Source organism: Beta vulgaris, chromosome 2 (genome assembly GCF_026745355.1).
Source record: "Beta vulgaris subsp. vulgaris cultivar EL10 chromosome 2, EL10.2, whole genome shotgun sequence".
Classification (NCBI taxonomy): Eukaryota; Viridiplantae; Streptophyta; class Magnoliopsida; order Caryophyllales; family Amaranthaceae; genus Beta; species Beta vulgaris.
In genome coordinates, this window is record NC_079203.1 from 7,185,716 (window position 1) to 7,309,930 (window position 124,215).

The 124,215-nt window shown below is 35.4% G+C and overlaps 8 protein-coding genes, 1 non-coding gene and 1 pseudogene across 21 annotated transcripts; 5 read left to right on the forward strand and 5 right to left on the reverse strand.

Moving 5' to 3' along the window:
• Positions 1–6,461: 6,461 nt before the first annotated feature.
• LOC104887510 (uncharacterized) lies at positions 6,462–12,325 on the reverse strand. Of its 3 annotated transcripts, none has more exons than XM_048639731.2 (3): positions 12,137–12,324; positions 10,327–10,452; positions 6,462–7,170 (listed from the first exon to the last, which is right to left on the reverse strand). In XM_048639731.2, exon 3 carries the CDS (start codon positions 7,159–7,161, stop codon positions 6,769–6,771), a length of 393 nt encoding a protein of 130 aa, XP_048495688.1. In that variant the 5' UTR covers positions 7,162–7,170; positions 10,327–10,452; positions 12,137–12,324; the 3' UTR covers positions 6,462–6,768. The 3 variants fall into 3 exon arrangements, with proteins under 3 accessions (XP_048495688.1, XP_010670463.1, XP_048495689.1); XM_010672161.4 differs by having other exon boundaries at positions 10,327–10,459; XM_048639732.2 differs by lacking the exon at positions 10,327–10,452 and having other exon boundaries at positions 12,137–12,325.
• Positions 12,326–20,911: 8,586 nt separating this feature from the next.
• On the forward strand, positions 20,912–28,403 carry LOC104887509 (putative disease resistance protein At3g14460). Its single transcript, XM_019248016.3, has 3 exons — positions 20,912–21,214; positions 21,981–22,356; positions 24,468–28,403. The coding sequence occupies exons 1-3, from the start codon at positions 21,009–21,011 to the stop codon at positions 28,167–28,169; spliced, it is 4,284 nt and encodes a 1,427-aa protein (XP_019103561.1). The 5' UTR covers positions 20,912–21,008; the 3' UTR covers positions 28,170–28,403.
• Positions 28,404–40,945: 12,542 nt separating this feature from the next.
• LOC104887508 (uridine 5'-monophosphate synthase) lies at positions 40,946–45,205 on the forward strand. The gene is made up of 7 exons (XM_010672159.3): positions 40,946–41,503; positions 41,621–41,960; positions 42,994–43,077; positions 43,842–43,924; positions 44,010–44,097; positions 44,182–44,436; positions 44,693–45,205. The coding sequence occupies exons 1-7, from the start codon at positions 41,034–41,036 to the stop codon at positions 44,819–44,821; spliced, it is 1,449 nt and encodes a 482-aa protein (XP_010670461.1). The 5' UTR covers positions 40,946–41,033; the 3' UTR covers positions 44,822–45,205.
• A 1,576-nt stretch (positions 45,206–46,781) lies between these two features.
• On the reverse strand, positions 46,782–50,865 carry LOC104887507 (E3 ubiquitin-protein ligase DIS1). Of its 3 annotated transcripts, none has more exons than XM_010672157.4 (5): positions 50,514–50,865; positions 49,809–49,887; positions 49,196–49,426; positions 47,718–48,104; positions 46,782–47,549 (listed from the first exon to the last, which is right to left on the reverse strand). In XM_010672157.4, the coding sequence occupies exons 3-5, from the start codon at positions 49,403–49,405 to the stop codon at positions 47,229–47,231; spliced, it is 918 nt and encodes a 305-aa protein (XP_010670459.1). In that variant the 5' UTR covers positions 49,406–49,426; positions 49,809–49,887; positions 50,514–50,865; the 3' UTR covers positions 46,782–47,228. The 3 variants fall into 3 exon arrangements, with proteins under 3 accessions (XP_010670459.1, XP_010670457.1, XP_010670460.1); XM_010672155.4 differs by having other exon boundaries at positions 49,813–49,887; positions 50,514–50,864; XM_010672158.4 differs by lacking the exon at positions 49,809–49,887.
• An 8,227-nt stretch (positions 50,866–59,092) lies between these two features.
• LOC104887506 (F-box protein SKIP5) lies at positions 59,093–62,620 on the reverse strand. The gene is made up of 5 exons (XM_010672154.4): positions 62,184–62,620; positions 61,246–61,390; positions 61,093–61,171; positions 60,288–60,346; positions 59,093–59,636 (listed from the first exon to the last, which is right to left on the reverse strand). The coding sequence occupies exons 1-5, from the start codon at positions 62,380–62,382 to the stop codon at positions 59,282–59,284; spliced, it is 837 nt and encodes a 278-aa protein (XP_010670456.1). The 5' UTR covers positions 62,383–62,620; the 3' UTR covers positions 59,093–59,281.
• Positions 62,621–63,885: 1,265 nt separating this feature from the next.
• On the reverse strand, positions 63,886–64,041 carry LOC125495293 (5.8S ribosomal RNA). The gene has a single exon (XR_007271933.1). It is a non-coding gene; the product is annotated as a 5.8S ribosomal RNA (ribosomal RNA).
• Positions 64,042–65,186: 1,145 nt separating this feature from the next.
• Positions 65,187–67,023, forward strand: LOC130590431 (PWWP domain-containing protein 1-like; annotated as a pseudogene).
• Positions 67,024–75,719: 8,696 nt separating this feature from the next.
• Positions 75,720–79,312, forward strand: LOC104887552 (DNA-directed RNA polymerase V subunit 5C). The gene is made up of 4 exons (XM_048639724.2): positions 75,720–76,001; positions 76,785–76,961; positions 77,990–78,103; positions 78,410–79,312. Exons 1-4 carry the CDS (start codon positions 75,759–75,761, stop codon positions 78,539–78,541), a joined length of 666 nt encoding a protein of 221 aa, XP_048495681.1. The 5' UTR covers positions 75,720–75,758; the 3' UTR covers positions 78,542–79,312.
• An 883-nt stretch (positions 79,313–80,195) lies between these two features.
• LOC104887504 (protein LNK2) lies at positions 80,196–102,723 on the reverse strand. 9 transcript variants are annotated; one of them, XM_057392464.1, is made up of 10 exons: positions 102,200–102,723; positions 97,809–97,990; positions 97,056–97,713; positions 96,354–96,645; positions 95,634–95,763; positions 91,306–91,615; positions 91,126–91,206; positions 87,036–87,752; positions 86,603–86,757; positions 80,196–81,034 (listed from the first exon to the last, which is right to left on the reverse strand). In XM_057392464.1, the coding sequence occupies exons 3-10, from the start codon at positions 97,116–97,118 to the stop codon at positions 80,686–80,688; spliced, it is 2,097 nt and encodes a 698-aa protein (XP_057248447.1). In that variant the 5' UTR covers positions 97,119–97,713; positions 97,809–97,990; positions 102,200–102,723; the 3' UTR covers positions 80,196–80,685. The 9 variants fall into 9 exon arrangements, with proteins under 9 accessions (XP_057248447.1, XP_057248446.1, XP_057248449.1 ...); XM_057392463.1 differs by having other exon boundaries at positions 97,809–97,994; XM_057392466.1 differs by lacking the exon at positions 102,200–102,723 and adding an exon at positions 98,099–98,460.
• An 8,180-nt stretch (positions 102,724–110,903) lies between these two features.
• LOC104887503 (annexin-like protein RJ4) lies at positions 110,904–113,715 on the forward strand. Its single transcript, XM_010672145.4, has 6 exons — positions 110,904–111,065; positions 111,201–111,346; positions 112,189–112,401; positions 112,724–112,936; positions 113,105–113,194; positions 113,325–113,715. Exons 1-6 carry the CDS (start codon positions 110,993–110,995, stop codon positions 113,529–113,531), a joined length of 942 nt encoding a protein of 313 aa, XP_010670447.1. The 5' UTR covers positions 110,904–110,992; the 3' UTR covers positions 113,532–113,715.
• The last annotated feature ends 10,500 nt before the right edge of the window (positions 113,716–124,215 follow it).

Consider the following 124,215-nt stretch of genomic DNA (forward strand, 5'->3'; position numbering starts at 1 on the left):
GCGGATGAAAATATACACTAATGGAAAAATGAAGAAGGGTTGCGCTGAAAAAGGCCTGTAGGGCTGCGCTTTTTGACAGCAGCCCTTTCAATAGCAGCCCTTCACTTTTTAAGTAGGGCTGCGCTAGAAAAGCGCAGCCCTTCCTACCAAAAAAGAAACAAAAAAAAAAATTTTTTTTTCGACATTTTTTTACTATTAATCTCACATTTTCTGAATTTTAACATTTGCATTAAACTTTAAAGTAAACCATCCAAATCCAGAAGAGAAGAAATTACATAAGAGAAGAAATTATAGATCTACAATGCAACTAAACCCAAAACAAAAAAAAAGAACGAAACGAAAAGGAACAAAAACTAATATACAGAAGAGAAGAAATTATAGATTTGAAAACACAAGAACATTAATCAAAACAAAGATTAAGAAATTATAGATCTGAAAATACAAGAACTACCTCCAAACATTAACCTAATAATGTTTAAATATATAAAACAAGACCCTAATACATAATTAAGGAAAAAAAAATCGAAAAAACTTAAAATGCCTATTTGGAGCCTTAAACGGACTCGGATGGCTTAAAAAGCCTAAACGTCACGGCTTCCGAAAAGGTATCACAATAGGCAATCGGACTCTGTCGGCATGATTCGTGCAAATCATTTCATGCTTTTGTCGCAACTTTTCTGGGAGTTTTTGAGATAGAAGAGAGGAGGAGGAAAGGGAGGAGGGACGTGAGAGAAGGAGGAAAAGGGAGGAGGGACGTGAGAGAGGAGAGAGAATGAGGGATAATATATTTGACGAAGCCCGCTTAATATTTGAATCTCGCGAGTTTTCTATTTCAAATTTTTTTAAGAAGGGCTGAGCTTTTCTTCAAAAGCGCAGCCCTACATAACAGAAGGGTTGTGCTTTTTCCAAAAGCGCAGCCCTACTAAGTGAAGGGCTGCGCTTTTCTTCAAAAGCGCATCCCTTCTGCTATGTAGGGCTGCGCTTTTGAAGAAAAGCGCAGCCCTTCCTGCGCAGCCCTTCCTTCTTTTTCCCCTAGTGATAGTCATGTGGGATCTTATTAGATTCATAATAACATTTATTTTATTAATATGTACTTTTTATAATTTTTACAAATACAAAACTAAAGATATATATCCTCAAAGTTTGCCTTGGCATGCGTGAAAAATGTAAGTGTGTAGATTAAAATGAAATAGATGGAGTAAGTTGAATCAAACAAGAATGTAAAAGAGAGCTTATAAAAGTACTAATTAAAGATTGTGGTTAGTAGAACTGTTATAATGTTTAATGTATCAACTAGTTCTTGTCCCGGACGATACACCCGTCTTATTTACCAACGTGCATTTGAAGTTTTCAAAACTAGAAATATTATCTTGTCTTCAAATGATTTTTCCCCCCACAAAAACCAACATGAGTATTGTAGTGTAGTTGGTTAGTACATTAGCACATCCAATAAGCTAAGGAGTCATGGATTCAATTCTTGAAACACACATTTTTATTGTTTCATATCTCATTTGATTGTATGGGGGAAGAGAGAGTACATGTGGCAACATGACATTTGTTTGTCGTATATATATATAGAGAGAGAGAGAGGTAGGATCCACTGAAAACAGACCTTTTTGCTCATTTTGCAGATTTTTGCTCATTTTATGTTTTTGGCTCATTTTAAGAAAACTTATGCTCATTTTAGCAAACTTTTGCTCATTTTACGAAATTTTTGCTCAATTTACAAACTTTTGTTCATTTTATGTTTTTTGCTCGTTTTATGTTTCGCTCATTTTAAGAAACTTTTTCTTATTTTACAAATTTTTGTCATTTTATGTTTTTTGCTCATTTTATTCTTTTGCTCATTTTAAGAACTTTATGCTTATTTTATCGTCTTGCTCATTTTCAGAGACTTTTTACTCATTTTATGTTGCAGTTTTCAATTTTCAACATAAGAAGGGGTTTTCACGTGATCCTATATATGTTACTTTTTGACATCAATTAAATGGCATGTATCGTGACTTCAAATTAATAAAATATTATATTTTAAATTTGAGAACGTATTGTGTCGGACTCGTCCGACCATAATCTTTAGTCGGACGACTTTCAGGTGGTTTTAATTTTTTTTCAGTTAGTCTTAATTTTTTTTCAGTTAGTCTTCATTTTTTTTCAGTTAGTTTGAATTTGTTTTCAGTTAGTCTTCATTTTTTTCAGTTAGTCTAAATGAAAGTAAGTGACCTCTAAATGAAAGTAACTTAGGTCTAACTGAAAATAACTTAGGTCTAACTGAAAGTAACTTAGGTCTAAATGAAAGTAACTTAGGTCTAACTGAAAGTAACTTAGGTCTAACTGAAATAATAGGTCTAAATTGAAAAGTAACTTAGGTCTAATACTGAAAGTAACTTAGGTCTAAATGAAAGTAACTTAGGTCTAAATGAAAGTAACTTACCTCTAAATGAAAGTAACTTACCTCTAAATGAAAGTATGTTACCTCTAAATAAAAGTAAGTTACCTCTAAATGAAAATAACTTACCTCTAAATGAAAGTAACTTACCTCTAAATGAAAGTAACTTACCTCTAAATATTTCTGAAAAAAACGCTTTCACACCACCACCAAATTTCGAACCACCATACCATCAATCCGTCATCACTACCATTTCCATCAATCATTCAACACTGCCAATCCTTCACTATCACCATTTTCAACAATCCTGTAGAAAACAATTGGCGAAGGATGCATGGAACATGGCAATGTTCAAGCTGATGGTTATGTTGATAGATTGAACATGGCGAATGAACTCGAAGGAAACATTGGGTCGTAAGTCTGCTGATGCAGAGACTTTGATTTCCGAGATGCGCAATTTATCGTTCATGCTTGAAAGTCGCCTCTCAATTCCCAACAGTGATACATGAAATATGCTGTGTGCATCAATTTTACTCGATGCGGGATTACAGTTTTTATTTCAAAAAAAGTTTGAGTTTGGGCTCAGCCCGTCTGACAGTAAGTATTGGTCAGACGGTCTGACCCAATACTTTCACTTTAAATTTAAGAAAAGAATGCTGGTGTTAATTAGTAATCAGGCCTGGCTAGCAATAAACATTAGAATTAATGATCAATTATTTAAGAGAAGAAGAGAACCACCAATGTTGGTCTGCGGTCTGCCACTCACTCGCCATTATCAAGTCACCTCTTGGTCATTGGCTTCGTTTACACGGATTTATCAAGTCTCTTGACCTCCAAAAAAAAAAAGTGCAGATAAATCCCAATCTTCCATATTTGGCCCTTTCATACAAAATCAATCCCAATCTCCCATATCTGGCCCTTTCATGCCAGGGTCTAGATTTTGTGTCTTTAACATAAGCTTTTATGAATGAACTAGATTTTGTGCTTGGTTGGCGTTTCAAATTATTCTTGAGCATTACGTTACAATATATAGTTCAAGGCATTTAATATATTTCCTCCATTTAAAAATAGTTGCATCATTTTTATCTTGTACATTATTCACATCTTACACTCAGATTATTTTCGGTGATTTTTATTTTAGTAAAAACATAGTCATGTGGGGTCTTGTTAGAATTGTCTTGATGTAAATTTTTTTAAATTAAATTTTTTATAATTTTTACTTATTGATAATAAAAGATGTTAATGGTTGAAATCATAAATCGACAAGCGTGAAAGTTAAAAATGGTGCAACTATTTTGTAGACAGAGGAAGTATATCACTATGAATGATTGAAAAGTTTAGGGCATTAAAATTACATATTAACTTATATAAAAAAAATTGAAATTAAATTTAATGGCTCAAGACAAAAAATATTAGAAAGGTTATGAGAGTATGCAATGCTTAGGTAAATGCAATGCTTGGGATTATCAACTTAAATTATTAATAATGATATAAGATTTTAACTATTTCTTTTCAGAAAAGGTAAAAAAATTAAAACAAATATGATATAATATATATCGAATATCTGAATTCCAAAAACCAATATCTGATTAGTATCTAATATCTGAAATTTCGGATCTAATATCCGATACAAAATAAAATTTTTTACATCAAGTATCCAAAAATCAGATCGCATCCGAATCAAATTATCGAATATTCGAATATTCAAATAATTCTTTCAACCCTAATTGACATCCATCTTTGATGGTGGTGTTTCACGAATCATCGGGTAAAAGAAATGCTCGAACCAAAAGTCCCAAAGAATACCAGTTCCAATACCTTGTAATGATTGACAAATTTCCAGTCATTATGTGGCCTATAAACAAATGATGCATTGTCCTGTTTTCTAGAGGATGCAAACTTGCCTTGTGGAAGGCTGGGAGCCAGCTATATTAATCCTCGCTAGCTCAACTAGATTTTTTCTTCTTCTTTTATTAACATGATCTGATATGTGAACTTCAAAATAATTTTTTTTTTTTCAAATCTCTAGCCGCCTCTCCCAACTTCTCTCTAAACTTTCCCCAACCCTAACCCTAAAAAGTTAGAAACACAGCCGCCTCTCAGAAGCTCGCCGGTGAACGGCCTGAGTGGCACGCCGCTCTCCTGTCGCTGGTGAGCCTGTACGCCGCTAGTTTAGCTAATTGTCAGCGTAGTTTCCCTTCGCATCTGGCTTCCAGTGTCCACTCCCCCTCCCTCGTGTCTCTGTCTTCCTCCTCCCCTCCGTCGTTTCTCCCTCCTCCGTCTCGTGTCGCCCCCTTCGTCTTTTCTCCCTCCTCTGTCTCGTGTCGTCCCCTCCGTCGTTTGTCCCTCCTCCATTTCACGTCGTCCCCTACGTTGTTTCTCCTTCCTTCGTTTCGCGTCGTCCCCTCCGTTGTTTCTCCCTCCTCCATTTTACGCCGTCCCCTCCTCAGTTCCTGGTCGAGTCTCCCTTCCCCCTCCCCCCTGTTAAGGTTCAAGTCTCCCCCTCTTCCCTCTCCCCCACTCCGTCGCGTCACCCTACCCCTCTCCCGCCGTAGTTTAGGTTGTCTCTCCCTACCCTTCATCGTTTTCCCATCATTTTTCCCCTTCCTTGTCGTCGATTAGGTTATTTCTACCATCCCCTCCCGGTGCGTTCAGTTTTTTGGTGGTGCGTTTAGTTTTTGGTCTCTGCCCGTCGCTATTTCGTCATGTTGAGTTTCTTTGGATCTTCACGTTGGTCGTCCCCTTCCCCGTCGATGTCCACGGTCCCTACCCCGTCTTAGCATCCCTATTTAGTGTTGTAGCTATTATGGGCTCCCCTCCCCCTGTTAGTGTCGGGCTTCCCTTTCCCCTACCCCCCTGTTAGTGTCCGGCTCCCCCTTCCCCTTCCCCTTGGTTGTTGGGTTCTCCAACTAGTTATGGTTGTTGCTAGTAAGTTTGGTTGTTTCTTAAAAGGTTTGTTCAATCTTTGAATAATTGGAGTGCGTTGGTTTTCTAGAGTGCCTAAAGATGTTGTCAGTGGTTGATTGTGGCCATCGACAAATAGTTATCAGTTGGGTCAGTTTTGGTTGTTCAAGGTTATAACAGTAGAATATGTCGGTTTTTGGGACTATGTGTTGGAGGACAAGGTGCGTAAGCATGGACGAGGCAATGATAGATTTTCATGGTTAGGACATTTGTTTTCCGATTTTCCAAACCGGTGGTGTGTACGAGAGCTTGACTTGTTCGGCTCTCGTACTAGCTTGACATTGATCTCAATTGTCTTTGCCTTGACAACTTCAAATCTGCAGGCGGCACCCCAGTTGCATCTGGGGGTTTTCAGTACGCCCACTCATCAGTGTTTCTCCAACTTCAGGGTGAAACTGAAGATACTCTTGATCGAGAGTAATGAGTCACAATGGAACGTGACTCATATGATCATGAGCTCAGAATCCCAAGCGATAGCAGATCGTTGTGATTGCTCATGCGGCAAGACGCGACGCCCGCCGATGGTAGTTCGTTATCTGGATTGTGATCGTCATTCGCTTCTTCTACCACTTCCATCATCCATCCGAGGTTTGCATCCATCACAGGCACTGACCGGCGACTCCCCTTTTCCTAAGCGACTTTGTATTGGTTTTACTTACTTTTGTTTTAGGTGGAATGTACGAGCTCCTCAAGCTCCTTTAAGTTTGTTTGTTTTAGTTTAGATTGTATTAGCATTAGGATGTATTTCCTTTTTTAATTAATGTACGATTTTTCGTTGTAAAAAAAAAAACAATATCTGATATGCAAGTTCATAGAGATGAAGTTAATGTGTTAGCCCAGTCTGTAAATGTAGTTTATGAGGCTTCAATCTAAGGAATTCTTTAATTTCAATCCGGTATCTGAATTGAGTATACTAGATCTGAAACCATTGATAACATCTTGGTAGTGAAATTTCAGATTTTTCCCGTTGTCGACATCTTTTAAATAGAGTAACTCTAAAACAGAACGATGCACCCAAGTAACCAACCAAAATAATGCATTATGTCTTAATCAAACCTAAGAAGGTTGATTAGAGACCAGAGCAGGAGAAATGAAAAAAATTAGAAATCTCTGAAACAAGAAAAACTGGGCCTTTTCTCCATAATTGATGATCTGTCAGTCTCAACAAGGAAATACTACCCAATAAGATGGGAAAGCTAGCACGACAATATCACCATCAAAATATGGAACTGCACCATACATTTGAATTTTGGAAGTACAAATGAAGCACAACCACACCATCTTTAGTCGAAACATGAAACTTGGGACTGTAACTGTACCAAGCCAAGTGGTTTCTTTGCATTTATGTGTTGCTGTCTCCTCATTCTCAAAGACAATGATAGATGAAAGATGGAAACACTTTATGCAGATTTCCACTACTAGTTCTTGGCCCTGACTGAATTGTTTTCTTTGATTCTTGCTCGATTATCCAGCTTAACATAGCGTTTAAGATCTTCAACTGAGAGATCTTCAGCTTCTTTTCGTTGTAGCTCACTCAAGGCTGGTCTCTTATCAAGGAGCTGGAAAAGCCAATCTGGGTACTCAGAGTCCGGTCGTACCTTAGGATCTGTGCCATCTTTCAAGATGTTAGCTCCCACTACAGTGGTGGCCTTAACTTCTTTGGTAAGAGATATCTTGGGAGCTTCCGTGGCTGCACCTCCTTTGGATCCCTTTTTAGCTTTCCCGGTAGCATATGTCCTTGAACCAATCACTCGCGTTGAGTCCATGGAATACATAATATTTCTCAATGACCTTACATTATTCATTGCCATTTCTTCTTCCTGGTGCAAAAAAGTTGAGATATGGACAGATGTTACATGCTTACATCAAACATCAAAAAAGAAGTACAAAGAACAATATTAATATTTGATAACTCAAAAATTATCTCAATCCTTTAAAAACATAAACAGACAGCATGTTCTAGTATGATGCAGGAAAGAAAACATGTCATAAATTACATATAGGCTATAGCAAGTGTACTGATGCAGACAGTGTTAGTGAACTCTAAAAAAAAGGTGTTTCAAACCTTTCATTTAAAAACCTAAGTAGATCCTTTGATTAAATAATGTCAACTGTATCCTAGTCTTTCCTTCTTCACTACATATGACCACTCCCCCCCCCCCCCCCCTTTTTTCCAAGCTCCAATCAATTGAACCCCTACCCTCAGCAAACTAGCAGTAGCATTTTCGCAGACCCAACTTCTGTACACAATACTGAAGTCTTATGTAAAACCATTTCAGAAGAAATTGTGAGCTGAAAATAAAATCAGTAGAAATGACAGAAATTGTAATTAAACCTTTCAATTCAACGTATGCATATAGTTCTGAACCTATTCATACACACAGGATGATTTTAGGTTTGACACCAAAATTTGCTTCTGAAAATCAAATGTTGTCTCGAGACCCTACCACTAGAACAACCAGAGAAAATACCAAACACAAAAATACACACACCCAACCCATCAGATTTGACAGAAAACAACAAGGTCTATATTTACTATCTCTGTTTTTTTTAGTTCTACATTGGCTTTTTGCATGTTTGCCAAAGCACAGCTTTGAACAATTATTTAGGTATAAGTAATAATTATAACAGTTGATATTTTGAGAATATATATCTAGACGAATTCAACAAGATCCCACTCATGTATACTCTTGTTTTAATTTTTTAAAATCACTTTTTACTCTCTCTCTCCACCTTTTTACATGGGTTTTTGACACCATCATTCAATATTCCTCAACTGTCATGGTAAGGTATAACAAAAATCATTTTTTACCCTCTCTCTCCTCTTTTCACATGCCCACCCATTCAATGTTCTCATTCTTTTTCATTGTTTTATGACAATTATTCCATAAAAGACAACAACTCCCAATGCAAGTACATAATAATCATTGTTTCCTTAATTCTCGTGTCCAAAATGAAAAGGGAACTATAAAATAGGATGGAAGGAGTAACTAATACTCCCTCTGTCCTAATTTATAGTGCTTGTATTCTATTTTGGGTGTCTCGAAATATTCTTCTTCTCATCCTTCTATTTTTGAAATGGTACTTTATTCTTGTTTTAGGCTCATTTTTACATTGAAAGTTGTAGCCACATGGTCTACATTTAATATTTTCCATCGTTTTTCTATGGGAAGTTGTAGTCACATATATATTTGTACTTTCGAATCCAAATATTTATCTTTCCAATGCACAAACTTATCTTTCCAATGCAAGTACTATATACTCCCTCCGTTCCAAATTATAAGGCATGTAAACCACTTTTACGCATATTAAGAATTTAGTTAGTTTTAGTTAGATTTGCATAGATAATAAGAATTGATATTAAATATTGTATTGATAATAGAAAATAACCTATAATCTTATCTTGATAGTATAAAATTGCATTTAATTTTACATTGGTAATGTAAAACGCCTTATATTTTGAAACAAAAATTTTTAGCTAAAATGCCTTATATTTTGAAACAGATGGAGTATATTTAAAGCAAATGATAAGTTCCTTATTTCTCGTGCAAAATGAGAAACAAGCACTATAAATTGTGACAGAGGCAGTACAAGAAAGTCAAAATAGATATTTGTGACTAGTGTCAAAAGTCAAAATGGTAGAACTAAAAAAAATGGAGGTAGTATTAATCAAGTACTGAAAAAGAAATTCAGTTAAACTTAAAATGGTATAGAACTATAGATACAGCTTACCATGCACAAAAAGACAATTTCTTTCCTGCAAACTCATAAGTGATGTGCATAAATGTAATTGTGTACACGCATATGTGTCCACATTGCTCATAACTCTCAATTGAATTTTTTGTTACAATGTTTCCTGGCCTTGGAGATGCTATATGTCTAAGAAATACTTCTATAACTAAACCTTTCAACTCATGTATAATAGGAGTAATTAATAAAGATGAAAGAGGTCCACTTTTTATCTGTCTTTAGAAAATCAACTCAAGATTTCTAAAAGTATAACAAACTCAACTGAATTCATTAACTAGCCCTCAGAAATTCAGATACATATACACATATAGCATTGCATGAGTTTACTCCTGATACCTAACACCAGTCACAACACAGATGAGCTGGAACTCAATGTAAAACCTAAAACAAACATCCAGAAAATAGAAGATTTAAGTACTTAAGCAATGAAGGTTAAACAAAAATCTAGGGTGAACACTGTACCCCCTCCCTGACACAAATGCATAACATAAATCAAAACCAAGCAGAGTATTAATGATTAACGAATATGAGAAAGAAGAGAATTAAACTACACAAACTACTCCTCATATAATATCAGCGCAGAACCACTATGGCAATAGCATCAAAACAGTTAACCATTGTCCAGCAATGCCCAACAAAGGGGCACTCAATTCAGGAACTCGCGATTGGAAGCAAAACTTCTAACAAACTCCATTACATGATGCTTCAGGAGCCTGGAAACGCGGACCAGCTACGAACTACATGAGCATCATATACAAGCTTCTGTAGTGATTGCTACTAGATCATTACCATATCCTTAGGTTAATCAGCTAATCATTTACTAGCTAATTTCATTAAACTGATTCTATCCAATAACCTCCAGCTAAATCATACAACTTCGTTAACGGCGAAAAACATAATTGGTTACCCTATGATCTATCACTCACTGTTGTCCTACTATAACTGACCAATTGAACCCAACAAACAAAATCAAATATCATTTTGTTTACATTACATCAAAGAACCACAAGCATACAACTTCAAGAGTTAAACTCAATTATTCATTCATGTCAAAAAAATAATTAAGATAGATTGCAAGAAGAGAGAAAGACAACTTCCGAATATACAAGTTCAAATCAAAACCCATCACAGATTGTGAACCCCCAAAAATCTGGATTCTTTCATACACTAAAGAAAATTAAAAAAAAAAACTTACAATGTATTGTAAAATTAGTCCTACAACATACCTTCAATTTATTGGAATCGTTGAAAGAATCCTTTAATTTATTCTTTCTGACTCTTCTTATCTGCGAAAAGTAACTTGAATCGATGCTTGAAACACGAAAGGTAGACGGTAAAGTGTAATCTCTAATCTGTAACCTGTATAGAGAGATGAAATTTCTCTGGGTTAACGCAAATTATATGGATTCCAGGGTTAGGGTTACAAACTTCTTTTATGTGTTTCTTTCCTTAAAAGAAATTGTGGCCCACCTTGTGGGGGTAGAATAGTAGATGAAGAAAGTTCTATAAGTATTAATGGGAAATTCTCAATGGTAGACTATTATTTTTGAGAATTCTCAATTCTCCCAACATTGCTCCACTCCAAAAGGCGCAATTCTAGCAAGGTAATGGACGACAGTATTCCCATCTCTCTTAACATGATTGAAACTAATAGAATTAAAACTCGAACTTAAAGAAATGAAATCGCCTAAAATAGAATCTAAATCAGAAAAAAAAAAAAAAAAAAAAAAACAAAGTCGCTTTAGAGAGTCTTGAAATAACAACTAGGGCATCAGATTCCACAATCACATTCGACAGGCCGTGGGATTTTGCAAACGAACAACAAATAAGATGGCTTTACACTCCGCAACGTCTAGAGGCCAGCAAGCCCGTGGCCTTCGAACCCCCGCAAAGAGCACCTTATCCAACGAATCTCGCGCAACAGCTGCAATGCTCACCTACCCATCCATGCCAAGGTGGGCATCTGTGTTAATTTTGACGGAGCCGACCGGAGGAGTGCACCATCGACTAGCACTTGCTGCTTTATGCGTGCAGGTAGGCCATAAATCCGAGTGGTGTATTTATTATACTCATCCACTTCAAGGGCGGATCTAGGATTTTGAATTTGGGGGGGTCCTAACTAAACCAAGTAAATAGACAAATGATCACAATACACAATTGAGAAGTTCAATTTTTTAACGATAAGAAAACTAAACTTTATTTTATTTGAGTTATTTATTAGATATACCTTTATTATATCGATATCATTGAAATATCAAAAAAAAATTATTTGTGCTCAGATGAAAGATTTAGCCAAATACCAAAATCCAGAGTTTCAAAAGCATTTTATGTTCCACTTGTTTATTATCTCATCCTCGCGATTCTTCTAAACCAAAGTACCCACTAGCACAATTACTTGCTTTGGAAAAATGAAAGTTTTAAAGTAGTATATTCTGCAATAAAGCACATAAACTTTCAAAATGACTGGTTCCTAATTTTGGTCTGACTATTGCATTTGGTTGCTAGACTAGATAGACACTTCTTTACAGAGTGGTAAGCTCACAAAACTCTGAGTTCATTAATCACAGTCTGAGTTTGACTATTCTAAGCTCACAGAAGAGTGCAGCCCTGATAATTACTGTGTTTCCTCAAACGCATTTCTGGTGGATCAATCTGACAAGAAGGATATCAGATGTAAGCTGAAAAGAGGAACCCGGATGAAAGACTTTCAGAAAGACATACTCCTGACCTTATCCAGGCATGAGATTCGAGAAGATATTAACATTCCATAATGCAGACTCAAACTTACCGACATAGCTATATCTTGATTTTGCATATTATAAACCCTAATTACCACAAAATCTTAAAAGAAATTATAAGAGAAAAAGCCCTAATTAATCAATACAGCAGACAAGAGAGCAAGATATAAATAGAAAATACATAGAATCGAAAATTCAGTCAATTACACATTCTAACCTAAAACAATATTTATAACTCAACCATCAAACAATATCGCAGCAAATTCATGGTAAAAAAATTAAGAATTGAGAAACTAACCTTATAGATGAGATTTCGCAGTGTAGGAGGAGAGAGAAAGCTCGCGAGTGAGAAAGCTTGCGAGTCGCGATGTCAGTGAGAAAGCTCGAGGAGAGAGAAAGTCCAATGCGGAAGAGAGAGAAAGCCTAGTGTAAGAAAGCAACTTTTTTTTATTTCAAATTGCAAGTTTTGATATTGGATTTTAAAATCTCCAATATCGACTTATGTTTTAAGTAGGTTGAAATTGGGCTTAAAATAATTGCATAATTTACATTATGCAAATCACTAAAACGAGATTGATTTCTCCCCTCTCTCCTCTCTACTTTCAAAAACCCTAGCCTCCATTGTTGATTTTTAAAGGGGCTTCCATCGGTTTTTACCGTTGGAAAGCCCCCACCTTTGCTTTTTTTATTTGTTTTTAGGTTTCCAATAACGATTTCTCCCTCGAAAGACAGGGTTTTCGATCTCCTTCGTAAGAAAAGGTTTTTCGATCTCCTTCGAAAGACAAGGTTTTTCGACCTCCTTCGAAAGACAGGGTTTTTCTCCTCTTTTAGAGGGGGAATTTCTACAGGTTACAATCCGGGATACTAGATCTAATGGATTGCCGTGAAATTATTTTGTTGGTGAAGAATTATGCGGGATCACAAAGGTTATCAATTTTTCGAATACGGTCAGATGAATCCGACGGAAATCATCCTCACGGCTACAAGGGATCGTTAGATTGTCTCTCCAACAAGGCTGTATTTTCCAGTGATATAAGCGGGAGATGTTCCACATTGCAAGATTTGTTTGACGATCGTAGTTTTTATGAAGGAAATTTTTGTTTGATTCAACTTATGTATTTGTTTGATTCGATTGCTTATGTAGATGTCGTATGACTTTTTATTAATGAATTAATTTTACTGTTCAAAAAAAAAAGGTTGAAATTGGGCTTAAAACCAAAAAGGTGGAATTCAATTTGGTGTAGTTTTATACCATGTCTAAATAGTGAAGAGAGGTTCATTTAAGTTTAACAGAGTTAACAACCTAATTAATGTCAAACTCCTATTTTAAGAAGAAATTATCACTAATGTCATATATAGTAAATAAATCATATCTTACGCCTAGCAATGGAAAAAAAAAAAGTTGAATCTATCATTGAGAATTCTAAAAAACAGGAGTCTACCATTAGAAATTTCCCAAAATTAAATTTACAATTTGTCAAAGAAACAAACATGTACTTCTATGTCAATTAGATTGATTGGTTAAGAAATAGTCAAAATGAGACTTTGTTAGATTTGTCTAATTATTATATAACTAGTTATTAGGCCCGGGCTATGCCCCGGGTAAGAAAATTTTCATTTATTAATATTGTACTTTGATATGATAGCACTAAATACAACTTGGTCTAGTGGTCAAAACTTTAGTTCATGAACTTGAGGTCATGGGATCAAATCCTATACTATGCAATTTCTATTTTTTTTATTGTACATTCATTACATGAACTAAAACTCCCTAGGGAGAGCGCCACGTGGCACAGTTTCTGGTTTACGCACACCTTTTAATATATTAGTATAGATTCTATGACATTAAAGTTTTATAATTTAATACACATATAACTAAATATATCCCTTTAATGAGCCTTTTTTAAGATATTATAATTGAATTAAATCTATATGTGTCAAGCCTTTTAATGATATACAACTAAAAAAACGTAGATATTGTGTTTTATTACATAAAATGTTCAATTACTAACCTGAAATTAATATTTTCGTGATATAGTACACAAATTTAATGCAACACTTGCATTTTTGACAATTAGTGTCTTCAATTTTGTATTATTAAATATTTGTATTATATGTGTGTCTATGAATACATAATTTGTGGGAAATCTGATGGTACTTCGAAGCACGTGGTCATACGATCTCCTAGAAGAAATTTTACCGACTCACTATGATCAATGAGTTTCACGGTAAACTATTGTGAGATATGAAGAAAATATGGAATTTGATTTATGACAAACTACATACACTACAATGTGTTTGAAGGTTGTGTTTTACAATGAACAAGGAGAGAAATCTAGAAATGAATCTCCTTAAGCAAGTATGAATGTTTCCTAACCCCATTCCATATCACTAGTGCATAATTGGTCTAAAGTAACACCTCAAAAGTGTTATTTAAAGGCCTAAAAGTGTTGCTTTACGCAATAATTAACACTTTTTTAAGTAAAACATCTGTTCGTGCTACCTATTATTTAAGGTAACACTTCCAATGCTACTGTTTCACTTTCTCAAGTGTTACTCAAAATTTTCTAGTGTAACAATTTTCTTAAGACTAATGTAACATTTTTACAGTGTTACTTATAATTTTTTATGTAACACTTTTTCATCTATTGGTAGCATTTTCTATGCCATCTCTTGAATTATATAACATTTTATTAGATGTTATGTATCATTTTAATTCAGCATATGTAACACTTTATTTGGTATTAGGCAATACTTCTTATTAGCTAGATTTAAAGTAGCACTTCTATTTCACATGTCTTATAGTAACAATTTTTAATTTATCGGCATATATGCAACGATAATAATACTAAAACTTAAAAACGTATTAAATTGAGAGCAAACAAAATGATATTATATATAAAAAAGAGTTCAAATACTCAATGGTCATTGTAAAAAATGAGCCAAAGTAGTATTCATCAACTGAAAACATACTATTCATTGGTTCAAATATAACTAGTTGCTTTGTAAATTCAGTCATAATATATTACTCCTAAAATAAACCTAAACCAAACCTAAAGTCATGTCTTTATATCATCTTCAAATCCATCGCCCTATCAATGCATGCATGTTTCCTGAAGCATCACGCCTACTTGCTACTCTAGTCCATTAGTTTCATCATTCTGCAGTAATAAGAAAAAAATGGGAATCTTCAAAGTCTTGTATGACAACACAACTAGTGATATATTTTTATAAAACAAGTATAGTATATGTATGAGGCATAAGAAAAAAAATTATATACTTCTTCCGTTTCTAAATAAGTGCAACATATCCCATTTTAGGAAATGTCATAATAAGTGCAACATAGCTCAAAATGAAAAGTGTTTTCCTTTTATTTACAAAAATGCCATTACTTAATTCCCTCAACCACTTAATTAATCTATCATCTACCAACCTAAAAACCATTAATTAATCAACCTACCCACCCTCATCTCAGCTAGGGGTGTAAGTTATTTGGTTAAAAACCGAAAACCAAACCAAACCAAACCGAATTAGTAATTTGGTTTGGTTTTTTTTTGAAATTCGGTTTGGTTTGGATTCAAAAAAATTATTTTTTCGGTTTTACGGTTTGGATTGGTTTTGGTTTTGGAAAACCGAAAAAAACCGAATTATTGTCACTTAACATACGAATTTTGTCTATTATTTTTTGTGTTTCTTTTTTTTAATATTAATTACGAAAATACAAAAATATTGTCACTTGAAATACAAATTATCAAAAAATTTGGTTTAAATTCGGTTTGGTTTTTATCTTGGTTTGATTTAATTTCATTTCGGTTTGGTTTGGATTTTGGAATATGAAAAAAAATGGTTTGTTTTGGTTTGGATTTTGAAAGATAAAAAAATCCGGTTTGGTTTGGTTTGGTTTGGTTTTTGATTTCATATTTTGGTTTGGTTTGGTTTGGATTGAGCCGAATTTCGGTTTGGATTTGGTTTGGAAATTTCAAAACCGAATTTATTTTGGTTTGGTTTGGTTTTGACCTTAAACCAAACCAAAAACCGAACTTACACCCCTAATCTCAGCCACCCATCTCTCTCTCTCTCTCTCTCTCTCTCTCTCTCTCTCTTTCTCCTCAACTCAACCCACCCTCTCCATTTCCTCAACTCAACCAACCAACCCCGCACCACCACCAACCCGACGCCACCACCAGAACACCAACAACCCGACGCCACCACCAAAACACCACCAACCCGATGCCACCACCAAAACACCACCAACCCGACGCCACCAACTAGCACCACCACCATCCTCAATACCACGGGTTCTTCGTGTGTGATATGGCATCTGGGTTCTTCGTGCCAATTCGAACCCGACACCACCAACCCGACGCCACCAAGGGCTGCTTGTAACACCCTGATAATTCTCTCTTTCTAGAAATAACTTTATAATATAAAACTTAGAGAATTACTCAGGCATTATCGCCCGTGTGATAACGTATCGGCTTACTCAGAATTTTGCAGCGGAAAACAATTTACTAAAAACCAACTTTATTAAAACTTACTAAATAAAAGACAAGTGTTTGAATTAAACAACCAACTTAAATAAACCACAAACTGAAATAAGATGTTCCTACGAAAACAGAACTTAAACTATGCTAGTATATAATAGTCTCTCCATTCCAGATTCCCAATGAGATGCATCTGCGAACCTGTAATGTCAATGTTATATCGACTCTGCTCACCAGAAGGATCATCACAGGATCAATAGGCAAAGCCATGATCACACACACAAACAAGCACGTAATCAGCAAAGCTGAGTACTACATATCAGACTAAATAATCCTAAACATGATACTACAAAATAACTTGCAGGATAAATAATAATATAAGCATTTAATAATCTGCAGACAACTTCTACTGAACTAGACTGTAAACTTTATTTCTTTCTTTAAATGGAATAGTTATTGGACGAGTTGACTTATCTAAAAATATGAAATACGGGAGCTACCATATTCCAAAAATGACCTGCGATATCGAGGAACCTTTGAACTGAAAGAGGATGGTGATCAATCATTCCTAGAAGAACCATGGCACGCTCACCATGCATTCCAACCCTTAGTGTCAAACTCTAGACGTGCACCAGTCTAAAGTCTATAACTTATTCTCGTTGCACTTTACATTAATTACATTTTATTACTTATGTTGACAGTTTGACACAACCAAACAAGTAACACATAATTAATAACCAAATAGTCATAACAGAATTTCTTTTATCTTTGGATTAACAAGTGATCACACCCTATCAACCAAGACTCCTTTAAATTCCTTTTTATACTTTACTAACTTACTTGTTGAACCTAGCCAACAATAAACTTTACCTTTATATAGGTATAACTTGTAACTTACCAAATAAGGTCCACAGTCCTTATAAGATAATAAATAATACTCAAAGAATACATGTAATACATGATTCACTTTAACTTATATTAATTCACTCACGAATTAATAAATAAACTAACTTAACATGCTTGCATCAAACATTCCATACAAACATTTATAATCTGATAACATAATCACTTTTAGATCACATGCTGCACACAGGCATATAACATGTAAAATAAATTCTAGCATTCACATATATGAACAAACAAGTTCCTATACATGATACTAATACTAAAATACTCTTAGAGCATGCTTCTAAATCACATAGCACGTAGAATGTATGTACCTTGTATACACTAGCCTATAGGCCACTTTTAAGTTGTTAAAAGTCTCCTGCAACGTAATCTCCGCCTAGAAAATAAAATAATGAAAATTAATAACTTGAACCAAAAATTACAGCAGCTTTAAAACGATCAAAACCCCCTCAAAACACGTTTTAAAATCGTTTTTAAGTACCAAACTTACGTTATTTTTAAGGAAAAATTGTCAAGAATAAGTCAACCTTTGCGTTGACTGCTTTTAACAAGTCAACCTTCATTTATTCCAGTAGCAAGTAAAGCTTGTACATGAATTAGCTTTTAACGAGTTTTTTTACTTATGACCTGAACAACCTGTAAACTTTCATTTTAAACTTACCATTCCCTTTGACTTATTCACTCTGGCAAAAAAAAATCCCTCCGCATTTCGTTTCCTCTAATTGTTCGTATAACACACACTCTCTCTCCTGTTCTTCGTCTCCAATTAGGGTTGCAATTTCTTCTCGCACCAGAATTCCCCCTGTCTCTCTCCTCCCAATTTCTTCTGCACTGTGCTTAGTCCCGATTTCATTGACACAATAAAGTTTCTGACTTTCTGGGGTAAACCCTTCACGAATTTTATCTTTTTTTTTCTCGACATATTTGTTGGGCAAAGCAATCAATATTTCTATGTTTTCACCTTCCTTTTTCATCTTCATTGTTTCTATTATTGCTACTCTTTGATTTGATTCTTTCTCCTCTATCTTTGAATCTACACAATATTAGGCAAATTTCTGACCTGATTTCGGGTATTTTGATGTTTAATTGAAAAGGGTATCCTCCAAATTTGAGGATTAAGTTGTGGGGAATAGGTAGAGGGGGGTGCCCAGATCTGTTTTGGATCGTCTCTTCCTATGGCATATAAATTGGTCTTTTTAGGGTTTCTAAGATCCCTTTTAATCTTCTTTATAGTTTTGAATCTCTGCTGTGTTTCTGATTCTTCTGATTCAAAATGTTCGAATGACACCTCTTTGGCTGGTTTAAAGTCTGAATTTGTAATGTTGCAACATCAATTGAGAGGTGTTTTTACAGTAGTTGACAATTGTTCTTTTAGGGTTAGTGAATTTGATATGCTACCTAGGTCTGATCATGTGCAATGGTGGGGCGTTGTAGGTGATAATTTTGTTAATTTAACAAATGGGTTTATCACTTCTGATGAAAATTTGAGTAGGGCTTATAAAAATGATAGCTTTAAAAACGAAAAGGAGGAAGAAGGGAAAAAGAAGCAGAGTATCAAAGAGGGAGGAAGAAGCAGTTGGGTGGGTTTTATAACAAGTGGGAAAAAATTAAAGATTAATTGCAATAAACCTAATGGACCTTTAATTACCTGTTGGAACCTACTATTGCAGGTTACCATTTTAAAAAACTTGTTAAAAGCTAATTCATGTACAAGCTTTACTTGCTACTGGAATAAATGAAGGTTGACTTGTTAAAAGCGATCAACGCAAAGGTTGACTTATTCTTGACAATTTTTCCTATTTTTAATTCCTAGTATAGTATTACTATTACAGCAATTAAAAATCCTTAAAAACACCATAAATCATTCTTTTCTGAAATTACAGCACTTATAAAATTTAATAACCATCCTCAAAACATATAAAACGTATTTAAAACTACGTACTAAATAAATCTCATGCTTTATAATATATAACTTTAGTTTTTAGAAATTAAAAACCCTAAAAACTCTTATTTCTATGATTAAAACTAAAAATAAACTCAACATAATAAATCTGAAATTTATTATAATAATAATCATGACAGCCGAAATTATTTACATAAATAAAACAGTAATTTAATTCGTAAACATGATAAATAATAATAAAATAACATAAAAACTAGTCTTTTAATGGAATCTTAGGAAGGAAGAAAGAAAACAACCACCAACAATGAGAGAAGGAGGCGCCGGACAGCACAGTAGCAACACGGGACTGGTCGGTGGTGGTGTTTCGGTTCTTGAGAGGGATTTGTGACGTTTCTTGTTCAACAAGAAACGTTACTTGAAGAAGAAGAAACGAACTTTTGAGAGAGAACGAGCAACAATGGCGCACGAAGAGGAGAGAGAAAAAGTCGAGTAGAGGGAGAGAGGAGTGACGTGAGAATTGAGAGAAAATAATGTATAGGGTGAAATAATTTGGATTTTTAGGATATTTATATAAAGGCTTTTCTTTATGGGCTTAGGAAAATAGATTATAATTAATGAAACTTGATGACTAATAAGATGGGTTATTTAGACTTTAGTCATCAAATGACTCTTTCCCTTTTTATCCCTTTTTGGGCTTTCGATTCCATTAAACTTCCTTTTTAACATACTTTTAATATTTAAAACTTTTATTAAAACATGCTTAATTAAAATATTTCTAATTTTATCAAGCTATGAAAAATAGTTTCATTTGACTTTTTAAATAGTCAACCCTCTTTAAAAGTCAAATCATTTTCCAAACTCCTTTGACTTTAAATATAACTATATAAATACTTGAATATTTTTATAAAAATTCTTTAAAATTGTGGGGGATTACACTGCTCATTTGACGGGTTCTTGGGGTTCGAATTGGCATCTGGGTTGCTTACTTTGGGGGATTTTAAGGGTTTATTGACTGATTCGTGTGTGAAATTAGAGGAAAATTATTTGATTTTTCTGTATTCAAGATCTAAGAAGAATTCTGTTTTCTGGGTAATTGATGGTGGTCGGTGTGTTGTTGCAATGGTGGTGATGGGGAGAGACAGAAGATGCTGCTGATGGTGGTGGTTGATGCGTTCAGTTGAAAATGTGGTTCCGGGGTGGTTTAGAAGGGGATGAGGGTTGGTTTAGGATGTGGTTTCCAAGGGAGGGTGTTGGTTTCGATATTGGGGAGGGGAAATGGGGTTTTTCGGTGGGCGGGTTTGGGGAAGGGTGGTTTTTTGGTGGGCAGGTTTGGGGGAGAGGTTTTCTGATAGTGGTGGTGGTCGTCGGTGGTGGCGTAGTGGTGGGTGACAGGTGGCAGGTGGCAGGTGGAAGGTGGTGAGACAGAAAGTTGTTGGTTAATTAGTTTAGTGTTTTATTAAGGTGCCTAATATCTCTTTTAAGTGTGGTCCGCAACTTTCTCTCTAGATGCCTTGATCTATGTGTCACTTCCCTATGTTGCACTTATTTAGAAACGGATAATATATATATTAAACCTACTATGATAAGGTATATGCCTATATGGGTCCAAATGTAAATTCAAATACCTATAAGTCAATAATGACGTAGGATAGTCTATGTCTATATTCAAATACCCCAAAAAAAAAAACACATAAACATTTCAACTAAAATGAAAATATGAAGGCATATATAATGAACAAACTGAAACTAATACTTTTTTCTTAGTTTTATTCAAATATTCACAAGTCACATTAAAGATTCACTACAAAATAAAAAATCTATAATTAGAACGTCAACAAAAAGAATCATTTATGCATTTGATTGAATTATAATATATGCAAACACACATTAATTCGGATTCTCTCCGAGAAAGTCAACAATGGCCGCAGCTTGGTCACCAATTTCTCGTCTCAAATCTGGCATATCCTCTACTGTATACATCGTCATTATTGAAGTCTTTGTCACTAATGCCGCTTTTTTTGTTCTTCAGAAATTTTATTCTTTGCGAGATTTTCGCTTCCATCGTCGTTTCATTCTACAGGTGAGATGCTGAGCCTCTGAGATTAGGGTATAATGATGAAATTGATGATTGATTTAAAACCTAATTTGCATTTGAATGAACATCTGTTTGAGAATTTCCGGGTTTTTGTTATATTTTTGCCGAGTTTTCTCTTAATTAACTTCGCTTGTAGCATATTGCTGGCATAAGTTCTTATCATGTGTGAGTTATTAGGTTTCTTTTGTTTTCTGGTGAATATAAATGTTACTAAAATCTTGTTTAATACTTACATATATTTAATTTTAGTGAAAATAATTTTCGAGTTTTGGACTTTTTACGCAGTGGAAACAAAAGATTAGGATTATCTTAAGTGACACTCTTGTTTGTAAAACAATATACTATACCCATTAATGTCACTTTTGTTTGTAGAACAATAATAGAGGGTCATGTGAGAGAATCCGAATTAATTTTTTTGTTTCCACCGCGTAGAAAATTCCAAAACTTAAGGTCACCATGTAGAATTTGCCGAATAATTTAAAAGAATCCAGGTTCAATTATTGTAAAAACGCCACTAGTAATATTGTATTATTGAGTATTGACTATGGTAGTGTGTCCAGTTCTTGGTGAAGGTCGTAAGTAAGTTTCTAGAAGTTGACATTGAATACTAGCCACATGATACTTGGACTTTGGAGTATAATCTAGCCTTATATATAGGCTAAAAAGTATCATGAAATGAACCACTGCTATTTATCTACAGAATTTTAAATTTCTCAAGTTTCAATCTTTGCTGATTCAACTGAGCTAATAGACAGGAGGAGAACGAAATGGCGATAGGAGAGGCATTTCTGTCGGCGTTTCTTCAAGTAGTGTTTGAAAAACTGTTATCACCTGGGGTAACTTTATTTCTAAAGCTGGTAGGGGCAAAGATACCACTCAAAAGCATCAAACAATGGGAACGAAAGTTAAGGATGATTGATGCATTGTTGAGTGATGCTGAGCAGAAGCAATTTGATAGCAGTGCTGTCAAGTTATGGCTGCAGGATGTCCAAGATTTGGCTTACGACTTGGAGGATATGTTGGACGAATTTGCCACGGAAGCTCAACTTTATCAGTTCAAGGCTAAGGAACGGGTCCATGAACCCAAGGAACATGACCATGGGTATCTTGGCTCAGCAACCAACATGGTTTGTATCTCTATACATCTATCTATTGTGTGAAAAGTTTCTTCATTTGCGTAAAATTCAATGCTGTTTCATCATGTGGATCTATAAGGGCGGAAGTTATTTCTTTGGCTCACATGCCTACACAATTGAATGCTGTTGATCAGGTAGATCTATAAGGGTTGTAATTGAACAATTCAGATTCCCTATCCCAACTCCTGTCATAGTGGCTATGTTTATCAGTTATTATATCTCCGGCTCTTCACTGTTGTGGCCATCACCATTGGTTCCGTGGCTGCCAATAGGGCTGCTCTATTTTTCTGCAATTTCTAGTGGAAAATGATGCCTTTCGATATTACATTTGCCAGTTGCTTTGTTTCCAGCTTTTATGCCAATTCTCGTGTGTGTTTGCTAGACTTAGAACTCATACGTGATTTCTTCCCTACACCTTGTTTACCTCATTCCCATGCTGGTTACCCACTCCTCTCATTTCTCCCTTTGATTAGGGGTTTCTCTCATTCTGGAGGCAAAGCCGCTGAAGATCCAACATAGACAGTTGCCTTTTCACACTATCATTGTCAGTTTCCACTTATTTAACAGCTAGTTGCTACAAGAAAACCCCTGCACAATTGCTATCACCAACCCACTACTGAAACTCAGCTAAAAAAGTATAAAAATGTATGCCTCAGGTAACAAAAAAGAAGCAACAAAATCATCAAACTTTCACACTAAATCAATAGAATGCAGACCTACAAATATAGATCCATCACCAATACAGAATCACCTCGATAATTGCATGTGCAAGGGAGGGTTGCTGGCAACATATTGACCGGTGATGCCATAGTTTGATTGTCCTTTATAGTCAGCTACAGGACCTAATATTATTTTGGTGCTGATGACATAACACAGTTGCTCTCAAGAAAACAGCAATGATCTCTCATAAACGTATTACAGAATATCATAATGAAATTTGACAGCCCTGAAAAGTAATGGCTAGAAAAACAAGGATTTGGCCAACTAAATACAATATATTGCTCATTTTTTTCTTGCTTACCCTTGTCACTCCTCTTTTTTTTTTTTTTTTTGCCAAAAGTATATAATGATTGTCAACACCAGAAAATACAAGGATGTTGTCACCAAAATTTATTGAAGGTGGTAATGAGTGGTAATGAAAATTGCTTCCCCTTGGAGACAAAAACACAAGTTTAGGGGTGATATTGCTTGCCCATGGAGAAAAAATGCCTCCCCATGGAGATTTTAAGGGTGCTTCCCTAATAAAATTACACTTAAAATTCATTCCTATTACCGCAATTTATTAACGACTACCAAACTGGCCGTAAGGACCATACAATAGACTTGCATGATGTCTGACTTTTTTCCCTGGACCGGTATATGCCTACTTTTTTTATAGCCTCGACATGCTTACATGATGTCTAGCCTTTTTGTGCAAGGGATGCATCTGGTGCTTACTAGAGGCATCTGGTGACAGATTGCACTCGTGTGTGATGAACCAGCCTAATGGGGAAGGGCTAGTCTGGGTATTGCATAATTAGGTTATTAAGACTAACTTGTAAGGGGAAGATAGTTGGGGTCTGTTCTATTCAACTTATTTTTCCTGAACTTATTTTGTTTTTTTGTGAATTTTTGTTTTTCTTTTGAACTTCTCTTATCTTTGAACTCAACTTTTCTAAACTCTTATCAATTTTCTGAACTTTTCTTCGAAAATAAGTTGAACAGACCATTAGTTATTTAGGAAGATAGTTAGTTAGAGTAGAATTTCAGGGATACAACTTAATTTAGCAACTGCAAGAAAAACTGTGAAACTGAGTCAAAAGTGAGGTCTGTGGTGTTACTTAGAATCCCATCATGTTTTGATCAAAATCATATCGCTTGCCGTGGTGGATTGGGTTCCTGTGAATTTTTTCCGTTTCTCAGCCTCCCTCTCCATTTTGCTTATCTATTTCATTTTTTGTAACCAGTGTCAAGTGATACTTCCTCCATTCTGTTATAAGCGAAACACTTCTCTCAAAAAGATCTCACATAAAAGAGAGAAGTGTTTCACTTATATTAGAACGGAGGAAGTATATGCAAGCTAAGAGATCTAACTTACTATTTTGTTAACTTTCTTTGATCAGGTACAAGGCATTTTGTGTAGCGGTTCTAGAGCTGCAGAGAGTTTCTCCGCCTTGTTTAACTCTGTCACAAACTTATCATCCAGGATTGAAGACATTAGCAATCGCTTGCTAGATATTCAGACTCAGGCAGGCCATTTGGGTTTGTCAATCTGTGTGATGCAACAGCAGATGCAATTAACAGAAATTCATTGTAGCTGGCGAGAGACGACGTCTTTAGTTTGTGAACCATATGTTTATGGGAGGGATAATGAAAAAAATGAGATAATTCATCAACTAATGAAAGATGATTCGAATTATGAGAATTATGCTGTAATTTCTGTTGTTGGAAAGGGAGGCATTGGGAAGACAACTGTTGCTCAGTGTGTATACAATGATGAGCAGGTGGAGAGTCATTTTGATTTAAAACTGTGGGTTTGTGTATCAGATGTGTTTGATGTGAAAAGGATAACAACAACGCTTATCAACTCTGCCACTCAGGAAACTGTTAATTTTAACAGCCTTGATCAAGCACAGAGAAAATTGAAGCAAGTGCTTAAAGGTGAAAGGTTCTTGATTGTTCTTGATGATATTTGGTGTGACAAATATGATCTTTGGACTCAACTGCAGACTCCTTTCCGAGAAGGGGCGAAAGGGAGCAGAGTCATATCAACTACAAGAGTCGAGAAGATTGCAAGGATGATGATTAAAAATCCAAGTAAAAGCAATATCATCTATTTAGAGGGTTTGTCAGATGTTGATTGTTGGTGTCTATTTCAGCACCACGCTAGTGAAGATGTTGATGTTTCTGAGATGCGAGATGACATACTAAGGAAATGTAAAGGATTGCCTTTGGCTGCAAAAGCTCTTGGAGGCCTCCTGAGAAGCACAATGGAGAAGAGCCAGAGAGAGAGAATTTTAAAAAGCAATGTTTGGAGTGAGGAGGGTGGAGTCTTACCTGCCCTTAGACTGAGTTACTATCATCTCCCACCTCCTCTAAGGCGCATATTTTCTTATTGTTCCATAATTCCCAAAGGGCATAGATTTCTGAAGAAGGAGATCGTGTTGATGTGGATGGCTGAGGGGTTGCTACGAGAAGACAAAGAGGAAAAAATGGAAGATATAGGCGATATCTATTTCCTTGATCTAATATCGAGATCATTATTTGAACCTTGCCCATCTAGAGGTTTCTTCATTATGCATGATCTTATTCATGATTTGGCTCAGTGGGCTGCAGGGGACATCTGCTGTACAAATGACATCCAGAGAGTTTGTAACAGAACTCGTCATTTTTCTTTTACCTCAGAAGTTGCTGATGAAGCATTGGGTAGACTACCCATGGCTATTGAGGAGGTCAGCCAGTTGCGAACATTTTCTTTTTTTCATAATTATCATACTTTTCGGTGTCCTACAGTTCAAGTGTTAGATTTGTTTTCGAGAATTAAGTACTTACGCCTGCTGTCCCTCGCTCACATGAAAATTGATGTGCTGCCAGATTCTATTGGTGGTCTAAGACACTTACGACATCTTGACATCTCGTACACTAAAGTACTAGAGTTACCTGAATCAACTAGCGAACTTTGCAATCTCCAAACTTTGCTTTTGAAAGATTGCACGTTTCTGAGGAAAGTGGTCAAGGACTTGTCATTCATGGCTGAACTTCGCCACTTGAACATTGATGGCACTGCTTTGCAAGAGATGCCTATGGGGATCGGGAAATTAACAAATTTGCAAACGTTGAATCGGTTTGTCTTGGGAGCTAACAGCGGACACATGATACGAGAGCTGAAGAACTTGATACATCTCCGCGGCTGTCTGACCATCTCCGGCCTAGAAAATGTGGTGAGTGACGAGGATGCTCGAGAAGCTTGCTTGCACGAAAAATCAGGTCTTGATAAGTTGATTATAATTTGGAGAACCTCCACTTATGAAGTTGTTGATAACAAACAAAGAGATGTTCTAGACCAGCTGCAGCCTCACAAATCCATTATAGAGTGCCACTTGTACGAATACCAGGGCTTGACATTGCCTGATTGGTTGGGAGATTCATCTTTTACTAAGTTAGTTGTTTTGACACTGTCATTTTGTGACAGATGCGAATGGCTACCACCAGTAGGGCAACTACCCTCACTTGAGAAGCTTTGTATAGAAAACATGCATGGTTTAAAGGTAGTAGGTCCTGAGTTTTATGGTCTGGGTCATCATAATTCTGATTGTTTTCCTGCATTGAAGATTTTAAGTTTCAAGGCTATGAATTCTTGGGAAATGTGGTTGCCCCCATCAGTTGACAGCAGAGCATTTCCCTGCCTTGAAGAGATTTCAATTATTGATTGCCCATTACTTCAGGGGTATTTTCCTTCCCATCTCCCTTTGCTGCAAGTTCTAGAGATCAAAAATTGCTTTCAGCTGAGCGTCTCACTTCCAAGCCTCCCCTTGCTCCAGGAATTGATAATGGAGAGATGTAGAGGATTATCTAGCACAACAGGGGTTATTACCTGTTCAAAAAGTATAAGCATAAACTGTATTACAGAGTTTACTGCCTTTGAGGGACTTTGGGTTCAAGGACTTCCAAGACTTGTGGTTAAAGGGGAGTCATATTACCCAGAAGCAGGAAAGATGCTGCGAATCTGCAAGTGTCCAAAACTTCGTACTTTGTGGCCTGATGGTTATGGACACTTGGACAACCTGACTTGTGTCGAATTGGAAAGTTGTCAAGAACAAATCCCTTTCCTGGAAAGCAATTTGCCCTCCACAGTGAGACAACTTAGCATTTGGAATTTTGATAATCTGGAGTCAATAACCAGGTTGACTGGGTGCTGCCCTTATCTTGAAGAACTCGATATTGAAAATTGTCCATCTCTTATCATTGTTGATCAGCTACCCTTGACGCTTCGGCGGCTAAAGATCTCTCATTGCCAGTTACTACAGTCTGTGGAACTGAAGGAATCACCTCACGCTGATTTTGCAGTTCTTCTGGAGGATTTGGACATTGACAACTGTCAATCTCTGACATCTTTGTTTAGCAGGAGTCTTCAAGCTAAGGGGTCCTGTTCTACTCTGGGACTGTTACAAGAGCAAGAAAGTATTACAACTATTGAGGTTTCAGAGAAACGACTTGGACTGGTTCCAGGGGGAGAGGGTCCATGTGAACTTACTTTTCTCACTAGACTAAGAATAAGTAAGTGTCCCGGTCTTGTCTCATTTCCCGAAGATCTGCTCCTTCCTCGCATTAAAAAGCTTATTTTTTCATGTTGTGAAAATATGGAGTTTCTCCCCACTCGGGTGCACTTTCCTGGAGGAGGTTTACCTAGGAACTTGATACGTCTTGACATTTCTAAAGTCAACATAGCACAGCCCATTCGAGAGTGGGGTTTAAACCTCCTTTCTTGTCTTGAGCGCCTCAAAGTTGCTCATGTAGGCTGCTGTTCAGATTCAATAGAGTCCTTTCCAACTCAGGAATTTTGTCTTCCCTCTTCGTTGTGTACCTTGGGGATCGGAGGTTTCCGGAATTTGAAGTCAATATCCTTTTGCAGCCTTCCCAATCTGACTAGACTTAGTGTCCAGCTCTGCCCAAAGCTTGAATACTTTGTTGGCAACAGCATACCTCTGCGGATGGACAGTGTGGTGATAGAAGAATGTCCTTTGCTGGAACAACAGTGCAAAATGGCTCGTCATGGCCGTATATGGATTCATAGTGGCCGACATGATCTAATGTCCATATCTTAGACACGATTGTTGAAAGAGTAGCCTTTGTCTGGTTAGTCTGTTCATATATACTACATACTAGTGGAAAACTATCCCTCTCATGTAGGCTGTAACTCCTCTCTTCCACCGTCAGCACTCACTCATGCACTGATACACACACTAAAAGAAAATAACTTGTGTCTTTACTTGACTGTTTTTTCTTTTCCCCGTATGTGCTGCTGATTTGGTAACACTATTAAACAACATTTGTTGGTGCGCTTGTACTTGTAATGAATTAGGGTAACTAACAAGAATTTTAAGGAACTTCACCTAGAATTGTAGAATGAAGAAGAAAAATAGATGGAGATATTATTCATCAAGACAAAAGGTGTTTGTAGAACTTTCTGAGCAATCTACTGGCTTAGATCATCCCAATACAAATATGGAATCACACTTTCTGAATTTGCTCTCCCTAGTCCCTTCTCTTTTTATTCTCTTCTCAGCACAACTCACTCTTGATACCCTGCCACCTCACTTTTAATCAAACAGAAAAATGGTGCACTGCTGTTAATGCTCTTGTACCGGCGCCTTTTGCATCTATACTAATATGTTAAAAGACGTTCCTAAACAAGGAATGGTGCCACTTGACGCATTCCCTAAGTTCATTTTACTCCATGTAAAAAAAATAAATTAGAAATTGCATAGCGTAGGATTCGATCCGTGACTTCAAGTTTATATACTAAAGTTTTAACCACTAGACCAAGTGATATGTGTTATCATTTTAAAGTATAATATCAATAAATGAAAATTTTTCTTACCTGTGCATAGTCGGATCTAATAACTAGTTAGTCATAAATAGGAGTCTTAGAAGGATTAGGTGAGGTAATCACATACTTCAAGGAAATTATGATAGTTTGAATAACATCCTAAGCTCATATGATAGTCCGAATAAAATTTTCTTTCAAAAAACTACCTTAAATAATAAATTCATTTCAACATACTACCATTTACGTTTATATTTAATACTAATCAATAAAATAAAAATCGACGTAGGTGTTGTTGTCGGTTGGGTAGCGAGAAAAGAGAACAGAAACAAAAGGAGAAGAAAGAAAAGCAATTTATGGTGACTCAATTATTAGTGATTATTAAACCCTATTAAAGGTAAAATGGTAGTATATTGAAAGAAATTTTTTATGTAAGGTAGTTTTTTGAAAGAAATTTTTAAAAGGTAGTTTTATGAAAATTTTCCTATATTTTTTAATGTTCAACTAAATATTGTAGCTAAGTCTATTATTAAAAAGTATCCCAATAATTGGTATGACTAACAAAAGCTAACACAGTTTTAACATAGAAAATGCTCGAATGGTACTTTAAGAAAGTAGAGGGTAATAACTTAATAGAAGAAGGACAGAAAGAATAGAGAAAAAATATGAGTTACAGCCACAACTTTACCTTTTAATATAGCACATAAATACTGAGGCATATTGAATAGAAGATGAAACGGCCAAAAAGAAGATCATAACGATGATATCATGAATAAAATAAATTAAATATAAAACTAACCTCTATTAATAATCGAAAATACTATATAAGAGAAAAAATATCTTCATCAATCATAACCATATAAAGACTTATCAAACTTTCTCAATTTTTATGATCTGCGATTTCAAATAATTTAGAAACTCGAACCTTGATTTCCCAATTAGTTTTAATAGAATTAAGTTCATTGAAAGAAAAAGATATGACATATAGATTATGTATATAACAAATATTCTAGGAATAAAATAATTAGTCAATTGCATAATACATCTACAATGTCGTTGACAAACTTTCATTTGATTATTCATGTAATTCCATCATGGTATGTTATATGTTCAAAACTATATGTATGTATTTTTTTTATATTTATATAACTTAATTTTTAAAAGTATGATTTTGATAGACATAATTGCTATTGTCACATATAATACGCTATTTTTGTAGTTATTTTTATATGTATTTCAATAAAGAATTTACGTTATTGTTCATTTAAATAAATATATTTTCATAAGTTGTAAAATTATATTGTATATGGAGCTTATTTCGAAACATATTTTGAGCACTCGTCGGTGGTAAAAAAATTATAATATTGCAAATTAGGTAGCAAAAGTTATATTCAATTTACATAGTTGAATCATTTAGGTTGTTATGTAAAATCAGAGTGTAAACTTCACTTATTTAAAACACCTTATATGTCTTTATATCTATGTCAAACACTATTTTTTAAAAAAAATTAAATATTACTTCCTCCATTTCATAATACTCGCTGCACTTTTCATTGTGGGAAGTTTCACATTACTTGCTACACATCCTTTTTGGGAAATAAACTCTCTTTATCTCTTTCCTCTCACATGGTCCCAATTCTTTTTATTCTTTACCTCTCTCTTCTCCAAAAATTGCCTAGGAGCCCGTGAATTGAGAAGTGTAGCGAATATTATGAAACGAAAGAAGTAAAAAGAATGACATGTCATGCTTAGGTAGGCTCTATGTAATATTCTAAGGTTGTGTTTTTAAAATCATACTTTAATTTTCTCATCATCAAGAAACTCTAATATATATATATATATATATATATATATTATATATTATATATATATATATATATATAAGTGAGTTCATATGAGAATGTACACTTACATGAAAAATGAGAATGTATTTTACACGTTATAATTCTTATAAATAAGTGATGTAACTCTAATGAAAAAGTGATGTAACTCCAAAAAAAAGAATATTATAAAAAAAAATTGAATTTTTTTTTGGGGCTCAAAAAGAATGAACAAGTTTCTAATCCAATCGTATGGTTGAGGTTCATTCTCATTTCTCAGATAAGGAGCATTCTCATGTGATCTTACCCCTATATACACTAGCCTTTTGTGCACGCGATGCGTGCGATGATATTTTTAGGCCTAATACTAAGTACTAAACAAATTGAAAATGCAAGTTAGTATTTAAGTTCACCTCCATTTTGTGAATAAGATTCTTCCATGTTCTTTTTATGTTGTTATTCATTTTTGTGATTTTGAATAATTTTTTGTTTCTCAAGTCTTATATGCGCATGTTTTTTTATAATCAGTACTACTATGATGTTCTTTACTAAATATCGTCATGTTCTTTTTTTTGGTTTTATTCATTTTTGTAATTTATAATAGTTTTTGATATGGATTTCAGTAATTTCTCTATGACCCCAAAATTGTAACCGAAAAGTATAATACAATTTCAATTTTTTTTCCTTGTCTAACTTCTAAATTTTGATTTCACAAATTGATATTTAAGAATTTTCATCATTTTAATTTTTCTCCTAATGTTCACACTTTGATTTTCAATTATATTCGAAAGGAATTTTCATACACAATCTGATTACGCATGAAATGGTCATTTTTAATATTTCCGCCCTTTAATCTAAATTTGAACACTTTGAGTTTCAATTATAGGTGAAATGGAATTTCAAAATTTTCATACACAATCTGATTTCGCATGAAATGGTTTTCGCAAATTAAAGTAAATATTTTTTTCTGAAATGGATTTTTGCAAAAGTTGTTCGCAAAAAGGTTTGATATTGTTTTGTTTTTCAAAATTTATTTCTGAACATGGATATTCTGCAAAAGTTTTGGGCAAAACTTTTATATTGGAATTTAAAAAAAAACTAAATTTGATCTTTTTCATCAGTGTGATAAATGAATCAAATTTCATACACATTTTGTTTTCTGATTTTATATGAAAATGAATAAAATTTAAGTCTAATTATATAAAAGCTCTTTTCAACTAATTGTTATTATCTCCATTTTTTCAACTACATAACAGTCACTAATGTGAAATAACTTTAATTTGAAGATTAAAAGAATTATGTACCTATTTGAAAGTTCGTAAATCGCCAATGGACGAATGTGTGATATCACTGTCAAAATCTTATGTTTTTCTCAAATTTGTGTTTATAGGTAATTTTTGTGAGTATGTAATTGTGAATAACTATTAAGAACAATGATTTGTAAGTAAATTTTGTGAATGTTTTTGTATATATTGACGTCCTACTATATTAGTTTTAGTTTGTAAGTTAATTTTTAGTTTTTGTAAAGTTTCCTGATCATTTGAGTGGTTTGCGTGATTTTTACAACGTGATTTTCTCAGTTCTGAGTGATTTGTAAAGCTTCCTCATATAAGTGATTTCTGAGTGATTGTTGAAAATTAATTTCCGGTGGCTTCGTTTGACCCCCATTTTGGTATTGAGATTTCTTTTGTAATTGAGAAAGGGAAATGGGGCAAAATAGTCAGTTCAAAAGAGGACACCATTGCTCCCCCCTTCCCTTATAATATATATATATATATATATTATATATATTATTATATATATATAATATATATATATATATATAACATTATCGATATACATTTTCCTTAATTTTTATTGTAGCAACAAAGTTTCCTTGATAAATTTGTTGCAATACTACATTGTTTTGGTTCAGTTAAGAAACACTGGTGTTTGGATCCTCTAGAGTTCTTTTCTAAAAGAACTCTAGAATGTAAAGTTTGAGCAATATCAATCATTGAATAAAAAATTAATGGTTCATATATTATCTTTCCTAAACCGCCTATATTCTTTCTCATCAAAATCCACCTCTTTTTATCCCCCCTTCCACCAATATAAGCCCTTGATTATAAAATATATGGTTTAATTTATATACAACTCTACCTTGTAGAATTTTATTTAAACTCTAGAGGATCTGGAATCGTAATGCTGAGGTTGTGAAATATAACATGTTTAATCTTGTAAGTTGGACCTATGATATAATGTTATAGTCACAATGTCACATATAGTATGTTATAGTCACAATGTCACATATAGTACATTATAGTTTAACTATTATATTTATCTTAGAGAAAGATTAAATATTATCTTACCATTGATCTAGTTCAATATATTTTCATGAGTTGTAAAACTATATTGTAAACATTATAATATTTTGAATCAGGTATCAAAAGTTATATTCAATTTACATAATATAATAATTTAGGTTTTTATTCAAAACGAAACTCTAATTCTCGTTATCCAAAACTCCATTTATGTATTTAAATATATGTAAAACTCTATTTTTTAAAATATTCAAAATAAAAATTAATGACATGACAATGCTACGTGCCACTCTCTATTTCATAAGTTGTATAAATATATTATAAATGGATCTTATTTCGGAACATATTTCGAGCACTATTCAATAGAACAATAATTACAATATTCCGAATTACGTAGCAAAAGTTATACACAATTTACATTTATAATAATTTAGGTTGTTTAATTCGAAACCAATCTCTAATTTTAGCTTATCTAAAACTCTTATATGTATTTAAATCTATGTACAACTCTATTTTTGTAAAAAGTAAAAATAAAATATGATGACATAGCAATCTTACATGGCGCGCTCTATGACCTCGAAATCTTGAGAAGCTCCCTATGCTCCCGAAAAGTCTCTCCTTTATATATATATATATATATATATATATATATAATTATATATATATATATTATATATATATATATATATAATATATATATATATATATATATATATATATATTATATATATATATATATATATATATATATATATATATATATAATAATTATTTAATATATTATAGAAGTGAGTTCATATGAGAATGCATACTTATATGAGAAATGAGAATTATATATATATATAAGTTTAAGTTCATATGAGAACCACCCTTATGGTGAGAATCGTGAGAACCACTCATTTTTTTTCTCATTTTACGAAGATTTTGATCATTTCATAATATTTTTGCTCATTTTTTGTTTATCTTATTTTATGGTTTTGCTCATTTAACAATTTTATGCTCATTTATCAACGTTTTTCCTCTTTTACGTTTTGCTCATTTTACTTTTTTCTCATTGAACTTTTTTATGCTCATTTTACGTTTTTCTTCTTTTATATTTTTGTTCATTTTACGTTTTTGATAACTTAATGTTTTCTACTAATTTTATGTTTATGCTCATTTGTTAGTTTTTTTTTGCTCATTTTAGGAAGTTTTTACTCATTTTAAGTGGTTCTCACGGTTCTCACCATAACAGGGTTCTCATTAGAACCCAACCCTCTATATATATTATTATATATATATATATAATATATATATATATATATATATATATATATATATATATATATATATATATATATATATATATATATGACTTAATATAAAGTACAACATTTAGTACGAGGTTGTAAATGACATGACATATCTGATAGAAAACTATCATCCCTTCAGTTATTCAAGCTCTTTTTCCTGAAGACTTCACGCTAGGACAATCTGACAAATTATGTACTTGCCCTCCTTTAATTCAATATACTTTTCGGTTATTTCACCATATATCCCCGACAAATAAGGACTTAGTCACATCCTTTCCTACTAGAGTTCCAGAAATCTTTGATAATCGAGTGTTCCATCCCTATCAGAGCCTTCGCGAACCCACTTAAAATCTTTACTGAACTATGATCGGCCAATATATTAGCAAATAAACGAAGGTAGACTCAAGCATCTATTATGTCCCGACAAATCACGAAATTCATCATATACCCTCAATGTTTCAGATATTCACCATATAGTCCTGAGTTTCCGAAAACGTTTACCAAATGTCCTTTTCCTGACGGAAGTTAACTTACCATTAACGTTATTTATAATTTTGTCATTATTAACTCCTAATCCAACACAAAACCCTAACCCCCTAAACTCTCACCTTAATCCTAACCCACCATCCCCTCCAACCCAGTCCCGCCCCCCACCCCCTAGCAAATGATCCATAAAAGTCACCGCAAATTCTTTATCCCTCGGCATTTCCTCATAGTTCCTATTGTATTACCCCGTTATATTATCAAACTTGATTTATTTTCCACTCGTTTTGATTATCGTCCGAAATCTTTTTGTGTATCCAAATTATGAATCTCGTAACACCCACAACAAAAGCATTGAAAATTAGGGAGACAACAACAGTCTTCACTATAAAACTTGTCGACAATTTTCGTACTTTATACATGTTGATAACGCCAAAAAATACGTTAATTGGTGGGGCAATTGAAGAAACGACTTTCCACGTCTCTTCCATTGAAATTTTGGAGAGTTACTGATTGAGAAGGCAGAGAGACAGGGGAAGGAGGAGAGGACAGAGAGAGACATAGCAGGGGAGGATAGTGTCAGGGGTTTTATACCTTTATGTTATAAACGGAAAACGTGCGGAGTTTTTATTTTTTATTTTTATGAATTTAAAGGTTTGTTCTTTATTTCATTTGGAGTAATATAGATACTAAGTCTGCTATCATCGCTAGGGGTGCTTATCGAGTGAGCCGAGCCCGAATAGCACTGGGCTCGGCTCGAGCTCGTTTAACTTTTCATGGGCTCGGCTCGACTCGTGATCTCGCCGAGCTTAGGGGAGCTAAGCTCAGCTCGAGCTCGTGATTAGAATTTGCGGCTCGAGCTCAGCTCGTGAGCTCATTTAAGCTCAACTCGTGAGATCGTTTAGGCTCGACTAGGGGTGTTAACGAGCCAAACCGAGACCGAACCTAACTAGACTCGACTTGGCTCAAGAACAATTTTAATTCGGCTCGGCTCAAGCTCAAAGCTCGTCGAGCTCGAAATATTAAGCTCGACTCAAGCTCGAGTCCAAAAATTGCAAATTGCCTCGAGCTCGAATATAACTTCAAGGTTCAACCCTAAGCAAGTCTAAGGTCATAGTTCATTAGGCCGAAACGTTTAGTAGTTCGAAGGCCCAATAACTAACACTTGTTATTGCATGGCCAAGCAAGTAGTAGCAGGCCAATGGTAGAGAGCTCTGGAGTGAAAGATTTCTTTTATAAAGCCTTTAACTCACACCCTCATCCTATTCCACCGATGTGGGCCTCTAGAAAGCCAAAGTTCTTTCTCACATGCTTCCATCTTGCAACATTGCTCCCCATTGTCCATGCGTGAATTCTCTTTAGTAATTATTCCTACTTTCTCTTTCTCTCTCCTCTTTCTATTTCAAGCGTGAGAATGATCAAATAATCACACCTTAATGAAAATACCCTTTTTAATTGTTTTTACCTTTTTTTTTATGTTTCTTCTATTATATACCTTAGTTAAAAGAAATACTTAAAATAATTTTTAATATATATAAATAATTTTTTATTATATAAATTTTTTTTTAATATAATTTTTTTAATATAATTTTTTAGTATAAAATAATAATCAAGCTGTTCACGAGCTTTACAAGCCGAGCTTTGCCTAGCTTGGCTCGACTCGTTTAAGTCTCGAGCCGAGCTTTGACCGAGCAGAGCCCGAGCTGCTCGCGAGCTTGTCCGGCTCATTATCACCCCTAATTCATCGCAATATGATGCATGATGATTAGTATGTGCTAGGTAAAAGTATGTTTTTGCGTTCATAAGAAAGATTTTTCACATGGTGTATTATAAGAAAATCATTTTGCGTTACTAGAGTTAGTTGTTTTGTCTTTCACATTTTATTTTAGCCATTCTTCATTGTTGATCATTTTATCTCCTCTGTTCTTGCCTTATTGGACAGCGTTGCCAATGAGTAAAAGGTTAGGGTCAATTTTAGAGGGCAAATTATTGGACAGGATCATTATAGGGCCAACAAAATAACTCAAAAATTTGGGAAAATAAAATAGATATTGTAAAAAAAATTCATTCACTAGTAGAATAAATGCCATTTGCTGCGGTCAAAAAGTGGTCTATTGCGGCGGTTTTGGACGCGCAGCAATAGGTAATTAATATATTGCTGCGGTTTTAAACCGCAACAATATTTGAACATATTGCTGCGGTTTCTAGGTGAAACCGCAGCAATATAATAATTTAATATCAGATTTATAATACATCTATTGCTGCGTTTCCTAGTCAAAACCGCAGCAATAGATACTGGTGTAGGTAAAATTTTTTTTTTTTTTTTTGCATTTTGCCATTAAATTTGAAAGACAAAAAAACTATAAGAAAATAAAACATTACTGCTTGAAATTAATAACAAAAAATTATTATACAAAATTCAAAAACATAAAAAAATACAAAAAAACAGATTGAAATATATTATTAGAATATATTTAAGGCAGATTGTAAAAAAGTTAAAATTATAGTAAAAAAAAAAACAGATCTAAAAAGAAATTTTAACAATTATCATAAAAAAAACAACACCCAGCAAAAGAATAGAAATGTAACTCCAAAAAAACTATAAGAAAAAATACATACAACTATAATATAGTAATATCATTGAACACTAGATCTGAAAGTAATCGTATACAAATAATTACAAAACTATTATAATAACAACAATTACAACAATAACAACATCTCTTAAAAAAAATAGAAATTCCACGAAGGACTGGACCGCGAGCAAAACGAAGTGAAACGGCCGACGAAGGACGAACTGGAACGACGAACCGCCGCACGAACGACGAAGGACTGGACCGCGAGTAGAACGAAGTGAAACGGCCGACGAAGGACGAACTGGAACGACGAACCGCCGCACGAACGACGAAGGACTGGACCTCTAGATCTACACGAACGACGAAGACTGGACCGCCGCATGAACGACGAAGGACTGGACCGACGAACGAACTGAGACGACGAACGAACTGGAACGACGCAGATGTGGTTTCGCCGGCAAGGAACAACGACGGGAGGCGTGAAACTGATGTCGTGGGTGGTTAAATCTGAGAGGAGAAAGAGAGATGCGTGAGAGGAGAGAGAGAGAGGGAGAGAGGAGAGAGAGATGCGTGAGTTTGAGAAGAGAGAGAGAGGAGAGTGAGGAGAGAGGGAGGCGTGAGAGGAGAGTGAGAGATGTGGGCGCCTGAGTGGTTTCTTTAGGGTTTAGCGAGAAAGGGGCCATTTTAAATATTATTAAATAATATGGGAGTCTAATATTGCTGCGGTTTTCACGTAGGACCGCAGCAATATATTAAAAAAATATTTATTTGATATATTGCTGCGGTCCTACGTGGAAACCGCAACAATATTAGCTTTTCAGGGGCCCACATTATTTTTAAAAAGTGTCAAGACAATATTGTTGCGGTTTTGGGCGGGAACCGCAACAATATTGTCAATTTCAATTTTTTTTTGTGTGTGTTATATTGCTGCGTATAGGTAAAACCGCAGCAACATCACCGCAGCAAATAGCATTTATTCTACTAGTGATTTACGAATTTGTATTCAATTATACTCACTTTTGTCTCTCTCCGCTCACTATTTTTCTTCTCCATCTAGCGCCCGCATTGACACAACCCGTTATGACCCTGTACGAACCGACCATTTTCACGATCCGACCTATTCTTGACCCGCACCAACCCGTCCCGACCAATAACCAGGTCTACTTGCAACATATTTCGTTTTAGGAAGTGTACTATTACTTATTTTCGGGCCCTCTTTTGGGGACTCGTGGTAAGAGGAAATTCCTCTGGACTACACTGGCACAAGGCCATTCACTCAGAGGCTCAACAAGCCCCAACCCTCCTAACAACATTGAAATTTTGTTTCCACCAAGATTTGAACTTTGGTCTCCCATGTGGGAGATATGAAGCCATACCATTGCACTCAAGGGTCCTTGATGAAAGAACATTATTACTTGCACATTGGCATTTTTGACAATAAATTCTTTATTTCTAGTCCCTTCGGTTCCTAAAGATCCTTCCTCTTTTACTTTTCACGCACGCCAATGCAAAATTTTGGACATTAATATATCTAATTATGTATTTCTAAAAATTATAAAAAATAAATTTTTATAAAATACATATTGAGACGAATCTAACAAGACCCTACATGACTATATTGTTTCTTACGTATAAGTCACAAACAACAGTCTGAAACTTGCGAATAGTAAAAAATAACAAAGAAGAAGTATCTTTCAGAACTAGAGGTAGTATCTCTTAATAGATTTAGGTTCTTTTTTTTTTTTTATCTCCTCTCTATATGTCTCTTATATCTTCCTTAATCCTTATGCACATTTCAATGTTGCGAGTATAAAGAAACAAAACAATGTAAATATTTCTTATGCCTTTTACCACACCTTTGCTACTTGATAAATGAAAAAAAAAAAAAATTCTCCTCTTTGTCCGTTGTCAGCCCTCTTCCACTTTGAACACTTCGGTCTATTTGGCAAATAGAGTTTAGAGTTTAGCTATTAGAGTTTGCTGTTAGAGTTTTAACTTTTTGTTCAACATATTTTACTGCTGATTTGACAACTTTTTGTTATAAACGTGTTTGATAACAATTAACTGATTGCTAAACTTATTATCATTTGTTTGACTAAAATGACATTTATAGACATTTTAATAAATGTGTGGTAGTATTATTAGAGACAAAAAAGTCATTATACATATTTGTACCTGATCCTCTAAAGAAAAAGATCCTATTAAAAGCTTTTTCATTCCAAAACTTTCTCTAAAACTCTATTTTATCAAACACTCCTTTTAAGGCTATGTTCAGTTCACCTTATTTTTGCTTACTTCAGATCTAATCAGATCAGATCAGAAAAAATAAGTTCAGATCAGATCAGATCAGAAAAAATAAGTTCAGATCAGTTCAGATCAGATCAGATCAGATCATGCTTATATTTAAAAACTCATTATTATTATTAAATATATTTCATTACATATTAGTAAAAATTATAATAATTGAATATTAATAAAGTACTCATTGAGACAATCAAACAAGACCCCACATGACTATATTTTTTCTTATATATTGAGAAAAATCTAAAAGATTCTCTCTAATTGTGAATAGTGTCAAGATTCTAAGTGAGAAAGATAAAAAAATACAAAGGGAGTATTATTATTTACTAGTACATTTGTTCAAAAGAATTATTATTGTTGTTGTTGTTGTACTTATTAATTATTAATATTGGTAATTATTATTAATCTTGTTGTTACCATTATAAATGTCATTGTTATCATTATATTAAGTTATTTTGTTGTTATTAAATAATAGAAAATTAAAAGCCACGTGTTAAGAACATAAGATTGACGCAAAAATAAGAAATATATAAAATATGATATCTCAAATTCATGACAAGAAACTACTAAGTTCGGATTACATTTCAAAATAAGCTAAGTGTGAGATACAAATTATAAATTTAGATTCGGTATACCTCTTCCTACCGAATTCCAAATCTCTCTAGCTATTTGAAGTTGCACGATATTTTTTTTTTTTGCTCAAGTCATAGTTGTTTGTATATCTTATTTTATTTTATATGGAGAAAAAAGTTGAGTTTGTCGACTTCTCAAGTGTGAAACATTTTTTTTAAAGATAAAGTGTGAAACATTGTATAAGTGCTCTTATAAATTAATGACTTGAGTTATATAATTATTTTTAGTAATAATAATAATAATTATGATTATAATTATTATTGTTGTTCTTATAATAATGATAATAATAATTATTATCATTAATAATAAAAGTTGTGTAAAAGTTGTAATAGAAATAAAATGATAATAATAGTAATACTATAAAGAAGATCTATAATGTATTGCATAATAATATTTACAAGTAATAATATAATAGTAATAATATATTTTATAAAAGATAAGATCTTGTAAATCAGATCAGTTCAGATCAGATCAAATTAGAAAAAATAAGTTCAAATTAAAAAAAATAAGTTCAAATCAGATCAAATCAAATAAGTTCAAATCAGAAAATTTCAGATGAACTAAACCGCCTAAGTCCAAAACTTTCTTTTTGTCCAAAACTCTAATTGCCAAACACCCCACACATATTTACAGCCGTTCCTCCCACTTTAAGAACATATTCACTCCACACTCCATCATCACTCTCTCTCTCAACTTTTCTCTCCCCACTTTCCTCCATTACACCAGCACCATCAATGGCGGCCACTTCACCATCAATGGAATCCCTAATCCTTCAACTCCACGAAATCTCCGCCGTAAAATTCGGCAACTTCAAGCTCAAATCCGGCATATCTTCCCCTGTATACATCGACCTCCGGTTAATAGTATCTTACCCTTCTCTCCTCTCTCAAATCTCCCAAACCCTAATTTCCGCCGTCGCTTCTTCCTCCCCTCCAGCGACCTTCGACGTCATTTGCGGCGTTCCTTACACTGCTCTTCCTATTGCTACCGTCGTTTCCGTCGCTAATAACATTCCCATGCTCATGCGTCGGAAAGAGGTTAAATCTTATGGTACTGGAAAAGCCATTGAAGGTGTTTTTACTCCTTCTCAAACTTGCCTTATTATTGAAGACCTTGTTACTAGTGGTGCTTCTGTTCTTGAAACTGCTGCTCCTTTGAGAGATTCCGGACTTAAGGTTACTGATGCTGTTGTTCTCATTGATAGGTCAGTCTTTCTTTTCAATACTTTAGTCCTTACTACTATATATTCAAATGTATGCAATGCGTGCTTCGAGTTATAAACACATTTACAATAAATAGTCATTGTATATTGACATTTCAGGGAACAAGGAGGGCGAGAAAATTTGGCAGAAAACGGGATTAGATTGCACTCAATATTGAAGCTGAGTGAGATGGTTGGAGTTTTGAGGAGGTTGGGTAAGGTGGATGATGAAACAGAGAAGATGGTATTGAAGTTCCTGGAGGAGAATAAGAAGGTCTCTGTTCCGAATATGGGGAAAGAGAAAGTTGGGGGATTAAGAATGGGTTACATGGAGAGGTCCAAGTTAACTAAAAATGAGACTGGTAGGAAATTGTTTGAGATAATGGTTAAAAAGGAGACTAATTTGTGCTTAGCTGCTGATGTTGGTACAGCAGCTGAGTTACTTGCCTTGGCTGATAAGGTGATTGTTTCTTATTGTTGACACATATATGTACCTAGAAGCTAATTTCCTAGATTATTCTTGTGTTTGTGTTTAGCATGTCAAAGTAGCAAACCATAAACATTGAACTCTTTTGTGATGTTGTTCTTCTTTTGGTGGTAGATGAAGTCATATAACCTTTCTCTTGTCACCTTCTCCCTGGTGTTGGTTTGCATAGCAGCTCTAGTCTATATGAACTGTAGTAAATCTTTGATGGAGGGTGCCGACACTTCTCATAATGAGTCCTCCTTTTGTGAATAGAAACATCTTATGATTCTTTGAATTTAGCTTGAATAGTTGAGCTGAAATATCTGTGTGGAATCTGTTTTGGTGCTGATTGGGATGGGGGGGGGGGACCGTTGTTCTTTTGAGGTTAGAGTGTGACATTTAGGAGTCGTTTGGTTCATTATTTTGGGTTTTAAGAAACGGAATCAATTATCGATTTCTTTTCTTCTTGTTTGGTTCAACCCCACATCAATCCCTTACCATTACTTGATGGTAATGGATTTCCCCAATTTGTTACCTTCCCTCCCCCTTAAGTAACAAAATTCATTTCTTGAAGGTAATGGTTACCCTTCATTTTCATTACTTGGCTTGAACCAAACACTCATTAAAGGTAACCATTTTTATTACCATTCTCCTCCTCTATTTGTATCCATTCCTTTTCCATTTCATATAATGAACCAAACGACCCCTTAGTTTGTTTAGAATGTTACTATGAAGACATTGTGCTCTCAAGAATTCCGTAAATTTTACTCATGTCAGTGGAAATGGTTGTCCCTTTAAAGTACTTGTGCCTATGGTGGGTAAACATTATATCATAACCGAAGGCCAAGAGCTGCGAAGGAATCTTCACTCCTAATTATCTTGATATGATCGGTCTTGCATTTTTTCTATAGATAAGACTAAATAAAATTTAATTCTCATAATTACCAATGTATGAGGCCATGATCATTGTTGTTTATCTTTCATTAAAGTTTTTATTTGACTTGCCTGTTTGCACACTGTGTTGCAGGTTGGATCAGAAATCTGTTTACTGAAAACTCATGTTGATATATTGCCTGATTTTACCCCCGACTTTGGCTCAAAACTTCGCTCGGTATGTTATGATTCTGTCTTAATTCTCTATCCTTGGTTTGGTCATTTGGTCCCCAGTTTTGTTACCATGCACAACCAGTTTATCACTCAGTACCCTTTGCTGTGAGAGAATATTGTGACCTGTCTGAATGAATTACTAACTATTTGGACCGCAGGAGATGTGCAAAGTATATCGTTAGATTCTTGTATTTCTAACATGATGAAACTGTGGAGAACTCTTCCATTTAAAAGAAAGACAACTTGCTTTTACTTTTTTTGCTCTGGTGTTGACTTTAAGAATGTCTATTGCTGGTTTTAATATCTCTAGTGATAAAACTCTTATGGTCTGTTTGGTAGATGGTAGTGAATGGTAGTGAATGGTGGTAACTGTAATAAATTTATATGTAAAAGTATCATGTCAATATCCATGGTAAATTGGTAATGCTTGTCCACCCAAACTTGTGATTTTCTTTACGTAAACTCATTACAACTCATTACTACTTTAGAGGTTGTGTATTGGGTGTGGAAATTTGTAAAAGATGCAAATGTTTGAGGATGAGATTCCATTACCATGGTAGTGAGCAGGGATTTTCCTTGCAAATTACATATGATTTCATTACCATTACCATTACCATTACCAGCATTTAGTACCACCTAGCAAATGCACCACTAATGGATTTTGAGCAGGGATTTTATTCTTCTTTTCCCTCTTCTTTTTGGATATTTTTGTCACTTTTTGTTTCTTATGCAACTGTTTTTGGTCACTTTGTTGAACGAACTTGACAGATTGCGGACAAGCATAATTTCCTTATCTTTGAGGATCGTAAGTTTGCTGATATTGGTAATACTGTAACTATGCAGTATGAAGGGTAAGAAATGAACTTATCACTGTTTCATACAGTGATCCTTTTTTGTCACTTACCCAAATTGAGCTTTCCCTTTTGTCTATTTCAGTGGTGTCTATCGCATCTTGGATTGGGCTGACATAACTAATGCTCACATTATCTCAGGCCCTGGGATTGTAGATGGTCTAAAGTTGAAGGTATTATTTATAGAATATGTATAGAAGTTCAATTTTCTGATCTGATATATAAGTCTACTCACTAATCATTTCCCTCCTGTATAGGGTTTGCCTCGTGGTAGGGGTCTCTTGTTGTTGGCTGAAATGAGTTCTGCTGGTAACCTTGCAACTGGAGATTACACAGCAGCAGCTGCAAAGATCGCTGAGGATCACTCAGATTTTGTTATAGGTTTTATCTCGGTTAATCCAGCATCTTGGAAATGTGGACCAGTAAACCCAGCCCTTATACATGCTACACCTGGAGTTCAAATGGTAACTGGTGGTGATGCCCTTGGCCAGCAGTACAACACTCCGTATTCAGTATGTTACTTTCTTTCTAATTACTCCATAGTTGGGTTAATTGTGGTCTGAAAATTAGTTATTGGACCCAAGTGATGCACCTGTCAGTCGTTGTCTACTCTATGAATCATTGATGCATTAATTTTGGTTATGGAATCTGGTTCTGCTTAAAAATAGATCTACTACATCATTATGGATATTGCTATATCTGTCAAACTTTTTTTTGATAGTTATATATGTCAAACTATATGTAATAGAACTGGCTATGCTGTTGCAGGTTATCTATGATAGAGGCAGTGATATAATAATTGTTGGTCGTGGAATTATTAAAGCAGCGGATCCTGGAGAGACTGCTCGTGAATACCGACTTCAAGGATGGAATGCTTATTTGGCCAAATGCACATAAGTCAAACCGGTCTGTTTGGACTTTCTCAGTTTTGCATTATGGTAGCGTGACTTTTCCAATAATCTTTGACTTTGTTTGAGGGAAGACCTTGATATCAATGAGGGTTCAAATCTCTTCTAGTTAGGCATTAGATCTGGTCGAGTTATCTATGATTCTATATTGTATTTCACAAGGTGATGGTTTGGATGCTGCATAATGCCAATGAGGGTTGATATCTTTTATAGTTAGCCATTAGATCTGGTCGAGTTATCTATGGTTCTATTTGTATTTCATGAGGTGATGGTTTTGGCTGCTGCCTAATGCCTTTGGCAAATTGCTACCCATGTATGGTTATATATAAGTATGGGAAAGTATATGAAGTAATAAGTTGGGTTTTTGCAATTATATCTCAAATATCAGGCTGAGAAAGTACTCCATGTTTCTGCAAGAGTGGATGGGCTACCTTTGTTGCAAGGGAGTTTTATATCTGCTCTATTTTTTTTTGTTAGTGTAGTGGTTCAATGTAGGGATGAAGATTTCTCAGGATGACATTTATCTGGCCTGGTCATGCACTGATATGACGATGTTCCGATAGTTTCAGTAGAAGACTAGAAGATTAGACTTGTCAAACTAGATGCATTCGTTACTAGATCCTACATGTGTTCGACGTTACATGAGTTTTTTTTTTTTATCGAAATATAGTATAAACTCGATCTAATTTTCTTTTGACTAGTTTAATAGTTTGTTGAGTAATTGACATTAAAGTTGGATATGACCTAACCTAGATAGTCTTAAACTGACTCGGTTTTCAAATACACAACTTTTTTTTGTGACAGTCATATACATAACTTGTCACATAAATATGACTTAAATGACCTATTGGTCAAAAAGTCTACACACTTGGGATAGTGAATAATCCAGTATGCAGTAGCTTTTGCTTAGGACCTACAAAGTATAGTTTTGAAATTTGAAACTGGAATTTATAACAGTTGCTATTCAATAGTATTTTCCAGGGGGAACTGCCTTGTCCAGTTGTTCTAGATGTCATAATGGAGCATTGCATTAAACATTCAAAGTGTCAACTTCTTCTCGTCTTTGTATTAATTTGTCTGCAGACTGCAGCCCATGGTTATCAGGGAGTGTCACCCTCGCACGAGCAGTATAGTCTATACTCTATAGAGTGAGCTGGCATAAAAAGATCCTTGTTATCCAAACATTTAAACAGATGGGCAACAAAATACAATTGATCTCAAACATAAATAATAAAATTATACCTCCTCCATTCTGTTTTAAATAGAATTTAGTACGGCACGAGGGTTTAGGAGAGGAGAAAAATAAAAAGATAGACACCATGTGATGAGTCGAGCGATAGAGAAAAGTGAATATCAATCAAATAAGATAACATTTCATATAGTCTGAAATGGCCTAAAATAGCGAGCGTTTTATTTATTTTATAACAGATGAAATTTATATATAATTTAGTGCTCAAAAAATAAAAAAAATATGCAGTGTTGATAGTATTTAATAAGTGCAAGTTGGTCGTTGGGAATGTGATGCTTGGAGCTGCGTAACTCTATGATTCTCATGTGGTCACTCTATAACATGTGCAACTGTGCAAGTGGTAACGGTTGCTTTTGGCATTTCAAGTGACACATACCAACAAAATATCCCGATTTCAATTATATTAATAGTAATCAATATTTCTACTATATAAACTTTATGGAGAAGAAGTTGAGATGAATTTAAATATGTGATGATCAGGTAAATACAACGCACTTTCAGTATGATAGAATCTATGGTAACATCAAGAGAGCAAACTACTCCGATGGATAGTGGAAACAATAGTGCTCAACGACCGTTTCGTTCCCACATCTTTCTCAGAATTTCAAATTTTGGAGATGACTGTTAAACAAAAATCAGGCATATTAATCCAAAACTAGTACTATGCACATTGACACACCTCTTAAAGAAAGATAAAAAATAACGAAGAATCGCGATTAAAAAATTAACTGAACTGATATAAGCTACAAAACCAGTTCTCAAGGACGACCAGAATGCAGCAAATCTGGACTCAATTAGACAGCTTTGCTTTCTCACGTCAAGTCTTCATCTTTACCAGAAGTGAACCGTCCTCAGGTTCAGCTGCCATTGCAAATCTCTTTTCGACCGTATTAAAGGGGACAAGCCAATGACTAGTATGCAACAATGAAGCATCTTTGACAATTTGCCAACATTTTTGCACATAGACGTCATAACTTTGACGCAGTCATGTATTTGATGCATAGACCAGCAAAGAGAGTTTGCTATTTTACACACATTGAGATACATGAATACAAGACTGACTCTAGTGACGCTACAACGACAAGATATTCTAATTCTAATTGATGGATGGGATAGTTGACATGATTGAACTCCCAGAGAACTTAAGTCACTGTTCTTTCCAAATCCTTCCAGTTACCCGTAGTTTTAATTCCTTCCGATCACCACCTGAAAAGAAAAGAGCCATGTTTCGTTGGATAATGAGGCCGTCAAAGCTGTCACGAACCTTGCGATGGCTATCTCTGATGCTTCTCGGCACCCCTTGCCAGCTCAGCTTTCTTCCATTTCCTCCTACCTCAAGGCTGTAGCTGTAGTTCTTTGCATCGTTGTCATCACCCATGAATCGTAAGAAAGCTATGTAGACAGGAGCCATACCGAGCTGGAATGCTTCGAAATGAAGGCAGAAATACTGCCCATAGCAACTGAAGACCTGAAGTGCAAACGAAAGAAAGGACTCAATGCCATGAATAGAACAAGTGGCATGATAAAAACAATCAAGGGAGATTTTAAAATAATGCTGGCTAGACATATAGGGTGTTGACATTATTAAGTACTACTATACAGCCGTGAAGTCATGAATAAAATGGAAAAGGCTTACCGTAAGCATCCAAGTAGCATTTTCGACCTCATGGGGATTTGACTTCACATACCGATGGTTGAATGTACTACCACTGTGCATGTCAACTTTGTGATCATCCTTAAGATGGGACACAAGGTAAGGGATATCACCAAGAACAGTGCATTCTGATCCAGCATAAGGACAGTTATAGGGTCTAAAGGCACATTGGGATTCATGCTTGAGCTTGCTATAGTAAGGATATATGCCGACACATCCAAAACTTTGATATTTACATGGAAGTTCAAGGGATGCAGCCACCTTCTCAAGGGCAAGGCACCTAATGTTACCCAGTTCATGCCTGCAAGTTGGGCATCGATTGTGTACCCTAGGCTTGCAATTAGCACATATTGTGTGGCCATTGGAACACTGCACCAAAGACAAGAACAATGAAAGTAAGAAACTACACATGAACAAAGGACAAAAAAGCTATACACCTTATAAAATATCCCCCCAAGTTTCTCATTTCAAAGGAACATCCAAGTCAATCCCTAACGCAATTTCACAGGCCATAATAAACAAAGTCCTAAAAAGGCACTCTCCTTCAAAAAAGTGAATATGAACATGAAGAACTTTACTACAGGAAAAACTGAGAGGGAAGGAAAGCGGGAGGGAGAGAGACAGGGGAAGCAGGAGATTGCCTTTATAGACACTCTAGAGCACTGATTGAGCTATGAGCACAAATTGGTAGGTAGGCAGGGCCGGGAAGGCGGCCTTTTAACATTTCCTATGGCTAGATGAGATGATGGTTAGTAGATCAGGTCCTGTACTCGTACAGTTTGGCACAGTCCCAGAGACGTGAGGTTGGCTTTTCAAATATCTTCCGGCATTCAGTGCCAATATTGCTGCAAGTTAGGGGAATTGGTCTCAAGTCCAGAAAAAGCTTCATCATACTAACTGAGTGCACCATAGAACAGATAAGTTGCTGTTGCCTGCTGACATCTGTCTTTAAGTTGACTCCTTTTCTTTCTTCACCAAAATCAGATTCTTCTGTGATAACCTCCCTAATCAGCTTGAAACTGGTCAATTCCTGAGCCATAATCATTCTCCCTCTCAGTTGCCTTTTGCTAGCCACTAAGTTGAGTAATAGCCTAGAGTTCATTCAGTACAAAAACCACATATTTCAAGAGCATAAAACAACAAAGCATCTCTCCGTTTCCAAAATTATTTTTGGGAGAAGATAGAGACAAGCTGCTTATTCTACTATTACTCAACAGACAATTTTCTAATACCTATTTTAGCTCAATTTCACAAATTACTAGTAAATCACAGCATCCCCCCCCCCCTCTTCCTTCGCCAAAAGAAAAGAGAAAGTATCTATAAAACAAACTTAGAAAGAGCAGGTAGAAGGGATAACAGTACATGAAGGATCTAGAAACAAGGTTGGAGCAAATAAAAGCCAAAATTAAGCTAAGCAAGCACTTCCCCATTAAATAACCACGCGCAGGAGGCAGACTAACCTGGTGGATTGGAGGATACATAGCAGTTAGGCACACTGGGCACTCGAGCAGCTCATGGACACTGCTAGACACAGTAAGGTTTGGTTTTACAGCACTTTGTGAGGGATCCACTACATGTTCAGCAATGTCAATCATATCATCACTTGAGGGAGGATCAATAACTTCAGGCTTTCCCCTCACATCATCAAAATATGGACTTCCGGTCGCCATCTTGTTGGCCAAATTGCTTAGCTGAATTACAACAGATTGTTATCAGCAGTCCCTTCTAGAGAGAACAAGGAGTAAATAGTGACTTCAAAACATTTTATAAGCTTGTAGCAACACTCGTTATTTAATTGACGAGTAACAAATAGCATCACTGACCAAAGATTATACAATCAACTCATGGGTTCTTGACCACTCAAAAGATCAAGTGCTTAAGATTGTACAAAATTCCGTTTCGAGATGTCACTTTGATCCTACCAAAATGCTCTTAATCTTGACAAATTAAAGCCAAAGCATCAACATATAACTATTAACAACCAACAATTCAAGAGAAATGCATAACCTCGTTTGCCTTAATCATTCCAATAAAACAGTGTAACATGTTTATTCAATCATGGAAGAGAAATACCTACCCAAATATTTCACTTCTTTGAAACCCTTCCTAGCCTTGCTTTCTTAAAATGTGTTAATTGATTGTAAACTCTTGCCTACAGATAAACACAACAACAACAACAAAAAAATTCAACAACGAAAGTAAAACCCATCATTCAACATCAAGTACAAGCTTCTTCAAGGTGAATACCACCAATATCGAACCCCGGATTTCAATCATATATATAGCAAGTCTTATACACATAAAGGCAAAGAGTTCAAGCAATAATAACCAGGAAACTAATAAAATTACTAATCCCAAAATTCAAATTTTTAGTTGCATAAACAGAGCTCAAACTAGCTAATAATCTCATAATCACTGACTACTACCAGTATATCACAACACAATCACTAGAAAACTACAACAACAATTCTCAGAACAAAACACCCAGTTATATCCCCAAAAGATCAAAACTTGCAAAATTTTAAATACACCCAAAAGAAAAAAGATACAAACTTTCCACAAAACCCATGTCATAAAAATCAAAACTTCACAGAAATCATAGAACACACACTTTTTAGAAAAGCATAATTCAAAGCAAACACACATAAAAATTGAAATACTATCAGACAAACAAAAAATTAGATCAAAATTAACCCAAAAAATATGATCTTGAAAATCCCTATTCATCGATTAATGGGAAAACAATAAAAAAATTAAGAAAGAGAGTGAATTAATTACCTAGAAAAAAGGGAGGAAGAAATTCGAAATTTGAAATTCAAATTGCAGAATAACGAAGAAGAGAAAAACCCTAAAAACATAAGAAGAAGAATAATGGAGGGGCTTAACCATGAAAGTGGGGAAGTACTTGAAGAGTTGTACTAATTTGTTTTTGCCGTCTGAAAAAATAAATGGGAGGAGAGAGAAAGACTTAAAAAAAACCCAAAAAAATAGAGAAGATAGAGTTGAGATTAATAAAGGAAATGAAGCAGAGGGAGCGGATTTAATTGAGGGGAAATGGGAACAAATTTGAAATTAAGGAGAGAGAAAGAAAGACCATCTTTTTTTTTTGAGACTTGAGTATTTGACTAAAGAGTTGTTTTAAGTTAAAAGAAATGAGAAGAGCGTGTATAAAAAGTTGACAGAGTAAAAATGGAGTAAATACAAAAAGAACAAGTCCAACTTTGTGGGGGTCCATGCTTCATGGTTGTTCAAATCATATCTTAGTGACTAGTGAGTGATATGTGATCCTTCCTTCTTCTAAATCATGACACCATAGGTTGGGAGTTTGGGACTTGGGTCATCATATATGGATGATGGATCTAATTATTTGCTCATATATAAAGGAGTTTTGTTCTGAATTGGTGATTTGATTTTTCGCTCGTATTTTATTAAAATTGTCGGATTTTTTATTCATATTATATATCTTTTTTTCTTTGTTTATTTTTTCTCAAAAACTTGAAAATTAGAATACTTTTTTAGCATTGAACCATCTAATTGGATAAGAAAAGAGGGAGGAGGAGGAAGAGTTGTGGTGGTGGTGCTATTGCCACCAGACGTGGTGGTGATGGTGCCGCCAAAGGAGGAAGGAGAAGAAAAGAGTAAAAAAGAGGGAGGAGGAGGAAGACGAGAAGGGAAAATAAAGAAAGAAAGATAGTATAAAAAAGTATGCGCGATTTCAATAAAATACCAACGACAAATAGTATTACATTTAATTGTGATATGCACGTATGGCATGTTCTCTTCGGCATAAAATAGCTGAATCGAACTGAATTGAACTGAACTGAATTTGATTGAACTGAACATAAATGAATAGTGATATGTGAGAGTAAAAGTATTGTCCAGAGCTGAATTGGACTGAATTGAATTGAACTAAACTGAACTAAATTGAACTGAATTGAACTGAACTAAACCCAAAATAAGCTGGGGAGAACAAGCCCATAATATCAGTATGTATAGTACTAGTGTTTTATGTCATTTTGGCAAAACTTTAAGAGTATTTTGGAAATTGTATGTAAAGATATATGAGTGTGTTCGAAAATTTCACTCTTTTTCGAGTTCCCAACTTTCAATCTAGGAAGATACTTGTTTTAAAAATTTGTTTATCCTATGCAATAACGTATAGGATAAGAAACAATTATTAATCGAGAAAGAGGGAGAGTTTATAAGAAAAAAAAAATGTTAAAACTAATTAATGTAAAAAACATTATAAGCCTCACTCACATTTCTCGTTCAATAGTAAATATTTCTTATCCTATACCTTGTCATGTGGCATAGAATAGACAAATCCTAGTGTTTAATACTTGTCTTCGAGTTTGAAAACTACTAGTTCCTTCTACACTGAGATACATATAGACTAACTCATTTCACAATCACTGTCACATATGATCTTCACTCTCATAAGTCATAACCCTATCGTCCCTTTCTATTAACTGCCAACTACGTTCTTTACTAGCCTATCATCAGTGACAACACTAGCGCTATTGTTGATTCTTATCTCATCTAGGATACCACAACTTTAACCGAAGACATGTAGTTATGAACATAAATTAATGTAATATACAAATATATTTTAACACATTGTGAAAAACTTACTTAAAGAGCACAGGTTCCATGGTCACGATTAAACAAGATGGATTAGACTTGTAATAAGTCCAAAATACAAGTATAAATGTGATCATGTACCTCTTTTTTAAGAGCCTCTCTCTCTAGAATTCTAGAGCCTTAAATTCTAAACAAAACTTTGTAAACCATATTAGTTAAGAACTTCAAACTCCCCTCTGCTCTCAGCTCATTGCTCAATAAATCTTCACAAAGTTAAACATATTGATCCTTAAGATCCTTAAAAAGCTTTTTTGGGAATTTCTGCTCGCTAGGAAAATTTAGGACAGATGGAGCCAAGAAGAGGAAGGCGGGAAACTGTGTGAGTCAAAAACGAAAGGCCTACTGTAGCGCGGTCAGTCAACCTGAAGCTAAAAAAGTTAATCGTCAACAATGCAGCATAGGTGCCTCAGTCAAGATGAATTCAGCCTCAACAGGTAAGCATTTACTTCCTGTGGTGAATAGCCTGGAGTTGAATGAAGGAATTAATGAGAAGACTTTTTTTAAATTGGGCCGAAACCAACTAGGAGGGAACAGTGATGTTATTACTGAAGGTTTGAGAATTGATTGGCTTTCGAGCAGACCTCTAACCACCCTCCTTGAAACGAATTTACTGCAAAATAAATCCCCCAACCAGATTTTATGTGAAACTACTGCCTTGAGTAATGAATATCTTCTTAATAAATCTCAGTTCTTGAGTAGTGCACTGTGCATTTGGAATAGTGCAATAAAAATTACTCAGAAAATGGCGGCGATACATATTTATTCCTCTTCAACTCTGCAAATTCCTTTTAAACTCCCATATTCCCCGGGTCAGAAGAGAGACTATAGTTGCTTTGACAGCTCTATTTATACCCCTCCTTTTCTTCTAGCCTTGACCCATCCTTTTCCCTCTTTTAAAAATCTCTTCTGTCCTTTTCCAAAAACAATTCTTGTTGCTTCAAAATGGTAAGTTCAGAAGCTGAGCTGGATAACCAAGTGGTTGAGAATATTGGGCTGGGCTTAGTCGATTCCTCTAGGCTTTATCGCCCAACAAACCCTCTAAACGACCCATTCATTCCTGTAGGAGAAATATTTCCTGTCAATATGGCAATTGTCTCACTTCGAGACCTAATGGAAAGCCCCCAATATCCAAGCCCAAAAACTTCTGATTCGGAACCTCATGAAGAGTCCAGCGACTCTTCTCAATCCTTCTCCTTTTCAACTCCTATGGCTAGCCCAGCCCCACCTGCTTACTTGTCCAAAGCATTTCTGCTATCAGGAAAAGGAAGAGAGGAAAAGTTGAAAGAAACATGGAATCCGGTGACTCCAGCTGAAAGCCAAGAAAGAAAGGAAGGAATGAACCATACTGACTCTCCTAAGTCGGATTCGCCAAGATGGATTGAAGGAAAGCAATTTGACAAGGCATCCTCGTCGAGATCTGCTATCTTGGTAGATGGGCTAAATGAGGGGTTACATGTGAATGAAACGGGGAAGGAAGACCATCTAAAAAATGAAGTTGCACCACTGGAAACTCACCAAAAGCCTCTCAAAATTCTCGACAGTAGCAAGGATGGTCAAAAATCTGTTTCGATGAGTGTGGTAAAGGGAGCAAGAGTGAAAAATGATACAAGTGAGAAAGGAAAAGCAGTAGTTGGGGTAGAGGATCCTTTTTTCTCAGCTGATTCTGACCTCAGCCCAAGTGAAGAAGACTTGATGGATTTAGACTACATGCAACGGGTAACTGAAGCTAAGGGCAATGGAAGCGGGCCAAGTAGAATAAGTTCTAGGAGCCCAAGGAAGGGTAAGTCGCAGAAGACAATTGCGAAAGAGAGAGCTAGGAGGACTAAAGAGCTAGCAAAGAAGAAGCTAGGATGGGTGGGTTGTTTCTGGGACAAGCTGAAAATCTCAGAAGAGAAGAAGAAAGCACACGTGGTTCCTCAAGTTGGGGACAAGCTGATTACAATCGAAGAAGAATCGGAAGAGTGGGTTCCCTTGAAAAAGAGGCGTAAGTTCCAGAAGTGCTTCAAGGGAAAATACACATGCAAATATGGGCTAAGTGGAAGTGATGATATCACTACCACTTCTGAGGAGTCGAGCAATGGTAAGGGTGAGGTGGCTGGCCCAATGCAGCCCCCACGGGGATTATGAGAGCTGGCGCATGGAATTGCCGGGGCCTTAAAGCTGCTGACTCCCCGACAATTCCGTTCCTTCGATGGCTAGTCAGTAGTAAAGCTTTAAATTTTCTTTTTCTCTCTGAAACTAAAAGTAAAGTAGAAGACTTGGGTAGTACGTTAAGTAGCTTAGGGTTTAATAGTTGGGCAGGGCATGATGCAAAAGACCTCTCAGGGGGGCTAATTTTGTGCTGGGATGATTCTATTGTAGTATCTATCATGTTTGTATCTCCTAACTATGTATGTTGTGAAGTAACAGATGAATGTAATGTTGTTTTCTATGTTGTGTGTGTGTATGGTGAGCCAGTTCTAGAAAAAAGGGCTGAAGTATGGAATACTATCAGGCCTTCATCTGGTCACACCCAGGTAAACTCCTCCTATTGGGGGATTTTAACCAAGTGGAAACAAACGAACAAAAACTGGGAGGGAACATGCTCATTAAAGGGGCGAATTCCTTCCTAGAATGGAAGCAGGACTGTAATCTCATTGATATTCCCTTTCATGGTGTACAATACACTTGGACAAATAATCGACAAGATGATGCAGCGATTTTTGAGAGATTGGACCGAGCATATTGTAATGATAACTGGAGATGTGAATTCCCAGAAGCTCTGATAATAAATTATCCGATTTTTATCTCCGACCATGGACCAATAATTGTTGAATGCCACCCTACATCAAAGAAGAAAAATCGGCCATACAAGATTGAAGCATGGTGCCTTGAGTATGAAATAATAGATAAAATTGTCCTAAATGCTTGGCAATCTGAAATTCAAGGATCTGCTTTGTTCAAGATTCAAAGAAAGTTGCAGTCGATAGCAAAAGAATGCAAGCATTGGTGCCTTGATTTTAAAAAGGAACAAGGAATTCAGTGGGATGACTTTAATCAGGAGCTTGTAAAGGCGCAAACTGAACTCTCAGGGAGAGAGAAGAGAAGTAATGAAAGGGCAAGAAGAAAGGAACTCAAAGTGGCCACGGACGTAAGATTAATGTTCTGGAAGCAAAGAGCTCGAAGCAAATGGGACCATCTAGGGGATCAACCTTCTAAGTACTTCTACAAAAGTATGAAGATGAGGAAGGGAGGTAACGAAATTAGAGCAATTAAGGACTCCATGGGGAACTGGACAGCAGATGTGGATAAAATTAAGGAGGAGTTCTCTTCTTACTTTCAGAACTTGTTCAACCCGGTTGAGACAATGGTGGATAGCGCGGTCAGAAATGAATGGATGGTTGAGATGCCTCGTCTGTCGAGGGAACAATGTGCTCACCTGGAGGCTCCCTTCTCATCAGAAGAAATCAAGAGTGCAGCTTTTAGTATGGAGCCTCTTAAGTCCCCTGGGCCAGATGGTTTCCCTCCGATCTTCTATCAAAAGAAGTGGGAGACTATTGGTGAGGGAGTGTGTCAAGCAACAAAAAACTTCCTTGAAGGAGGCTTTATGCTAAGAGAAACAAATAGGACCTTTATTGCGCTAATACCAAAAGTAAGTAGGCCGGAAACAGTGGGACAGTTTAGGCCTATCAGTCTGTGTAATACATCATATAAGGTGATTGCTAAGTGTATGGTAAAAAGGATTCAGCCACTGCTGAACTCCTTAATAGGGCAATTCCAAAATGCTTTTGTCCCAGGAAGATCAATAACTGATAACTGCATCATAGCGCATGAAATGCTACACAAGGTGAAGAAAGCTAAGAAAAATGAAAAATTCAGCTTGGTGCTCAATCTGGACCTCAACAAGGCATATGATAGGGTTCGTTGGGATTTCGTGAGGGAAGTGCTCACTACAATAGGATTCCCAGACAATTGGATACACCTCATAATGGAATGCATCTCTTCTGTTACATATTCAGTCTTAGTTAATGGTGAGCCTACAAAAAGTTTCCGTCCAAAAGCTGGGCTACGGCAAGGGGACCCTCTGTCTCCTTATATTTTCATACTGTGCATGGAAGTTCTGTCGCGACGAATAATCCAGCAGCAGAAGTTGGGACTTATAAAGGGGCTTAAAGTTCATAGGAAAGCGCCGGAGGTGTCGCACTTACTATTTGCAGATGATGCCTTGTTCTTCTTAAAAGGCACACTGGAGAATGCTTGGAGTATCCACAAAAATCTTGAGGCTTTTTGCTCCATGTCGGGTGAGATGGTTAACAACCAAAAATCATATGCAGTGTTTAGCAAGAATACACCCAAGAAATTTATAAGGCTGCTAAGTAAAGGGATGAAAGTCGGAAGCAAGGAAAAATTGGGCAAATACCTAGGGTGCCCTATGGATGTGACGGGGCACTCCTCACAAGTGTTTCAAGACCTGACGCAAAAAATCTCAAAAACAATAACGTCTTGGAACTTTTCCTCCCTAAATCAAGCAGGTAAGTTGTTATTAATAAATAGTATTCTTATGGCTTATGCTTCTCACATCATGGCTATTTTCTTGTTCCCCAAGAAAGTGCTTGTTGCCTCCACCTCAATCCTTCTGAAATTCTGGTGGAATTCGAGTAAAGATAAAAAACCTATTTACTGGAGGAAACGCAGCCTACTCGAGAAACATAAGTGTGAAGGGGGTATAGGGATGAGGAACCTGCTGGCGGTAAACAAAGCAACTCTGTTTAGGCAAGCGTGGCGCATGCAGTGTTATCCACACCTGCTAGCCAGCCAAATCTTTAGAGCGAAATACTCAGATTCATGGTTCACAAAAAGTTTGAGGGGAAACATTCCAGGTGCGTGCTCATGGGGAAGTAGAAGTATTATGAAGAGTGTCCAGGCCATGGCTCCTGGGGTAGGACGCCTGATTGGGAATGGGAAGGATACTAAAATTCAAGGGCCCAAATGGGTTGAAGGGCAACAGGTAACTTGTGTAGATCAAATGGCGGACTTGCATGGTACACAACCGGAGTGGGTGAGTGATCTAATAAGTGAAAATGCTTGGAAGGAAGAAATGTTGGATAGATGGTTTGGAAGAGAGGAAGCCATAAACATAAGAGCCATACATATCCCTTTGGTGGAATGTAAAGATGAGTATGTCTGGATAGACTCGCAATCTGGTCAATACTCTCAAAAATCTGGTTACTGGTCCGTAATGAGAAACTCTTGGAGTAAACCTAACTCCGTTACCTTCTGGAAGAAATTCTGGAAACTAAAACTCTGGCCAAAATGGAAGTTATTCTATTGGAAGCTAGTTAATGGTGCTCTTGCCACCAGAGTAAACCTTAGGAAGAAGAAAATCCTAAGTGAGGCTCCCTGTGCATTATGTGGGCAGGAGGAAGAGTCGGATACTCATCTATTTAGAGATTGTGAAATCACAAAAAGAATCTGGGCAACTTCAAATCTTGGTATCATAAACTTGGACAACTGCAAGATATCAATATCAAGATGGGTAAGAAATTGGATTTGGTATTTCATGATGAATGACACAGCAGAAAGTGAAGGAAGCTTTGAGTTTGTGGCGATTCTATGGAGTATTTGGATCTTTAGAAATCAATGCATCTTCAAGCCAACAAATATAATTTGCCCAAAGGTAGTGTTTGATATAATTCGAGACTGGAAGAGTAGAAGAGAACTGAGCCAAAGACCAAAGGAACAAAAGGAAGATCAGAACTGGTTCCCTAAAGATCAAAGGATGCATAAGCAAGTGAACTGGAACCTTAATTGGGACAGTGTCGAGGCTAGGTTTCTACTAATTGTAGATGGTGCATGGAAAGAAAATGGAAAGGGACAGTGTGGAGCAAGTACTGCAGCTTATGGATGGGTTCTGCTGGAGAGGATGAAGGAAATAGATAGAGGAGGACGTTGCATTCATGCAAAAACTGCAAATCAGGCGGAAGCCTTGGCAGTCCTTTACAGCCTGCGGGATATAATGGATAGAGAGCCAAGGGAGCTAGAAGTATGGACAGACTCTAGGACTCTTGTAGATGGTTTGAGGGAAGGAAGTAAGACTGCATACCCAATCAGGAATATTGTACGTGACATTAAAGAACTAGGTAGTAGAATTAGCAGTATTAAGGTAATAAAAGTGGAAAGAACAAAAGTAGTAGAAGCCCATAATATTGCCACACAGCTGAGGAAAGGGGGCACTAGGATGTAATTTTCTTCTTTTATCTATTTTGTTGCCAAAAAAAAAAAAAAAAAAGTCCAAAATACCACTCCTTTCAAGCAAAAAATCGTATTTGACCTTTCAAGAAATCCGATCCAAACAATTTTGTCAAACTCGGGATCTTGGGAAATGTAGCCATCATGATCATGAGTCACATTGTTGACGCTCTTTTATTATCCCTCCGTCCCAAAATATAGTTTTCATTTTTCTTTTTTCACAGTAATTTATGCAAGTAGAATATAAGAGAAATAATAAAGATTTTTTGTTTATTTAAATAAATGTTGTATGGGAAAAGATGATTTTAGGAGAGAGAGTGGAGAATAATTGGTGAAAGAACATTAATTGTAACATTTTGGTTGAATAAATAAAGAAAAAAACAAATTTCAAGAAGCAAATAAATGATGGAACACGGTTTTTCTAGACAAATTATGGAAAAATGTGGAACTAAATATGGAAATAGGAACTATATTTTGACACACCCAAAATGGAAATGGGAACTATATTTTGGGACGGATGGAGTATTACAAAGAAACTTTATAAGCCAACTACTAATATACATGTAGCATACAAGAGAAGGGAGGAAAAATAGCGTAAAGGAAAAGAATTACAAGCTTAAATTAATTTAAGTTCTTTTAAGTTACAACAGGAGCACAGGACGAAGCTGAGTGAACCATCACTGATGCTCGACGTCAAACCAGAAAAGCACAGAAGAACGACCATAAATAACTCGTACACGCTGCAACACAAGGGTGCCACTGGTCGACACCGCCTTGGCCCCACCTTCAATCCGAGTGTGAGAAACAGTAACACCATCTCCAAGAGTTGTCGAAGACAGGGATGATGGCAACTTCTTAGGCCCAACGGACGTGCTTACTATGGGGCACGAAAGATAATCCAGAGGATCTGTTTCGCATTGGAGGATACAACTGTCAATAATCAGCCTTCCACTCCTATGAAGCAAGCAGCAACCAAGCTCTGCCTTCACTGTCAAATTCGCAATTTTGCTGGTGGAAAAGTACTCCAGTGCACTGCCCAACAAAAATAAAACAAGCATTTGCCCGAGACTGTCATTTGCGTCTAAAAAGAATATAAGGTCACTGCCCAGGAGCCCAACCAACCCAAGCATTATTTAAGGAAAACTTGTGCTCTGTTTGGTTGTACAGAGAACATTATCAGTGAAAATTGGAAAATGATTTTCCATGAAAAAACATAATCATAAGTTAGCATTCGTTTATTCAACTCCTAGCAGACAAGTCAGAAAGAAAGGAAAGAATGAACTGGAAGGGAGAGGATGGATGGGAGAAAGGAAAGAGGAAGGTAAGGACGGAGAAAGATGCCGCATTCCGGAATAAATGTTCCCACTCTCAGAAGAATTATTGTCCACCCTCTACAAACAAACAAAGAAAAATGGGACACAACTTAACCTGGAATATGTTTTCCCCCCAACCACATATTCTCTTAGAGATCTGCGAAATAATCTCTAACACATGGAGGTTTGACAGGCACCATTGAGTGGAATAAAAAAACCATCAAACTGATAAACGGTTCCAACCCTCAAGATTTGAGTAGCAATGCTTGTACTTGGGGATGTTCAAGATTAGCAGTGGATCATCAATTTAAAAAAGGCCCATTCAGTAAGGCCCAGTAGTAGAAGGCACAGCAGAGAATTTTGTGCGAACCTGTCAGAGCCCCGGGAACAAAGAAGAGTAGTTTCTTCAGGAAGCTCGCCTGCACCAATCTAAACCAAGAGTAAAGATTATAAGGCAACAGTACCGAGCGTGAAAAATGTCATAGCAAGGACACACATGCTCTATTTCTTATATAGAGAAAAGCATCTTAAAAAGTATGCATACTCTAGTTGCTAAATTGCTTCAAAGCAAATGGATGAACAAAGTGACCAAAACAGCCACCTCGAAAAAAAAGGAGGCCAAAACAATAAAAGATTAACCAATGTAATGGACCATCATTATCTACTTCTGAATCTAAGTCCTGCACAAGGACCCTCTTATGCTGTGTAGCCAAGTTGTGCACACACAAGTAAACATTTTCCTCTGTAGAAAATCCCAGGTGTTCCCTTTCCTTTCGTTGACACATACAACCAAAGGTGATATTGACACATTAAATCTATACAAAAAAGTAGGATATGGGCACCAAAGACAAGGGATTGCAACAAACTGAATTTTGCATGTACACTATCACTGACAAGAAACAGCCAACCACAATATGCACATATAGTTAAGTGACCATGCATAGATAAATGCATGGACATAACCTATTCTTCTCCTATATTAAAAGTTAAGTGTCACGCATTAAACAAGAGCTACTAATGAATGCAAACTTGAGCATTTTCAGAAGATACTTGAGGAGGGGGGGGGGGGGACGATTGCATGAACTGAATGGTCTCTCTTAGTGGGCAGGATAACAGAACTGAGTATGTAATCTAAGTAAGGCATGTAAGATACTACAATTGAGAAGAAAGAATACCAGGCAGAGGGGCTTCTTGATCTGAATATTAGATGTAATATGAACACCTCCAGCTGCAATCAGGATTGTATCACCAGGCCTGAAAGACAATATGCCTGTAAGCTCGATTCACCCTTTTTAAGACCATGAGACAGTAACCAAAGCAATACTCACTGTGCAGCGGAGACAGCAGCATCAATACTGGAGAATACACCCGGTTCCGACAAATCCTTGATAGTTCGGTCAACTCGCAACCATAAGCGAGGGTGACATGCCAAGAATCGCCATCTGTGGCAAACGAGGGCGGTGTTATAACGATCTGCAAACTCAAAAGCAATATGTGACAAAAGCTGATACACCAGTACACCACAATAACATGTTGAAACAAGCTAATAAATCAAGTCCTTAATCCATCAAGATACAACCTTTTTCACCTTAACAATATATTACCAACAACTCTATTAGTTCTTTTTTTTAACAAGAAGGAAAAACTCTATTAGTTAGCTAACAAGGAGATAGAAAAGTGTAAGTTCAACACATAGTTAAGTTACGAATCTAACTCCACGTCCATTTAGCTAACTACAACGTAGCCAAATAGCCGTACTAATCAACAAGAATCAGCTACATGAACTCCTACCACAGTCTAATCATAAATATATACTTCTATGTCCAAATTACAGTCAAATTTCAGCTCAAGCAATATCCAAAAGTCATCAATTACTCCATTAAGACAAACAAATCATAAATTCCTTCCTTTAGAAAACCAAGAAGATGCCTTTTTTTTCTAGAGCATAATTACACACTTTCTAATGTCAAAAATTAATCCTTTCACAATTAGACAAGCCCAAAACCCAGGAAACCCACTCACAGAAAACTTAAGACTTTCAACCTCAATTACCCTCAATTTTTTTTAAAAAAAATCACAATTAAACCCTCAAAACAAGCAAATCCCCCAAAATTCGACGTGGGTCTACCTCTAATCAAAATAAAATGCACCAAAATCACATCTTGAAGATAAGCAAACACCAATTGAACAATCAATTAGGGTTTTGAACCCAAAAATGATAATATTGCATATTGGAAATTTTCAATTTAGGGGAAAAGCAACAAACCAGGAATAGGAGAGAGAAAACTGAAAATGTGCATGAGACAACCATCATCCAAAGTATTGATTAAGGAATCTGGGGTAGTAGATAAATGCTTCGAAAATTTTCTCCATTTATTTTTACCCTTCTGTTTTTCCTCCTTTTTGGGAGACACCATAATCTCAGATGCAGGGTTTGTTTGCTCCTGCTCTGCAATGGATGCCATAGAATTCAACTATCATGAAATTTTGTGGGTTTTTTGTTTACTGAAATTTTGGGTTTTGAAGAACTTTTAAGGATGAAGAGAAAAGGAGAGAGGCAGATTTTTGTGCACCGCAAACCGATATCATCGAACACAAGCTCCGTGTCCACTTTTTGCCCGCCTGGACTTCTCGAGCTCCCGCAATCGAGTCGAGTACTCGAGTGGGTTGGTTTTGTGGAAAATTATTACTTTCCTCCTGTCCTCCACTTCATTTTAAACGCAACAATTAAAGTGACACGGCCTCTTAAAAAAAAAAAAATTAAAGAGACATGGATTTTTTATAACAATTTTTTAAAGGGTGAAACTTCGGAGGGAACCAGCTACTAGACGGTTCGATTAGTCTTCCCCCCTATACCCAAGTCAGACGAACGATTTGCACGTCAGTATTGCTTCGGGCCTCCACCAGAGTTTCCTCTGGCTTCGCCCCGCTCAGGCATAGTTCACCATCTTTCAGGTCACGACAGGTATGCTCACACTCGAAGCCTTCTCAAAAGATCAAGGTCGGTCGGCGGTGCACCCGCTAGGGGATCCCGCCAATTAGCTTCCTTGCGTCGTACGGGTTTACTCCCCCGTTGACTCGCAGACATGTCAGACTCCTTGGTCCGTGTTTCAAAACGGGCCGAATGGGGGGGCCGCAGGCCGACGCCTGGAGCGCGCAGGTGCCGAAGCACGTCGTGACGGCGCGCACTGCCTACCACGAGACGCTCCCGGAAATCGGGGTTTAGCCGCCCTCCCAATCCGCGTCGGTCCGCACCCCGAGCCGATCGGCGGACCAGCTTTTGGCCGTTCCACATCCGACTGGGGCACATCGCCGGCCCCCATCCGCTTCCCTCCTGGCAATTTCAAGCACTCTTTGACTCTGTTTTCAAAGTCCTTTTCATCTTTCCCTCGCGGTATCATTTTGCTATCGGTCGCTCGCCCGTATTTAGCCTTGGACGGAATTTACCCCCCGCTTGGGGCTTCATTCCCAAACAACCCGACTCGGCGACAACGCCTCGTGGTGCGACAGGGTCCGAGCACGACGATGCTCTCACCTTCTCTAGCGTCCCATTCCAGGGGACGTGGCCCCGATCCACCGCAGAGGACGCTTCTCTAGACTACAATTCGGACGGCGAGGCTGCCCGATTCTAAAGCTGCGTTGTTCCCGGTTCGCTCGCCGTTACTAGGGGAATCCTTGTAAGTTTCTTTTCCTCCGCTTATTGATATGCTTAAACTCAGCGGGTTGCCTTGCCTAACCTGGGGTCGCAAAGGTTTGTCGCTGCAGGGGGGAACATGTTAGGGTCCTGCGAGTCCGCGGCCTACGTGCTGAGCGATGCGGATGCATACTAGGCAACGCCTTGTCTTCCACCAAATGCCGCTGCAGCTTGTAGCCAGGGGCTCCTTTTTTAGGCCATCCATTCCCGGTGAAGCATGGGAGGCCATTTTCCTCCCCATCCCGCACGATGTGGGGTAGGGAGACGCGATGCGTGATGCCTAGGCAGACGTGCCCTCGGCCTAAAGGCTTCTGACGCAACTTGCGTTCAAAGACTCGATGGTTCACGGGATTCTGCAATTCACACTAAGTATCGCATTTCGTTACGTTCTACATCGATGCGAGAGCCGAGATATCCGTTGTCGAGCGCCGTGGTTTGTTTTTTCACCGGGGAGCACACCAAGTAGGAGTGCCCCGCGACATGGGGGAGGGGCTGGCACAACCTAAAGCATCATGCCAATACCCCTGTCCCACAGAGGTAGAACATGTTCGATGGTTGCTCTGCTTTGCAGATTCGACAATGATCCTTCCGCAAGTTCACCTACGAAAACCTTGTTACGACTATATCTATATCTATACTAAGTATTTAAAAACAAAGTCCTTAACAATATATTGCCATGTGTCATAAATAAATGAAATTATATATTGACATGTGCCAATCCAAACAAAGTTTTCTCATTTATTTTTATTTTTCTAAATTATTAAATATATCTTCAATTATATTTCATTTTCTCTAAATCAACCTTTCATCTTTTCTCATCTTTTCCACTCCTTTCTTTTCTGCTGTATCTTTCCTTTCTACATATCTATCTAATCATCTTTTACCTAATCCATTTTTCATCATCTGCACTTTTATTTTTCTTGATTTCATATGTAATAATTTTTCTAGCAAGAAAATATTAGATCTAATAATTTATTATACCTAAATAGTACTCATTAAAATCATTATGAAAAATTAGCCCTTATTGTTATATAAGTAAAGCTCATGCATAGCATGGACCTCAAAACTAGTTACTCTTACAAAAAAGATGTTGAAGTATTGGTTTGGCATGTTCAATGTATGAACTACTTCGTCCATAACAAATGAGAAAAAATATCTGCGACAAATGAATATTTTATACTTCTTAAATAATTCCTACTTGTTTTTTTTCTTGGTTGCTACGAAGGAAGTAAAGTTAGTGTGACACTCGAACGCAGTTGTCTTGTGGAGCTTTATGGTATTATCGAACATGCTAATGATTATTTGACCGAATTGCATTGTACCTTACAGTGATATATCTGCAGATAGATTAGTATTAAGTGTGCGACTTATTCCACATAGACACCTATATCTTTCAATATACCTTGTGGAAGAGTTTGGAGGGTTGTGTAGGACATCCTTTAATATAATTATTGTGGTAATTTTAATCTACTACTCTTTAGGAACCTTAGTGAGTTGAACATATATATCATCGTGTAGCTGATGTTCAGTTCTGTATTGTTGTTTTGTCCAGCTCCTTTAAGTGGCCCATTAGTCATGGCAGAGACTCTTGGTGGTCGAAAGAGCTCCACTAAAGCTACAACAACCAAGGACCAGTCCAACAAGGACATTTACCTTTTTAAGCATAGAGATGAAACCAATGACATAAAGGCAACAAAGACCATCCTAGGTCATGCAGGCTCCTCTTTGTCTTATGCATATGAAGATGGAGCATCTGATACAGTTGCAGATTCCTATGTGTTCCAGAAAAGGGATTCGGCTATCTCTAATGATGTGCCAGGTGAAATTCCAACTAGAGATCAGGTGGCAACTGCTCATGCTGGGACCACAAAAGGTTCTCCAACTGCAGGCAGGGATGATATTATTTTGTATATATTTTGCCTGATAGGAATGAGATGTTACTGGAGCTGTAAATCTAAACATTTGATATTCTATTCTGTAGGTCTTGGTGTAACAGTGCTTTCTGCATCACAAGCATTGAAGCCTGATGCTGTGGTGACAGCTAATTTAGGAAATGTGCTTGATAAGATTGACCGGAATATTAACAACCTTACTTCTGCTGATGCAGTCCGTTCTGGCACGAGGGATGGCATGATGAAGAAAAAGAAAAAAGCCGCTAAAAGCCCTGCAGGGAAACTGAGCTTTGATGACAATTCCGACCGTCCAGAGAAGAAGGTTAAGAAGCCAAAGAAAATAGTTGGTCAAAGGAGCATAGAACATGTAGAATGAGATTCAGCTGTGTCTGGAGGGGCCGTTAAGGCTGCAGGAATGCCTTTTGAGGTCAATTGCCTCTTCTAGAAAGGATTCTCAAGTAAAGTAGTGGAAGAAGGATAATGAAGCAACCAATTCAGTAGTATGGGTGTCATCAGAAGCAGTAAGAGGCAATGATGTTCAGCTGCCACAAATGCTTGCTGACTTGCGAGGTCTTGCATTGAACCTTGTTCATGGTATGGAAAGGAAGGGACCTGCAATTACAAGGCAATTTTTTTTTAAAAATTTCGTTCCTCTGGTTACCTGAAGAGTTCCAGTGCTTCTACTTCTGTTGAATTTGAACCCTGCGAGCAACAAGCCGTCAGATCCACCTCTGCTTCTGAACCTGGTGATAAACCTTCTATTGAGAGTAGTAAGCCTGTATCTTCTTTGAAACTGCAAAAGAAGCTATCAGCGAGGCCTGAAGATTCTATAAAAGGGCAAAAACAGATCCTTTCTGAACGTCAGGGAGAATTGGCTGTGGAAAGGGCCAAGAACATAACTGAAGTAAAATCCTTAAGTGCTGACAAGCGTGGCCTACAAAAAAAAACCCCCAAATGTGGCAGCGGACAGAGGGAAAAACTAAGGTGGATGCAGCTCAAAGCTCACAAACAAAACTCTTTAAGTTAGAGCAACGTGAGAAGAAAGCAGACCGTCCACTTAAGGTTGAGGATCCCACATATCTCATTATCAAGTATCAATCTGGCTCCTCACCGCCGTCTCCTGTAGAGCTGAATGCAAGATTTGCTCGATTTGGCCCACTAGACATATCTCTCAGTCGGGTCTTCTACAAAGCAAACACCTGTAGGGTGGCATTCCTCTATAAAGAAGATGCAAACGTTGCTTGTTGCTTTGCTATGGGAAGCAAATCTGTCCTTTCAAACGTGAAGCTCAGCAGCCAAGCAGTGCCAAGATAGAAGACTTGGAGACTAAATCTGCAGCCAGCCGGGATTCACCAGTGGGAGAGTCAAGACCTCTGGTTCCCACCGCAACCCCACATCAGCTTAAATCCTGTTTAAAGAAGACCTCTGGAGGTGATGAGACTGGTGGGCCCATAAACCTGATTATTGAATTAGATTCTCTTGATGGCCTTCATACAGATGCAATTGTCATTGTCATTTAATCATCAAAATATCTACTAACATTTTCCCCACTTTCTTTCCATATTTCAATTTTAGCATTTGTCCTTTAAAATAATCCTCCAAATCTAGAAATTATAATAATTGGTTTAACTTGTTAAATGATGTATTTAGGTCTTGGTTAAAACATTGAGTAAGGTTTATTTCATATGAAAAAAACTTATCAAAATAGAGTGTAACATCTAATTTAGAATATCCTTTTTCAGAAATTGTAACACAAAATAAAAGAAGTAATTCTTATTGTGATTTCTATATGTTTATATTCAATTTGATAATTATTTTTATAATTTGTATTTGTTTATTTTGGTTCTGAAGGGAGAGAGGCCGAGATACCTTCTTCTCTGGAAAGTACTGAAAAGACGGTTGAACAAGATGGTGATTTATCTAAGGAGCATCATCCTGATTCCTGTACTAAAGGCGTGTCCCAACGAATGGAAATTCATGTCAATAAGGTGACTAATGCATTGCTTCCTTTCTTCATTTTGTTTGTGTGTTTGGGACAAATGAGTATGCTCATATAGCTTGTATGATTGTATCAGCATTTTAGTAACTTATATGTTGGTCAGTTGGTCAATGTTGATTGAGGGCAGCCTATATGCTGATGACTTTGCTTTCTGGTTAGTTGAAGATCTTATACAATATCTACAACTAAATTGTATCTAAAATTCAAATCATTAAAGATTCCTATTTTGGTCCATGGTCAACAACCAGGCTAGTTGATCTTTTGGGAACACTTGAAAGTCTAAACAAGGCTGAAAGATGGATAAAGGATGTTACTGCAGAGGCATGGTTTGTGTAAATGTCACTAATTATTTTGTGTGATTTTGTTCGTTGCTTTTATAATTATATACAAAGTATTTTTCTAATCCCCTGTCACCCCTTGGATCCGTCTCGTTTCTTTTACTAAACTCTCTATAATTTAACTTTACCATAATGAGAAATGTTAATGGTCTTGACTCTTTGAGTGTACATTGTAAGTGTGAAAGTCCTAATGATGAAATATTAATAAAATAACAAGGAAAGTATTGTTTTAAGGGAAAAGTAACCAACGCCATAATTAGTTGTTAAAGAACAGTTCATGACAATGAACCTTTGCTGACTTGCCCTAGGTAAGGGAATGGGGACTAGTTGGCTCGAAGATTTGCTTGAGAAGATTTAATACAATAATAGTGGAGTTGATTAATGAGTTATTCTTATATAGGTGGTCATAGTTGTATATGCAAACAATTGTTAATTTTTAATCTGCTGGCGACAGATTTTCTATTATGTTTTTTCACCCTTATTCAATGTACATTAAAGAGAAAATTACTTGTTCAATATAATTTAGGAATGCAAACAAAATTTAAGAGTGCAAATAATAAAAATATAAAACAAAATTTCTATTTTTAAACATAATTGATTGATTGATAGGAATAATCATGTTTTTTAAAAATTTTTTTATTATTATTTTATGTTTATTGTCACTTATTTCCCAGTTCTATTATAAATTATGTTTCAAGAGTGCATGATAGGCTGACTATATATATTAACTATTTGATCATATTATCAATGCTTAATTTGGTGATGGTACCAGTTTGTGCTAAAGTTGTCTGTATGTCATAGGTTGGTGGTATGATAAAGTGTACAAGTGATTCGTATGATTTCATAAATCAAGTGTTTAATATTGATAGAGGAGGTGAATTCTTAGATGCACTTGTTGTTGTGATAGATGGTCTTCGAAAGATGGTTAATTACTGCAACAGGGATGAGTTTAACTGTTTTTACTGATCCAAGGTAAGTTTAGACTTTTCTCAAAAGCCCTAATTTTAACAATTGAAATTGGATACTTAATCCCGTTTTAATGGACATTAGATATTGAATTGAATATGTGTTTTGTTGTTGTTGGTGTAGTGGGTTAGTCGATTACGATGTACCTACTGGACTTTGTGGCAGTTGTTATATTAATGAGGTTCATACAAATGAAGTTGGCATTAGTATTCATGGGTATTTTTGTGCTGCTATTATATCTTAACGAAAGATCACGGAAGCCCGTCTTGAGGAGTTATATTTGGGTGAAATTAAAGGGGTTTCACCCCTCCTCGTATTGCAATATTTGGCATTGGTTGTCGGTCGTGTTTTTGTATGGTACGTTTTTATGTGATTGACGGTTTTCGAGCAGCAATTAACAAGAGTAGATATTATTTCAATGTCTTTAGCTCTTCATGTGCTAGAGGGTTATAATAGAGATGCTCTTGAGTTGAAGTTAGGATTATACAAGATGAAACTTTGGATGCTTTCGCAAGCGATATTTTGACAATATTTCCAGTAGGCAATGACGGTCGGCGATTAGGATATGTTGCAATAAGCTCCCCGTGGTGTCTAAGCGTTGTTTCATGTACATCTAAAAGAGTTTTTAAAACTTTGAGTGGAATAGAAGATAACATGTTTTCATCGCTTTTAGGATTTTCGAAGAATAATGCTTCCTTCAACGGATTGGTTTAGACTAAGGTAATTTTAACCCCATTCTTGTCCCCCACTCACGTGTGTTATAAAATTTTCCATTCTATTTCTTTGTAAAATAAATTTCTGATGCTGGCTATGTAAACTTCCTTAAAGAAACATGGGGAGATTCGTGGCAGATCATCCATGATGTACCTATGTGATGCTGATGGTGTGTTGTAATCAAAGAGATAGAAATGATTCGTGATTCTCCAAGTACTACACCACTAGTCTACTTCACCAAGGAGCAAAGCACTACAATCTCTGAATACCTTGATATGGTTAATTGTCACGGAGCGTACTTATCATATATAGCAAGTTTACATATGCTTCTGTATAATTTAGATATATTATAAGTTGTCTCTGAATTATCTTTTCTATTGCTCAGGCATCTAGATGTTTATATTCATTCTTCGTCCAGGGTGGAAATAGTTTATTCACCTTTGGTATCTGAATTTTTTGGTCGAGGACCATGCAATTTTTATGGTGATTTTATGAAGGTAACTTTGACAATTTATTTGTTTTTATAAATACATAAACGCCTATGCCCTAATTAGGTCCAAGTTTATTGAATGTTTGATTTTCGGTCCAGACCGAAAAATAAATAGTTGTTTGGTCCGTATTTTTTGAAATGTTGATTTTCATTCCGGATAACGAATAATTTTTGTTTTTTGTCTTTTACATAACTTCTATAGAAAATTTAATTTTATAATATTTTTATGTAATTTTTATGGATATTATATCAAAAAATTTATTTTCATATTATTAATAGTTATATTATATATATATATATATATATATATATCTATTATATAAGGGAATAGGAGCTATATTGTCCTCTTTTGAACTGACTCTATTGCCCCCTTCCCTTTGTAAATTACAAAAGCAATCTCAAAATCAAAATCGGGACTCAAAGGAAACTACCGAAATTTAATTTACAACACTCACTCGCAAGTCACTCACAAATCACTTAAAAGAAGAAACTTTACAAATCACTCATACGATTGAGAAAATCACATTATAAAAATCACGCAAATCACTCAAATAATCAGGGACCTTTATTAAAACTTAAAATTAACATACAAACTAAACCTAATAACCTAGAACGTCAATACATACAAAAACATTTACAAAAATTTACGTACAAATCACTGTTCTCAAGAACGATTCACAATTGCATACTCACAAAAGTTACCTATAAACACAAATCTGAGAAAGACATAAGATTTTGACGATGATATCACACATTCATCCATCGGCAATTTCCGAACTTCCAAAAAGTTGCATAATTCTTTTAACTTCCAAAATTATTCCACATTAATTGAAAAAAACAATAGAAAATTAGTCGACTGTAATGTAAATAAAAAATTGGAGATGAGAATGAGTTTAAAAGGCTTTTACATAATCAGACTTATATTTAATTCATTTTCATATAAAACAAATTTAGTTTTTCTATAAAAAATGCCAATTTTGAAATTTTAGCCCAAAACTTTTGCAAAAAATCCATATTCAAAAATAAATTTTGAAAAACAAAACAATATCAAACTTTTTGCGAACAACTTTTGCAAAAATTCATTTTCAGAAAAAAAAAATTACATTAATTTGCGAAAAGTTACGATTTTTGTTTTTCTAAAAAAATTCCAATATCAAATTGTGTACGAAAAATTTAAAATTTCATTTAAAATATAATTGAAGCTCAAAGTGTTAAACAAGGAAAAAAAATTGAAATTAGTTTATACCTTCCGTTACAATTTTGGGATCATGGAGAAATTACTGAAATCTATGATTTAAGAAATTACCTTTCTTTTTTAGAAAATCGACCAAATTAGATCTACTGCTGCTTAAGACTTGAAATGCCTGATTTTTTAAAATGTTGTTCTTTGATGTTGATTTGAATATCTACTGTTGCATGTATATCTTTGATGTTGTTTGCAAATTAAACACAGTTGAAATTTATATAAGGAGTATCTTAAAGGAGAAAAGGAGATTAGTGTTAAAATTTAGAAAAGGAGATTAGGTTTTTTACATCTTTTGGTTTTATGGGTAAAAGTTGATTTGAAAATTGAAACTTAATGTTGAAGATGAAAGGTGAAATGGGAGTAAATGTCTATTGCAGATGAAGATCAGAAGGGAAAAAAATGGAAGAGTGTGGAGAGAGAGAAAGTCACGCATGAATTATGATATTAGGTGGGTGGGTGGCTAATACTTTAGTTTTCCTTACCAAAAAGTTATCACCTTTGAACAAGTAAGCTTGATTAGACAAGTATGAAGCGAATGCAGCTCTACAGTCACTAGCAAACTTGGTGTTCCACAAGCAAGGAAATTCGTATGTTATGAGACCAGTGCTTATGAGAGTTTTAGCGGTGTAGTTTAGAAGGGATATTAAAATAACATAGTGGTGGATCAATGTTAACAAGGTAGAACTAATAAAATAATGGTGGGTCATGATTAGGGATGGAAATGGATCGGATTCGGGGCAGGTGGAACATCACCCGCATCCATCCATCCGTCATCCATCGGGTGAAACGGGTGGGTCGGGTGCTAAACGGGTGATGATGTTTAGTATATTTTTAAAAGAAATTAGTGACATAATATAAAATAATTATATCAAAAACATAAAATATAAGTAATTTACATGTAAAATTTAATAATTGGGTAATGAGTTGGATGTTAAACGGGTGATGGATCGGGTGACGGATGAAAAAATTCTCACCCACCACCCACTTTCCATCCATTTAAATTCGGATTTTTCATCCATTTAAAATACCGGGTTAAGCGGGTGATAGATCACCCATCACCCATTTCCATCCTTAGTCATGGTAAAAGATAGTGGTGTATGTGTAGTGAACTCAAAACTTAGAAGTTAGACAAGGAAAAAAATTATTTACTTTTTTTATAGTGTTTCCTATATATAATGATAATGAAACTTTTACATATATTTGGACCTATTTCTTTCTATTATATAATAGCGATTAATTATCAAGGTAAAAAGATTTATGTAAAAATATCATTCAAGAATTAAAGTACAACATATTTAAACTATAACATTTTGGTAGAACTATTAAAATTATACTTATTTATTAAATTTTTATGTAAAATTATATTTATTTATTAAAGTGTTTTTAAATACTATTTGTAAGTATTTCAAAGAATCTTATTCACAAAATGGAGGTGAACTTAAGATATTAACATTCATTTTCGATTTGTTTACTACTCCCTCCGTTTCCTAAAGATCTTCCCACTTACTGTTCCTACAGATACCAAGGAAAATCAAGTTGTGTGGGGCATGGTGTGAGTAAAGTAGGAGAGAGAAAGGGGTTAAGATAAATAAACAAATAAAAGGGGTTAAAGTAGGAGAGAGAAATGGAGTAAAATTGAAGTAATAATGTAATGGTGGACCATATGATAGTGACATGAGAGGGTAAATAGGGAAATTTGTTTTGCCAAATAAGGAATAAAGCAAAAGAGGAAAGATCTTTTGGAAACACCCTTAAACGGAAAGAGGGAAGATCTTTAGGAAACGGAGGGAGTACTTGGTAATAGTTATACATAAAAATATCATCGCACGCATCGCGTACATAAAAAGCTAGTTAGAGATAATGGAGAGGTGATAGCGATATATAGATTTGGGGTATAAGAGAAGATGGATGCAGTGGCGGATCCATTTAAGTATACTTATGGTACCAAATTGAAGAACAAAAGAAATGGGTGAAATATAATATAATATAATATAATATAATATAATATAATATAATATAATATAATATAATATAATATAATATAATATAATATAATATAATATAATATAATATAATATAATATAATATAATATAATATAATATAATATAATATAATATAATATAATATAATATAATATAATATAATATAATATAATATAATATAATATAATATAATATAATATAATCTCCGTTTCCTAAAGATCTTCCTTATTACTGTTCCTACAGATACCAAGGAGGATCTATTTGTGTGGGGGTGTGGGGTGGGTAAAGTAGGAGAGAGAAAGGGGTTAGGATAAATAAACAAATTAAAAGGAGATAAAGTAGGAGAAAGAAAGGGAGTAAAATTGAATTAATAATGTAAGAGAAATTTCCTCAGGTACCCTTGAGGTTTGACGTACTTCCCAAATTACCCCTCACATTTGGGGAATTCCTTAGATACCCCTGAAGTTTGTGTTTGGGTCTAAAGTACCCTTGCTAATGACGGTAGGTTAACGTTGTTAATTTTTTTCCCTCTCCCCTCTCTATCTTCATCTCCTTCATCTCTCCTACCATCTTCTTCACCACTCATCTTCTTCACAATCAAACTGTAATCAAATTATAGTTTTTTAAGTCCTACAACAAGCTTATTTCTTAACCTTCAAAACTTCAAAGACAAAAAAAATCATCTACTGCATCGAAACCCAAAATCATCCAACAACTAAATCAATCAACTTTCGTATTAGAATTTCCAATATTTAGTTGGCAGAAAATTTCACGCCAGAATAGACCCACCATTGGAGCTTAAAAAAAACCAGTTTTCCATTTAAATTGACCTACCATACTAAATTTATGCTATGAGTAATTCATATTTTTGAAGCAGAATTTTTATGACCCAGTTCGCTTATAAGATGAAAAATTCTTCTTCTGCTACTCTTTTAACCAGAATGCAAAAATTATAAGAATGTTGTTCACCGGTGGGCCGGCAGTCAGGTGGTGAATGGGGTTGTTTTGGGTACCGGAAAATAGAGAGGTAGAATAATGGGAGGAGAGAGAGAGAAAATTATGAGAAAATTGGAGAAAGTTTGGAGGATGGTGGGAGGAGAGAAAAAGCTTGGAGGTTCATCCATGGAGGAGGGTGGGAGGAAGGAGAGAAAACTAAAGAAAAAGAGAAAAAAAAGTTAACGGCATTAGGGTTCCGTCAAGAGTAAGGGTATTTTAAACCCAAACACAAATCTCAGGGTATCTGAGGAAATTCCCCAAATGTAAAGAGTAATTTGGGAATTACGTCAAACTTTAGGCGCAAATTAGATCCTACACCGAGGTGTAGGATGAACATCCTACACCTTGCCCATGTGGCAGGCTTTTGGCAGTATTTTTGAAAGTGGGCCAACTCTTTGTCTATCATCACGTGAAACAATTTTTTTAATGTACAAATGCATATGGTTTGGTGTACAATAATATACGAGTGTACATTTGGGGATCTTCAGTGATCAAAGCAATGACCATCAGTGTTCATTGTGATGTGTACATTGTGATTTTATTGAATTTCGGTATGAGACTGTAATTGTACATATTGAATTTCATTAGTGAACAAACATCAAACACACCAGTGTACAAAGATTGGAAATTACTCACTTGACATATTTCGGTATTGGACTGTAATTGTACATATTGAATTTCATTAGTGAACAAACATCAACACACCCAGTGTACAAAGATTGCAAATTACTCACTTGACATCAGCTTCATGAATTGGGTTACTTTCAGCCGGGTGATTGTCATTGTACATTTTGATTTTATTAATGAACAACCACGAAGCCAAGGATGTACAAGAAGGTTGAGTGTGGAAAAGAGAGAAGTGGTGAATTTCGGTATGAGACTGTAATTGTACATATTGAATTTCATTAGTGAACAAACATCAACACACACAGTGTACAAAGATTGCAAATTACTCACGTGACATCAGCTTCATGAATTGGGTTACTTTCAGCTGGGGGCTGTCATTGTACATTTTGATTTTGTTAATGAACAACCACGAAGACAAGAACGTACAATGAGGTTGAGTGTGAAAAAGAGAGAGGTAGTGACAATATATGGGGGAAATGATGGCGGTTGACATCAAATCAGTTATTAAATGGTGAACAGTAACTGTCAAATCAGTTACTTTTTGTATTTTCGACATGTACACTGGATGTAATGGGAATGTACATTAGCTGTCAAATCAATTACTTTTTTACATGTTGAATGGTGCGTTTCATTCTTCTTGCCTTGCGTTTTGGAGCTGTACACCTTGGTCCAGGATCTACTAATTGAACTTTAGGAATAGCTGAGGAAATTAAAAAAAAAAAAAAAAGTAGGATATTTTATTTTCTTACCCCTACAGCAACCTATGCGTGCCATTAGTAACAGCGTACTACTACTACTACAAGTACGTCTCTCTCCCTTCCTCTTCCATAATTCATAATTCCATACCATACCATCAAACACCAAAATTGAAGAGAGAGAAAAACAAGAGAGTAAAAATGGATTCCAATACAAATACTAGCAATTGCATAACCCATTTTGTAGACAATGGTAGTGTTGAGAGTCACAGATATTACTTAGCACGTAAAACAATCTTTCAACTTCTTAATGACAGAGGTTACGTCGTTTCCTCCACTGAGTTCACTCGCTCTCTATCCGAGTTCCGTGCTGAGTTCGGCCACAATCCTGACCCTCTTTCCCTCCGCATTTGCGTTCCTCACCGAGTTAACTCGTCTTCTAAGGTACTTTTTATACGTGGGTTTCTTCTTTTTATTCTCTGTTTTTATAATAATTCCACCATTTTCATGATTTGTTCTTTAAACACATTTTTGTTGTAGGTAGATTTTGATGAAAAAATGTTTTTTTTGTAGGAGTGATAAAGTATTAATCTTTGTTCTTTTATATAAATGGAGTTTTTGGTTGTAAAAATGGAGTTCTGAGTTTCTACTTTATTATATATGGATAAAAGCCCAAAAAAAGCTTCCTTTTTTGAATAAGTTATCGGAAAAAGAAAAACTATGGTATAACCATATTACTTCATTGAAAATATATAATTATTTTTCACAATCATATTACTTCATTGAAAATATATTATTATCAACTTTTTTTTGCGGGTTGTACGCTGCTTGAAAATGTTGAAACATGAAATCCACCTCTTGCAACATTTGTCTTTTTAATGAAGGAATTAATATAACCAAACGTTGCATCTAAAAAAAACAAATGTCGTATTAAAAGTATTAAGATTTACTTCTATTTTCTCAAAATTACTGCGTGAAAGAAGAAGCAAAATTGCAAGTATTTAATTTCATAGTTTCATTTTTATGTTTTTATGGTTTATGATAGTTCATAACTTCTTAGTTCTTACCCAATCTATGATATTATGTTAGATGGATAGTAGTAGTGATTATGACTAAAAAAATAGTTGCTGAAAGAAGGGATTTTTTTTAAGAGGGTTGTTATAATCTTTCAGCCGTTTTTCTTTTTCTGATAATGTTTACTAATATCAGAAATATAATGTGATGCAGATTTTGGTCATATTTGGTGGAACTGAGGAAATAAGAAAAGCCAATATCCTTTCCATTTTCAATCAAATTACTAACAAAGAGAGCTTGGACCGGATTATCTTAGTGTTGCAGAACAAAATGAATCACCATGCTCGCAAAGTTGTGGATGAATTCCAAATCAAAATTGAGATATTTCAGGTCATACTCATGTTTATATAATGTTATGTAAATATGCATGTATAGGAATCTCTAACTCAAACTCTTAATGCAATTAGTGTTCTAGCTTTCGAACCCATTTTATGCATTACTATGTATTTTCTTGGATAATTGTCTTATAACACTGCGAAGAGTTGAACAATGGCTTTTTCGTGTTGTCAAAGAATTGAACAATGAAAATGGATGGCGACTGCCTGATCAAATTGATCTGGCCATGTAGGAAGAAGATTCAAGTCTATCGGTGTGTTAGGATGCACGGCTGTTCTTCCATGTTTTATCTCTAAGCTTTCTTTGTCTTGAAAGCACTAGTTTGAGGTCGTATGAGATAATTCTCCTTATTTTATTCTCCTCTTATGAAATATGAACGTTTGGTGCTGCCTTCTTTGACATCCTTAATTGTGTGTTTGATAAGATCCGCCAATGTTGAATAAGTTTTTCTTCTAAGGAGGATTTACTACTGAAACTCTTTGATGTGAATCAAGATCTTCTGCGTTGTTTCGGTATATATGGAGTGTAGGACCATGCCGTTGATTAGTGTAATGTGTGTGAATTTTGCAAAATCTTACATTTCTAATTACAATATTATTGAGCTTGAGCTATTGAAGATGCCAAAATTTTCATTTGATAAAAGAATTTTTGTATATTTCTTCTTCTGTTATCATATGGTAAGGCTGCATGTTTTATCTGTAAGTCGGGAGTCTCTTAAGAGTATACGAATTTCGCTACTAAGACTGGTTTAAGTCCTAATTCAACTACGTTCAAGTCAGCTTGTAGATACATGTTCAAATAAGTTTGAATGCTTCAGATATGTGCTGAACTCAAACTTGTAGTAAGCTTTGCATTTTACTTCTAAAGATCTATGTTTTTACTAAGATTGTTTAGTTGAAAATATTCTCTGGAGAGCCAAGAACTTGATTGAATGCTTGTATCAAGATGCTACTGTCTTCTTTGGTAGGCTGTTCCTGAATTTTACCTGTGTTACTAAACATCTTCGCTTCTTTTCCTATTAGATCACTGAATTGATGGTCAACATCACAAAGCACTACTTATCACCAAAATACGAAAAGCTGACTGTTCAAGAAAAGGAACGTCTGCTACAGAAGTACCAAGTGAATGATCTACAGGTAAGTTGTCTCTACTCTATTCCCTTACAAACTAAACTTGATCATATGTATGTAGATGAGTTTTTCTCGAATGGTAGATTACCATTTCTATATACATGAACGCGAGGTAGATCATAGAAACCGAGTCTGTTTGGGATTAACTGAACTAATTTTTACTCATCTGAGTATTCTCAGCCTGTTAGATTGTCCTTACCAGAAATTTTTGGTTTTCCTATTGAGGATAATACTCTTGTTTCTTAGGCATTTCAATTTCATAACCTGACTGGTACTGGTACTTATTCTGGATACGTTCATGTTTATATTCAGATGCCGCACATGAAGGAGAACGATGCCATTGCTCGCTACTATGGGTTTGAGAAGGGGCAAGTCCTCAAAGTTAGCTACACAAACCTTGGTGGACTGGCAGGTTCAATGGTTACTTATCGCTGCATTGTGTAATGGTGCTTCACATATTTGTTCGCAACGACTTCACAGTTATAGACTGACTGAGGGCCTTGGTATATTGCGTTTACATAATCTATGAAACTGTTATCCAATCCAAAAACTTTTTGCCTGCTTCACTGAAGTATTATAGGAAGCATAGAACATGTATATACAAGATGCTGGTGCTTTGACTATGTAGTGATTGTAGTCCAAATAGCACAGAAGCTGCTTGTCTGCTGTAGTCTACTGGAGCAGTTTAGTCCCTGCAATATCACCCTTACCGGATCGATGGATCCTAAAACTCTTATCATGTTCAACTTTTTTTTTTTTGTGAAGGACTAGTGTTTTGTTTTCTCTTTCCCCCCTTGTTTTTAATTGTTCTCTATTTTGAAGGACAACTTTTTATCATAATCTCGAATGTAGAATATTAGCGAGAGAAAAGCAAATTGCAAGGGTTTTTATAAAACTTGTGCACCAAGTGCATAGACTTAGCTATTCGTATTTTCACTTTGTTGAACAAAATTGATAAATATGGCATAGTTGATTAAGGACATTATTATCGTAATTGACATGATAACTCCACCTTGCTCTCCTTATCTTCTTAGATATCAATCATATACTTAATTGACTATGCTATATATATTTGTTTTGTTGAGCAAAGGTAAAAATAAATAACTAAACCTATGCAAGAACAACTAAATAACTGCCTTCGTAGTTTATGTGAATAAAAAAAACAATACAACCAAACTGTTCGTACATTGTTGCCTAAAGTAGCCACTAAGAACCATAAACACCAAATACGTCCCTACTATCGTTACCCCCTCCTTTTTGTTATTCCTCATATCCATCAAAACCAAACTAATTTGATCAACTGGATTTTTCAATGTTCTTTATGTATGAGAAAACATTTATCAGAAATTGTGATAGTGAACTAATTCGATTGATAGACAATAAAAGCATACTAAAACGTAAGCTTAAGGACTCCTAAATCAACCAAGCAAAAAAAAAAGCCACATCTCTCAGTTCTCACAATGGTCTATGCAAGTTGCTCAAAGCAGTTGGCAATGCTTCTTCATGCGACCTGCATCAAGAGTGCATTTTGCATGCAGAAAATGTTCTATACTGCTTTGTGCAGCATGAAGTGGTATGAATTAGCATTTATTGGGTCTAAACAGGCCAGCTATCATCATTCCCAGGCAAATTTTTTGTCACACCATGATATGTTCTTATCATCTTACTAAAGGAAGCAAAAGTAAACCTATTGTTTGATTGCTTATATAGTTTCTTCAGGGTATAAAACAAGAAGCATTTATGGTTACATCTATGGTCCGTACTTCTAACTCTGCTCCACCATTCCTATATATCTCACTGGCTTCACATGCCCAAATCCCTGACAGCACTCCGTGTCGGATATAAGGATTCCCAGAAATTCTACAGAATGTTCCTGTTTGAGATACAAGAACTGGCATTCGCAGACCTGCCATATCTGTATAGCAGCTGTATCTCACAAGAACTCACGTTGAGTAGGATCTAAGTTACTCTGACTCGAGTACGTGTTTAAAAATGTCCAACTCGGCTATTTTTTGAAATGTTTCCATGATAACCACCCAAAATGAAGTGTTGAAGTGTCCATACTCGTGTCAGATTTTCAAGGATCCGACATGGGTACTTGAAATAAAATGAAGAGCTCGAGTAATATACTATAGGATTTGAATTTAATAGACCTAAATGGGGATGATAGATCATACTGTAAAATCCCCCTTGGCAGTTTAACTAGTTTATTAGGTATCAACAACCTAAATTCATACACATGCCACCAAGTCGGTGTGTGGGTTTACTTCCACAAAATCAGGTAACTTCATTTGGAATATAGTAATGCCCACAAACAAAATGAGCAGTCATCATATCTCAGAAGATTAAGATGACTAGGGAGATAAACTGGCTTAAGTTAAGTAGACAGATGCCTCAGTCTGCAGCAAGAAAATTAAGTGACCTCCATGACATGCGCCTTGCACAGACCAAGTCGGCTGAGAAAGAAAGAGAACCATCCAATTACAAGTAATCTGGTAGATCAGCTTACAAATGCAAGTTAACTAAGATATAAAGAAAGGAATTACCCTTATCATCCTGATAAAAATCTCTTCAATTGCATACAAAGTTCAATCTGCATGCTCTGCCATTGTTTGTTTCATTTGTGGATTGATTGTCATCTCGTTCCTAGACAAGTCATCAGGGACATCTTCCTCATGGGAATCGAAAAATGCCAGAGGGCTTTTTGATCCATACAAAGATAGATTACATTCATTTTCCGAGCTCTTAGCCACCAAACCAACTGGCAGGCTTCTTGGAGGAGCAGTTTCTAGTTGGGTTGAGACTTTCATTGATGTGGGTGACTCTAGTGTATCAGTATGTCTAACTGATAACTTAAGAGGTCTATGAAAGAGCAAGTGTGCAACAGCTCGATCTATATGGTTGGTCTCAGTCTCCACATCTGCATTTCCAGCAGACCTAAATCACATGTATAGATAAACAGAAGTGGTCAAAATATATTATTATTGTCAAAGAACACATAATTCTGAAAAGTTATTCACGTGTTCTAATGGAAAGGCTCTTTAGCTTTAACACCAAAAGAAATCTGATCAGAATTTTATTGAAGATCACACTCTTGAATTAGACCAACATATGTCAGTCAACTCTGTCAACTGCTATGATTATATTCATTTTACATAAAGTATGTTTCGATAGGAAGATTTGGAGGGAAAGAGAGGGAAGGTAAAGTGAGTGATTCATTATGAAAAGGGATAGGGAAGGAATTGAGAGGATCCACTTTCCTCCCCTCTTTGATAAATCACAATTCACATCCCTCAATGATTGGAAAGACTTGGAATGAAAATCGGAGCTCACTCTTTCCTTTCTCTTCACCTCACCTGACCTCCCTTTCTCTTCTCTCTATTTCACTGCCCTCCCTTTCCCTCCACAGATGCTATCCACACAAAGTGTAAAGGGTAAACATTTCAGCAAACAAAATTTCAATGTAGCCGAATACTAAAAGTTTGTTTGGATAGGGGGATTTGGAAGGAAAAGGAGAGAAGGGAAAGGGAGGGATTTAATCTCCCTTGTTTAGATACAACATGGAAAAAGAAATAGAAGGATTCAGTTCCTTCCCCTTTTAATGAACCAGCAAGTTCACTCTTCCCTCTCCATCCTTTCTTCTCTTTCCCTTCCCTATGTTTCCAACATCATCCTGGCATTAGGGCACTTATTGCTTCTAAATCATCTAATGCATTTTAGATGAACCCAATAAGCTCCTCTTCTGTGCACCATCGAGGCAAGGGTGTAAATTGGATGCGTTGAATTAGACTTTTACTAGTTCAAATACAGTTCCAAATAGTTTGGACTTGAAAATTTGAGTTCAAATCTAATCCAATTCTTTTGGAAGTCCAATCAAATCCAATTTAAATAATTAATTCCAGTTTCAATCCAATCCAAATCTTATGCATTACCTGTTATTTTTCTTCTTTTAAACCCAGCAAAATCTTGTAGGGTGTATATTTCTTAATAAAATAAAAAATCCCTTACACTTAAAATTTTTAATCAAAAAAAGGTGAGCATTTATCTTTTGGAACCAAATAATCGGAGTAATTTTTCTTTGATGCTAAAATTTTCAGAACCAACCATATCCAGTCAAATTTTGGCACAATTAGCAGCACGAATTATCAATTCGCTATTTTAAATTATGGAACATATTATAATTCTCACACACCCATGCAGGTGCCCAAGAAGAGATCCAACAAAAAGTTTCTCAAAATGAGACAGATGAATATGCATATTTTTTGAATTGAATGTGCAAATTTTTTTAAAGCTGAATAAGTATATTTTAGTTCTTGAGCTGTAAGTTTTTTGTCTTCGAAAAAAAGATGCACACTCTGTTAAAAGAAATGCACAAGTTTTACAAGTTGCACATTTAGTTCAAAGAATATGCAAAAGAATTCGAGATCCAATGAGAAGGGAGAGAAGGATTTATGTGCATATTTTTTGAACTGAATTTGTAATAAATGTGCATGTTAAAGTTTTTAAACTGTAAGTATATGCTCTTGAAAGATAAGATGTACATTCAGTTAAAAAAAAGCACAAAAAAAATGTTGCATATTTAATACAAAAAATATGTACATTTAGCTCAAAAAAAATGCAAAAAAAGTCCTATATATATAGTCCTATAATTATAGATATAGTCCTTTAATACAAAAAATATGTACATTTAGCTCAAAAAAAATGCAAAAAAGTCCTATATATATAGTCCTATAATTATAGATATGAAGGGTTAAAGTTACTACTTTTTGAACCGGATGTGCATATTTCTAAAGTTGAATAAGCATATTTTAGTTTTCGAGCTGAAAGTTTTGTGTGCTCACAAAAAAAAGATGCACACATCCTGTCCAAAGAAATGCACATGTTTGAAAAGTTGCACATTTAGTTCAAAAAACATGCAAAAAAAATCATTTTTATTCTTGTTGTTTTTACTGTTTTGACTGCGCGCGTTTGCCAATGCACTTCTTTGACCTTAATCTTTCATTGCATACTAACAAAATTATAACGATTGATTATTAATAAATTACTCATTGAAACGAACCAAATAAGACCCTAGATGACTATATTTTTTCTTATATATGAAGAATAATTTAGAAGATTCTCTCTAATTATGAAAGTGTTTAGATTCCAAATAGATAGAACAAAAAGAAACAAATGGAGTATATATTATGAACATAAAATTTTGGACATTAGGCTCCAAAAGGTTGAGCCCATATGCGATACAAAAGGTTAGGACTCTAAAAAATGAGTCAAAATCCAGTCCAAACATTATCTCATTCCATGATGGAGGAGCATCTACAACATCACCATCTCCAACCAAGGATCCAAAGCTGATTTCCATGGCGGCTTTAACTTTACGTGAAGTCTTAAACTCTTTAAGTCCTTCTATGTCCATGTTGAAGAGTCCACGTTAAGCTTGGTTAGTTAGTGTCCTTAGTTTCATTTTCAGTAAAATGTCGAGTTGTAAGAGTCCTAGCATGTGTTTAGGAGTTCTTCTTTCCTTTGTTGTTTTCGGTTGTTGTTTTATTTAGGACAAGTGTGTTAGTTGAGTCATGTAAGAAAGCATTTGATTAGCTAGGAGGTTGTTATGAATGCTCAACCACATCCACAAGTTCAGCAAGCAAGCAAGTAAGAGGAACGAGCCTTGAAAATAGAGTTCCTATCTCTAAGGTGCCTCATTCAAGTTGAAGAGCAGCCAAGTGCATGTGGCTGTTTGCTCCTATTCTTGTGGTGATTGATCCCCTTAATGTGCCGTGCAAGTTTAAAGTGTGGAAGAGCATATTCTCTCACCTAAGACATGCCTACAATCAAGGGAGAAGTGCAGCAAGTAGTGGAGATAGTTGAAGCATCCACAACGGCTAGTTTAAGCCTTGTTCTCACGTTTACTACATGGTTTAGTGGAGATAATGGCTGTAGTAGTTTTCTTCAGTTCCGTGCATTTTATTTTATGTTTAGAAAATCAGAAAATGGACATTAAGACTTGTATATATATCAATGAATGAAATGAGAAAAACATCAAGTTTTATGACCAACAAAATACAAGTGTGTTTTAATCTTTGTTTTCTTTGCCGTTTCTTGGATTGGAAACTTATAAGACTTTGTCCTTTGCTTAATTAACTTTGCCTAAGTTATTTTGTGATCTTAGGAAGTTCTAACTTTAGAGAGTGGTATACCTGTATCTCTTTGAAGCTAGGATAATATCCCATGTTAGGGAAACTCTCGGTTCTTCCTTAGTTCGATTTATCTCACCTTATGTGTGCTCCTACTTGTATGTACAAGTATACATCATTCCATTAACACCTCTCTCTCACAGAAATGATAAAAACTTTAGTCAAGGAGTACATAGATCAATCTAGCCAATAAAATATGCTAAAATGTTGAAGAAACACTCCTAAATGCACCTCCCAAAAATTTCAAAGTTCGAATAACATATAGTTAGTGCTGATTAAAATTTCACCAATATCTTACATTCTTACCTATGATCAAAAACTTTTTTTTGATGTCCCAAAGTTTTCTTACAGGAATCTTTGTCCCTGTGATAGTAATATTGGAGAGGACTCAAAAATTCAGTTAGAGAACACACTTATTTTGAACTAATTCATTAAGATGAACATTGGTTAATTTATGGTTTGAACAAGATAGCTAGTTTTGTAGGTTCAACAGGCTAACATATTGATAAAAAGGTATTTACCCACAGTGCAAAATCTGTAGGTAGACAACAACTTATGAAATATACATTTTGTGAATTTTTTTTCCTTTCCTTTTGCAAGTTCCCACACCTAGGAGTCAAGAGAGAGAATTATTTTACTTGAGAAGACTTTCAATTCTATTAAGTTGGATATCAAATTGTGTAGATCACATATCCATTCCCTTTTATTCTTCATAAAAAGAATATGGGAAGAAATCAAGGAAAACGGGTAAGTAATAAAAAGTGGATTAATGAAGTTAGTGGGGGTACGTAAGACCCATTAGGTTAAGCATTGAGAGATAAATTATGATTAAAAAAATGGGCGGGTGAATTTAGTGGGGGTAAGTAGGACTCATTAGGTGGGATATTTGGAGGTAATATATGAAAAACATACGCTGTAAAAGGAAAATTGAAAACAGAAAACAGCAGCTTCCTAATACGCAAAAGAGGAAGTACAAATATAAACGGAGACCAGTGAAACACGGGATGGAAATTATGGCCAGCTCCTCGTAGTGGCAATGGGAAGAGGACGAATACGCCTTGGAGATGCCTTTTAAGCAAAGGACGTTGACTATAATCATGACTTATATCAAGTTAGTTTTGTAAAGGTTATCTTAGTTTCAGGTTTCAAATTCAATGCTTATAATTTACGTCGAACAATCTGGTTAGCTCGACCATGATGTGTGTGCCTTGTTTTGGTAAAGCTTGGTGAGGAAAATTTGGGTTGTTACAATTAAGGAGTTTAAGATGTGGTGATCTCTATGAATTACATGCTCTTAGAGAGAATAATTTGCAGAAAACTATAAAGGAACTAATGTTATTAGAGAATAGGAGTAAATGCCATGAGGTGAAGGTTAAGTGGGCTAAAGAAGGGAACATAGTTCCAACTTATCAACAAAAGATGGTGAGTGGTAGGTGGCATCTTAGTTTTGTTAAAACAGATATATCTCTATAGTAAAGAAGCGGTTAGGAAGGTTTTGATGGAATCCGACTCTAAGTGGAACACGGTGATAAGTCTAAGTTCGGCATTAACACAAGTAGCTATGTTACTTTGGCTAGTGTTAAGGTTTTGGATTCTTCGACCAGGCAATCTGCCCTTTCCCAATCACTAACAATCCCTTTTTTTTTATCGAATCACAGCCTTAATGAGTGTCAAGCTCTGCTTCAATCCACCATACGAAATCTGTTTATCATCACTTTTACCATTTTGAGAGGATTGGGTGCTCTATAGAGTAGGATTTTCCTATTCTAGAAAGAAAATTATGGCAATGCATCCTCTTCTATGACATAAATTACAGCATAAAGTGCTTTGGGGATGTGAGTTTATGGCAGTGATTTGGTAGCTTCACTTAACAAGTATGTAACCATATATGAGTATTCCACAATAAAGCTCAAGGGGTGGCATTTGAGCTATTTATTTTTAAAGAAACATATATGTTGTTCTACATTACCAATGCAACTATAAATGTCACTTGTTAATACTCGACAAAGGTGCAACTTAAACTAAATTTAAGCAATTACTTAATTTGTGTGAAATTTGCTACAATGACTTACATTTTAGATTATATATAGTATATGACTTTGAAGGGATAAACCTAGACCTCCTGCATTGTAGTAATTTCCCGAATTTCATTAGTCGTTTCTATCTAAAAGTACTTATTGTTCATGCACAACATTTCCACATTTCTATATCAATTTCTAGCACAATTCAACATCACACTATTGCCTGTAGCATTGATAAACATAGACCAGTCAACAACTAAATGAATAGGAGAATTAAATAGGTCCAACTTGCTAACCTTTCATGACTATTCGTGTCTTCCTTTGCAACATCAGGTTCATAAGTGTTGCTCCTTTTAGTAGTGCTTGTATCATTAGCATAATGTCTTTGTGAAGCATTTTGAGCCAATCGATATAAGCTGTCTCTTATACACATCCTTATGTTCATGTCCAGCTGCAGAACAAGGAATGATTTTTCTTGAGCTTTACTTGACGTTATACAGAGAGCAATTATATGATACTTTTTATGTAGGCTGTCCTATAAAGGAAGTAGTAATTGAAAAGCAAATAAAAGGGATATATGTACTTATTGCTTTGTTTACCATATCAGATACTAAATTATGAAATACCTATTCAAGACTCCGATGCAATTTCAATCATATTATGCGACAACAGAGAATACGAAACTTTAACCAAACAATATGGTAGGAAGGGAGTATAACATTAACGTACTCTTGACATAATATCTTGAAGCTGGTAGAGAACTGTGTCTTCCACTGAATAGTCATTGACGTTGGAAATTGTACTAGAATCCTCTCCTTTGTTTGGAGAACCTGGATCGTAGCATGGCAGAGTGCTTAAGATCTCATCAGTGTCAAGATCAGTTTTTTCAATATGCCGGACTGTAGCCTCCTGGCAACTTCTCCGAGAAAGGGAGTGATCCCCACTCGAAGCTTGGTGACCTAATCGCTGCTTCTGCCTCTGAATAGCAAGCATTGCTCGCATTTGCTGCCGCCGCCTCAATTTTTCAATCTTCTCCTGGGGTGTCATCTTTGTGGGTTTCGTATTAGCCTCAAAAGGTTTGTTCAAAGATATTACGTCACCAGGACTAGCTTCAGAATTAGAGAGAATAGAATGGTTTCCATCTTCTCTTGGTTTCAATGTGCGCATGACTGGATATTGACTGGCAAAATTCCCGTATGCATAAGGGAAACCATATGGAGTTGAATAATGTTGCTGTGCCATGCGCTTAAATTCCTGTGACAACTGTTGTTGAACAGGAACTATATCTGGATGATTTTGTGTTGTAGATTTAGCACACTGGCGACCAAATTGTGGAACATTGGCTGCAGCTGATGGCCATGTGTCATATACATCCTGCAGCAGTGCAGAATCAGTTATTCTGTCAGTTGCCTGCTCATGCTTTGACTCACATTTAGACCATTTCACCTGTAGGGGGAGAAACAAGCTTCAAAGGTGAGGACACATTCTACAAACCTATTCCCGCTAGGAAGTTAAAGATGACTTTCTAGATGACTTGTCAACATAGTTTAGGATTTAGGAGGATGCACCTTGGATAAAGGTTACACAATTGACTATTTTCTTTTTGCAATTGTTTTATTTTTACTCTGAATAGTAAAGATGTCAAGGAGGCTATCTCTACCTGTCAATAAGATATGTGTATTGCATTTTCTTTTAAAAGCAAAAGTATATGTATTTATTTTGTGTCCCAGACACACACACACATACCCATACACCATACCAAAATAAAATAAAAATCTGCCAAAAAAAGGAAAATAAAGAAAGTTTATTGGAACGAAAAGACAGCCGTAGCTAGTATATATTATATTACTAAATATTTTCATCACAAGACCAAGCTCATAACATCTACATGGGGCTTTCACAAACTGAAGCTCCTCAGAAAAGAAGAACACTTTGAATCTTCTCAAATCTCAACAAACGCCATATCTCAAGAAAAATAGTATTACCTAAGCAACTGAATCAAAAGACACATGGCTAAAGTGAGACTAGGACATCAAGAAGAACCATCATCACTGTATTAAAACCAGGGTTGCCAAATTTGTGCTACGTCATGATCATATACACTCGAGTAACTAATAAACTACTTTCCCAACGTAATTCCTTTAATTTTCTTTTAATTGTAAATTAATTGATGGATAATAAAGCAAATATATCTTCTTGGGTGATGGTGCAAATATGATACCATGTAGGAATGACTACTCATTATATTTCCAGCAACGTCTACATAAAAGGAACAAATGTATGCTAACATACAAACCTTGAATTGCGGCCCACAAAGTAAAATAAGACTAGATATAATAAAGAAATTAGATACTTCCTCCGTTCCGAATTAAATGCAACAATTTAACTTTTTCACTATTCACACTTTTCACTTTGACTAAGATTTGTGATTTATACATGATGAAAAATATAGTCAAGTGAGATCTTGTTAGATTTGTCTCGTGACGTACTTTCACAAAAGGTACTTTTTATAATTTTTATTTATATGTAATTATAGATACTTGTGGTCAAAATAATGTCTCGGCATGCATAAAAGTGGATTTGTTGCATTTAATTCGGAATGGAGGAAGTATATAAGATCTATAATAAGACAATTCCCTGTGACAGCCAATACATCCTAGAAGGCGACGAGAGAGAGAGAGAGAGAGAGAGGGACATCTAATCTCATGAAATGAGAATATTATGCACTTCCTTAACCTAGGCCAACAAGTAAACTTCAGAAGGCCAACAATGAAGCCCTCAACAAGTCAACATAGACAAGCAGAGGATGATGACCTACATATTAAAGAAGTAAACATCATAATCATTACTTCATTAGGATTTTGGGAGCGACACCTGAACCAGAGCCATAAGTTTTCTAACTTCTAATCTGTAATATTTATCATCATTTGTTAAATCTAGGGTTTATCAAACAATCTCTCTGAAATGGCAAATTTTGATCGATGGAACATCTTAAAACTTTTACCATAGAACCAGCATTACATCACTTTTTTTTTACCAAAGGATAACCAATTCTTGGCAACTAGAAATGGTATTTGATAGAAAGGCACACAAGGTAGATTAAAATTTATTTAACAAAATCAAAGTCAACTGAGTTTTTAACTAATTAACTAATCTGATCAACTATCATATGGCATTCATGTCAACTTAAGCATATTAGAAACCATATTTTCACCTTTTTGTTTCTGCATCCATTTAGAATTGCTATCAACTTCCATGCATGTTCTTCACACTAACTTTTGGATCTTTAAATTGAAATTTTTGTAGTTTTGACTGAAGTTTTGAGGTATTAATGTATTATAGCCTGAATGATACGCAAATAGCTTACTCTTCAACTTGCATCACTCCTTTGAAGCACAAATAGCCAAAAGGAACAAAGCGCTTTACAACATCGTCCTAGTTTAAGTTTCAAAAGACTTTCCGTCCCTTCTAAGCTTAATAGGACAGCTAACAAATAGATGTGTAACTGTGTGTACCTTCTAGAACTTTTTACGATAAGTAATATGAGGTCTATAAGATTTCAAATATTCACAAGACAATCAAGACAACTTCATGTAGATACTTCGGTGAAAAGTTTTTTGCCTCTTCTAGAAAGAAGATAAAAAATCTGGCTCTAGGGGAAACTTGATAATTTTAGCATAATAATAGAAGATGAAGTTGAACCACTTAATTATATCATTAGCTCGTGGAGCAATTATGCTCCGATGATGATCCCGTACATGATATTAGATATCAGTGACATCTTCGCTTTTGATCCTGAAGTGACTGGGATATAAAGTCCAACAGCTGCAAACAAGAGCAAGTGAAGTTTGCTATGTTGTCCATTCAACAATGTGATTGACTAGAGAACCAAGACAACTCTAGCATATGCTAGATTAACCTTCTTAACTCTATCATGACTTAATTTATCATTACATTGTTTGCACCCAGGGTTAGGTTGTGTTAATGCGAGAATGTGAGGATAAAGGTGGAGTCCAAGGATCATAAGTTGCTGAAACAGGATCTCTAGGCTCTTCAGTAATAGATGCGGTTGTTAGAATTTTGGTTTGAGGTTCTTAAACAAAATTTAAACAACACTCTTATCCTTGATTCTGTCACAGAAACTTCTATTTTGTTTTATTATCTCTATGACTTAAGTAAATATTTCAAATCATCCTGCTTCTTTTATCTCGAGATTGTCAAACATTTTCTATAACGACAGTAGCTTGATGGAAGACTTTTTCCTAAAAACACTTTCTTCAATGTATCTGCGAGGAAAAATAGTTTTACTTGCATGCCATAATTTATGTTGGTCATTTTTTATTCCTATCTTCATTTATCAATTGGCCCCCCTATTCTAGTCACTCAACAAACAATATCAATCGGCTATTTGGCAGTTCGATATCAAAGGGGAAGCTCGCCCATAAAATAACAATCACCAATTTTCTAATGATAATAATTCAAGTGTATAAAGAAGTCAAGAATATGCAAAACTCTCACTTCTGACGTGATTTCAAATAGAATAAGTTTCAGTCTTTTAGACAAATGTATGAGACATTAAGTGATCTCATAAGCATTTCATAATTGGTTTGAAGGACAATTATTTTCCAGACACATATAGTATATCACTTTAAGCAACTTTTGTAGAAGCACAACTCCATAAGCATCCAGCTGGCAAGAGTGGGCAATATCCATCAAATGCCATCTAAATACAGTACTTGCTTCATAAAAAGTAAATTTCAGCCATAGAAATCCAATCCAGTGAAAAGATTTAAGAATTTTCAAGATGGAAACTATTTACCTTTTCTGCAGACATGCTACGAGATGCAATATTTTCACCAGCAATATGAGAATCAATTGCTGTCTTGATGCCCAATCCTTTCTGCTTATTAAAGTGACCGGTCAAAGAATTCTGTATAAGACTCATGTGAAGTAAAGAACACATATTAAGATCACTTTGACACTGTTACTTTTTCTGTACCTTTTCCTCAACCAAGCTTGTAGTCTGCACAGCATATTCCTCTTGTTCCACATGTCTGCCAATGGTTCGTCCAGGATAAGGTGAGACATCTGCCTTTTGACAGCCTGTTGTTACAGCAGGGTCTTTGTTGTGCAGATATTTAGAATTGATCTCATTATTAGCAGAGGTATTTCCTAATACTCCAAATTCCCAGTTCGTTAAGCCTAGAGCCACAGATGAGGATTTAGCTGCCCCACTTGTGAGATCCTTAGGTGAAGACCAAAGCTCATCTGTGCTGCCAAGACTGGTGTTGCCATCTAGGTCATCGTTGCTGCAAAATCATCACTTGTGAGAATACTCTGTTAGATGGATATTATCACAAAACTTCAAAATTTTGTTATCTCCATCAATAAAATTCTAGAAAAAGAACAAAAGGGACAAACAAAAACAACTGTGCCTAAGAAAAAAGGTAAAAGCAGAAGTCAAGAAGACAGGTCGAAGAATCAAATGAGGCAGTGCACACAACTATAAAAAGAAGTAAAAGCTAGCAGACGGGACCCTAACTAGGGTATGCTACAATATTTATTTGACTGCCTGTGTTTAACATGCCTCAATTATCTATGCGCCAACTCAAACATCTATCTTTTAGTTGAGCTGACTCCCGCCTTAAATTCTACAAATTCCTCTACTAATACCCTAGTCCCTACCATATAAAGATAATTGGCATGTACTTCAGCACCCTCCTGCAATTTATGTGTCGGATGAGTTGCTTCTATGTTCTTTCACACAAAAACTAAAACAACCAACAAAATGACTTCATGTCTCCAACCCACTATATTGGCTTTTGGTACAAAACTACAAATACTAAATAAAATTCCTGCGTTCTGCATACAGCCAAATTTTCACACTTCACAGCGCATACTTGTTTTGAGAAAAAGCTCCCCCCCCCCCCCCTTCCCTCTCCTAAGCTCTAAAGATGTTTTTTCATTAAACCACATATAATCTATTTTTCCAATGAAAAATGGGAAGTATCCATGATAACACCAAGTCCAGTAACCTTTCCAAATTAACGTGGTGGATTTAAATTGCTTGTGGTCCGCCCGCCCTCTCCTACGCAAACAATTGAAAACATTTGATGCTCTAAAGATGTTTTTCATTAAACCACATATAATCTATTTTTTCAATGAAAAATGGGAAGTGTCCATGATAACACCAAGTCCAGTAACCTTTCCAATTTAACGTGGTGGATTTAAATTGCTTGTGGTTACAACTACCGTGCTTATCCAGAATGACATTACTGTAATACGTAAAAACTGCTAAATGCTGTCAAAAAGATCTTCACTGTGTGTGTACTTTCCTTTTTGGTTGTCCCTTATTAGGCTACCCACTTCTTTTTTGGGCGGACTGGTGCCACCAATTCTTTATTATTATCTTTACCTTCTCATTATATACTCTTTTCTTCTATGATCCATATACCTATTTCTCCTAAAACTACGTGCCCAAAGGAGGGAGTACACACACACACACACACACATATTCTCTTTCACCCTAAGCCACATCTTCATACCCCCCCCCCCCTCTCTATCTCGGATCTCGCTCTTCAAGTCTCTCCCTCATTAGAATGCCTTATTCCTTCTGATCTCCCTCATTTCAAATCTCACTTTATTATCTGCAAAGAAATTCACTAGACATAATATAGGAGACCCAAAAATTAGCATGTGAAATCTTCATTCAAGCTAACGAATATTTTGGTTCATTAAAGATAATATGTTGAAGCTTTTTTAACAAACATATAAGACGACATTCTTCCTTAATTCTGTAAAAGATAGTTCTTATGGATGTGTTGCTAATTGGTATGAAAGATTAGATGAAGATGCATGTTGAGGGAATTAAACTTCGCAAATGCTATGTTTGTTAGATGATGCCATTACTTGAAGTGGAATTTTTTGGACCAAAAAGTAACAATGATCAATAAAGATTGGGATTCCAAAGAGAATTAAGTCATCTTTCGATTCACAACATGAACTATATCAAAATATATTTCGCAGAGAACTTATTATAAAATTGGTGAAAATGAAACCAATTTGGGGACATGTTTTGATAAATTACCAGCCCAATTGATGAAGAGATAATCGAAAGATATCAAGGATGGGTTGGAATATACAGAAACTAGGGATGCTTGCGTTCCTTAAAAACAGAGTTAGAAAAATATAGGGAACTAGTAGTATGCCAACAAATAAAGAGTCAATTCCCCTCATATTAGAATACACCCAATGAAATATTCTATCGAAGTATTATATAAAACAGATTAATAGGAGAGATTATGAGAAAAGATTATACAAAAAGACATAAGTTACCTAGAAGGTTCTTTAGAAAGGTTACCTATTGTGCAGAAAAGAAAAGAAGTTGCAAATGTTGGTCTTGCGGAGATGTCGATCACTTTGCAAATGAGTATAAGAGAGCTAAGTTCAATAATGCATGCTTTAGGTAGTTAGAATTATGCAGGTAGTTTATGTAAAGGAATGAAGTTGTAGGATTATCCCTAGGTAAAAATAAAAGAAACAATATAAATATATGATGAACTATATGATAAATTATCATTATTGAAGATTAAATGCCCGATGAGGAAAGCAAATAAGAAGAAATAAATAATATCATGGAAAGTGAAGAAATAGAAGATGCAGAAGATAAAATAGATGACGTAGGAGCCCCTTTATGACAATTAAGAAAGGCGGGATGTTCCACGGATGAAGAAGATTTAGACATTATAGAAGATTAGGATTTTCCAGAAATCAGAAAATACAAAATATTTGAAAGCTCATTGATCCCTTGCAATTTATTAAGCAACTTATGTTTGCGAAGAAATAGAGGGAAGCATAGTAATATATGACATTAAAAAAACGACAGCTGAGGTTACCTTGATATATTGGAAGAGCATTAGAAAGCTTAAGGAAAAAGGAAATTATGGGTATATCCGTATATGTGTCTTGGATTAGTACCAAACTTTGGGAAAGACGTTGATTGTTTAACCATTGTTTGTGATATTTATCATAATCATTTTTACGACCAAATACAAGTGAAATTACTTGCAATCTAAGTCAAGGAACATTAAGCTTCATATGTAAACCAAGGTATTATGAATGTATGTATGATGCAAATGCACCAAGGTTCTTGAGAATTAGATTGCTAACTTTTGTTTCAAAACTAGGGATCCATAGGGATAATGATAAGATCGAAGGTAATATGTAGAGTAGAGTATTTAGTAGAGGGAGATTATAAGGGAGAAAGAACTCATTAGGGAAGCAAAAGTACAAAACTGCCTTGAGAGTTGAGAGATAGAAATAGAATGGCATTTCCATCACTCTTGAAGCATAGAAACTCTAGGATATTTCATGAGTATTTGAATACTTAAGCATTTGAGTTTTGAAAAATCTATCCATATTTAATATACAAGATCATTTAAAAGGCAAGGTTATCATTTGAACCTTATGTCTTTAATAGCCTTTCTGCTATTTTTACAATTCCATCATAAAAGTTAAAACACAAGATAATCTACCTAGACACCATGGTCTAAGGTAGGGAACAGAACATGTATGTGATATGCCTGATCTGAGAAGGTATTGTCAAGGATAGCCACCTAGCTAAAGCTGAAATGATCAGAATACAACACCAGAGGAGCCAGTGCCAACTAAGTTCAGGTATTGGCAAACTTCTCCATCTAAGTCATTGTTGGGGAGCATGGTGCACTAGAAAAAACTATTTATGATGTAAGTAACAGAGCTTTGTAATTAGTCAAAAGTTATTAATTATTGAATAATTGGGTTATTTGCATGATACTATTATTTCCTATTAAGTATGAACTTGTAGTTTTCCGTTTCTTATGAATAGCCCCTTAGATACATGGGCAACACCTCTGACTAGGGATCTATGTATTTTCTAAAAAGAAAAAATTGGCATATCATGGCTTCAATTTATCAGTCGTAATGGATATTGGAACAAATCAAGTTCAGAACGAGGCATCATGTTATCTTGGGATTGTTACAGATCTTTAAAAAAAGATGATATCCAGGGAGATAACACACCAGAGTTTTGATGTGAAACTGAAGCATTATTGTATGAAATTCTGTTCTGCTTATAGAGTACTGTCCTTTACATCACAGAATCTCCGTAATAGGTGATATGTTTTCTTATTTATTATAATCTCAAGCACAAGGACATGCAGTGATGCATATATACAAAGATCAGACACTAGAGTCAGACCACAGTACAAGCCTACAAGGCAATCTAGGCAATGATAAACATGCAACCAGAAGCTGACACCTGGCAGGAGCAAGTAACTTCTTTATTACCTGAATATCCGATCAAGGTCATCAAAACTTCCAATGCTAGTCCAGCTGTTGCTAACAAGATCACCAAGGTCCTTGTCCTCATGATGATTCCCAGAAATCACCGGATTTATATCACACTGGCGTTTCTTAGCTATAGGGAAACAAGTTATTTAACTGAAATCAGCAATGACACAACAAAGTACTTTTATGAGATCAATGGCAAATTTCTATCTAAGGAGGGAAATGGTATGACTTCAGAGGAAAATAAAACCCAAAAATAGCAAAGAAGAGTACATTTGCAAAAAGAGATACCAAGCACAAGGAACAGTTTATCTCAAGTAGACGCCTAGAACTGGTTCATGCTATATCAAGAAGAATTGGGAGTGCCTAACACTTGACTCTGTTTCTCTGAAGGACATAGGAATTTCAAGACAGTTTCACTGGTGCATCTTGTGCAAGCAGCTACCTGAATGAACTAGAACATAACATTGCAACATTTGCACAATATTGGAAACAGTATGAATATTGATTATTGAAGTGCTGATAGCCCATATAAAAGTCTAATTTTCACCCAAGCATAACTATCCTACTAATCATGGGTATTTAACCCTCTTTTTAAGTTGGACCTCTGATATTTTTTAAGTTAAATCTCTAATTCTCTATACAAAATCTATAGTGAAATTCTTGCTCACCCATGTTGTTGCCATCCCAGCAACTAATAGGAAAGTGATATTTTAGTACCTATGCCACTGTCGTCAGTTTTTGAAGCAGAAATTGAAGGCAAATCAAGTTGAGAATCAACAACTGCTCCTGAAGCAGAAAGACCATCAGTTTTATCTCTTTTACTTCCATCTATGTACAACTTAGAAGTAGATATTCTTTCTTCAGCAGCCTTGCTTTCTGAATCTTCTCTAATCAATGCTTTTTGGTCATTATCGCCAAAATCAGACAAAACCTTTTTGTCAATATCTTCTGGATAAGGCACAATGTGGTCGTCAGCTTCTCTATTTTCACCCCATAGAATATTTGCTATCTGACAATACATTAGCGAATTCAATTAGTCTTATGCCATGAACTGGAGAAACAGAAAACTACAGCCTGCAGACCCAATTTCATTCGCCAACTGAATAGCAAACAAAATTAATTATGTCATATTGGGATGTCAACAATAGTTTGGGATCTAGGAGGACCTTTTCTTCCTTCACTTAAACTGATTTCCCAAAACAAGGTGTTGCTACTACATATAATGATTTGAATTCTTAACAAAAACAAATATTGATGGTGTTTCCTTTAATTATAGTCAGAAGAAACTTGCAACTTTTCTGAATATATATCCTTACAGTACTACAACATCAATATTTAAATGATTTAATGCTTATAAAAACTCCTTTCCTGGTAATAAAGGGAGGAAAGGGGTTCAGAATTTAAGATACACAGAATTACCCTAAATAGGCAAAAAGGTTGTTTCCAATTGCCTGTTGTGCAAACAAATTTAGTTAGTCCCATATGATCCAAAACACAAGATGGTGAATCTTATGGACTATTGGACATTCCCAACTATAATTTATGTAGTAAAACTATTTCTTAACATCAATTTTAATCATCATATCAACAGTTCAGGCAAAACATATAAACATGGATTTCCACCCAAACTTAATATAATAATAACCCTTCCAACTACTCAGAAATCATATTTTGCTAACATCACTAGACACTAGCCATTCGCAAATAAATAAATAAAACTTCACAGGATTAAGTGCAACTTGATGAGTACTCCAGTAGCATGGTTATTGGCATAGGTGGTTAGAACATTCATCTCCGTCATTCAAGAAATCTATGTCATGCAAGTGAATTTGTGGAATTGGAGAAGATATATGTTGAAACTTATAAAAAGTAACTTATCATTAAGGTCCTTCAAGACCTAAACTCATTTCTTAAAAATAAGGAAGCTATGATACCCAAGGTAAACAGTAACCACATAAAAAGCCACAACACCAGAAAAATATCCTTAAAGGAAGCATGAGGCACTTTTTGGTGCCAAAGGTGACGCTTAGTGAATTAAATGACCTCCTTATTTCCATTCTCATCCCATAATGACAACCTAAAGAAAATATGTAATGAGAACTCGGAAGCATGGTTATAAATCTCGGCCGCATCACCGCATCGTGACCGCATTGTAAAGATTTTTGAGCTTACCACGACCGTGTTATCAGGCCAAGACAGCGGCAAACCATCCATATTCACCGCCAAAGTGGTTCGACAACTATTTCTACAGCCGCCATTGCGACAGTGACCTCATCCGAGATTTAAAACCATGCTACGGAGAGTGAAGATATCAACGGGCAATGCAATTTCCTTGCGCTCGATTGAGAGAGTAACTTCCTTTCATTAAGATAAAACTTCATTATATGAGGAAGCAAACATTACAGCAAAGAGAACCAAAAATCTTGTATCCACGTAACATATTAAAACCAGCAAGACTATACATTGTACATCGCCGAAAGATAAACCTGAAAGCCCATTAGCCCACAATGAATAAGAATGAAGGGAGGCAAATAGAATGACTCTAAAGACCGACGGTACAAGAGACAATAACACCATATCTTCTACACTTGCCAAAAATCCTTCACCAGCCGTGAACCAACAGTGTAGCCATGCCAAAAGAATTAGAAAGAAGTAAAGAATTAGCCTCAACGCTATCAAGTGTCGTCTAGAATTGTTCTCAAAAAGTGACAAGAGAAAAGGCTAAAGAAATCGCTTACCCAACCTCTTAAATTATAAGTTCCCACAAATCAAAAACATAGGGAGTTCCTCTTTACAAGGAAACTGCAATGGAAGATATCACTTCCTCTTACCATAAATTTTGCATTAGGAGCTTGATGTAATAAGAAGATAACATAGACTTCAAGATAAGAGAATTAAATCTGTTGTTTCACTACCCAGCTTCTATTGGGAAGAACCGAAGAAACCTTTCCCACCATTGGCACCTTACAAGCTCAAAAACCTAACAAGGAAAAGGAAGGATAATAAGCCTTATATAGCTAAAATTGGACAACTAATGACTCAGTGATTATGGACCACCTATGAAACTTGACAACATAAAGTCCTGAGCAACAGGATACTATAACAAAAGCCTAAGGTCACATCACATAGTGGTCTATATAGTTCCCAAAGTTGGAAAAACAAGTAGCTGAGCTCGTAGTCCAAAAAAACTTACAGAGGACCTTAATCACAAAAACACATTATCAAATTATATATGGCTGGCACAGGTATTATAAGATAGCTCTATAAACCATATAAAAGGCTGTAAGACAACATAAAACTGCAAATAAAAAACCTCCTGGACTGCTTTCTTTAAGAAATATACTTGCTCTAATCCTTTATAAAGTTGGTGTTCGTGGAGCCGTGGAGGTGTCTACAATTATCCATTCTAGAAAAAGTGAGCAAAGTGGGAACGGGTCATTAAACCTAAGGTCCTAACTTCAAAGGCTAACTATCAGCAACGTAAAGAAAGGCAAGAAGGAATGGAGAGCTTACAGATATTTGGTTTTCTTCAGTTTTGTGTCAGTCTCCAATGTGTATGGTAAACTATCTAACTCTTGGGAGTTTGGTGATACTTATACCACCCTATGCTACACATTAGGCCATAGCAAGAGATATATAGTGTAATTTTTGCTTGTTCATCCCTTAAGAGAATTCATCAGGAAAAAGAAACTAAGAATCTGATTCTTGGCCATGCTGCTTATACCACCCTTTACTTTCTCTTTGTGTAATTTATAATTCAATCTACACAATATGCTTCTCCTAATTACAAACCAAACAAGTGATGAATCTACGACATCCATAGAACTATATAATTCTACTTTCAACATAATTCTATAGTACTATCTTTCCTCATATTTCCACATTAAAACAGGTTCCAAGGAGAGTGTTAAAAACATCAGTAATTCAGTATCATTGATAAATTGGAGACGGTAGCTATATCAACCATTTAAATTGATTATAGAACTACGTAAATCTTAGGTGGCTTGGATGGGGGAAATGCATTAGGGGTCTAATGGAGACAAAATGAAGATGAAGAACATGACCTTAGGTTGTAGTAGAAGAAATGATGTAGATAATGCATCAGGTGCCATAAATGTTTTTTATGCTCCATTGTCAAATCAATCAAAAAAAACCCTAGTTGTAGCACTTCCCACCTCTTCCTAAACACTTCTTCTTTGCTTATTCTACAAAATACACAAAGTTGAAAGCTAGAAAAAAGTCAATGCTGAAAAAAGGGCACATCGATTACCTACTTTTCCACCATAAGCACATGCCTAAATGAAAATACTCATAATTATTAGCAGATTCTATGATATACTGCTAAATTATCCAGTATCTACTTATCTCCCCCTGTTGAAGATGGGATTGATATTCCATTAATATTCACAGTATATGTTGCAAGTTATACAGAAAGGATTACAAGAGGAAGCTAAGTATCACATAGGCCACAACTACTAGACCTTAATGGGTGTAAGGGTTGGGTCAAGGTGGAAGGGCTTTGATTTGATAGAGTCGTGAATAGAAATGGGTCATATTTGGACAAGGTCAATGCAGGGTCAAAATTATAGGCCAACTTTTTGCAAAAGAAAAGAGGTCTGGAAAAATAAAACTTTTGTATATGTACAGTTAAATCTATGTGTCCTCATTTCCCCCTCTTTCCTATCCCCTGTATCCCTACTTGTAAGGATTTATGCCTTGAATCTCGTCTAGGACTTTTCGCAGGCCCGCCCGGTCAGCTCGGGCAGGTTCGCCTGACCGGGTGGGGTTGCTCGTCTCAGCAGGAATGTAATAGCAGGGCGCCCGATCGGGCGTGGTTGCCGAACTACGGCCGGGCGACCAGTACCCCATCAGGCCCGAGACGAATCTGGGGTTGGAAGAAACGACCCGATTGGGCAGTGGGCTTTTTGACGCGCGGGTGCGATTTTCGAGTCGGGTTATAATATGTTTTTAACCTAATTCGTTTAAGTCGCCATTAGTGTATTACACACATTTGTGATCTGGAATTCCTCAAGATCAATAAAACTTTCTATCTCTCCTGCCCGTGGAAGTAGCCAACACACCGTTGGTGAACCACGTAAATCTGTGTGTTCTTTATTGTTTTCTGCATTCAATATTTGTTCTTTCTCACCTCTATTATAACACTACTCTTCTATGGGCTTGAAACCCGCACGATCTGACCCTCAATTGGCCCGCAACAAAGTGACACAACATTGACCCTACCTGCTATTAACCTACACCAACCTAGTGTGACCAGCCCAATGACCAGGTCTAAAGCAACTCCAATGGTGCAAAAGGAGGACTTGCTAGCAATTTTGCAAAATACTTAGCTAGTTGCTTAACCATTGGAGCACAAAATGGAGTTTTGCTTTGCTAAGCAAATTGGCTCTATAGAGCAAATTGGCTTAGCCAAAATGTTGGGTCCCACACAGTGACACAACACATAGCTTTTCAATAAGTGATAATTTATATATAAAAAAAAAGGAAAAGGTGATTGTGGGACCTACCTAAGCAACAAAATAGTTTAGCTAAGCCACTAAAGGGAAGTTGGCTAAAGATAGAATCAGCTAAGGAAAATGATGTGGCATCTTTAGCCAAGTATTATTTTAGCTAACCATTGAAGTTGCTCTAAGTGTCTAACAACTACTAAAGCTAACGGTAGGACATCCATTGCAAATTTACAAGATAATCATGAAAACAGATTCTTGGTCATAATTTAACTTCGATGTTGTTACTAAACATATGAATTGGACTTATTCCATGCTCTTATCCTTAAATATAGTAGTATAAAATAAATACTACTACAATCAAATTTATCTTAAGTGGATGCCATCTAGCTTATTTGGTAAACTCTTGGGGGATGGTACCCAAGACCTACTAAGCGCTAAAGCCCAAGTTCACACCTTTTTTTGTCATGAACCTACAACATTTCCGTCCAATTCTCCCTTACATTTTCCCTTGTATTCTACAAAACCCAAAAGAAATAAAAAAAGGAGAGATAAAATAATTTCCATCATAATCCCTCTAGTTTTTATTAGTTTACTCATTTTGACTTTTGACACTCTTTACCTCCATGACTTTGACTATCTCTAATGATTTGTACTTGGAAGAAGAAAATATAATCCTATGAGATTTTGTTAGATTCGTCTCAATGTGAATTATCCAAATATCAATTTTTTATAATTTTTGATTATTGATAATTCAATATATTAGGATTTTTTTTCAAATTAATGCATTGCTCCAAAGAAATGGATAAACTAATAAAATTCGAAAGGAGTAATAAGCACATTCCTATGTAAAAAAATCCCCATGATCCTAGTTTAAGGGTACATCAACTAATTTTGTCCTTCCAAAAGAAATTAACATTCATTATTAAGGTAATATCAGAAATTCAACCCCCCCCCCAAAAAAAAAAAAGATTAGCACAAAATACTCCCTCAACATAATTAATCCAAAATCCACAATAATGCCTCAAATTTTCCCATTAACTCCACAAAAAAAATAGATTTAAATTCGTAAAAAATGTGAAGAAAAAAAAAGTTTACCTCTTGGTCGTCCCAATCAAACATCTTTCAGAAGATCAAAGCTTACCCCATTCTCCTCTTTCTCTCTCCTAGAAATTCTTGAACTCAAAATGCAAATTCATACACACAAATCAAAACCCACTTCCAGAAAATCAACTTTAAAGATTCAAACTTGGAAAAAAATGAAGACAATTGAGAACCAGAAAATGCGCACAAGTTGCAGCAACTCACAACTAACACAAGTGGGTGTATGCCAGAAAAAAAAGAGAGTGAGAAAACTTGGGGTTTCTAGAGAGAGAAAGAGAGGTTGAAATTGCAAAATTCAATTGACACGTGTAATCAAAGTTTGGCTGAGAAATGCGTATCTAAATTTGTGGTGTCAACAATGTTTCCAGATCAATTTCTGTAGTTTTATTGGTTCTTCTGTTTTTTATTTTTTTTTATTTTTGAGGCACAGAATATGCATTCTTTTTCTTGAATTTTCGAGGTTCACTAGTTTTTTTTAGTTTTCTGTTTTCTTTTAAGGAGGAATATTTTCTTGGCTGTTATTAGCTTATTATGTGTATTCCCCGGGTTACTGGACTGTGTTACCCTTTACCACGTCAGCGATAACTTTGTAATTTGGTTATCCACATTATATATTTAACAGCTAAGCACATAAATGTGGGTCCCATACCAATGAGATTGAGTTAGGGTGAGTTTATTCCTCAGACCCAAATCCAACCTTTAGACTGTGCCACATCAGTTTTCCATTAATTTTTATCTACTTTTTATTCTTCAGACTCACTCTAGACTCTTTCTAGTTTTACACTTTATTCCCCAAACTCACTCCAGACTCTCTACCAAAAGTTGAATATATTATTTTATATAACATTTATACAGTTATTTGCATTCAAGGAAGACAAAAAAAAAGAAAAATAACTTGTGGGGCCCATAACTAAGTCTGAGATTGAGTTTGGGAAACCAAAACTCAATCCCAGACTCAGCTTTACAATTCATGAGATTATTGGCAGTCTGGAAGCAAACTCACCAAAGTCTGCGGTGAGACTATGGGCTCCAGACTACCGATATTCTCACTCTTAGGATCCACTGAAAACTTATATTAAAGGTGCGTTCTCTTCAACTTATTGGCCCGAACTTATTTGAACTTATCTGAATTGAACTTATTGAACCTGAACTGAACTTATTAAACCTGATTGGACTTGATTCAACTTATTGGACCTGATTGGAACTTATTGGACCTGATTGAAATTTATTGACCTAATTGAAACTTATTAAACCTTATTGTCGCTGATTGAAACTTATTAGACCTTATTGGACCTGATTGAAACTTATTAGACCTTTTTGGACCTGATTGAAACTTATTTGACCTTATTAGACAAAAAAATTGACGAGTAATATAAATGGCGCCCTTTTCTCTTCTCCCGACTCCCTTCTCCTTCCCAAACGAACCACCACCACCATTTGCGTCCACCACCAATTGCGCCCACCACGAACCACATCTTTGTCACCTCTTCGTTGCTTCACCACCATCGCTTCACGAACCACGAAGACGAACAAACGAAACAAAGACCACGAACCACCATCGCATAGACGAAGACGAAGACGAAGACGAAGAGACGAAACAAAGACTAAGAATGAAGATGATGAATGTAATTTTGCATGTAATTTAGGGTTTAAATTTTTGATTTTGTTTGATTTATTTATATTTTTTCGATTTTTCAGTTTTAATTTATATTGTTCGACATTTTTAATTATTTAATTATAGTTTATGGTTTTGCCCAATATTTTTCGATTATCAGATTTTTTTATTATGTATGTATAGATTAGTATAATTTAGTTACTTAATATTTCGTTTCAATTTAATTACGTTGCCAATTTTCATTATTCCTTTTCAATTTGGCGCTGTTGTTATATCGTTTCCGCTGCTAAATTTCGGTATTATATCGTTTCGCTTTTGTAACTTTTTTTTTTATTTTTCGAAAACAACACAATCTGATGCGGTCATGTTAAGAATCTCATTAGATTCTTATTATACTGATGCGGTTTTTAACCGCATCAGATTTTTTTGGTAGCTGATGCGGGCCCATCTGATGCGGACCAAAATCGCATCTGTAAGCATGGTTTTGACCGCATCAGATGGGATTTTTTTCCACTAGTGGAACCTGGTGAATTAATTTTTGGTTTAACAAAAGAGTAACAGATGGTTGACAACAGGGGTAATTGGATGCATTAACATACATGAAACTCAGGGATAGCTGGTGAAATTGGAAAATTACGAGGGAATTTATAAAAAGTCGGGGATACTTGGTGAAATTTCTGTAATATTAATTACATCAGTCACTGAATGTATGGATTATAAGCCACTTTTAAATTATTCTTAATATATAATAAAACTTGAAATCATGAGCTAATATTCACACCATGATTTTAGGAGAAATATCTTAAAATCTTAAATTTATAAAACAAAAGAAATCCCCGTACATATTACACGAGTTAAAAAACTAGCAAGTGTATGCATAATATATCATACTTAATTGTTTAATGACAAGATCAATAGTGTAAATGAAACGTTGATTCTAATTATCCAACATTTGGGCCGTTCGCTTAAATTAATCATAACTTTTGATTATTTTTTAAATAATCTGACCTTCTAGCACGATCCACTCATATTGAACTATGACCTGTTGAAACAAGTTGGTGACCGTTATAATAGGTTAATTATTGGACATGTATCTTGTTCTAATTCGTTTTAATCTAATCAAATAATTTTAATTTTAATTAAAATAACTAAAACAAATAACCGCTAACCACACCACCCAACAACACCCCCACTGCCAACAACCCCCATTTCGCCCCACACCACCCAACAACACCCCTACCACCACCACTGCCAACAACCCCCATCTCTCCCCACACAACCGCACTACTACCAGCCACCATACAACCGCACTACTACCAACCACCACCAAATCTCTGCACAACCTGCCCCATGCCCTCTTATTCTCCCCCATTTTCAAATTCACTCATAAAATTTCAACTCTGAAACTTAACAATCTATTTTTTTATTTTCCGGCGACATGGAACCACACCAGGAAAACCCATCACCACCAACAAAAACGCGGAGAGAGAATCAGATCCAGATTCAAGGACCACAACCCAACCCACTTAATATCCACAATGATTCTCACAAAATATAAAAAAAAAAACCAACAATGGCACCTAAACCCCTTGCTTCACCTCCTTTACCGACAACTGGGAACCAACCCATAATAATCTACTCAACTTCCCCAAAACCCATCGTCGCAGAACCCTTGAGTCCATATTTTCCGGCAAAACTCCGGTGTCTCCGGCGGCGAGATTTGCATCGATTGATAGAACGAGTCCAAGAGTGTGTGTGTGTGTGAGAGAGAGAGAGTGTGTGTGTGTGAGAGAAAGAATAATTAATGAAGTAATTGATATGACGATGGATGGAGGAGATATGATGGGGTTGATTCGATCGATGTGGTAGGGCAGGTGGCGTCGTGTCGGACTATCGGGGTTGGGGTGTTTGGTGTTGTTTGCGGGGCGTGGGGGAAGGGATGGGGCATTGGTGAGTACTTAGGGGTGGTGAGTGAGAGGAAGAAAGTGAGGGAGGTGAGAGAGAGAGAGAGAGAAACAAAGATATTACTAGAGTAGAAAAATGGGGAAAAAAGAAACAAAAGAACATAGAAATATTTAATTTTACGATTTCATATGAGCGGTTCAATATAAGCGGATCGTGTTATAAGGTCAGATCGTTAAAAAAATAATCGAAAGATGGGATTTGATAGGCGTGTCGCGCACCTAATAAAAGTAATTTCCTAACTAATCTCCTAACTATGTAGCAGGAAAAGTCAAGGTCGAATCCACAGGGACAAACAATATCAAACACTAGAAATCTCGACTCAATTTAACTAAACAAGTGGCAACAATGATGAAAAAGGTGTTGAACTAATTCTAACACTAAACTATGACAACTACTAAGAACACACAAGATATAATCAATCAATAAAGACATCTAGGATTAAGTATCCCCACTAGCATGAACAATACATGAATAATTTTCATCCTAATAAACATAATCAATGATTCAAAAGGAGTAATGCACTCTATAACTACCAAAGATCTCTCCCGAGTACCAATGGCTACTCTAAACAAGCAATCAAACCTATTCCCATGGAATCATGCAAGAAAGAGACGTTAAACATGGCATCACAAATAAATTCCTAGTAATCTTATCTACTTATTCCCATAGAGATATTCATACTCTTGATTGATTCAACAAATCCATCTAGATTCAATTCCCATTGAAAACAAGACATAAGGAATCAATTCAAAACCATCTATCCTTAGTATGATAATGAAAATAAACACAATTCAATCAAGCAAGAATAATTAATCACATCAAATTGGTATTATAGGAGGGATTCATGCATTAATCATTGTTAGGGTTCAACTTAACCCTAGATAATAAAACTACTCACTCATAATTGAAATAACAAAGCAAATAATAAATAAATTGAAAGACATAATAATAATAAAGGAAAAGAAGAGATTAGAAAAACTTAGTCTATACTTGAATGAATCAAACTTGTAGAAATCGATGTTCAATAATGGAGTGCCTCTCAATAACTCTCTAAAAAGCAGTCGTCTATTCTCTAAAAACAAAACGTAGTCTTTTCAATTCTGAAAAGATAAGTATTTATATGTCCATCAAAACTGACACAACACACGCTCAAAAAGGTCTAAAAAGAGTCTCGCCCGATCGGGCCCGAGCGGTTTTCAGGTACATAATTTCTTCGTCGTGCCTGACCGGGCGCCTTCCAGTAGCTTAAATCTCACTTGCCTCGCCTCGCCCGATCGACCCGGGCGGACTTCTCCCGGTCGGGCTCGCGAGTGGAATTCTCTTGGCTCCTTCAATCTCTGATTTTGGCTAAGTAAAGTCGCCCGACCAACCCGGATGGTCGTCATCAGCTTTTGACGCCCACATCCGATCTTCAAAACATCATAATTTCTGCGTTAATTGTCGGAATTAAGCAAATGACCATTCCTTGGAAAGTTCTTGAACCATAGAATCCGACTCATGCAAAGTAATCGTGCTCCCAACATTACATCGCCTCTTGTAGTGGTATAAAAGAATAGGAAATGCATCAAAATACGCTAATTCCTACAATAATCAATCTGAGAACACAAATACACTACGAGGAGCACATTAGTACTAAAAGGGGCTCCGAAAAGCGCAATTAAGACCAATAATTCATGAGGGACGGGGGGTAAAAACTCTATATGAAATAGACATATCAGGATTAATTTGAGCGAACCACCCAAATGTTTGGATTATCAGAATCAATTTTTTCTAATGTAAAAGGTTGAACTTAATAAACTATCAACCCATACGTGATTCACAAATTATTAAAATAAGCGGTGTAATTTTAATATAAAATTAGACAAAGTGAAGCTACATCCTTCTAACAAGTTCATTTCCATCTAACTCTAACCCAACTCCATCCTAAACATATCGCACCAATCTAGTCGCCTCTTCTCTTCTTATTCTTTGTTACCATTTGAATCTCGAACTACATCAGGCAATTTCAAAAATAACATGGCAGTCTTTTATATAATGGATTAAACTAATCACTGAATGTATTAAACTAGTCATCCGATAGATAAAAGAATGTGAAGTTGGAATGAATTAAAGTAGTCACTAAATAGATTAACTAGTCACTATATTCATAAAGGTGGTATGTTCTCTCCTTAATACTGGACTTGAGCCCTTGCCTGATATTTAAACTAAAAATATGAGGTCTTTTATAAAATTAATTGTACGTAATTCGAGATCATTAAGCATAATTCACAAGTTGTTTCTCTGCTCAATAAAATAAAACAAATTATAAAGATGGTTGTTTTTTTGACTCATTTCAATTTTTGGTTCCAATTTCCAAGTATACCGTATGGGTAGTATCCCAAGTCTACTGTTGGAAAGATCTTACTGTCCGCCATAAAATCCTCTAGGACGCAAACTCACTATACCGGATCAAACCATCCTAAGTAACGGACCGGGATAACACCCGCGGCCACGAAAAGGACAAAATAAGGGAATTATCCATCCAGTTAGACTCACTTCAGACATACACGTGTCACATGATTACACATCCTGTCAGATAAATAGTACTCTCATAAATAGCCAAACGGTACTATTATGCAAGTACATTATCTCACTTACTAAAAATAACTTACCTCTCCCTCTCTAGCTTTCTCTCTAATCCTTAGCAGACATTTACTAACTTGAGCATCGGAGGGAGTTTCCTCGCATTCTCCCGAGGATAGCTCACGTTTGTTCTCTTGTAGTTCATCAGTCTCCGACAACCCTCGATCACTGACGGACTTCTCAAGAGTCCGCAACCCTTTCAACATTGAAAGACTAGCCTTCATATGCACGCGATGCGTGCGTTAATTTTAAAATTTGTTATTTCATTAGATACTCCATTAATACTTTATTTATGATTAAACTTAAATGTGAAAAATTCAACAGTTAGATGAATTTAGATATATTAATTCGCTAATAATGTAAAAAAAATAAAAAGGTTGTGATTGATTGTTAACATTAATTTTTTGTGAATGAATATTGAACAGAAAGAACAAAAATAATGAGTTGGTTTAACTGGATTAAAGAGTATCAAAGGTAGTGAATGTTCAGACTTTTCATGTACACGTTATGTATGCCATCTTTTTTATAAGGTGTAAATATTTTGTCCATTTAATTTTTGATTGAAGTATTTGATGCATATACCATTTTAAACTTGTTTTAAATGGCAAGTTGGAATGAGACTTTTAAATGATTTGCTTTTGTAATTTTTTTCATTCCATTAATTAGATCGTTAAGGGTATTTTAGGCACTTCAAAAGAGGACACCACACCTCCTCCCTTGGCTTATATAATAGAGATATACAATGTTACAGTTGCCAGAAATAAATCAACCGGACACCCAACCCACAGAATTGGTTCCGGGTCTAAAACGGTTTCGGACTATATGTGTTCACACTACGTAGTAAGATAAAGAAAGAACGAACAAACAAACAAATAAGACATTTAGACACCAACAATCTTCGTGGAAATTGTGTTTTCTTAGTATACATATGCATTATGAATTATGATACTATACTATTCATGTGTTCACACTAATGTCAGATGCTTTTTTTTGTTTGTTTTTATAAAGCATGTCAGAAGTAATTAAGATAATGACTCATGAGTCATGAATAAGCTTTTCTACGTTATACCTCATTACAATGACTCCCCACCTAATGCTTGAACAACTCACGTTGATTGAGCCGCTAAGTATTACCTTATTTAGCATTTAATTTGGTACTATTACCAATTTTTGAAAGCAATTAAACCCGATAACGTACCATATTTGTCTGTATTTCTGACTTTCTGTAACGCTCCTCTGTGTAATTGCCAAATGTACTGAATACCTCAGCAGATTTTATGGCCAGTCACCTAACCCACCCTCTACAAATTTGGACCTATTGATTAAGTTCTCTGTGTAACATATAAATGATCTTATATTTCAATTCAATTTTTTCTTTTCAATTCTGGCTAGTAGCTACAAGGCTCATAGACCAATTGATCTATGGTTGGACTTCAAGTGTTGCACCACTTTTATTTTTGAAAATTTTATCTTAAGAGCTACTAGTTTTGTATGCACACGACATGCAAAAACAAATAAAATGTCAATTGCGTAATAATATATACGTAAAATAATTGTTCATAAAATTCATTGTATATTTTTTTTTTTGAAACCAATAAATCAAGGATGATGTAAATATTTTTGTTAATTGAGGGTATAATGGTAAAATATGGTGAATTTGTATTTTATTACTTAAGGGTATAAAAAGGTTTATCATTTTTGGTGTCCCCCTCCTCTTCCCTTATATAATAGAGATTTGCATTTTGTATCCATCGATGCTCACTTTTGAACCAATATTAATCTGCTAGATAGCTTAATGATGTTTTTGGATAAGTTAAAATAGGTTTTGAAAAAATTAAAATGATTTCAAAAGTTTACATTAGTTCCAATAAGTTAAAAAAAATGAGACTACGAAGTATAAATTTATAATGCCGCCTGAATTCAAAAAAAAAATATCATGGTATTGTGTTCACATAGCAAAGTGACAAATAACAACAAGTGGATACGAGTATCATACATGTTGTGTGAACGCTCATGTAAGTAGCACCATTTCCTTTCTCGTCCGATTGTATGAGACGTTATTTTTTGTTCTAGCTTAATAAAATATAAAATATAATAATTATAAGTTAAATACAACAAGAATAAGTTAAGAAATAAAATAAGCTAACATCTTTAATTCAACAAAAATAAGTTATAGTATTGAGCAATAATAATAAGTGTGTTAAGTAAATTTTTAATAGAGTTATTTTGTAAAGTAAAGATAATTACATTAAACAAAAACAAGTAGCGGAGATGACAAGCCGTGCGCGTCTTCTAAAACAAGCCCTAGTTTCAACACTAAGAACGTGTTCTTTTGGACTAACTTAAACTGAGTTGAAACTAATGAGAAAATTTGTCTAAACGGATGAACTAAATTGAATTTTCATTAATTCAGTCCAAAAATACTAGGCATAGCATAGCTAAGAAATTTGTAAGTATTATAGGAGTAATTGTTATTATAAATAGTGAGAGGGGGGATATTAGTGGGACTTGAGACGAGAGAAAAAAATCCGCCATCGTTACATAAAATAAGAAAATCTTTTGTTAAAAAAGAAAGCATCATAAGAATGGCCACCCTCATTGCTCCAGACCATGCTGATCCTTTTGCTGATGCTGAGGCCCTCCACAAAGCATGCAAAGGTCATCATCCATCCATACATCATCATCATCATATCATCAACATCATCATCACCAACATCATCATCATCATCATCATTTATATTTTGCTATATATATTTTCTGATATGAATTTGCATGCATGGTGATAAAATGCAGGATGGGGAACTAATGAGAAGGGTATCATAGAAGTAATTGGTCACAGAAATGCAGGTCAAAGGAAGTTCATCAAGGAGGCTTATGAACAGAACTTCAATGAAAATCTTATTAGGCGTTTTGAGAAAGAGCTTTCTGGGGATTTTGAGGTTCGTTATACTTCTAAAATCATCATCAGTCATACTCTATGGTTTTTCATGATTTTTATATCTTTTTTTGATAATAAATTTTAAATTGTGAGAGTTGACACTTCGTTTTGGTAGGGTCATGTTTCTTGAGAGTTGAGATAGTATATAGTTATTGAATTTGTCTTAAAAACTTTTGAGACAACCTAAAAACTTTTCTCAAACATTATAATTAAAAATGCACCAATATGATCTTCCATTAATTATTTTTTTATATGAAAATTTTGACCTTAAGTGTCACAAATTGTTATAAATAGTATATAGTTATTGAATTTGTCTTAAAATCATTCAACTCAGCTTATTTTCAGTTTAATTCGATTCGATTCGTTTCAATTCAGTTCAGTTCAGCTATTTTAAGCCGATGAGAACATGTCCTAAGATTCGTGTTAGAGCTATAATGCCTAAATCGATTGCTGCTAGCTATCAATAAATCTTGGTTCCATTCTTGTTAGATTTAATTATTTCTTTGTATATAAACCATAGACTAGGTTATTTTGTGTACAAATTAGGTTGTAATGTTTTTAAGGGTGTCAATCTGGGCCAATTAAGGCCTTGTAGACATGCTTAAGCTTTAATGATTTTCTTATCTATACGGAAAAATAAAAAAGTACTATCGTTCAACATTCTCTTAGAAGATTGTGTCAATGAAGTATCGAATGAGAAGATAAGTTAATAATTAACGTTTATGTAAAAGGAGATGGTGAAAATGGACGATTATTTTGGGACAAATGGAGTATATAGAATTGATTTTAACTATGTACGAATACTAATTAATTAATCTCATGGTATTATGTATGGTTTTTTAGAGAGCTGTGTACCGATGGATGTTAGACCCCTTGGATCGGGAAGCTGTTTTAGCGAATGTTGCTCTTAAGAAATCAGATTACAAAGTTATCATTGAGCTTTCTTGCATTCCATCTACGGAGGAGCTCTTGGCGATCAAACGAGCCTACCAAGCTCGATACAAGCATAGCTTGGAGGAAGATATCGCTTCTCACTTCTCCGGTGACATGCGCAAGGCAAGTTCTTTTAATCCCTTTTCGATCCATCGATTTTACATTAAGAGTCTGTTTGGTACACGATAATAAAATGTGGTAATGACAATGAACTTTGGCCTTAATTATTTGTGACAGAAGTCTCATTATCATCATTGAACTTTGCCTTGATCATATATGATCAATGAGTATTTCTACAAAAAATAGTGACATGTTTGTGAATGAGTTTCATGGCAATAGACATCGACAAGGGGATATTCTTGCAAACTTACACTTTAGTACTACTCTATTCTGTCATTGCGCGTAAATTATCATTATAACACTAAAAATTTCGATATTGTTGCAGTTGTTGCTTCTGCTGGTTAGTGTTTATAGGTACGAAACAGAGGTGACCGAGCCCAAACTTGTGGAGACTGAGGCCGAAATCCTGCACAAGTGTATCAAGGACAAGGCCTATAACCATGATGAGATAGTAAGGATCCTTACCACAAGGAGCAAGGCTCACCTTACTGCCACCTTTTACCGATTCAGAGACGTTTACAGCACTCCCATCACTAAGGTAAACTAACAATACATGCTAGTGATACATTGTTTTCATCAGTACAATTTTCGTGATTCAGTATACAATAGTCATGAACGGAAAAAAAAAGTAATGATCATGCAAAATATGATTTAAATTTTCATCTAAGCTACCCTAATGGTGAAAATTTGCATTTGTTTTGGACAGTTTTTGGCTTCTGATCAAGACAAGGACTTTGTATCCGCGCTTCAAACTGCAATCCGATGCATTAAGTCCCCTCTTAAGTACCTGGAGAGGGTAATTTCTCTTCTTCGCTTGTTTAAGTTCTATATAGACCCTTTTGTTAGTAGAACATTTTTGTTTTTGTTGATGTTGTTGGTTTGAAGTGTTGCAATTTTGATTGATAGATATGTTTGTGAATTGATAGGTATTGAGCGATGCAATCAAGAAGCGAGGAACCGACGAGGATGCATTGACAAGGGTGATAGTCACAAGAGCTGAGAAGGATTTGGGTGAGATCAAGGAGTTATTCTACAAGAGAAACAGTGTGACACTAGAGCATGCTGTGGCTAAGGAAACTCGTGGAGATTATGAGAACTTCCTCCTTACTCTGCTGGGAAAAGAGCATCATTAAACCATAAGATCATATGTAATTTGCTCTCCGGCCATTTGCAGTGTCATTTATTAGCTTGTTTTATGTGAATCTTGTTGGACATCAGTCTTGACAAGGCTTTATGCATTTTTCTCCCCCTTATGTGTGTGCGCTATGTATTGCTCAGGAATTTGATGATATGAAATGGATTACCATTTGAGTTTTATATTTTGGTTTAACCTGTTTGAGACCAAGTCATGGAGGTGAATTTGTCTTCTTCTCAACTTATTTTGATTTATTTTATAAAATATAAGTAACTTAAGTTTTAGTGAGTTATAAAAACGAGTTACAATAAATTCATATACTCAAAAGTAGTGAAATAGGATAAAGTTTTAGGCCTATACCTTGGTTAACTTGACTATTTCCTAAAAGCAGTCTTTTAATAACTTCGAATGAGCAAAAAGTAGCATCATATCGTCAATGTGCAAATATGTTTTTGGTATTACCTTTATTGAGAGAATAAAATGTGTTAAAATTAGCCAAATGTTAAAAGGGCCAAAGTCACAACCGTATATGGCCGAGTGTTAGATTTTGGCTAAACTCCCTTGATTGGAGTATTTTCATTATCAGATTATATAGGTTACGCCGTAAAGGATATCCTAACAATAGTAGGAAACCTAACTAGAGTAGAATTGAATTTTACAAATTATATCCAAATACAAAATATAATCCTATAGTATATTTCATATTTTATCACACCCCTGCAGTCATAGCGGGAGGAGGGCGAATACTAAGACTGGACTTGAAGTCCAAAAATGAATGTCGTGAAGACATTTAGTAAATATGACATTGAACTGATATCGAGTAGGAACATGCAAAACTCGTACGTGACTGATAACAACTTTTTCCCAAGCAGAATGGATGTGCATCTCAACATGCTTAGTGCGTTGGTGCTGTACAAGATTGCGAGATAGATAAAGAGCACTGACATTATCACAAAAAATGATGGTTGCCTGCCGGAGAGGACAATGTAACTCCAAAAGAAGATTATGTAACAAGGAGGCTTCTGCAACAAAATTAGCTATGCCGCGATACTCATCTTCAGTGCTAAATCTATATAAAGTGGGTTGTCTCTTAGACTGCCACGAAATAAAGTTATCACCAACAATAACCTGAAATAGAACGTCGAGTGTCAGGAAAATCACCCCAATATGCATCAATATAAGTAATAAGGTGCAAGTGAGTAGTAGGATATAAGTGTAACCCATGATCAATGGTATCCTAAAGTTAGAGCACCCACAATGGGGTTCCCCATTTGTAAAAATCAGCAAATAAGAACCCTCCCACCAATGGAGGTATGTCACCCATCATGAAAAAAAAAGGGGAACACCAATAAATAGGTAACCCAACCAACAATGATGGCCTATGGTGTGCTGCCATGTGGAAGAGAAAAGGGAAGCATCCCACGGAAAACAACGCTTCCCTAGATTTTAATTTGCAAAAAAAAAAAATCAGCCCACCAACCACAACATGCCATGTGTCGCTGCTTTAACTTTTACAATGGTAATATTAACGTTTATTAAAAATGCCATAACTTTTTATATATAATGAATAAAAAATAATAATTATACCAACGATCATATTTTTTTATCCTCTATAAATAGAGACCAATCTTGATATATTTTCAACACTCCAAAAAATCCATAGTTTTTCATTAAGTATTTCATAAATCTTATTTGATAATTATGGATCCCAATCATCCTAATTATAGGAATAGATATCAACTAAATGCAAATTACGAACAAAATCCAAATTCCCAACAAAATTCCAATTACCAACAAAAATTCCAATTATGGGTAAACTAGTTTAATTAAAAATAACGCTTTTTGTAATATAATATAATTAATGAATTAATCCGATTAATTATAAGGTAATTATTTAATTATAATTACCATATTTTATTTTAATTAAAATTATCTAAAATTAATGTGATAAATCAAATTATTTTATTGATATTGGTGGGGTATGGAAAGTAGGAGAGAGAAAAGGAGGTGGGGTATGAAAAAGTAGGAGAGAGAAGGTAAATGAGGAGGTTAATGAATGGACGTGTGGACTTGTGAAATGGGAAGGGTAGGTGATAAAGTTAGTGGAAAGTGATGTGGACGAATGAGATGAAGAGAGAGAAATTATGGGGATGTTAATGAATGTTGATGCTCTTAGCGCAGTATGGGTATCAAAGCATTGTAATGTGATTCCCTCGGATCATGCAAACCTGCTGAACTGCATAAGCAATATCTGGGCAAGTGAATGTATGATACTATAAAGCTCTAGCTAAACTGCGATAATGAGTAGGATTAGAGACAGATGGTCCGAAATCAGCGCTAAACTTGGAGTTAGTATCAACAGGGGTCGCTGTAGGCTTGCAGGATCTCATGCTTGCACGCTCCAAAATTTCCTATGCATATTTTTGCTGAGATGAAAACATATATGAAATAATACGTGAAACGAAAATTCCCACAAAATAGCTAAGAGGACCCATGTTTTAGAGTACTAATGAGATGATCTCGTAGAGAGTCAGGAGAAGTGCACTGGATAATATCATCAACATATAGCAAAAGATAGGCCGTGTCAGGACCATGCTTGTAGGTGAACAGGGAGGTGTCACTTTGTGCGACAACAAAACCAATATGCAGAAGGTAGTTAGCAAAACGCTGATACCAAGCACGAGGTGCCTATTTAAGACCATATATATAAAGCATTGTGCAGACGACAAACATGCATGATGAGGATATCGTTTGTCAACAAAGCCACGAGGTTGATGCATAAAAACTGTTTCCTGCAGATCACTATAATCTCCAATTCACGACCATGATTACTTTGAAAGGCTTTAATGGGACGTTCAAATTGAGTGTTAACATATGCATGTAAATCTAGAAAGGCTTGGTAATCTTTAGATTTGTAGGCAAGGGGAACAGTCCATACATAATGAATAAAATCATTAACAAGAACAAGATAATATTTATTGCCAGATTTACTACAAATAAGGGAGGTCCATAAATCAACATGAATAATATCAAAAGCAGTAGTAGTAGTACTTGTTGACTCATTAAAAGGCGATTTAATATGTTTTCCAATCTGAAAAGAGTTGCAAAAAATAGAGTCATTCTTTTTATTAAAAACTATAAATTTATTCTGCTTAAAAAAACTAATAAATTGTGCTCCTGGATGTCCTAGACGATCATGCTAAGATGTGGGTGGAAGAGCAGCAAGAAAGGGGGCTAGTCATGTAGAGGGAGGTGCTTGAGTCACAGGATAGAGGTCCTCGGAGCTCTTACATCTCGTTAATACTCCCCGTGCTATTTTAGGAAATTTTAAATTAGATGTTACACTTTTATTTTGGGTAATAATTTCTCTCTATCTCTCTCCTATCACATGTTCACATGGGACCCTTTTGTTTTTCATTCTCTCTATCTCTCTCCTCTCCAAAAATTACCTAGGAGTCCGTGATTTGAAAAGTGTAACATCTAAAAAAAACGGAGGAAGTAATTGAATTTACGCACAAAAAATAAGTTTTTAATTATTTGAGGGGCCAAGTAAACGTCACGGAGAGCTAAAGATTGGTTAGAGAGTAGTGTGGCCATAAACCCGTGATTGTATCGTTATTGCCATTACCGACTAAAATATGATTTTTAGTTCTTAAATTAAACAAGGGAAAGAGATTACCTGACGAGTGAGTCATGTGAGAGGTGGCACCGGAATCCATGTACCAATTATTATCCGGAGGTTGAAGAGTCATGGTAGAAAAGACATTGCCAAGCTCAGTTGGCATCATTGTTGGGCCATAAGCAGTCGCGCCTGCCACGTAGGCTTGGGTGACGCAAAGATCTACTGGGCCGAAGGATGGTGTGCTGGCCTGGTTTGAGGTGTTGTCGGGCATTGGGTAGGTGGGGAGGCCCACTGTTGGTGCTGCCAAGCCTGGAATGCGGTACAGGTCTGTGGATCTGAAAGTGGGCCAACCCACTGTTGGGGTGAGGGAGCAAGCAAGTCCTGCTGCTGCTGTTGTTGACCCATGGACTGGTTAGGGCGGTTGTTGTTTTCACCACGTCCACGACCCTATTGTTCCAGCCTCCCTTGTCGTTGCTGCGTTCACCCTTGCCGCTAGAATGGTTAGCGCGAGGTGGTTGCTCCTGTTGCGGATTGTTATTTTTGCGCACGGTGGAAGCCCCAGAATCAGTGGCATTAGCCACAAACGAGATTCCTTAAGGAGGAGACGCGAACGTGCAATTTCAAAGTATGGGGGAGGATTCGTTTGTTGGATCATGATTGCGACGGTGTCGAAATCCGCGTTGACTAGTCCCGAAAACAAGACGAAGCACCAATTTTTGTTCAGACACGAGTTGATCAACATTAGCGAGTTGATCACGAAGATTCTTCAATTGCTGATAATAAGCAGTGATGTCAGAAAAATTTGAAAGGTGCAAAGCATTAAATTAATTTTCAAGACAAACAACACGTGTATGTTTATTATCCTGAAAAATTGCTTTGAGGCAATCCCATGTTTCTTGAGCCGTAGAGCCACAATAGAGAATCATTTGTAAGAGATCTATAGATATTGTCCCAAAAATCCACCTTTTGACAACATAATCGAGATGTTGCCAGAGAGTTGTAGACATGTCGGTAGGGAGAGGTTTTGAGGGATCAATATGATCAAGAACATCAATCGAAAAGTTCAACCCAGTTTGAGTACTGCAACTTCCCATGATCAAAAATCAGAAGGATATATATTGTTCTTGATATTTCTGACGGACAACGCAAGATGGTAGGTAGTGTAAGCCGTGGGGGTGGAGGAGGAGGAGGTGTTTTTGGGTCGGACGGTTCACCATCGGTTGCCACGGTGGCGCAAGAAAGATGTGGCAGAAGTTAGGGGCACTCAGTTTTTAGGAGGGCCCAGTGTGAAATTAAAGGATCGAAAAAATCTTGAGAGAATTAGTATATTTGTGATATCATGTTAGATTTTGGGTAAACTTTCTTGGTTGGAGCATTTCCATTGATCAGATTATATAGGTTACACCCTAAAGGATATCCTAACAATAGCAGGAAACCTAACTAGAGTAGGAGTGAGATTTTACAAACTATATCCAAATACAAAATATAATCATAGTATATATATTTCATATTATATCAAGGAGAGATTAGATAACTTACAAGTTTTAAGGTGGTTTTTCAATGTGGGATAACTAGTCGCAACTCAGTTGTAGTTTATGTGTTTAACAAAATGTATTGAAAATAGGATTTGTTAAATATATTTTAATTTAGAGAAGGTATTGTGTCAGACCGTCCGACCATAATTTTTGGTCGGACGACTTTCAGTTGGTTTCAATTTTTTTTTTAGTTGGTTTGAAAAAAAATTCAGTTGGTTTCATTTTTTTTCAGTTGATTTCAATTTTTGTTCAGTTGGTTTTAAATTTTTTTCAGTTGGATGTAAGTTACCTCTAAATGAAAGTAACTTATCTCTAAATGAAAGTAACTTACCTCTAAATGAAAGTAAGTTACCTCTAAATGAAAGTATATAGTTTTCTCGATGGAGATAAGAGATGAAATCTGGGTCGTTGATGTTAGACATCCAATGGTAAGGATCGTCCCACGTGCGGCCATGAGCCCTGAGTTTGAATGGGGGTTTATTTGGAAGAGGTGGTCAATGGAACTAAAGGGTTTTTCATTGTGGGTCGAGAACAAAATGGCGCGAAAGAAGCGAGGAGAGAGAAGGATGGTTTTTGTGGGTTTCAATAGTTTGGTGGACATTGAAGGACTTTGGGATGAAGCCGATTGTTAGGACTTGGGAGAACTGACATTGAAGGAATTTCAGAATCTCTAATTTCTTCCGTAAATATTTTGGGCTCAGCCCGTCCGACTAAATACATTGGGTCAGACGGTCTGACCCAATAGTTTCACTTTAATTTAATGGCAAAGAGAAGTATCGTATCATATCTCAACATCCAATGCTGATAATTTCTTAATCTAATATTTGCGTATTAGACATTTAAATGTAAGTAGATCGGGCAAGAAATCCCCTCCTCAAGTATCCTCATTTCATAGAATTTGAAATCCATACCTTTGGAATAATAGAAGTATAAAGTAAGACTTGAATTCCTATATCAAATGAGTTCAACCTTACTTTGATATATGAATAATCAAGCAATTGCTCAAAAAATTTCATCCATCAATTTATTCTTTGGAGCGTACTCTTAAGTACGTAATTGGACATGAGTGATTTTTAATAAAATTCAAGATGTTATACTAATCATCTAGTCACAACTCACAAGTTCAAACTTTAGTGATATTCAATATTCATGAATCATGAACAGTCTTTTGTTTCTCTGACTAGTAACAAGCAGCTTTTGATTTGGCTAGTAGGGTCTTTCACGCGTAAGGTGGGTCTCTCTTTAAGGAGAATCTCAGATGGTGAGTTGTAGTTTGGACGTATATATATCTTTTAAAATTTCAATTTCAAAACATGGCAATAATCAAATAATGTGACATGAGGTACAATTTGACATAATGGAGCTTTTTTTTTTTTTTTCAGGGAAAAAGTAGCTAAATTACTCCAAGGACAAATTGTCCATCAACACACATAATGGAGTTACTAATAATCTACAAATAGAGTTAATAAAATTATAATACTCGTTTTGTTCTCCCTTGTTGTTTATATATATTTCATTGAAAAAATTTAATATGTTGTTGATTTGAAATTTTTTTATATTATAGAGTAATTAATAGCTTAAGTTGAAATAAATGTGTTCACACTATTTTATAATCACTTTTTATTCTTTTACCTCCTCAAACTTTTGTCTTATTGGTTGCCTAACATAGACTAACTCAAAATATTAGAATATTTATTTATAATTAATTAATCTTATTTAAATTAGTGGAATCTTTTCCATTAATTTTAAGTTGCACTGGATCCAACAATTTTAAATGGGAAAAAAAATGAAGTGAGTTTAACTAATAATGACATGAATTGCTGATCCAGTGATGCATATATATATATATGTGTGATAAAAAGTTTGCATTATTCAACTAAAAAACCGCATGTGAAATTACTTATAATAATCGCACTATCAATTTATCGTGCAAAGTGTCTAAAGAAAGACATATATAAGAGCATATAGTAAATTTAAGGAACTCCTTTTGAAAGAAAACAAGTATATGAACTAAATGACTTTGTTTCCTTTTTTTAGAAAAGGATGATTTTGTTTTATATTTTTAGATGTACCCAAGCTATATATTTTTACAGAAAATAGGAGAAATATTATTCCAACTGAAAATCTTGGGTTATGGCATGAATTCTTCTTAATTATTTATTGAGAAAATTCCATGTTATCTAACTTATTCTGAAAATTCCATGCTTATATAAAGAAGAATAACGTAAGGAACCAATTTTATTTTTAAAAGAATAGTTTTCATTTGCAAGTTTTGAGAGCAACAGGTGATAGCCTGATGGGAGACTACTTATACGAGAAATCCCCAATTTTCTCCCTTATTGAGTATTTATTTCATACATACCTCTAGTCAAATATTCGTCTTATATTTATATAAGGAAAAATATAATGCGCTATGCCGCTATCAATATATCAAGCTTTTTTTTTGTGCAAAGCGTATCTGGTATTAACTATAGTAATAAAACTAATCTTCACGTTTACCTTAAAAGAAATAGTAATAAACAGATCTTTAAAGTCCACAATTAACAAGAGTTCAACTTCTTTTTTCTAATTCAAATATTCGACATAAATATTTCGTTTTCAGTTGGTCATGTAAAAGACTGCCTATTTTTAATTTAAGACTAGGTAATGACCCAAAACTAATTTTAAGAAGAGAAAATACCACTTTTCTAAATAGAGTTACTAGTTTAATTTATTTAGTGACCAATTTGATCTATCCAGTGACCAGTTTAATTAATTCAGTTACCGCATTCTTTAATCATTTAGTGATAAGTTTAATCTATTAAATAAGACTGTCGGGTTATTTTTTTAAAATTGTCTGCGGTAGACTTATAGTAAAAGGGAAACAAAAGAATGAGAAGAGAAGGAATGACTAGGTTGGTGGGAGATGTATAGGGATAGTGCTGAATTAGACTGTAATGGGATATTGGGATTGTTAGGAGAACGTAGACTTAAGGGTTGTCTAATTTAATGTCCAAATTAGACCGTCTATTCTACTAATTTGTGTTAACGACTAATTAATAACAAGTAAAGTTGTTTAGCAAGTAAACTTTTACTCCAAAAAATGAAGTATGGACTAATAACTATAATAAAGTTAAGAGGGAGAGGTGGTAGCTCAGTGGAGTACCATCCTGAATTTCAGGGCATTGCCTAGGGTTCGAATCCTCATCCCAACAATATGTTGGAGCATTTACTTCTTGGTTGTTTAGCCTTGTACCCAGCCTCCAAACTGGCGTGCCACTAGGCTAGTGACCTAGCAGAGGTTGATTTTCGAATCAATTCTCTTTCCCAGTCAAGAAAAAAACTATAATGAAGTTATGAAAAAACTAATATGAACCCGGTGCACACTAATTAGTGTGCACCCGATCCATATCACGTGAGTTTATGATAGTGTATGTTAAAATGATATAGTGTATATTAAAATGATATAGTGTATGTTAAAGTGATATAGTGTATGTTAAAGTGATATAGTGTATGTTAAAGTGATATAGTGTATGTTATAATGATATAGTGTATGTTAAAATGATATAGTATATGTTAAAATGATAAAGTGTATGTTAAAGTGATATAGTGTGTGTTAAAATGATATAGTGTATGTTACAATGATATAGTGTATGTTAAAGTGATATAGTGTATGTTAAAGTGATTTAGTGTGTGTTAAAATAATATAGTGTATGTTAAAGTGATATAGTGTATGTTAAAGTGATATAGTATCACGTGCCTGGGCCTGGTCCACACTATTTTTAGTGTGAACCGGGTCCACGCAAGTCGGATTGATGAAGTTAATGACTTTGGTAATAGGACTTTCTACACTAACCTTAATTACTTGTTTTTTTTAATATATATTTCTTCCATCTAATATTATTTAATACACTTTTTTTCCGTCTTCAGTTAATTGATACGGTTCCTAAAACGACATAATTCCATTAGTTTCATATGATCTCTTCCTTAATTCGAACACCCATAATCTCTATTATATAAGGCAACACATGGGGGACATCAAAAAATAGAATAAAGAAAAAAAAGAAAAAAAAGGATAACTAACTGTTTCATTTGAACGAAAAAAGGGGGGAAAGTAGAACATTTAAACTCAACATCATTTTTTTGAGAAAAATAAAATATAAAGATAGTTTTTCTATCTAATTAGTTTTATTTTTTCTACTTTATTATTATCACACGTTCGCACGCATTGCGTGCATTTAAGACTTGTAATTAATAAGGAAACATCAACCCATACTGATCTCACTTCAAAAAGTTGAGACTTTATATTTTCCTGATTGCAATAAACAGTTGTTGACTACCAATTACCAATAATGAAATCAAATAAAGCTACTAAAATTATATGCCGGTCAAGCTGTATAGACTAATATAAGGCATAAAGAGCATTTTATTTAGGATTTTTCTCTCTTGTATCTCTCTTTTTCTTATTTTCTTGTGCAAAAAAAAATTTAAATCTATTTTTAATATTTTTTTTAAAGAGAAATTTCATTAATTGAAGGCCAAACGGCATCTACAATAGGTATTAAAGTAAAACAAGATACAACTAGAGCAAAATACATCACCTCTCTTTTTCTCTCAAACCCTAGCCTCCCCTATCCCTTTTTCATCAATTAGGGGCAGCCATGGATGTTTTAATCCATGATAAGCCCCTTTTCTCATTTTATTTTCAGTTTTTAATTCATTTTCTTGTTTTGTTCAATAAATTAGTCTCTTTTTATGAGATTTTCTCAAACCTTGTTATGGGATTTTTAGTTTCTGTTTTGGAAATTTCCTTCTCCCCTATGGGAGTTGTGAGTATGGTTCTTTTTTTTTTGGTATGAGAAATTATTCTCATTGGTTGAAGTTCGAGACTCGACATGAAGGTATTGGAATCTCGGATGCGGTCAACCTGACTCGATCAAGAATGTTCTTCCCAAACTATATCAGAATGATAGACTTCCTCATCAATAGCTGCTTGATTCAGCAAATACAAGAGGGTTGTGTTGTATTGTTCGATTTAGTTCATTGTAGTTTCTTCGAAGACGAATTTGATTTAGTCTTATTTAATTGTATCTTGTTTTACTTTAATACCTATTGTAGATGCCGTTTGGCCTTCAATTATTGAAATTTCTCTTTCAGAAAAAAAAAGTAAAACAAGATACAATTAAACAAGACTAAATCAAATTCGTCTTCGAAGAAACTACAATGACCCAGATCGAATAATACAGCACATCCCTCTTCTATTTGCTGAATCAAGCAACTATTGATGAGGAAGTCTATCATTCTGATATAGTTTGGGAAGAAAATTCTTGATCAAGTCAGGTTGACCGCATCCGAGATTCCAATACTTTCATGTTGAGTCTCGAACTTCAACCAATGAGACTAATTTCTCATACCTAAAACAAAAGAACCATACTCACAACTCCCATAGGGGAGAAGGAGATTTCCAAAATAGAAACTAAAAATCCCATAATAGGATTTGATAAAATCTCATAAATAGAGACTAATTTATTGAACAAAATAAGAAA

Excerpts from the sequence above, each read along its gene's own strand:
- LOC104887510 (XM_048639732.2), bottom strand. The coding sequence starts at position 7,161 with ATGGCAATGAATAATGTAAGGTCATTGAGAAATATTATGTATTCCATG.
- LOC104887509 (XM_019248016.3), top strand. The coding sequence starts at position 21,009 with ATGCAAACACACATTAATTCGGATTCTCTCCGAGAAAGTCAACAATGG. Across the intron at positions 21,215-21,980 it reads ATCGTCGTTTCATTCTACAG|ACAGGAGGAGAACGAAATGG; the intron begins GTGAGATGCTGA and ends CTGAGCTAATAG. Across the intron at positions 22,357-24,467 it reads TTGGCTCAGCAACCAACATG|GTACAAGGCATTTTGTGTAG; the intron begins GTTTGTATCTCT and ends TTCTTTGATCAG.
- LOC104887508 (XM_010672159.3), top strand. The coding sequence starts at position 41,034 with ATGGCGGCCACTTCACCATCAATGGAATCCCTAATCCTTCAACTCCAC. Across the intron at positions 41,504-41,620 it reads GCTGTTGTTCTCATTGATAG|GGAACAAGGAGGGCGAGAAA; the intron begins GTCAGTCTTTCT and ends TTGACATTTCAG. Across the intron at positions 43,078-43,841 it reads TTGGCTCAAAACTTCGCTCG|ATTGCGGACAAGCATAATTT; the intron begins GTATGTTATGAT and ends CGAACTTGACAG.
- LOC104887507 (XM_010672158.4), bottom strand. The coding sequence starts at position 49,405 with ATGGCGACCGGAAGTCCATATTTTGATGATGTGAGGGGAAAGCCTGAA. Across the intron at positions 48,105-49,195 it reads TGTATCCTCCAATCCACCAG|TGTTCCAATGGCCACACAAT; the intron begins GTTAGTCTGCCT and ends TCTTTGGTGCAG. Across the intron at positions 47,550-47,717 it reads ATGCTACTTGGATGCTTACG|GTCTTCAGTTGCTATGGGCA; the intron begins GTAAGCCTTTTC and ends TTTGCACTTCAG.
- LOC104887506 (XM_010672154.4), bottom strand. The coding sequence starts at position 62,382 with ATGGCATCCATTGCAGAGCAGGAGCAAACAAACCCTGCATCTGAGATT. Across the intron at positions 61,391-62,183 it reads TTTTCTCTCTCCTATTCCTG|ATCGTTATAACACCGCCCTC; the intron begins GTTTGTTGCTTT and ends TTGAGTTTGCAG. Across the intron at positions 60,347-61,092 it reads TCAAGAAGCCCCTCTGCCTG|ATTGGTGCAGGCGAGCTTCC; the intron begins GTATTCTTTCTT and ends CTCTTGGTTTAG.
- LOC104887552 (XM_048639724.2), top strand. The coding sequence starts at position 75,759 with ATGGATTCCAATACAAATACTAGCAATTGCATAACCCATTTTGTAGAC. Across the intron at positions 76,002-76,784 it reads GAGTTAACTCGTCTTCTAAG|ATTTTGGTCATATTTGGTGG; the intron begins GTACTTTTTATA and ends AATGTGATGCAG. Across the intron at positions 76,962-77,989 it reads TCAAAATTGAGATATTTCAG|ATCACTGAATTGATGGTCAA; the intron begins GTCATACTCATG and ends TTTTCCTATTAG.
- LOC104887504 (XM_057392464.1), bottom strand. The coding sequence starts at position 97,118 with ATGGGACTAACTAAATTTGTTTGCACAACAGGCAATTGGAAACAACCT. Across the intron at positions 96,646-97,055 it reads AACCTTTTTGCCTATTTAGG|ATAGCAAATATTCTATGGGG; the intron begins GTAATTCTGTGT and ends ATGTATTGTCAG. Across the intron at positions 91,616-95,633 it reads GACCTTGATCGGATATTCAG|CAACGATGACCTAGATGGCA; the intron begins GTAATAAAGAAG and ends ATGATTTTGCAG.
- LOC104887503 (XM_010672145.4), top strand. The coding sequence starts at position 110,993 with ATGGCCACCCTCATTGCTCCAGACCATGCTGATCCTTTTGCTGATGCT. Across the intron at positions 111,066-111,200 it reads CCTCCACAAAGCATGCAAAG|GATGGGGAACTAATGAGAAG; the intron begins GTCATCATCCAT and ends GATAAAATGCAG. Across the intron at positions 111,347-112,188 it reads AGCTTTCTGGGGATTTTGAG|AGAGCTGTGTACCGATGGAT; the intron begins GTTCGTTATACT and ends ATGGTTTTTTAG.